This window comes from Antechinus flavipes, chromosome 6 (genome assembly GCF_016432865.1).
Source record: "Antechinus flavipes isolate AdamAnt ecotype Samford, QLD, Australia chromosome 6, AdamAnt_v2, whole genome shotgun sequence".
Classification (NCBI taxonomy): Eukaryota; Metazoa; Chordata; class Mammalia; order Dasyuromorphia; family Dasyuridae; genus Antechinus; species Antechinus flavipes.
Genome location: NC_067403.1, coordinates 252,627,363 through 252,737,357, shown reverse-complemented (window position 1 = coordinate 252,737,357; position 109,995 = coordinate 252,627,363). Strand labels below are relative to the sequence as shown.

Genomic DNA, 109,995 nt, shown 5'->3' with positions numbered 1-109,995 from the left:
AGCACCTACTCTGTGCCAGCTGCCGAGATAAATGTTAAGCACCTACTCTGTGCCAGCTGCCGAGATAACAAGGAGCAAAAGAAAATGTTCTTGCCCCCGAGAGGGCGTTCTGTAGAAGATAAGCTTCATGTATCTGGATAAGTAAATGCAGGCTAAACATAGAAAGTGCAATGAAACTGCAAAGTAATTCGGGGGTGGAGGAGCAGATCAGTGAAGGTCGCAACTGAATTTCCCCGAGGGATTCCAAGAGATGGAAGGGAAACTTCCAACCTTGGGGGACAGGAAGTGGGGGAGCTGAATTTCCCTGAGGGATTCCAAGAGATGGAAGGGGAACGTTCCAACCTTGGGGACAGGAAGTAGGGGAGCTGAATTTCCCTGAGGGATTCCAAGAGATGGAAGGGGAACATTCCAACCTTGGGGAATAAGAAGTGGGAGAACTGAATTTCCCCGAGGGATTCCAAGAGATGGAAGGGGAACATTCCAACCTTGGGGACAGGAAGTAGGGGAGCTGAATTTCCCCGAGGGATTCCAAGAGATGGAAGGGGAACGTTCCAACCTTGGGGACAGGACGTAGGGGAGCTGAATTTCCCCAAGGGATTCCAAGAGATGGAAGGGGAACATTCCAACCTTGGGGAATAAGAAGTGGGAGAACTGAATTTCCCCGAGGGATTCCAAGAGATGGAAGGGGAACATTCCAACCTTGGGGACAGGAAGTAGGGGAGCTGAATTTCCCCGAGGGATTCCAAGAGATGGAAGGGGAACGTTCCAACCTTGGGGACAGGACGTAGGGGAGCTGAATTTCCCCAAGGGATTCCAAGAGATGGAAGGGGAACATCCCAACCTTGGGGACAGGAAGTAGGGGAGCTGAATTTCCCCGAGGGATTCCAAGAGATGGAAGGGGAACGTTCCAACCTTGGGGAACAGGACGTGGGGGAGCTGAATTTCCCCAAGGGATTCCAAGAGATGGAAGGGGAATGTTCCAATCTTGAGGGACAACAAGTGAGTAAAGACCCCGAGAATAGGAAGTTAGATTGAACCTTCTAGGAGATTCATTTTTAGGAATGGGAAATAAGAACATTTGGAAGGGATGGCTTGGGAAGTATAGCAGGGTTTGGCTGGTGGCCAAGTACCCAAAACATTCTTACCCCCAAAGGTATTGAAGTGAGTTTGCAAGCCTGGAGACAAGCTCTAATATCCTTGGATCTTCGGTCATCTCCCACAAAATGGCGGCAAACCCATCTCTTCCTTCCAAGCATCTGGAGCTGTCTTTGGGCAGATCGTGGTTTCACATGGGGGGCCCCCCTTTTTTTCTTTTGGTGGTTGGGACCAGGCACTATTTTGTCTCAGTCTGGCAAGAATTCAGATGGAAAAAAGTCTGCCAGTAGAAGGACTTGGGTCACTTGTTTGTCCGGCTCAGACCTCAGACCTGAAATATGGGGTTTTGCCCCAGTCAGATAGGGATGGGGAAATGCCTCTTGAGAAAGGCCGTGAGTTTGCGGGGAGAGCCCGTGTTATAGGGCTTGGTTACCTGGGAGGAGGGATAGACATCCAAGCACAGACTCATGGGAGCCGGGTATATGACACACTGACACAGGGAAGATCAATGAGTCTTGAGCTGCACAGCCCCAGAGGGTGAGTGGGTATTTCAAAAGTTGATTGGATGTAAGTAAGCAAGAACTTCCTCCGATCATCTTTGTTCAGTTGTTTCCAATCGTGTCCAACTCTCTGAGGCCCCATTTGGGATTTTCTTGGCAGATACCGGAGTGGCTGACCGTTTCCTTTTCCAACACGTTTTACAAATAAGGAAACTGAGGCAGGTGGGGTTCAGTGACTCTCCCAGAGTCATATAGCTAGAAAGGATCTGAGACTAGATTTAAATGTAGGAAGGTGAGTCTTCCTGACTCAGAGCCTAGCTATGGTGTCACTCAGCTGCTCTAATCCTTCCAATCGGAACTGTCCAAAGGGGATTGGGCTACCCTGGGACACAGTGGGATTCCCCCTCACTGGAGGCTCTCAGGCGGAATGTATCAGAGAAGATCCTTTTTAATTTTTTTTCTGAGTTAAACTAGATCATCTCTGAGATCCCTTCTTGAGGTTGTAGACTAGGATTTTCCACATGCAATTCATTAACTCTCAATAGTATTTATGTAGCATTTGAAGGTTTGTAAAGTGCCTTTCATTTATTCTATTTTGATCCTCCTATAGTCGATGCTATATTTATACCCATTTTGTAAATGAGAACACTGAGGCTGAGAAAGAAAGTTGACACAAAGTAACTTGCCCAGGCGGTCCTACAGCTACTATGTATCTGAAGCAGGAATTGAATTCTGATCTTCCTGACTTCAATCCCAGTGCTCTGTCTACTGGCCACATTGTCCTACTTGGCTACGGAACATTTCGAGGGGAGGCCTGTATTGACAAGCTGGGGGTGCTGCTGTAGGGCAGATGGGAAAACTGTTGGGATAAAGAAAGGAACAAGAGAGCCGATGAGCCGATTTTCGCGTTCCCTCACTCTTTGTCCGGCCTTCCCTTATATCAGGGGAATTACAAGATGTGTTACTAGGTTTTCATAGTACGGATGGGAAAAGGATTTTAGAATCATGGAGTCTAGAAGGGAGCTCAGAAGCCGTTTAGTTCAAGTCTCCCATTGCTACAGAGAGAAAGACTGAGGCCCAAAGAGATGTAGTGACTTGGACAATTGTCACACTGATGTTAGTAAAGAGAACTGGGCTGCAAACTTAGGTCCTGCTGAGGAAGGGGAACAAAAAAAAGGCAAGTAAATTCCCAGTTGTTCTGCTGTCGGAACAGGGAGCACCCATGATAATATCGGTCCGATTGACTCGGGATTCTTTCCCCTTCATCAGCTTAGCCTGGTCTCCCATTTCCCACGGCCCGCGTATCCTAACCTCGTAATGTGGCGTAAAGGTAGGAACGAAGGAGACGCTTCCGAGGCCGGTTTTCTCTTTGTTTATTAAGATTCAGGATTCTATACCCAACTCCCCACCCCAGCAGAGGAGCATCTGAAAAGACCTTAACTATTGGGAACTCGAAGGGCATCGGGCACGATCTTTCCTGAGCTCTCACTCGGCTGTCAGGCCAACGCGGGTGTTTCCGCCATCAAAGATGGACAAGTGTCGGTCATAAAGACGTCCCCAAGAATCCAGAGGTCCGAGTTCATTGTTGAGAAGCCACTGGAGCAGCCTTCGTTGTTCTGGAGAAAGAGGGATGGAGAGAGTGCTAGAGACATGACTGAAAAGCATGGGGAATAGTGAAGGATGAACAACAGACTGGCCAAAAATCAGAGCGGGGTCAGCCAAGCGCTTCCAGGGCAAGGAGTTTAACTTTTAACCAAAGAATAGGTGGTTTTCAAGGCTCCTAATCCTTCTCTGTGAACTACAGGAACCAGCACATGGCTGCCCGATGACTGTTGGGTCTCAGAGAACTTAGACATTCACTGGCCTAGAACGGGAAGGGAACGTTGAAGCCATAACCTCATTATTTTACAGATGAAGAAATGGGGCCCAAAGAAATGAAAGCACTCGCCCAGGATCACACAGCTAGTAAATATCCAAGGCCCAGATTGAACCCAGGTTTTCCTACTACACTATTTATTGAAATTTCGGTTTTCCTGGGGGAGGGGAACAAAATATACAAAGGCAAATCAATGTGGTTTTTCTGGGGATGGAATAGAGAGCAGCCATGAGAATGCTTGCAGCCCGGTGGAGAGCCCAGGGCTGCTTTGCCTTTGGCTTCTTTACCCACTTGATGTAGCCCTGAGTGGACACGAGGTAGTGTCCGTTGCTGGACAGTGTCCAATGCTGGAAGATTACTAATGGAAGAACAGGGCCGGTCTAGAATGGAGGGGATTATCGTCTTTTACTTCACCATCGCCAGTCTGGCTGGCTCCTCTGCCGGGCTGAATGCTGGGTATTCCATTAGCAGAGCCAATGACCGGTGAGTTCCAGTGTCCGCCATTGCATGACAGTCCCCATAGCAAGGGATGACTTCCATTTGTGGGGAAAACACACACACACACACACACACACACACACACACACACACACACACACACACCAAGATGGCTAAAAAGCTTTAGGAACTTAACGGTCCCTAGACTGGCCTGGCTTTAAACACAGGGTTTGGAGACTGTCTGTTGTGATGTCAAAACCACAGGAACAACCCCTGTCTCCATATTGACTGATGCTTGAGATGGCACAGAAACCAGAGCTTCAAAGCAGCCACCTGGCCTCTAGTGCCTCATTGAGAATCCCTTCTACAGTATCCCTTACCAGGGATTACTCCAACTTTGCCTCAAGCCCCTAAGGCAGCCCCTTCCAGTGTTGGACAGCTCCAATGGTTAGCTCCGTCACTCCTAGTTCTTATCCAGAAGACTAAGCTCACCTCTCCTTAACATGAGTGTCACGTCCCCTTGAGATTCAAAGCCTTCAACTAGTCACAGACTTAAGGCCTTCCAACCACCTCCAGTGACTTCCTTGGGACATTCTAGTTCAACAGTGTCCTTCCTAAAATCGGGTTCTCAGAGCTGGACATGTTCTGGTTCTAGTTTCAGACACTGATCCTAAGTATAATTTGGTCCTTCTTAGAGAAGTGCTGCTTTTAGAGAAGAGTAAAGGTGGGGCAGTGGGGTGGCTCAGTGGATAGAGCACCAGCCCTGAAGTCAGGAGGACCTGAGTTCAAATGTGGTCCCAGACACTTAACACTTTCTAGCTGGGTGACCCTGGGCAAGTCATTTAACCCCAATTGCCTCAGCAAGGAAGAATGAAGGAAGGCTCCGAAAGAAGGGCATTAGGAAGTAGGAGAAGTGATAGCACGAGTTAAGACCCTAGAGGCCATTTAGAGCCACCTCTTCATTTTAAAGAGGAGGAAACTGAGGCCAGAGAGAGAAATTGATTTGCTCAATACTATGGATCCTAGATTCTAGAGCTAGACCTCAAGGGGACTTCAGGGGCCACAGACCAATCACCAATCATCAACTTGGGGCCAGGGCAAGTGACTCTTCTGAGACCACATGATTAATTCTGTGCCAGAGATGGGGATTTGAACCCACATGCACCTCATGTAATTTGTCATAACTGTCCATAACTGAGTGTCAGACGGATCCTCAGGGTAAGACTACCATAAGCCCGGAGAAAAAGTCCAGTGAAGGGAAGAAATCAATGAACAGAGAAAAGAGATATTTTTCCTTGGGTTTTCTGCTACAAGCTGGCTGTGTCACTTCATTTTTTAGGCTCTAGGCAATTCTCTAAGACTTAAAATTGCAGGGGAGGTGGTGATCTGCTTTGGAAAAAGGCATTTTCCCATCCGTGAGTCCCCTAGACGATCCTCTATTATTCTTCTGTTTTCCTTACGCATCTCTTCCCTTCTCAATGACCTCACTTTTTTCCTTCATCCCACCACATTTTCTCCATCCTTCGACTCCCTCCTTGCCCCTGATCTCCATCGCTTGGAATCCCTCTCCTAGCGGTAGGTGTTGGCTCCGTGGGCGAGTCGGGCTGAGTCATCGCTAGCCATTTCCACTCAAGGCTCTCGGAGTTTCTGACTAACTCCATGTCAAGGGAATGGCCAGTTGAAGGCAGTTTGCTCTCTGACCTTTCCATACGTCCTCAGCTTAGTAACTGGTGAGAGAAAGAAAAGCAGTAATGGCGGAGAAACCAGAGAACGGGAGAAGGCAGACAAAGGCACCAAAGGGAGCCTCCTGGCCCTTCCTAAGAAACAGTAGCTTCTCCTTCCTCAGTTTCCCTCCTCACCTGAAGGTGCATCTGGAAACAGCCACCAGAGTGAGGAGCAGGAACCATTTCATGGTTCTCCTGGTTCCCACACCAACCAGGGAAGAGAAAGAGCACGGTCAAGACTAGGAGAGGCAGGTGCGACTTGGTCCTTCTATAGACTGTGAGGCCCCTGTAATTAGCCTGAAAATTCCCTTGACCAGCAGCTTTCAGGCCACTGAGAAGATCTTTCCTTGTCTCCTTGTACATGAAGACTGAGCAGATGTGTCCGCTTTAACCCTTTCCTGAAGGCCCTGGGCCAGAAATGTAGGAATGAGCACAATGCAACCCAATCCAAGTCTCGTCACTGGCTTTAAAATCTCAGGACAAGCCTGAAAGTAGCAATGGATGGGATCCCCAAAGAACAAAACTGAACCCTCCCCCCCCTGCCCCCCGCCAATGAGCTCATCTGATGCCAGTAGAACGAAAGCTTCCTGGGGCAGGGATCATTTTTTTAAAATCTTGGTAGACCCAGCAAGGTAGCAGAGTGACTGCTACGCAGCAGATATTTAATCAATGTTTATTAAGTTAAACTGAATTGCTATGATTGAGTGGGGGTAAACAACAAAATGTGTTTAAAGTGCCTGACAAATCATAAAGTTCAGAGGGAGAATGGTGGTTCTTCAAAGTTCCTCCCTGCTCCAACCTGCTTTGTTCCATGTTCTAAGGTCCCATCCAGATCTGACATATTACATTCTATGTTCTAGAGTCTTGCCTCACTCTGAAATTCTGTATTCTACAGTCTAAGTTTCCTTCTATCTCTAACATTCTGTATTCTATATACAGAATGCTTTACACACACACACACACACACACACACACACACACACACACAGGTGCTTTCTATTTCGAAAAGTCTATAATGAAAGATTCTTCCCAACTCCAACATTCTATATTGTATGTTTGAGAATCTTTCCCAACTCTGAAATTTGGGGTTCTATATTCTGTTTCCTTCTACTTCTAACATTCTGCATTCTATATACCAAAGTGCTCTCTCTCTCTAAAAGTCTATAATTAGATTCTCTCCAGTTCCGACACTCTATATTCTATGTTTGAGACGCTTTTCCAACTCTGAAATTCTGTATTTTATATTCTAAGTTTTCTCCTATCTCTAACATTCTGTGTTCTATATTCTAAGTAAGTTCCTTTCTAGCTTGAAGAGTCTATGATCAAAGGTTCTTTCCAGCTCTGACATTCTGTGTTCTATGTTCTAGAGACTTTCCCAATTCTAAAATTCGGTATTCTTCTGGAAGGATGATGGTGTTATTCTGGATGACTGGAAGGAAGGATGATGGTGCTCTCCACAGAACCTGGGAAATAGGGAAGCGGGACGGATGGGTTTTGTAGGGAAAAGCATACTTTCTGTTCCGTCCAAGCTTTCCACGAAAGGCTGATACAATGGTGACCGCAGCAAGATTGGGAAGCCATTGGTCCCCTTGAATCTGGACTTCATAGGATCTTAGGCTTAAAGGCATTGAGCTGGAAGTACTCTTAGAGGGCCAGCGAGGATGGGAGATGGGATACTGATGCTGAACTTGCACGAGCATTCCCTGGCTCGCTGCCCCGGAGGCTCCCAGAGGAGGGCAACTCCTCTAAGGCAGGGATTTCCAGAGTTTCACATCTTGGAACATAGACCTAGAGCTGAAAGAGATCTCCGGAGCCATGTGGACCAACTCTTTTATTTTGCTTATGAGGAGACTGAGACCAAAGGAGAGGAAGTCTCTTGGCCAAGTCACAGAGGGGGTAAAGTGGAAAGGCAGGAGGCTCAGAAGATTTTGAAAACAGATCAAAGCACATGTCAGAAGTCGGGATGGGAGGAAAAAGGAAAGGCAGAGGGGAGGGAGAAAGGAAGGGAAGAATGGGAGGAAAGGAAAGAATGAAGGAAAGAAAAAAGAAAGAAGGAAGGAAAGAAACAAAGACAGGAAAGAAGGAAAGAAAGGAGAGAAGGAAGGAAGGAAACTTTCAAAAATACATCAAATCAAATATTAGAAACAAGGGAGCGAGGGAGGGAGGAAATGAACATTTAAGTACCTACTATGTGCCAGGCATTGTGCTAGGTGCTTGATAAAAGCGATCTCATTGGATCCTGATAACAATCACACTAGGAAATTAGACAGAGCTTGGAATCCCACAGCTAGTAAGGATCTGAAACAGAATTTGAACTCAGGTCGTCCTGACTCCAGATCTAATTTAATATCCACTGGCATCACCTCCCTGCCCTTCTAGGAGGGGAATGGGAAATCACACAGAAGTCACCGGATCTCATCCAGGTCATCAAGTCACTTGGGGATGTCTCCAAAGCTCTGCTTTTCACGGGACCCCCGTGACCTTTGATCAGCTGTGGATTCCTCCCACCATACATCGGCACCCCCACTTTTCCACCTTGAGCTTCTCTAGTGTATCGTCTTCCCCTTTAAAGCTCCTTAAGAGCAGAGAATGTCTCTCTTTTGTAACCCCCAGTACTTAGCACAGGACCTGGCCCATAGTAAGTGCTCAAGAAATACTTTTTCATTCATTTATTGGTTCATTCATTTGTTTGTTCATTCATTTGTTTGTCCATTCATTCGTTTGTTCATTCATTTGTTTGTTCATTCATTCGTTTTGTTCATTCATCCATTTATCTGTTTATTCACTTATTTGTTTGCTCAAATTTTCATTCAAAGATTCAGCTGAAGAGAAGCTGGGAATCATCACTCACTGACCGAGAAACTCTCCAAGCTGAGCCCATAAGGCAGCTCTGCAGTCAATGCCCCCAAAGCATTTCCATTAAGGTTCCCTCCCTCCCCCCCCCAACTTTGGGCAGCAAACTTTCCTTAACATTGAGGACATATTTTCCATTCCCTCATCTTAGGTCTCCTGGTCTTTCCCCTCGAGAGAGAAACATGTTGGGTCATTTTGTGAAAAGTTCACTTCTCCTGACCCTTTCCCATCCTGGATGTGCGCCCATGGCCCTCCCTCCGACTTGGAGCCACCCCAAGAACGGAGCCTCGCATCGGAGGCTTGGAGAGGGGGAACTGGATGAATACCCAGCACTGCTTGGGGCGGATGCAGATGGAATACAGAGCAAGAAAAGAAATGGGTTGAATAGCAAACATCCCAAATCCCTTACCTGGAAAGTGATGTTCACCTGGAAAGAAATGTTCACCTCCCAGGAGGGAAAGCGCTGGATCTGGAGGCAGAATACTTATATTGAATCCTGCTTAGATGTTTACTATCTGTGTGATCTTAGGCAAGTCACTTACCTTTGCCTTAGTTTTACCATCTGCAAAATGGGTATAATAATAGTATCTGCTTCCCATTCAGTGGTTGTGGGGAACAAATGAGATAATTCATGGACACAATAATAGCACTTATCCTTTTCAATGGTTGTGAGATGCAAATAAGCATATATATATATATGTATATATATATATATATATAATGTAAAACACTATATATATTTTTTTGATGTTCAGTTGTTTTTCAATCATTCCTGATTCACCATGACCCCATTTGGGATTTTCTTGGCAAAGATACTGGTGTGGTTGGCCATTTCCTTCCCCAGTTCATCCTACAGACGAGGGAACTGAGGTAAATGGGGTTAAGTACCTTGCCCAAGGTCATTCCCCTGAGTCTGGATTTAAATCCATGAAGACGAGTCTTGCTGAGCCCATTGCTCTGTGCACTATGGTGTCATCTCTCTGTCCTACATTAATTATTATTCGAGGTGATATCCAAACCACAAGCTTATATTTATGAAACAGGAAAGGGGGGACAGAGCCCTGGAACTTGAGCCAGAGGATGTGGCCCAAAGGGGCTTGGATCCTCACTCTTAAATTAGTCAGAGGCCATGAACAAATTTTTTCTCCATGACTTACTTTCTCCATCTGTAAATCTTTTTTCTTCCAGCTCTGAGTCAGTCAACTAGTCAGTCAACAAACATTTGTAAAGTGCCTACTACGTGCCGGACACCAAGGATGCCATGAGAAAACTTTGGCTTTGGAGTGAGAAGGATTTGACCTTCTACGTGATCCCGGACTGGTCTGCTTGGAGCCTCCGCTTTCTCCTTTATAAAATGAGAGGATAGAAGCAGAGGATTCTTCTGGGGATCCTTTTATTTCCAAATCCTACAACGGAGATGTGAGACAACTTGGATTCATGGGAAATATCCTGGTTTCAACTAGATGGCCCTGAGTTCCTATTCTGCTTCTGCTCCTTATTCTTTTTTTTTTTTCCCTGAGGCAACTGGGGTTAAGTGACTTGCTCAGGGTCACACAGTGAGGAAGTGTTAAGTATCTGAGGCCAGATTTGAACTCAGGGCTGGTGCTCTATCTACCGCACCACCTAGCTGCCCCTTCTGCTCCTTATTCTTTACGAGACTCAGTTCTCCTCAGCTGTGAAATGGGGAGGAGACCGGCCACGGATTCCAAAGTGCTTCCTCGCTCTAACTGTTCCGGGATGCAGGAGCCCAGAACAAGATCTCATCCCGACACGTGAACTGTCAATGGCCCACGGTCAAGGAGGAGAGGTCAGGGGTCTGGGCAGATGGCTCCTCCGGGAAGGTCCTGGCGCAGCCTCGGCTATGACCTGTTCTTGGCCAAACTATACGGAAAAACAACCCCAAACAAAGCAAACCCCAAAGCACAGAAGGCCGGCCCCCAGAGTCGGGGGAACATCCTAGCAGGGAAAACCTCTGGAGGAGGTGATCGGCATGATGGAGGGAGGCTGGACCGGGTCCAGAGGGGGTCCTCTGAGACGCTTTCCGTGCCAGACAGGAAGGATACGAGGGGGCTGAACTCCAAGGTCAGTGGAGGCCAAGTGGTATTTTCCAGTTAATGAAGGGCAAGGTCAGCATGAGTCAACAGTGTGAGCTAGTGGTTAGGGAAGCCGGAGGAGGCGCAGTGGCTGCAGGGAGGGAAGTGGGGATCCTGCGAACAGGCTCCGGTCAGGGCATCGTTGGGGTCCATGTTCGGTTCGGAGCAGCAGTGGGAAGGGCGTGGGCAACTGGGAGAGAACCCAGGGAAGAGAATCCAAGAAAGAAATGGGGACGCTTAGCCCTGAAGGAGACGACTTGGGGGAGCAAGAGATTCCTAAAATCTGGCAGAAATGGGGACGCCTAACCCCAAAGGAGAAGACTTGGGGGGGAGCAAGAGATTCCTAAAGTCTGGCAAAAATCAGAACAAAGGAGAAGACTTGGGGCGAGCAAGAGATTCCTAAAATCTGGCAGAAAGAAATGGGGATGCCTAACCCCAAAGGAGAAGACTTGGGGGGAGCAGGGGAGCAAGAGATTCCTAAAATCTGACAGAAATCGGAACAAAGGAGAAAACTTGGGGGGAGCAAGAATCCTAAAATTTGGCAGAAATGGGGATGCTTCGCCCCAAAGGAGAAAACTTGGGGGGAAGCAAGAGATTCCTAAAATCCAGGGGCTCAGAGAGACCTAAGAGGCCGGTCAGCCTCATGCTCTCATTTATCAATTTCATTTTTCCTGGATTAAGTTTGCTTTGATCGCCACAAAGGACAAACAGATGATGACAACCCAAGAAAGAGAGGACTCGAGAACTTCTCCGTCCTACTCAGCATGATTAATGACAGGAACAAAACCCCCAAATCCCAAACAAGATCTGTCATAGGGCGGACAGAGCAAACCCCAAGCCAGTAACCAGTGGGTGGGTGAGCTCACCCACGCCCCCTCCATTTGTGCCATTCTGATCCATCCAGACCAGCCTGGACTCGCCCGACTCCCACCCAGGTTCTCCGAGAAGGTCCCCACGGGCCGGACGCCCAGCTTGTGTTGGTGGCCTTCCCGGCAGCCTCCTGACATTGAGAGTACAATAGTAGAGCTGACCCATCCATGGATCAACATTTATCAAGTATCCATTATAAGTAAGGCGCTGTGCAGACAAAAGGTGCAAAAGATATACCCTTCCTGCAAGAAGCTGACAGTCTGCAGGGGTCCTCAAACTACAGCCCACAGGCCAGATGCAGCAGCTGAGGACGTTTATCCTCCTCCCCCAGGGCTATGAAGTTTCTTTATTTAAAGGCCCACAAAACAAAATTTTTGTTTTTACTCTAGTCCGGCCCTCCAACAGTCTGAGGGACAGGGAACTGTCCCCCTATTTAAAAAGTTTGAGGAGCCCTGAACGGATCCACCTTATCTTTCCCGCTCTCCACACAACTCCTGATTTTTGACCTTATTTTTCTTTGAAGACGTCCTTTATAAGGTCTCTCCTTTCATGGGTTATGCTGTAGCCTGCCCATCCCCTCCATGCTCATCTCAACACCCGTTGGATGACCCTCCACTTTATTTCTGGGACATTCTATGACTCACCACCATAGAGCACGACTGGAAGAATATTGAGGCTAAAAATGGGAACTTTTATTTCAGGAAGAAGCCTGAGATCACTACAAAAACTGCAATCTCCCAGAGACCAATTGACTCATTCTCCTCTGTCTGTTCAGTTCTAGGTCCAGCTTATCATTCGTCCATCCCGTGTTTTCCATGAGTAAATGAACAAACAAGCAAATGAATAAACAAACAAGCATAAACAAATAAATATATCGTGTGTATGTCTTGTTTGTTGGGGTAGAAGGTGAAATGTTCTATATTAATAGGACTGTGTTGGAGCCAGCTTGGATAGGTTTGTGAGAGCTAATTGTTCAATTTTCAGAGTGAACATTTACACTTAGAACAATCAAGTCATTTTGTTGATGGGTTAAAATTAAGAAAGTGATGGAGAAGATGTTAATAAATTCTGATCTTGTATGGCTTTGGAGAGCTGATTGTTAAACATTTATCAACACCTTGGAGCCCGCCCAGATGTTTTCTGTCTCATTCACCTCCATCATGTGGAAGCTTGTGGTGGGGAAAGGGACGCTTCCAGCCATGTTGGATTAATTAAATTAATTTAATTATTTATAAAATAAATAAATTAATTAAATTAAATATGTTGATAAGAGTTCCATAATTGACTGAAGCAAACTAGTGACCTTTGGGGAGTTTTAAAAAAAATCTTTCCAGCTGGGAAACGTGTGGACTATTTCAAGTTAATTTTGAGAGTTGGTTGGGAAGGGGGAGGACAGTCCAAACTGTCATGTGCTTGGCTAAGGGTCTCTGCCTCTTTGTATTTGTTTCTTCCTGATACGTTTAATATCCAAAGATGGAAGTCTTTGGGAAGGGTCACTTGAACCCTTGTGGTCCTGAAAGGTCTAGAAGTCTGAAGCTGTGATGGTGACGTTGTCCACTGGCAGGGCGGTGGTATCCGGCAGTCTGCCAGAGCAGCAATGGCCGATGACAGGAAAAAGAGAGACATAGTGAACTCAGAGATGTATAAAAAGATAAGTTACCTGAGAGAAGAGGCTGAGGACGCTTGTGACCGAGAGAAGTGCTCAGTAAAAAGTCACAACTAAAGAGAATTGGGTGAGACGGCACAGGAAGAAAGGACTTTTGTATTGGGAGGGAAAAACAAGCGTTTCCTCCACGAGTACCTCTAAGCTTGAGCCCACTCTTCCCATGGATGTATATGCATTTGTGGAAAATTGTGACCCACTCAATATTAATTTTTCCTAAATTAGGGGTCGGTACACTATAATCTGAAGGCCGAATCCAGCCCGCAGTCTATTTTGAATGGGCCTTGAGTTGAGTGGTTTTTACATTTTGCAAAATGTTGTGAACCTGACACTCATCCTTCTTTGTCCTGTTTCTACGGCCTGGGTTGGCGTGGGAATCCGTCCCGTTACTTTGTCCTGAAGCTGCCCAAAAGGACTGGCTTCTTGTGAAGAAATTCCCTTAAACAGCCCGATCAGCCTAATGAACCCTAACAAAGCCCATTAATAACCAAGCGGATATGAGCCTCTTTCTCTTCAATTTCTCCATCTTTTTTCAGAGGGTACACTACCTGACAATTGCCACAATCTGGGCAGAACACGTCTGCCCCCTTCCATTTGGTCCCATTAGCAGGACAGTCTGTCCCTTTCCAATTCTCCACGTGGCTATCAAAATGATCTTTTTCAGCTCCCCTTATATCACTCCCTGATTGGCTTAACCACAACGGCTCCCTTATTTCCCAGGATAAACTCTAAAACTCTCTGTTTGGCTTTTAAAGCCTTTTGCAAACTGGGCCCTTTCTATGTTTACAATGTTCTTACTCCTTCTTCCCTTCCACGAACTCTACAATCCAGCTCCCCTAGGATCCTCGCTGTTCTTGCACGAGACATCCCCTCTCCTGACTCGGTTTTCAGCGGTACCTCCATACCTGGAACCCTCTCCATCCTCATCTTCACGTTCTAGCTTCCCTGGCTTCCTTCAAGTCTCAGATAACATCCCACCTTCTAAAGCCCAGCTTCATGACCCCATAAAGGATCTCATAACCGAATGAGGGAGGATTACAAAATTATGATTTCTTATTAATAAATGTTTGATTTGCAGCTATTTAATATACTTAGGATCATGTAGAAATTTCTTGGGTGAAAAAGGTTTGCAAGTAGAAATAAGGAAGGTCTTTCCTGATTCCTATTAATGCTCGGATCTTTCCTCTATTTATCTGTTTCTCCACTTTCTTCTGCCTATATATTAGTTTCTTTGCTCTCTATAAATTTCTTGGATTTTCCTACCCATTTCTGAACTTAGTATAGATGCGATAATATTCCTTTATGTCTGTGAGCACAGTTGGTCCGGCCATTCAAAGCTCACACTGTCCAGCATTTACACGGAACCTTCAAATTTGCAAAGCACTTTTACAACTATCCCATTTGAACCTTACCATAACTGTGGGTCCTATGATTATCTCCATTTTATAGATGAAGAGCTTAAGTGATTTGTCCAATGTCACAGGCTTTCTGTGATGAGTTCCGGACCCAAGTTTTGTTTGACTCCAGTTCCGGTGTTTTATCCTCTGCCAATTAGTTCCCAGTTTCTTAATCAGTGGGTACACGATTTGATTCCAGTTATTGCCCCCCCTCAAAAAAAAGCGTTGTTCTGTATATTTTAGTGTATGTGGGAACTCTCTGTCATTTACATTCTTGGAAGTATATAATTCCAGGAACAGGATCTCTGGGTCAAAGGGTTGGAATATTCTTGTAACTTTTATTAAATAATTATATATTACTTTCTAGAACGGTGGAACCAGCTTGAATGACACTAGCAAAAAATTAGCTTGCCTGTTTTCCTACACCCCTGCCAGACCGGATTTCGGCCCTGTTTATCATCTTTGCCAGCTTGACAGGCTGAGGCAGCACCTCAGAGTTATATTACTTGGAATTTCTTTGATTTTGGTACTTTTTAAAAAATGGTTGCTGAAGATTTGGGATTATTCAAGAAATGCCTGTTCATATATGAGAATATATATATACATATATATATATATCATGAGAACAATTAAAAATAGATATGTCTATTGGAGAATGGCTTTTATTTTTATTCATTTTTCTTAATTTTTTACAGATTTTAGAATTCATATTTTTATTAGAGAAGCTGTTGCAAAGATATCTTTCTCCTACAGTCTGCATCTTTTCTTTTTATCTTAGATGCATTTGCTTTTGCTTTTGCAAAAGTTTGTCATTTTCATAGAATCAAAATCGTCTTTTTTGTCTCTTGCTTTTTCCTTTATGGTCATTAAAAAATCGAGAAAATAGGAATTTGACCCATATGTTTACTTTCCCTTCTCTGTTAAAAAAAAACTTCATAAGAATAATCTATGCATGGGCTAACAGCATCCTTGATAATGGCATGAGAACAGGAAGGCTTCTGGGAAAAAAAAGTCAATTACTGAAGTGAGTGAAATGGTCAGAGAATACAAGATCTCGTTCTGGTGATTGTTCGTCGACTCCAGAAAAGTATTTGATTTGACATTCTCTTTCGGCAATGTGCGGCAGTGTTAAGGGAGCGATGTGGCGATTGAGGTCGTTCAACCTCCGGTTTTTACTCTTTACCCCACTACTGTTGACTCCTTGCCCAGATGAGCGTTCCTTCTCTGTACCAGGAAGAAGAGTGCAAGCATCTGCAAGCCTCCTTATCTTTTTTGCTAGCTCCGAGCCCCCAGCCAGAGATAACATTGACGACAAAACGCTTCAATGTTGTCTCTGTCTCGAGTCCATCGTGAGGGACGTTTTTCCCCCTCATATTCCTTCTCCCAACTCTGGTCTCAGTAAGTACTCTTAAACTAGCTGATGGTGTGTTTTTGCAGTGTTTATAAAAAGAAAGTAAACATTTACAACAAAGTAAAAGTCAACAGATTTTCCCATGGCCAGAAGGAAAAAAAAAAGGTTTTCGGTTTCCACGAAGGAAGATAGGAGATAGAAGAACGTTGCTTTGGAGTCTTTAATCTGGAGGAGAGGGGAAGCTGTTTCTGCCCTAACTCGTGCCTTGCTCTCGGAGTCCTGGCCCTTTCTTTATGGCCGTTGTGTGGGCCTGGGTTTCGCTCTCCAGCTCTGGGTAGTTTCTTTTTAGGACGTCAGGAGCTGTGTTTTTCTTCTTGGACTCGTTGAGCTGATTTTTAAAGTCGTCCAGCAGTGTGGCCCTATCACTCCCAAAAAGCACCTCATAAAACACCTCATAAAGGGACCAGGCAGTTAGGTGGGACGGTGGAGAGAGTGCGAGCCTTAGAATTAAGAGACGGTGAGTTCAAATCTGACCTCAGGCACTCCGTATTTGGATGATCCTGCACAAGCCGCTTTGCCCTGTTTGCCTCAGTTTCTCCTTCCGTCAAATGAGCCGGGGAAGAAAATGGCAAAGCCCTCCAGTATCTCTGCCGAGGAAATCCCGAATGGGGTCAGAAAGAATCGGGCAGGGCAGAAGTGACCCAATAATAAAGAAATCGTCGGGTCTGGCTTTGTTTTTACAATTAATTTCATACCTGATTGCCTGGTCCTTGTTCTCCGTGGAATTAGATTCGGAAAAGAGCAATTACTTACACAAGCTTATGTTAAAAATCCCCCCCACCCCGAGTTTCTTGAATCATATTATATGTAAGGGAGTTAGCTTAGGAAATCCTGGCTCTAATGACAAAAACTAGCTTTATTTCACTAATTATAAAAAGGCAGCCAGGCTGCATCCCTTTATTATTTGCCAACAAGTCCTATGGTTGAATTAGGAAAAGAGTAATGAATGGGTCCGGCCTTAGGTGGCCCTAAAAAAGTCAATGGCCTTTGAGAGAATCCAGACTGAGCAAGGAAAGGAGAAAGGGACAAGCATTTATTTAGCACCTACTAAGTACCAGGCGTTGCCATAAGTGCTTTACAAATATTATCTCATTTGATCAAGGATACTATTAGGAGCCTCATTTTATAGTTGAGGCAGGATGGAGGTCTCCAAGGTCACCCAGTTAGGAAGTGTCTCGGACCACATTCGAACTCAGCTCTCTCTGGTTCCAGGCCCAGCTCCTGGTCCAGGGCCCTTAGCTACTTCTAGCAGCTTTGTGTGGTGTGGCCATTGGACCCATCCTGGAGAATGAAGAGTCGGGGGAGAAGGAAAGATTTTCTTTCTCCCCTCCCCGGGCCGGGGCATCTGGCAGTAGAATTCTTGCTCAGTATCAGTTTGAGAGGATTCAAAAATTGAGAAGGAGGAAACTTGTATGTTCACTCACACTCACACACAGTCACACACACACACACACTTACACTCATACACACTCACATTCACACACACAGACACACAATCACACACTCACACTCACACACATACACTTTTTATTCAATCATTCAAGGATAGGAACAGCTGAGGGAAGATGGCGGGGAGAGAATGGAGGCCGGCAGACCAGTTGGGAAGGCCTTGGAACAGTCCCGTGAGAGGGTTCAGGGGCCTTAGCCAGGGCTCCCCCATGAGTGAAAAGAAGGAAAATAAGGGAGAGACGGTTCTGCTCTGACAGCCGGTGGGACGTGGAGATGGGAGAGGGCGTTGAGGTGAGGAGCCGGCTGGCTGCAGGGACTGGGGTGCCCTTCCCGGCAAGAGAGGAGCCCCCAGAAGGGGGGCGGGATGGAAAGGGAAGGACTCTGCTTTGGACATATTGCATCAGAGGGGCTTATGGGACATCTGGTTTGAAATGTCCAACAGGCAATTAGCGATGTGGGATTGGCAAGAGCCGCTGCACTTGGATAAATAGAGCTGGGATTCATCTGCAGAGAGATGCTAATTGAACCCATGGGAACGGATGAGATCACGGAGTAAGAGAAGAGGAGAGGGCCCAGGACAGAGCCTTGGGGCGTCCCACCAGTTGGGGGAGGGGCTCGGGTGGAGATCCAGGGAAAGGAGCAGGAGATGTGCTCAGCTACGAGCAGTGCTTAGAGCAGGGGGTCCCAAGAGACCCTGGGGCGGGTAGAGTATCTAGGAGCAGTGTTAGAGCCGGGGGTCCCTGGGGGGGCGGGGAGAGTATCCAGGAGAAGAGGGCAAGTGCCAAAGCTTCTGTGATGTCAGGAAGGGTGTAAAGGTCAAATGCAGCTTCATGGGCTTCGACCAGAGCCCGGTCATGGGGATTTTAGGAAAAGGTTAAAGAAGAGGAAGAGGAGACATCAGTTGTGGGCGCTTTCTACCTTATTTTAGTCGTTTTGGCAGGTACCAGCAGCTGGGGGTGAGTGGCTTTTGAGGGAAACTAAGGCAGAACTGAGAAGGAAGGGCGTCCCTTCCACGCTGCCCATGCGGTCCCCTCTCCCCGGCAGAGAGAGGATTGAACTGTGGGAGAAATAAGGACAGGACAGGAGAGCTGTACCTGCGGCGGGAGGAAGGAGACGGCTACAAGAAAGGGAAAGCCCCTCAAGGAGCTGGCAACAAGCTGTGACAACAAGTCACACCCAAGATCCCCGGAGAGCAGGGGGAAGGAAGAGAAGAAGGAGCTCCTCCCGGAAGAGACCCAGAAAATCCTTCTGAAGAAGGTGGGCTTTGCGCCCACCCTCGAAAGGACCTTGGCCATTCAGAAGACTCCCGGTCACCCACTTGCTGAGACAAACTCTCCCTCTCCTGGGGCCTCTCTCCATCTGGAAAATGGGGCGATGACCCTGGAGGATCTCTTCCTTTCCTCCCGGCTCCACTGGTCCGCGTTTCCCTTCCCGAGTCCCTTTCTCGGGAGATATTCTATATCAATCCAGCGCCATATTAAGAATTGGCGCGGCTAGCCAGGAGAGCTTGGCTGAGAGGACAGAAGAGAGGGAGAGGGAACGGACTTTGTTTTCCTGTTGCCCCTGTCACTCATTATCCCCGTAGGAGAGGTGCTCCCCAGTGGGCTCCTCCCTCTCCATCTCCCCCTTTGTCTTGAACATCCCGAGGCTCTCCAAGCGGAGATCCAAGCAATCTCCAAGAGTCAGGGGCCGATGGCTCCGAAAAGTAACCTCATCCCGGGAGATTCGGATTTAAAGGAACCCGGAAGGGCCGTTGCAGACACAGGGCGGGAGTGGGGGAAGATGAAGGGTTTTCCACACTTAAAACAATCTGCGTTCACTTTGAATTCCTAAATGAAAGCATCTGTCCGGTTCTAGACCCTTGGATGTCGGGAGGGACCGGAGCCAGCTTGAACTCACTAATGAAAGCCAATTGTTAAATTTTCAAGGAAAAGATTCTACCTCGACAATCAGTGAACGCCACCAACTGGGCCATTGATTTGTTGTTTTGTGGGTTGTCCCGCTCTAGGAAATGGATGGGATCGTTCAGGGCATCTGGGCGGACCTGAGTTCAGATGTGACCTCAGACACGGGCTAGCCGGGTGACCCTTTTGGCTTTGTTTGCCTCAGTTTCCTCATTTGTAAAATGAGCTGGAGAAGAAAATGGCAAACCCCTCTAATCCCTTTGCCAACAACAACAAACGTGACTTTAAATGTAAAAGGGTGCTGAGCTGCTGGTTAAAAACTTACCGTAATCTTCTCCAAATTCTCAGCTGTTTCCTCATGCTGCTCAGGACCCTTACAGCTCCATTCAGCCGCCGTCTCACTCTGTTAGAAAGTAAAGGGCAGGGACCATCTCCTTGCTTGTATTTGTGTCTCCAGCACTTAGCACAGCGGTCCCTGGCAAATAGTAGGTGCTTAATAAGTGCTTGTGTGAGCTCCTTGGGAGCTCCCAGGGAGCAGGGCTCTCTATCTCCGGAGGGTTTTGAGCAGGGCCTGAGTCTGTTCACAGGGGGTATCGTAGAGGAGATTGCAGGGAGCCCTGGGATGGAATGGGGTGGGCAGTGAGGTCCCCGTCGGCTCTGATATTCTAGGACTCTGTGACGCAAGGTCTGACCAGGTCTGACAGTCTGGGTTAAGCTCCTGGCTCAGAATGTGGCCTTATTGAACAGACTAATAGAATTACAGGCACTTCAGAGATTATCCAGTCCATCCTGGTAAACTGTAGCTATCCCATCCCTAGAATTGGAGATGTTTCCTCTAGGCTTCAAAGTTTGCAATTCCCTTTTGTGTACATTATTTAATTTGACCCATCATACTGTGAGGTACCTGCTTTTTGCCATTCCCATTTTGCAGATGAGGAAACTGAGGCTCAGAGTGGTTAAGTCCCTTGGCCAGGGCCACACGGCGAAGGCTTTCTGACTCCAGGCCCAGCAGAAGAGGGTTTAGTGAAATGGGAAGCGTCTCAAGAGGCCGGGTCTGACGGAGGCCCCCGAAGAGTCTGGCTCTGTCTCAGCCTGAGTCCCTGAGACATGACATATGGGATGGGCGGGCGAGAGGGCCGAGTTTGGAAAAATGGGCTGAGATCAGGTAAGAAAATATTTGGAGAACGGGAACACCTGTGGGTCTGGGCTAAGGGAAACGGCTGGCGGAACGACTGAGTCATTTATGGGTGATTTTGAAAACTTCCAGAAGCCTGGAGAGGGACCGAGAAATGAACCCAGACTCAGAGAAGGGGAAAAGACGGATGCTGGATTTCCTGGACGCCGGAGACGGTCGCCGGGTGGGTGGTGGGGATGGGGATGTCCTGGCCCTGGTTTGGCTGCGTCCAGGACCTCAAGTACCCGCTGGAGGGACCCCCTGATTCAGTCATTGGCAAGGGCCTGGAGCCCAGAGATCTGGCTTCAAAGCCAGGTTCTGCCTCTTTCTAGTAAGGTGGAACCCCACTTGTGGAACCATGGGCAAATCCATTCTCGCCTCAGTTTCCCTCATCCGTAAAATGAAGGGATTGAGTAGGTAGATGACCTCTAAAAGCCTGTTAATTGTGAAACTGTGATCCTGTGGGATCTCTGTGCAGGATCACTCTTTGAATCTGGGATCCAGAGACTGACGGAATTGAATGCCATTTACGGATCTCCCCCTGTCCTCTGCCCTCTTCCACGTGGGCCCAGGAGCCTAATCTGGGGGTTTCCTGGAACTCCTGGGCCCGGAGTGGCCCCTGTACCATCTGGGGGCTGCCTGGGCGGGGAGACGCTACAGATATGAGGTCATGTGGAGGATGATTTATTGTGCTTTCTTTTATTGCCTTTATTGATTCCACGCCCAGATGAAAACGCTGTATCCAATATCTAAACATGTTTGCTCTGTTCCTGTGGGGGAGTTGAATTCATCGGGTCAGGGGCCAGGGAAATGTGCGAGTCTGCGGAAGAGACGGGGCTCCAGCTTGGGACTGGAAGCCGGTCCCTCCCCTGCAGCGAGTGGCTCCCGACCCACTTCGGAGGAGCAGCTGGCCCCCGGGCTCCCTGCGAGGACGTCCTTGAAATAATGCTCATTATTCCTCGGACTTCAGATGGCCACTTAGGGCCTCGTAAAGTGGGTTCCCATCTGCCGCGTCGCCAGATCCCAGCTGAGATGTTATGTGTGTTGCACTTTATAGGGGAGACGACGTCTGGAGAGATGAAGCCGTTTGTCCAAGGCCGTGAGGTCCGAAATGTAAGAGGGAGGCTCAGCTCTAACTGAAACATTCAACCTCACAAAGGGTCTGGGGCCGGGAAAAGGTCTGCAGACAATGCCCTCACTCGGAAGACACAGCCAGTATTCACTCGGAGGTTGCCCCACCTGCAGGATGGGCCCAGGATCTGAGGGAGTCAGAGAGAAGAGGCTTTGGCCAATCTTGAGTTAAGGGCACCTTCACCCTTCCTAAAAGAGTTCTTCTTCTTCCTCCTCCTCTTCTTCTTTTTCTTCTTCTTCCTCCTCTTCTTTTTCTTTTTCTTCTTCTTCCTCCTCTTTTTCTTCTTTTCTTTTCCTCCTCTTTTTCTTCTTCTTTTTCCTCCTCCTCCTTTCTTTTCCTCCTCCTCTTCTTCTTCCTCTTCTTCTTCTTCTTCTTCTTCTTCTTCTTCTTCTTCTTCTTCTTCTTCTTCTTCCTCTTCTTTTTCTTCTTCTTCCTCCCCTTTTCTTTTCCTCTTTTTCTTCTTTTTCTTCCTCTTCTTTTCTTTTCCTCCTCCTCCTTTCTTTTCCTCCTCCTCTTCTTCTTCCTCTTCTTCTTCTTCTTCTTCTTCTTTTTCTTCTTCTTTTTCTTCTTCTTCTTCCTCTTCTTTTTCTTCTTCTTCCTCCTCTTTTCTTTTCCTCTTTTTCTTCTTCTTTTTTTCCTCTTCTTTTCTTTTCCTCCTCCTCCTCCTCCTTTCTTTTCCTCCTCCTCCTCCTCTTCTTCTTCCTCTTCTTTTTCTTCCTCCTCCTCCTCCTCCTCCTCTTCTTCTTCTTTCTCTTCTCGTTTTCTTCTTTTCTTTTCCTCCTCTTCCTCTTCTTCTTCTTCTTCCTCTTCTCTTTTTCTTCTTCCTTTTCCTCCTCCTCCTCCTCCTCTTTCTTTCTTCTTTTTGCTTTATATCCCCATACAATCTGTGGCATACAGCAAGCACCTAATAAATGCGTGAAGACCAACTTCCAGGTTCCCCTGAGCTGCAGCTAAGTCCATCCAGCTCAGCAGCTGAGCAACCTGTTCGATCTAATCCAGCAAAAAGGACATCGGTCCCATATTTTGTAGGAATCCAGGTCTAGAAAGTGATTCATCCATCACTTATACCCTGAAGCAAACTCCCATGAGTTCCCTCCAGAGGAAGAAAGAACATTAAGGATTCTAGAGCTGTGAGTGGCCTTGGCTATATGTTTCCTAATGCTTATGACCCATCACCTTGTCCTACAAGCTCATGTTGCCCTATGAACTTCGAGGGAGAGTGGGCCTGATGTTTGGAGTCACATGTTTCATAATTACTGTTTTTGCTCTGCTGTTTGAGTGAAATGTCTATACTAGAGAACTAGTGCCCACTGGCTGATTGTGGAGGAGCAGCACACTAGTAGGGGCTTATACGTTCCCAGTTAGGAGGAAAAGCACTCACAAGGCTCCTCCAGAATCCGGAACAGGAGTAGCTGCTCCCTCTGGGGACTTGACCAGCCAGTGCCAGTGCCAGGTGAAGGAGTGAGCCCAGAAGGGACCTTTTATTCTGTACCAAGCTCGGTGTTAAGTGCTAGATACTGGAAAGAACTTTGGAATTGGCATCAGGACACCTGAATCCCTACTCCCTCTGCTCCCTACTCCAACATAATTGGCCAAATTGCTTCTTTTTGCTTTATATCCCCATACAGTCCGTGGCATACAGTAAGCACCTAATAAATGCTTAAAGACTAACTGGGGTTTTAATTTCTTTTTGAAAAAAAAATTTCTTTTGAAAAAAAGTTGCCGATTCAGTGAAACAAGCATTTTTTAAAGCACCTACTATGCCTTTTATTTTTGTAACCACAGAACCTAGCAAAGTGCCTGGCACGTAGTAGGTGCTTAATGAATGGTTGATGATTGATTGAACAATGGATTGATCTGCACGGGGAGAGCGAGCATGCAGACTGGGAATTCCCTGCCCCAGGGAGATCCCAGGTCTGGTCCAAGAGCTTCCTCAAAGAGCAGCTCCCATTTACATGACATTGTAAGGCTTATTTTACGTGCTGCACCTGGACGTGGGATGGGAAGAGGGAATCAGATAATCCCTGCCCTGAAGGAGCCTCTGTTCTTGTGGGCGAAGAGTTATGAATGTAGATAAAGCTGTAACCAAAATGTTCTACACCTTAGAAAGGAGAGAGACTACAGGAATGAGTGGGGAGAAAGCTGGAACACTTCATGGGGGGTAGAACAGCTCAGCAGAGCCCTGAAGGGAGAAATCCTGAGAGGTAGAGGGGAGGAGCGAGGAGTTCCAGGCAGGCACAGCCTTTGCAAAGGCACAGAGGTGAGAGAGGGGATGGCCAAAGCAGGGAGCAGCTGGTAATGCAGTTTGTGTGAGATACTAGGCAAATAAGCAGAACCCCGTGCAAGAAGAGCTGAAAGGCAAATTAAGCCAGATTAAGGATGCCAGGCTGAATCTTTCATATTTCCTCTTTGGGATGATAGGGAGCCACCGAAGATTTGGGAGGGAGGGAGAGCTACAATAAGCCCTTTTATCCTGCAAGATTCTCCCCCCTCCTCTCTAAAAGTCTTTCCTTTGGGGAGCAAGCCCTTTTCCCCGAGCTTTGCTTCCCCAGGAGCTGTGCTTTCAGCTTTTGCCACAAGAGGTCAACCCACTAAGTGTTTTCTTACAAGCCGCCCTTCCAGAATCAACCAGTTTCAGCAAATAGCCCAGTAGTCCCTACTAGGAAAAGCTCTAGGCCCACAGACCCCCAAAAGCAACCGGGAAAGCTCCCTAGCGCTTTACTTCCAGCCCCCTCCCCCGCCCCCCCGCCGAAATGGAGCCTTCCCTGTAGCTGTTTAAAAATCACATTTCTGAGCAGTGGGCTGCTAGCTCTGCCAGGCTAGCCAAAGGACCCATGGCTCAAAGATGCCGGGGGGAAGCCTCAGGGAGCCTCTTTCTAGAGGAGATCTCTTCATTTTGTGAGGAGCCGACTATCCTTATACCCATTTTATGGGTGAAGAAATCGAGGCACGCACAGTGACTTGCCCAGTCTGAGGTGGAAATCACTGTCTAGCATTCTAACCACTGAGCAGTCCAGCTACCTACATATAGAAGATGGCAATATGGGCCCTTAAGAGAAGTTAGAAGAACATCTTGCCTCTATTAATTATTTCCTATTTATCCTATACATAGTTTGTTTTTATATTGTCTATCCCACTGGACTATAATGTCCTTGCGGTCAGGGACTGTATTTTGCCTCTTTTTGTACCCCAAAGCTTAGCACAGTGTCTGGCACATAGTAGGTGCTTAATAAATGCTATCAATGGATGATTGACATTCTCCTGAGGAGTTATAGATGCAATGGAGGCTGAATGGGCCTCTTGTGGTCATCCCAGCCACATTGGAGCTTGGGAACAAGTAGCAGGGCCAAAGAGCCTAGACTTTGAGATGAGAAGGAGTCCCCTTAGAAGGCCTGGACGACTCTTGGTTGGGTGCTTCTAGGAGGAGGCAGCTTCCCCGGGGGCCCTTTCAGTTTCACCTCCAGGTGGAATGATGTGGTTCCAAGGAGAGAATATAGAACATCAAAGCTGGAAGGGATCTCGGAACAGAGAACATTAGAGATCGATGGAACCTTGGAATATAGAACATCAAAGCTGGAAGGGACCTTGGAACAGAGAACATTAGAGATCGATGGAATCTTGGAATATAGAACGTCAGAGCTGGAAGGGACCTTGGAACAGAGAATATTAGAGATCGATGGAACCTTGGAATATAGAACATCAAAGCTGGAAGGGACCTCAGAACAGAGAACATTAGAGATCAATGGAACCTTGGACTATAGAACATCAAAGCTGGAAGGGACCTCAGAACGCAGGGCATGCAGTTAGAGATTATCTGAGCTGACCCTCCCATTTCACAGAAATCACCTCTGAGGGATCCTCTTAGTCTGATCGGATCGCAGGATTATGAAATCTGACCTGTAAAGAGTTTCAGAAGCCGTCTAGATCCAATCCCGCCTTACATGAATGAGAAAGCTGAGGCTGAGGCTTCTGGGACTCTTTCCAAGTGGATCGAAGTTCTTTCTTGACGCTTCGTCTGCGGCTGGTAGCTCGGTGCCCCTTGGTGGGATGGGCAAACATTGGAGTAACAGCCTGTGTGAAGGCACGGATGCATCAGGTTGCCATGGCTTTGGGCAGGGGGTGGAGTTTCCCCAACTAATGTAGCGATGAACCCGTCTCAAGCTTAGCAGGGAGGTCTTAGAGAGGTCCCCGAGCCTCTAAGTGGCTCCTGAAAGAGTCAGCGAAGCATCAGGGTCCGTATTAGAAGGCAGCCCTTTCTGCTCCATTGATAATGGCGGACAGTTCACCACTCTGCCAGAGGAGGGCGTTTCCTGCCCTTATTTACCAGCTCAGGTGGCCAGCCGAGACCCATGGGAGAGCAGACCGTGGTCCCCCGTGGGGGGGAAGCTCAGAGACTGCGAGGGAGGGGTGCGTCAGCCCAGGCTCCCATCGGGAGGGGCTCGTACGGGGTTCGGGGGGGGCTCCCACCAAAGGCTGGCTAGGGATGGAGAACCTCTCCAATCTGAGAGCCAGAGAGAAGGAACAATAGTACGGAGAGGATGGGAGCAGTGAGGGAGGCTCTGAGGCAGAGAGGGCCTGTGGAAACCGGTCTGCCGTGGGAACAATAACTGATAACTCCGGGTTATCATTTTAAAAAGGGTATTTTTAGCCAAAGGGATGAATTGTTAAAGGCAGGATTTTAAAACTCAAAGGGTTCTGAGAGGAAAAAAATTAGAACAATGAACAGAAGCATAACTAGGGTGGGGTGATCAGGGGTTTTTCCTGGGTACCAAGATTCAGAGGTCTAAAATTTCCTTTCCCTTTTCTTTCTTTTTTTCTTTCTTTCTTTTTTTCTTTCTTTCTTTCTTTCTTTCTTTTTTTCTTTCTTTCTTTCTTTCTTTCTTTCTTTCTTTCTTTCTTTCTTTCTTTCTTTCTTTCTTTCTTTCTTTCTTTTTTCCTTCTTTCCTTCTTTCCTTCCTTCTTTCCTTCCTTCCTTCCTTCCTTCCTTCCTTCCTTCCTTCCTTCCTTCCTTCCTTCCTTCCTTCCTTCCTTCCTTCCTTCCTTTTTCTTTCTTTCTTTCTTTCTTTCTTTCTTTCTTTCTTTCTTTCTTTCTTTCTTTAGAGGTAGAGAAATTTAACAATAACAGCTGACATTTAAGGTTTGCAAAGCTCAATATGGGAGGCATCTCATTCACTCTTCACAATTATTCTGTGACTTAGATGCTTTTGTTATCCTTATTTTACAGACTGGGAAACTGAGGGAGATTATACAACTTGCTCAGCACCTAGAAAGCTCCTGAGGCAGGATTTAAACTCTAAGTGCGGCACTCTTACCTGCTATTTGTCCCAGCTACTTCAGAGTGCATCCTCTGAGGTCTCTGTCTCACTCTGCTTCTCTGTGAAAGCAGCCCAGCCTGGGGCAGCCAGGTGGTGCAGTGGATAGAGCCCCAGCCCTGAAGTCAGGAGGACCTGACTTCAAATCTGCCCTCAGACACTTAACACTTCCTGGCTGTAGGACCTTAGACAGGTCACTTAACCCCAATTGCCTCAGCCAAAAAAAAAAAAAAAAAAATCTAGCTTTAAATCTATGATGTTAAGAACTACTCTAAAGGATCTGATGTCATTTGCACAGAACCATCGTTCCTCTCTCAGCCCTGAAACAGATGGGAATGTCCCGGAGGAGGGTGATCCCATGGGTTCAGCTAGTCACTTGGGTAAGAATGAGAAGGTCCAATGCTGTCAAATCCTCTTCGTGGCTTTTAAAACCCTTCATAAGCTGACTCCTCCAGCTTTCCAGTCTTCTTATAGCTTATTAATCTCTGGTGGTTTTTTGCACAAGGCCTAGAAGGCCCTCTTCCCCCTTCTTGCCTTCCTTCCCCTTCTAGACCTCCCGATTTCCGGCTTCCTCCAAGTCTCAGCTAAAATCCCATTTCCTACAAGAAGCCTTTCCTCATCTTCCCTGATGGCTACGCCTTCTCTGACTTCAGTATATCCTCCAGAGCCTGTGTGCACGTTGTCCCTCCCATTACATTGTGAAATTCTCTGAGGGACTGAATGATGCTTTTTTTTCCCTTTGCATCCCCAGTGTCTGGCATTCATTCATTCATTTAATAAGCATTTATTACTGCTTATTAACTCGACTAACCTGATTCTAGTCTAACCACTCCCTAGAAAAAGAAAACAAATCACTAGGGGAAACATGGCCTTAGGCTCAGGGCCTGGCATGCCGGGGGCAAGAGCAGAATTTTACTCTTTCTGACTGTGGATATCTTGAGTCTAGTGCCAGCTTTGGATGCCCGTCCTCTCAGCGCCCAGCTGGGGAGAGGCTCCGAACCTGGCCCTTCCAACAGGCTCATGTCCCTGTAGTTGGTCAAGGACCCCCCGATTCTTCCGGGGCCACAAAGCTGGAAATGTCCATGGATGTCTCTCCAGGATCTCTGTCAGCAGACCCTCTTCTCGGAGGCTCAACCTACGTGATTTCCCTTTCTTCAAGGGGATCCTTTAGGGTTAGAAAAGATGACAAAAAAGAAAGAGAAAGAGGCAGGGAGCTGCTCAGATCATGTGGGACGAGCTTGCAATTTCCATTCTACTCCATACCTTCCAAAGCTCTGCGCCATCCATTGTCTCTCCCTGTCTTCTCAGCAGTAATTCAATGAGGAAAGAATAACAGTGAATAACATAGAAAGCACTTTATAGACCTCATCTTATATACAAGATGCTGTTCAATGCCCATTTTATAGATTAGGAAACTGAGGTCACTGGAAGGGATCTCAGAGGGCATAAGAGAGCCATGGTTTTGCAGATGAGGAGAGCAGCTTCTAGTTTTAGCTAATTATCCTTGTTTATTAACAATTAAGCTCAGAGGTTGGAAGGAAACTTCAACAACTTTTCCATTTGGGCATCTTAGGGCAAAGGGCCAACTGTCCCCCCTAGTTCCAGCTCTCGTTAGGAGAGTTCAGAAGGCCAGAGCTCACTGACGAAGCCCTCAGAGATGACCACCAGCCACAGGAAGGCGAACTGCCTCATGTTTCTTGTCCCAACCCCTTGGGAAAAGAAAGTTGAAGCCAGGAGCTCAAAGCTGGCTCCAATACATGCTCCCCCCACGGCACTCAGGCCCTTTGGAGGCCCATTAGGGAGCCTTGATAAGAAATGCAAACTTTCCCGGGGCGGGGGCGGAGGGAGGGGGGAGGTGTCTCTCCTTTTCATCCTTGTTATTCCCAACAGAAGCGATTAGATAATTCTCCAAATATCGAGTGGCTGTTTTGTTTGTTCTGTTTTTTAAAGTACAGTTTCTTATTTTGGATGCTTCCTGGAAAGCCCCGGGACTTACCCAGGGAATGGAAGTAATCGCCAGCTGGGATTTAATCAGAGTCCTGACTGGAAGTAGAGATGGAGGAAACAAAAGCATGTGTTGAATTCAAGTAAGGAGAAAAGTGGTGGGACGTCCTTCCCTGGTCATGGAGGGGGACAGCTCTCCAGTGAGAGGCAAGATGGCGTTTCCTGGCGGGGGCTGGGAGCGAAGGATTACTTATGATTCTTCCCATTTCTTGGGTGTCTGGCCTCGGCAGGTCCTCAGAGTCTCCAAACCCAAAGCTCAAGACCGAGAGTTAGGGAAAGGACGTGTCCCAGAAGGCATAGCCAGGCAGCGACCAAGCCCTGAGGTCCCCTGGGATCTCCCGGCTCTGGCCAGAACTCAGCATTTCCTAACTAGCTTTCTCTGTGGGATCTCTTTGGGGATCTGAGAAAAGAAACAGTTCCATCCAACTTAATTCAACAGCATTATTGGGAGACTCTCTACTTGCTTTGGTGAGATGTGAAGGACAAGGGACAAAAGAAAAAAATTCAATGGGAAATGGGTCTGGCCAAGGGCAAAAGAGTGAATAAAAGATTGCTGACTAAGAAGGCTATTTGTTTTACACACTGAGAACCTGGAAAAATGAGAACGAACATGTACGCAGGGTGGGGGGGGGTCCCCCAGTGCACTCACCAAAGTCCCCTTTCCCCTAGAAAAACTTTTAGAACAATGAACAGAAGCATAACTAGGGTGAGGTGATCGGGGCTTTTTCCTGGGTACCAAGATTCAGAGGTATAACATTTCCTTTCCTTTTCTTCGCTTGGTCTCACTGACAGAGGAAGGAGTGGACAAGGAGTTAAGGAACGAGGTCATCAGGTGGGGATTTTAGAAGAGAAGGAAAATCAATAAATGCATTTTATTATTTAATGGTGGAATACAATCCGTAGAGGGCAGGAACTCTGAAAAGGTATATTTAAGGCTCAGTGTGATTGATTCAATCCTACAAGATATTGACTCAGTGGAATTGATGAGATCATTGGTTCCCGAGGGATATAATCATTGGCTTATACTCAGGACGATGAGTTGATTTATTTGGAATAGAGTATTTAAGAGGTCAGAGTCAGGAGCAGAGACTGCTGACCGGCTGAGCGACGGAGACCGCTGGTTCAGACTGGGAGACTGAGGGAGACAATAAAGACTTTGGACTCCTGACTATTCTCGTGGTGATCATTCGGCCGAGACCCAGGCTGGTCCCGAGGCCCAATTCGATTCAATGATCCGGTGTGATCCTCGGGCTCATTAATGCTCCCTCCGGTGACGCGGATGACAGCCTGTGAGACCCTCAGCCGTGATTTCCGCACAGTCCATCCAGTGAACAGGAAGTTGGACAAAGGCCTGCTAGGTGATGTGCTAAGCCCTGAGAATATAAACGAAAGCAAAAGAGGCAGTCCTTGACCTCAGGAAGACGACACAGAAGGAGGCTAGAAATTGGGGCAGATGGGTAGCAGGACAGTGAGGGAAGGATGGAAAAGCCCAGAGAGCCAGGAGTGTGAGAGATGGGAGTTTGGCTCCTTAGGGAGAAGCCGTGTTTGGGCCCAGGCTGGCTTGGAGGTTCTTTCTGTGCCAGGTGGCTGGTAACCTGAAGCCAGAAGGAGTGAGAAATCACGAAACAAGCAAAGTGACCCGAGGCGCCCGGCCGCTCTCTCCTCGCAGAGACCAATGCCCCGCGCTGCATGCGCCGGCGGTGGGCCAGCCCTCTTATCTCCCCAATCCTCGGACCGGCTTTGGCTCCTTTAGGATCTCGTCAGTGATTCCTTGGGGAGCTTCTGGCTTCCAGCTTTGAGAGAGAGAAATGGAAGAGTCCATCCTGCTTCAAGTCTTTAAAGGGAAAATAAGACTCTGGCACGATCCTATCAGGCGAGAGGCAGGCAAGCTCCGTCCTGTCTCTTTGCTGCTCTGGAAACTTTGGGGAACCTTTCCCATTGAGTCAGATCTAGGGCTCTCTCCCGAGTCGTTCCCCGCAGCCCAGTGGGAGAGCTCCTTCACTCTGTATGCCCGCTGTCCCGTCTCCTATGTATTCTTCCTCTGATTTCCATTTTGTTATGATTTGGACCAACGGGTGTCTTTGATGCTGACTTTTTGTGTCCATTGTGGAACTAATTATTCAATAGAAAGGGAGTCCAGCTTTGGATATAAAATCTGGGCCTGCCCTTCTCCCACTTAATGAACAATGAGCAGAAGTTCAGCTTGACTCGGGAGCTCATATCCCCTAGATGCGGGTTTCAACTTTTTTTCATTGGAGAAATTTTCATGTAATCCAGATATATAATTATACGAATCAAACACTTAGTGAGGATAATTTTGCAACCCTACGTTCAGTTACGAGATCCCATGGGGGATTGTAAACCACAATTTAAGGAGCTGGGCCCTGAACTAATAAAATTTAAGAGAGGAGAGAGATACAACTCTAACCCGATACCCTCTTTCTTTTTCTCTGAGGAGAGTCAAGGGATCAAACTTCTGGCTCTAACCTCCTGGATCTCCTCCTGGAAAGAAATAAAGTCTCCCTTAGAGAAAGGTGGGAGGAGACAAGGCTAGAACCACACAATGACATCCCCACGCTACATGCTCTCTATAAATAAGAAATATTTTTACAACCAAAGTTTAGAAGATGCTCCAGCTGTGTTATCTCGTTTAATCCTGGCAACAGGCCCGGGAGTGAGATGCTATTATTTTCATTTTCATTTTCGAGGTGAGGATTGAGGTAAAAGTGTCCGAGGTCACACAGCCAGGATGTGTCCGAGGGAGAATTTGAACCCAGGTCCTCCTGAGATCCATCACTCTCTCTAGCTGCTGAAATGAGAGAAGAAACTACAGATTTTAATCTGGAGAAAAAGAAGACTGAGTCTGAAAACAATGATTGCCAGCTGGATGACACGCATTCTGGCCTCTAAGCCAGATTGGATGAACACCTGTTGGGTAAGCCGCGGAAAGAACTCTGGTTCAGGGAAGGGTTGCACTAGACAGTAGTTAATGTGCTCTTGGGGAGTGGAGGCCCCCTCATTGAGGGAGGGGCCGTGGGTGCCCTCCAGGGCCCTCTCCCCTCTCAGACTAAAAGCCTGGGAACAGGCTGGCACTGGTCCGAGCCAGATTTGTTTACTCACCTTCCATCTTATCACAGCCCACATTAGATGTTCCTCAAAGCTCAAGATAACTCAGATTCCCAAGAGGTTTCCAAGAACATCCCTGCCGACCTCAAAGCCTTTAGGCATCCAGCAGAGAGTGACTTTTAGGAGAAGGACCTGGAGGTCACCGGCCTAAGTACGCTGGTCATTATCGGGCCCCCATCTGGACTAGAGTCAAGAATTCTGCAAGGCTCAAATAGCTCCCTTGACCGCAGATCTGTGGGCTGGGAACTCTTCTAAGGTGGAGGGGAGCTGCAGGAGCAGCCTCTGTCTCCTGGGACTCCAGAAGAGGTTCAGTGAGGTCCAGTAAAAACGGCATCGGTCTTGGAGTCCAGAGACTGGATTCACCTCCCATCTTTGATTATCAGAACTCCTGTTATTCTGGGCACAGAGAGAAAGGGAGGGAGCCATGGAGGCCGCTCCAGCTCTCCTGCTGGGATCCTCTGATCTCTCCCACCCTGGGAAGCAATTACCTCCTCTCTTTCACTTCTTGAATCAAAAAATCCACTCGCCAGATCCCTGGGAGGGACTCCTGTTTTGAGGAAATCTGTTGATTTTCTCCTCTGTCTCACTTCCCGCCAGGTTTTTCAGGCTATTTGTTATCCCTCAAATATCCTGTGTGAATATTTGGATATCATGGATATCATGGATATCACTGGCAGTGGAGCGGCAGAGAATCTTAGAAATCGGGCCACGTGTTGCAGATCCAGCAAAGCCAGAATTTTAACCTGCGACCTGTGACCCTCTGCTCCATCAGCACACCCTCTCCCCCGGCTCCTGGTGACATCTTAGCTGGTCTTCCAGGTGAAAGTCACCTTCTTCCTTCATGAACTCTTTGGGAATCACCTAACTGGAAGGGCTCTGTCTCTCCTCACTCCGCCCCCCATTTCTGTCTCTCTTGGTGTCTGTCTCTGTCTTTCCTCCTCCTTCTACCCTACTCCCTCCCTCTTTCCTTTTCCTTCCCAATTTCTATCTGTCTTTTCTCTCTCCCTCTCCCCATCTCTCTTTGTTTTTTTCTCTGCCATCCTTCCTCTTTCCACCCTATTCCCTCTCTCTTTCCTTCTCCTTCCCAATCTCTATCTCTCTCCCTCTCCCCATCTCTCTTTGTTTCTCTTTCTCTGCCATTCTTCCTCCTCCCACCCTACTCCCTCCTTCTTTCCTTCTCCTTCCCAGCCTCTTATCTCTTTTTCTCTGTCTCTTTCTCCTTTGCTATTTTAGCACCATAGACTCCTCTTATTCTAATTTGGCTCATATTTCATTGTGAGCTCCTTCAAGTAGGGACAGTCCCTGCTAGGAGGTATTGAACATCACTGAGCACTCAGTGTTTAGTAAATGACTGAATCAGTGAATGAAGGGATGCTCCAATGGAGGAATCATGGAGTTCAGGAACAACATGACAGCATTCCCAGATAGGCTGCAAGATCTCAAGGATGTCAACTGGACGCCAGAGGGTCAAGGTTGAGGCTACTGAAGGCAGGTCCAAAGATTCTTGGGATCACTGAATCATGGCCCCAATCTTGTGGGGGCCATCTGGTCTAACGCTCCCTTAACAAGATGGAGTAGCTCATTACTACCACATTCATGTCACCCCTGGTGCTGCTCCCCTTCAGGTCCCTGTAGCTCCCATTTTATCAAACCCGCTAAAATCACCCAGTAATTCAAGGTGAGTCAATCCAACAAAGATTTATTAAGCTCTTAGGACATGCAAAGCACAGAGTTAGGGCTACTGTGCCCTTCAAGCAGCTTACAATCTTGTGAGGGATCCACAAGTAGACAGAGAAATAAACACAAGTTAATTCAGTGAGAAAACACCTACAATTCCGGGGTGGGGGGGGGAGGGAATAAAGAAAAACTTCTTGATGTAGGTGATACTTGAGCTGAGACTTGACTGGAGTTAGGGATTCTGAAAGGAAACAAACTCTAGGCAGGATTGATGGAAATGGCAACAGAGGGAAGTCTCTAGAATTAAAAGAGATTGGAGAAGGCTTCCTGAGGAAGCTGGGATTTTAATTAAGACTTTAAAAAGCCAGGAGGCAGGATAAGAAAGGAGAATATTGCAGCCAGAGAAAATGCTTAGAGTTGGGAGATGGAAGATCACATTCTAGGAAGAGCATTAAAGGAAAACAGGAGGCAGGATAAGGAAGGAGAGCATTGCAGCCAGACAGCAGCTGAGAGATGGAAGAGCAAAGGGACCAGTGGCACTGGAGTGAAGAGCCTGAAATTTTATGAGCGTGTTCCAGACAAGTGGACCAGTCCGCGCTAAATCATGATGGGAGTTGGTTTGCGGATTTCTGAGAATAATTAATAGTCTCGTTTGACTGGCCTGGAGGTATGGAGTGCATGAAACTCAAGGGTCACAAAATTCTGATGATTCATTAGGGCTAAAGCAGGGAAGTGGGCCCTTGAATACTGACTCACTGGAGAGCAGAGTCTAGCAGGTCCTCAAGTATTATTCCAGCAATGAAATGATTAGATGACTCTTGTCTGAGGTTCATCTCAGATGCAGGACAGTGAATTTTGGAGAACACAGACCATCTACCCTATAACAGAGAGGTTATTGTCTGTACAAGTGTGCACAAAGATGAATCCTTAAAATTTGAAATATGAGTAAGGTCCTCCTAAGCCTTGGGTATGTGAATTGGCCCTGTGGTCAATGGATTCATAAAGTGATGTGTGACATTTCTATGCTGCATTACATTTTCATTTATTTTGTTAAGCATCCCCCAGTCTTCTGCAGAGTGGGGATTTGATTGGAAATTTAGCACTTTTTCTGAAAGTTAAATCTAGATTGTTTCTCCTACCTCCTCCCTGTGATTATGATGTTAACTGCTTTCCTAACGTTGAACCATACTTTTATCTCTGGTATAAATTCAACTTGATCATCTTGAATATTTTTTTAATATATGGCTATAATGTTTGGTCTCTCTTTGCTATGATGTATTTCATTTCAAAGTTTTGTATCAATATTCATTAGTGAAATTAATCTACGATTCTCTTTTCTTGTTTTATCCTTCCCTAGTTTGGGCATCTAATATCACACAAAAAGAAGTTGATTTAGTGATCTTGCTTTTGGAAGTTTATTTTGCTGTGGAATGGGAGTCTCTCTTTCTGTTGTAGTGTAGGCACAGATACTCTCTGACTGGTTTCTGTTTGCTCACTGTGTGCTGAAGAAAAATCCTGTTTGGCTGCTGAGCCGGAGTGACCGAGTAACTAATGGAACTAACTGGCTGATTTGATCTCTTTCCCTGGCTTCATCTGAATGAGAAACACCAATATCCCTCTGCAGGGGAAGATGAAGAGCCCTTGGGCGTTTATCTCCCCATCCATCTGCCATCTGGCTGCCTCGTACACTGGCCCTGCCGCTGCCGCCCCAGAAGTGACCTTCTTTCTGGCTCCTGGGGCAAGGTGTATTGGGACCAGAGTAGGCTTGGCTGTGACCTTGTGAGCTTTAGAAGAGCATCAGAGCAAGCCGGAGGGATGGAGGAACCGGCGTCCAAGCCAGAGCTGGCTGGAAGCCACCGGGACTTGTCGGAGAAAACCTGCCGACCCAGCCCGACAGCGGATCCACACCGAGGGCTCCAGGGCTGCAACGAGGGAGTGACTTGTGCGAGACGTGAAGCTGTTTGCCTGAAATGTTTGGAGCGGCTGCTTTGAGCCGGGGTGGACCGGAGTCATGAGCCGATTGTTAAATTTTCATGTACTTCGGAAATCGGCAAGAGCCATAACCTCTCTAACTCATCACCCTCCGGAACTCGGTCCCTTCCTGATGATTCATTATGGCTAAAGCAGGGAAGCGGGCCCTTAAATCCTCATGCACAACCTGCCTGACGTCTCTCTCGAGCCCACGTCGCAGTCCGGCACGCTCTCTCCGGTTCTCCTCCTGCCTCTCTGCCCCGTCCACCTCCGTCTCTTTGGGGCTCCTCCCCCAGGTCATTCCTGCTCCCCCTGGGCTGTCTTGTATCTCCTTCCCTCCCTTGCTACTATTTCACTTGGTAAAGTCTGGAGTCTCTAGATTCAGGGATCGCCTCTAGGATTATTAGATTCCCAATGCAGTCCCAGCTGCTCAGCTCCAGTCTGGGCTCTCCAAGTGTGCCGCGGCGCGTCCCAAACTCACCCTGCCCTCACTCTCCCACCCTCCGAACCTCCCTAGCACTGCTGAGGGCCCCCCCCCCTCAGTTACTCAGGCTCTCAGCCGCATCTTAACCCCTCACTCTTTCTCCCTTCCTTCTCCCCATTTCTAATCTGTAGCCAGAGCCTGGCAGTTTGACCTTTATAATGCCTCTTGAAGGTGTGTTTTATATCTATGTACACTTGAGAGTGCCCCTTGTCACTTGGGACCATCGCTGCTGCCTGAGCCACAAGCTGCTCACAGCCCATCCTCCCCTCAGCTCTCAAAGGGAGCTCCTTAAAGTCCCTGCCTGGTTGGGTCACCCCCCAACTTGATGAAGTAGCGGCTCCCCGGCTTCCAGGAGCAAATAGAAGATCCTTTTTTTTAGGGCATTCAGAGCCTTTTCCGAGCGACCGCTGCCCTCCCTGCCTCCAGCCTTCTTCCACCTGCCCACATCCACCCTGGGTGCTGGACTCCTGCTCATCCTCCAACAAGGTGCTCCACCGCGGGCACGTCTCCAGGTTAATGCCCACATTTAAATGCCCGCTCTTCTGTCCAGGAGCCCTTCCTGATCCCCCGTAACATTAGCACCAGCGGCCGATCTCGGGGACGACTTGTCTGCGTGTCTGACGGGGTCTCCCCTTGGCCTGAGCTCCGAGAGGGCAGGGCCGGGGCCTCCGCTGGTGTCCCACAGCCCAGGGCCTGGCAGGAGTAAGAGCCTCACAAGCACTGACTGTGACTGACGCCCCCAGATCCCGGGGATGATTGTGTACTTTGGTTCTTGCGTCGTCGTCTAAGCAAACATCCCTTTGAGAAACGTACTTGGGGTGAATGTGCTTGTGGCCCCGGTCAGCCAGGGCTCCGGGCCGGAACACCAGCGGTGCCTGTGAGGGATACTGAGGGGGGCTCCCAGACCCTCCCGGGAGCTGGGCCCCCTGGAGAGCCCCACTTGCTGGAGTGAGTGTGAACGGCTATCAGGACTCCGGAGTTTGTGCAGCTCTTTAAATAGCAGATGAAATTCACCTGTGATGATTTCCTCTCTTGTCTTTTTCTCTTCTCTTTTAATTTCATTTCTTTTTCCTTCTCTTCTCTTCTTCTCTCCCCTTCTTTCTCTTCTCCTTCCTTGTTCCTTCCTTCTTTCCCTTTCTCTCCTCTCCTCTTCATCCAGCCGGCTGATGTCATCACGCAGGGAGCCCAGTCAGGAGCTTCATGCTGTTTTTTTGAGGAGCTTTCTCTAACCGTGCAGAGCTTGGGCCTGAGAGAAGGAGCAGAGGGAGGGGGCGGTAACCCCCGGGCCGTCACCAGCGCGCGGCCGGGCCGGTCTTTCACACTTTCTTGATCCGGAAGGCGGCGGGTGCGGCGCCGGTCTCTCTCTGGCACGAAAAGCTAAAATGTCTTGTCACTGTGGGCAGAGGGGAGGGCAGCGCGACTCCTGGGGTTTCCGGTTTGGGTGCCCGGGGGCGGAATCCTTCTGTCCATTAAGGGGCCGGCTGTGCGTGGGCAGGTGGCTCTGTGTGTGTGCGCGCGCGCACGTGTAGAAAAGTGTGACCCAGAGAGAGCCGGGACTGAGAAGTGGGCTCCCCTCCCCCCCAGCCTGGCTGTCCCACAGCCTCGGCAGTTTTCCTACAATTCCCACCTCATTCTGCCTTTCCCACTCAGCCCGCCCCTCTACCTCCCCCCAGCATCCGGGAGCCTTCGGGGGGAGCTTCCTTTGTAGTAACTGTGGGGACTAAGCTTTGTGTGCGTGCAGCGCCCCCTGGCCCGGAGGACCCTGGGTCTCTGGTCCCGTGGGCATCCCCCCCATTTCACAGGAGACAGACCGAAGTGTGAAAGGTTTGCTTCCCAGAGCTGAAATTGGGCTCTTTCCCCCGGATCCTTCTCCACGCTGTCTCCTGCCGCCCGGTTCCAGGAGCACGCAAGCTCTCTGGGGGCGCTAGCCTGGCTCCCTGCACACAGTAGGCATCCAATGTATGTTGGCTGGAATTTGAAACGTCCATGCTTTGCTTCTGCCCTTCGGGGTCAAGCAGGAGGTGCGGGATCCCTGTCCTGCAGGGTGGGCTCTCCCACGGCTCCTGCCTTGTCCCTGAGATGATTCTCCATCTTCCCTGTGCAGATCCTGGCGTTTACATGTCCTCTTTGAGGTGTTCATGCTCATTTTTGTAGCTCTAGCAATGAGAAGTCAATCCCTAGCACACAGTAAGTGCTTCATAAATGCATGCTGCCCACCCAGAAAGTGTCCCGGGGCACACAGCAAGCATCTCATAAATGCATGCTGCCCACCCAGAAAGTGTCCCGGGGCACACAGCAAGCATCTCATAAATGCATGCTGCCTACCCAGAGAGCCTGTCCTGGGCACACACTAAGTGCTTCATAAATGCAGGCTGTTTGCCTGCAGCGCAGGTAAGTGAGAAAGGAAGGGACTCGCAGGGTTTCATTGTTTTCGCGCCAGCTTCGGGCTGCACACAATAAGCGCTTAATAAATGACTGTTGCCCACAGACTTCAGTCAACGGGGCCTGGCCACCGTGACTGGAGCCCAGCCGCGCCCAGTAGTTGCAACAACCCGGGTGTGGCCGCGGGCAGGCTGGCAGATAAGGTCATTAGATTGCCCAGCCCTGTGCCCACTCCGGCCTAGGCCACGCCCTCTTTCGGCCCACGCTGGGGTGGGGTAGGGGGTGGGTTCGCGCAGGCGCACTGCTAGCACTTCGCCTTTTTTTTTCCCTTGGGGGCGGAGTTTCCTCTTCCAGCCTGACAGAGGGCGTGGCCAGCAGTACCACCTTGGGCGGGAGGAGGGGCCGGTGTATTCTTGGATCGTACCAATAGCTGTGAGTGGGGGAGAAGGGGGAAAAAGGGGGAAGACTGATTCTAAACCAAAGAAGATGAAAACCAGAAACTGGACCACGTGGGAAAAGCTGGGAGACGCCGTTCCCTGTGGCGTCACATCCGGTGGGCGGGGCCAGACGCTCCTCACTCCACCCCCGATCCGGAAGCGTGCGGTTTAACCCGAAAGCGGTAGTGGCAGCGGCTGCGGCTGCGGGGACTCTCAGGTGAGTGGGGGGGCCGGGTCGGGGGCTGCGTGCGGGGGTGGGGCTAGGGAGAGGGCTTTGTCGGGGCGCTGGCAGAGCTCCTCCGCTGCCAGCCTCGTCCTGGTGGAGCGCTGTGATTGGGTGGAGGGGGCGCGTGACTCACGCCGGCGCTGTTGCCTGGAGCCCGGGTGGGGGGAAGAGGAGAGGGGGCGGAGCACGTGACCGTCACCGCTCCTCCCCCCCAGCAGTGGTTCGGAAGGGGCGTAGAACTGAGTGGGGGGTCTAGGGCACGGGCCACCCAGAATGTGAACACAGACTGCCTGGGTTAGAAGTAACTGGACATAAGAGGATGTGCCCTGGGTCTGGAGAAGCCCCTTAGAGCCTTGAATGCCGGCCTGAGGGGGCTCGGCTCAGACATTTGCTGGCAGCAGCTGCAGTGATTTAGGCTCCCCAGGCTCGGGGTTAGGTCTTGGGGAGACGGTCCTGCTCTCAAGGAGCTTCCAGTCTAAGGGAGGAAAAGGGGAGAAGGGAACGGTCTGGAGGGGAGAGAAGCCTGGCGGGCCTGGGCCCAATCCCTCCCCCCCAGGAACTCACCCATGGGTGTCAGAGCTGGGAGGGACCTAGAACGGGGTGTCAGAGCTGGGAGGGACCTAGAACATGGGTGTCAGAGCTGGGAGGGACCTAGAACGGGGTGTCAGAGCTGGGAGGGACCTAGAACATGGGTGTCAGAGCTGGGAGGGACCTAGAACGGGGTGTCAGAGCTGGGAGGGACCTAGAATGGGGTGTCAGGGCCTGGGAGGGACCTAGAACGGGGTGTCAGAGCTGGGAGGGATCTAGAACAGGGGGTGCCAGAGCTGGGAGGGACCTAGAACAGGGGGTGTCAGAGCTGGGAGGGATCTAGAACATGGGTGTCAGCTGGGAGGGACCTAGAACAGGGAGTGTCAGAGCTGGGAGGGACCTAGAACGGGGTGTCAGAGCTGGGAGGGACCTAGAACATGGGTGTCAGAGCTGGGAGGGACCTAGAACGGGGTGTCAGAGCTGGGAGGGACCTAGAACATGGGTGTCAGAGCTGGGAGGGACCTAGAACGGGGTGTCAGAGCTGGGAGGGACCTAGAACAGGGGATGTCAGAGCTGGGAGGGACCTAGAACAGAGGTATCAGGGCTGGGAGGGGGCTTAGAGCAGGGGGTGTCAGAGACTTTAGAATATAGAAGTCAAACGTCATTCCATCAGCAAGCACTGAGTGCTTGCTGTATTCCGGTCTCTGTGTGAGGGCTCCAGCCGCCTGCCCTCAGGGAGCAGAGCCCGGAGACCCCACCCCCGCTGGGGCAGTGCCAGCCTCAGCTCAGCTCAGACGCCCCCTGGGACGGGCCGCACTTGCTGAGTGACCCGATGACTGGCAGGCCAGAGCTGAGCTCCTTGGGCAGGGAAGAAGGCCCCCTTGCCTCCGGGACCAGGGGCTGGCAGCCGGCTCCCCGCCCTCCCTGCAGGCCCTGCTTGTGGGCAGCGGGGCTGAGCCCCTGGAGCTGCTAGGGTGACCTTGAGCAAACTCACCTCTGCCCTCTGGCCTCCTTTTGCTCATCTGGAGAGTGGGGAGAACGGCAGGTCTCTCGGCGCTTGGCAGTTTGTGCCACATTTTCCTGCCGTGTTGCTGCTCTGGGCTCCAGTTGGACCGCGATCTCCAGGCAGGGAACGGGTGCCACGGGGCCGCTCACGTGTTTGCCAGCCCTGCGGGCCTGTCACTGCCGTCCCCGGGGACAAAGGCTCCTTAGGAAGCAAAGCTGGTCCCAGCAGCAGCCCCCGCCCGGCCTCTCCGGCCTCCCCGGCCTTTCTCCGGCTCCCGCCCCAGCCCCTTCCTTGTCTGCTGCCCCTCTCCAGCGGGTGCCGCCCCCTGGGTTTCCCGCCGAGACCCTGGCCGCCTCTCCTGGGCCCGATGGCTCCCAGAGCTGGGGATGGGGGGAGAGGGAGCTGGCCGGGGACTGCCTCTTCCTGGGCTGCTGCCCAAAGCTCCCGTCTCTGGACAGGTAGGGTCGGTGCTGGCGGGGGGGCGGGGTCCCGAGAGGTGGGCTGCGCTGCTCGCACCCGCTCTGTACCCGAGGAAGGCTGAGGCCGCCAGCGGCTGCGCAGGTGGGAGTCCGCGGGGAGGTGCCCGCCACTGCCCGCCCGCCGTTCGGAGTGGCCGCTGTGCCCGCCCCAGGGGCAGGGCAGGGCCCGGCAGTGCTGGCCCCTGTTAGCGGCGGGGGCACCGGGCCCTTGTCCCATGGAATCGCAGCTCGCGGACTGGCAGGAGGGAGCGCCAGGAGCTCCAAGCCCCGCGGGACCCGGCCTGGGACGCCCGTTCTGGCCCGGAGGCGCCAGGGGAGGAAGCTCGGGCCGCAGCCGGCCGTGGGGGCGGGGCTCTGGGGAGCACCTGCGGGGGGCTCACCTCCTCAGGCTTCCCAGCCCCGTGGCAAGGGCAGAGCCGGGGCTCCCGGGTCGGAGGTCAGGCGGGGCCGGACTGAGGATCTGGGGCAGAGCAAGGCTGCCTCCCTCCTCCTCCTCCCCGTCCCTCTCTTTGCCTACTGGTCTTTCCAACCAAACCGGGGCGCACCGGGATGATCCCACCTTCTGGCGGCCTCCATAACCCAGATGGTCGTTCAGCCCCCGACCTCGGGGCCACCCCCCCCCTTCCCCCACCCCCCTGGTGTGCCCGGCAGCCTTTAAGGGCAGGGCAGGGGCGGGGAAGGGGGAGGCCTTCGGGCTGGGCCTGAGGGTGCTAGTCCCGCCCCCCTCCCCAGGGGGAAGAGGGGGATGGGCTGGAGCCCGTGGGGGAGAGTGGTGGGCCTAGTCGGAGTTCTGCCTTTGTGCCTCATCTTCCCCATCTGTGAAATGGGCTTCCTACTTAAGGGATTATCGGAGGAAAGCCGTCTGGGAGCTGCTGCCTCTGTTGTCAGGAACCAAGCCCCCTCCTGGCGCCGCTGGGGGTCTCTGGGGGGGCATCCCCGAGGGGCGGCTTCGAGGGTGTGACCACCGCCCCTGGGGTTGGGAGCGGCCAGCGCTGGGAAGGCTGGGAGGGGGTGGAGTTTGGGTCTCCAGCCAGTGAGAGACGAACTGTGATCGGGCACCCTGGGAGGGGGGCTCACATCCCTGAAGCAGCCGCATAAAAGCCGGGTCGGCACCCTCGACTGCAAGCATTTATTAAGCACTTGGGGCATCCCGCAGAGTGCTGAGAGGGAGGACCCCCCCACTCCCGGGGCCATGACTGACATAACGCGTCTCCCTGGACAAGCTCCCAGAGGTGTGGAGGAAGGGGGGGCGGGAGACAGGGCGTGGCCCCCGGAGCTGCAGGGGGTCAGTGGGAGGGGCACAGGGAGACCCTGAGGTTCTGGCCAGGGGCGGGATGTGGTCCAGAGGGCGGAGGAGGGGAGGCCGGATCATGGTAACCATGGCAGGCTTGCTCCGGGGCTGCAGAGAGCTTGCAGCCCCCTGGAGGGGAGGTGCTCTTGTTACCCCCATTTTACAGATGAGGAAGCCGAGGCCCAGAGAGCTCAGGTGACTTGGCTTGAGGTCACGTGATTATCGATTTCCGAGGTCCGGACCCATATCCCACCAAGGCACCGCGCCCGCCGTTGGAACAGGGAGAGAGATGAATGTTTTAAGCTTGATTGGGGCGGGGACAGCCACCTGTGGCTTTGGAGCCTCCGACCGGGCCTCGGCAGGGGCCGGGGAGCTGCTGAGGTCCCTGTGGGAGGGCCAGCCCAGAGGCCGGACAAGGAGACTGTGAAGTGGGGGAGCCCCCGGAGGGGAGGGCGGCCACGCGGCCCAAGAAGGGGGCACTGGGAGCCGCCAGGCTGCAGGGCTGTGACTCGCAGGGGCTGGAGATCCAGGGCCTTCGGGGAGCGCTCAGACCCCGGCCCCGAGTGGCTGCGGGAGCTGCCGACGTGGCCACGGGCAAAGGAGAGCCGAGCCCTGGGGGGGGCGGGGGGAGAGCTCAGGGTGCCCCTGGGGGGGGGGTGACCGAGCGCTGTAGGCCGGCGCGAGGACTGGGCCGCTGCTGGCCGGGGAGGATCCTCGCTGTGAAGGCCGGGCCTTCCGCAGAGATGTCAGGGCTTGTGTCCTTCCGTGTGTGGCCAAGGAGGGGGCCAATAGCAGAGCTCCTTGTAACTAAGGGCCCGGGAGCTTCGGCCGGGGAGCCGCTCCTGTCCCGCCCCACTCTCCGGGCGTTTGGGCTTTGGGGGCAGACGGGGGGGGCTTCCACTGCCTTCTCCAGCTCATTGTGCGGATGGGGAAACTGAGGCAGGCAGGGTGCAGGGCCCTGGGGGGGGGCGGTCACCCGGCTGGTGACTTTGTTCTGCCTCCGGGGGCTGCATGGGAAGGAGGGAGGCCAGAGACAGACCCGCTTTGGAGGCTCTTGCAGGAAACAGAAAGTGTGGGGAGGAGGAGCCCTTGCACTTGCGGCTCTGGGTAAGCAGGCTGAGTCAGCTCTGGTTTGGGGATCCTGGACGCCCCGGGAGGCGGCGATGAGGGGCCCGGCGTCGCCCAGGACTTCCGGTGGGCAGCTGGAAATGTGCGGTGAGAGCCCAGCCGGCCGTGGGGGCCGTTCTGCCCCGGGGGGCACCAGGAGCCCGCCGCCGGCCGTTATGTCACCCTGGCTCAGGGTGATTGCGCCCAAGGGGGGGGGGCGGGGGGGCCTTCTGCCGGCTTCAGTTTCCTCTGGGCTGGGCAGTTGGGCCACGGCACAGAGGCTCCTTCCTGCTCCTGGGCAGGGGAGCCCCGAGAGCTCCCTGAAGGACTGGAGGTAACCCACCCCTGAAAGACTGGTCAGAGGAGCTTCTGACTCGGAGGGGGGGTCTCTGCCTCCTAACCTGCCCCCGCTGGCGGGGAGCTGAAGACCCTTTGGGTTGGGGCCGGGACTGGATTTTGAGGCTCAGTGCCGGCTTTGGGAGAAGTGCCCCGACTTCCCGGCGGGGTTCTGTGAGGGAAGCGCCCAAGCCTGGTGGGGGGTGGGGAGGAGGGGCCTTTGCACCGGCCGGCAGCGTGGGCCGGCCCTTGGGCCCCATCAGTGTGCCGCCGAGAGCTCTCCGGGCGCCCTGCCCCCTTCCAAATAGGAAACCCGCCCCGAATGTGCGGGCAAACCCCCCAGTTTCTGGGGGCCCATTTACTTTTTAGTGAGTAGTGAGTGTAGAAGAGGAAATGCTGATTTTATTCATTTTCTCCATCTTGGAGGGATAAGGTGTTACATAAAAGTGTCTGCGAAAGGTGCTGGTGCACAAGAGCCCGGCTCCACTTAATGGGGAAATGCCGCCAAAAGGAGAACTGGGGGGGGGGGGTAGAGTTGGAGGCTCTCGGGGAGGGGGCGGGGCAGGTGACGCCAGGAGGGCCCAGAGGGCCTGGCTCGGAGGATTAGCACCAAGGCCATTTATCAGCCCGCGGGGAGGCCAGTGTCCAACGTGGCCATGACCTGGTGCAGAGCTGGGCCTCCCTGGGACTGAGGACTCCTCAGGGAACGAGGGAAGTCTAGGGAGGTTTCCAAGGCAACCCCAGCTCTTTGTGAACTCACCAGGGGCCCCACAGGGCCAGGCGGGGGCCGCAGCTCAGCCCGACCACTGGCAGAGCCTTTTTCGTGAAACCGCAGGTCAGAGTCTGGCCCAGAAGGGATTTTGTCCGTGGGATTTGTGCCGTTGGAAGGTGCAGGCCAGAGGGCTTCGGCGGGGAGCCTTCAGAGCCCGGGGGGAAGGGGGGCTGGGCCCGGCCTTCTCCCTAACCCTGGGGACGTTGTGGGGCCCTTGTTGCCCACCCGACTCTGTCCCCCTTTGGGATTTTCTTGGCAGAGATACCGACATCTCCTCATCCACTTGTTGAACAGATGAGGAAACTGAGGCAGGTCCCATGACCTGCCCAGGATCACCCAGCTGGCGGCGAGCCTCCCTGCCTCCCACTCCTCGCCCCTGACTGGCCTGTGAGACGGCCAGTGGGAGGACTCTGTTCCCGCTCTGTGGGCAGAAGGTGATGAGGGTCCCCCGGGACCCCAGCTTTCCATTCCCTGCAGCTGTTTCTCACGAGGCAGTCACGATCGGGGCTCTGCTGCTGAGCGCAGAGTACTTCGGCAGCGTGGGAGCCCTCGCGGGGGGGCCGACGCCGGCCTGTCCGTGCTCCTCCTCCTGCCCGTCCGTGCTCCTCCTCCTGCCCGTCCGTGCTCCTCCTCCTGCCCGTCCGTGCTCCTCCTCCTGCCCTTCCGTGCTCCTCCTCCTGCCCGTCCGTGCTCCTCCTCCTGCCTGTCCGTGCTCCTCCTCCTGCCCTTCTAGGCCCCCACGCGAGGGCGTCCCAGCATGCACGTGGCTGTCCATCTGCTGACCCCCCAGCCTTCCTTGCTGGCTCGTTGTTTTGGGTTGTGCGGGGAAGCTCTTTCTCCATGGAGACGGCCCCGCTTTGGCCGCTGCTGCACGATGGTGGGAGTCCTAGTCCCGTTGGTCGCCCGCTCCTCCAGGAGTTTCCTTCTGGTGGTGACGCTCAGGTTCTTCCTGGGAAATGGGGCCGTCTTGGCCGGACTGAGAGAGGAATTCTGGCGTCGCGCCGTCTCCTGTAACATGGCGGCCCGCGCTCTGTTCTCACTCGGGGAGACTTTGTCGTGTCCTCAGGACCCCGCGGCCCTCTGGTGGAGCTGGCGGGGGGAGAGTCGGAGGGGCCTGTGTCAGCCTCCCGGGCCAGGGGCTTCGCGCCGCCTCCCCCTTGCCTCGCTGGCTCCAGAGCTGGGAGAGACGGCCTCGCTCTCCCCCGGGGCTCGGGCCCTCGTGCCTCTGCGTCTGCCGGGAGAGCGCGTCTTCCTTTTCAGGCCGTGGGGGGCGTTTCGGCCAGACTGCCGGGGTTCCGTAGGAACCAGGACCCCGCTCCCGCCCCCGGGAGGACCCCACAGAGAGACGGCCTCCATCCTGGCCCCTTGGGCTCAGCCGCGTCATTTGGAGGCTCGGTCAGCCCGCCAGCCTTCTGAGGGCACCTCGGGAGAGCCTCCGGGGCCCCAGCTCTCCCCCTCAGAGCGTCCAGTGCCACATCTCACCCCCCAGGGTGAGGGAGGAGGCGGAACCCCGGCTGCGAAATGGCGGCGTCGGACCAGTGGCTCCCTGATGGATGGGGTCGGGAGGGCTCGGCTGCCGGGGCCGTCGGCGTCTCCCACGGAGAGGGGGATGGTGACCCCTTCGTCGCCCACATCCCCGGGGCTCGGAGCTCACACCGAGACGCACTGAAGCGTCCGAGCACTCGGCCCGGGCCTGGCACACAGTAGGTGCTTAAACAGGGACACTAGTGACTCCTCCTGTGGCTGCTGAAAGCTGAAACGACAGAAAACAGATCTGGTCTCCTGAACAAGCTGCTGATGAGCCCAAGAGAACAGGCGCTCACCTCCTCAGCTTAGGCTGGACCCCGAGAGCAAGGGGGGAAATTAAAATGAACAAAATCTATTAATTATTAATTTAAATTAATACATAAATTAATTATATATAATTTACAAATATATAAATTAAAATTTTATTTAATTAATTGACTAAAAAGCGGGGCTGATTAATTAAAAGCCAATGGCACAATGCTAAGTAATCTCTCTTCTAATTGGAGAAAAGATGAGGGATTCTCCAAGTTAGGAGGGGGAGAGTCGCTGAATTCAGAGGAAGCTGCATCCCATGCCCCCCAGGTGTCCGTGCCCGGCTAAGGGACGGGCAGTGGTGCCCGAGGGGCCGGGGCTGAGCCACAGAAAGCGCCTTCTGTCAGGCTTTGGGTCTTCCTGGCTGACCTCGCCCGGGGCCTTAGTTAAGGGTCTCTCAGGAAGAGGTCGGGGCCATCCGGCCTCTCAGCCCCGCGGGGCCGGCCTCCCACAAGGCAGCAAAGCTTCCTCACAAGTCCCACAAGTGAACGAGTCTCCTCACAAGGCGGAACCATGACTAGAGTCGCAACTGAGTAGAAAGGGAACTGAGCCAGCCCCAGAACAGTTCACAAGATGGAGTCGGCGGGTTTCGCTCACTTCCCACAATTCTCTGCTTGCTGACCAGGATGGAGGGGGAGTGGGCGCCCGTTCCCTCGGGGCTCTCTTGGCCAGATCTACAAGGTCTTTCATATGTTGGTAATTAGAATCTCCTAAATGAGGTTTCAGGCCAAAGGCCGGGGAGGGCTCCCAGTGGACTGATTTTGAGAAGGGAGATTTGCATGTTTCCAAGGCAACCAAGAAAAGCAAACAGAAGCATGGGCACCAACTGGAGAACACGTGGCTTCCCTCCCCCCACTCCCCTTTGCCATCTCGGGCAACTGAAATCCCCATCCTCTCTTACCCGGCTGTGAAACGGGGCAACAAAAGCCCACACCCAGCCTCGGTCTCAGTGCCCGGCGCCGCTGGCCCGGAGGGGGCACCTGTAGGCAGCTCAGCACCTGGTGAAAGAGAACGGTAGCCCGGAGACGGAAGGCTGGCGGAGCCCAAGGCTGGCAGAGAGCCGGGCCCATGGGGACATCCCAATGCTCCGTCTCTGTGACCCCTGGCAATGCGGAACATCAGGATGCTCTCCCCCCGGTCCCTTCCTCCCCATCTCCCTCTTTCCCTCTCCTCTGTCTCTCCTCTTCCTCGCCCGCCACAGATGGGGGTCACCGGCTGCCCCGAAGGTGCTGACTTGCTTTGGTAGAGAAAGTTTCCCTGAGGGGATTTCCTGACTAAGTGCTGTCACAGACCTGGTGCCCAGCCCCGTTTCTATCTCTTGCTCCCAGCCTCAGTTTTCCCATCTACAAAGTGGGGATAATCCTGGAGGAAGACTGTGTGCAGATCGAGGGCCACATAGCTGTCTGCTCTCCAGCTCGTCCCAATGTGTGGCCCAAGGAGAGAGTCTGCAAAGAGCAAAGAAGCCCCGGGGTCAAGTGAGGGACTGTGAAAATGGGGCGTCGGCCAAGGGACGTGCCAGCGACCGGGCGCAGGAAGCAGAACGTCGGGAGCCTCCTCGACCCTCTGAATCTCCGGGAACTGGAGGGGGAAGGAGCCAGGGGCAGGAGAAAGGCCGCTGGCCCCCATCGACCTCTGGCAAGGCCCTCCCTTCTTGGGCCGCTGCCTCTCACCCATAAAGGGGAGCTAGACCCGAGGGCCTTCTCTCCTTCCCCAGACGTTGTAATGGCCAGTGAGGGAGAGCCCCCCGAGGACAAAGGGCCGGCAGCAGGAAGCTCCAGTCAGAACGTTGCCGGGGCCTGGGGCCTTCTGGGCTCAGCCCTCCCCAGCACATCTTTCCCCCGGCGCTCTTGCAGGGACTAGTAATAGCCAACGTCTGTAAAGCACCTTAGAGGGCTGACAAAGCACATTATTTCATTTGATCCTCATTACTCCCTAAGTATTGTTCCTATTCCTATTCTACAGATGAGGAAACTGAGGCTGGAGAGAAGTTGTCTTGTCTTACAGCTGGCCGGAGTTTAAAGGTCGCTCTACTGAGACTTGACCCATAGGGAAAAAAGGAAGATCTTTTTGTTCTGAACCCGCCACGTCCTTGGATTGTTTCAGCACAGAATTGCATTTGGGAGCCTGGAATGAGGTGGGTTCAGGGGAAGGCTCCAGGGGAAGCACCGAGGCGGCCTCGCTCCGTGGGACCCGGGGAAGCGTTTCCTTCCGAAAGTTTCCTTCAGGATTCGCCGCCGGGCCTTCCAGCTCGGGAGCCACACAGTGGTTGGCGGAACAAGCTCCAACCGTGCCCCGAGCTCCTCCCCCCTCAGTCAGTGCTGAAGAACGGCTGGGACGTTTCACCGGGGACTGACGGCCACCATCCTCTCCGGAACCCCTGCCCGGGTGGAAAGATCCCCAGGGACCGGGGACCCCCTTTCCTAAGCTCTGCTTCCCCGTCTCGGACGGTTCGTTGCTGGGAGGAGTTCGTCCTGGCCCCTGGGGGGCAGGAGAGCCCCGCGTCTGGGTCCCGGCCAGTGACCGGGGGCCTCGCTGCCCTGGACGCCGGTTATTATCCCGTCGTCCTGCGGTTGCCTCGGAGCTCCCGGGCGGTCACAAGCATCTGAGGAGATGTCGCAGGGCTCAGGACGCCGTGAAGTGTCGGTCATCCCCGGCGGAGCCTCAAGGGTCAAAGCCCGGAGTGGGACGGCAGAGCGGGGCCCTCCTGGTACCCTGTCTTCCCCCTTCACTAGAAAACCTTCCACAGAGAGGAGCCCTCCCTCACCTCTTCGGTCCCTGCCGCCACCTCTGTCACCGTCACCAGCACAACGGGCCCCCCCCCAGGGAAGCAGCCTCCGTTGCTCTGTGGGTGCTTCGCCTTCCGTCCCCCCTGTGCCGGTGTTGGGGCAGGCGCCTTCCCCGTCCCCTGAGCAGCTGCCGGCCGTCCCCTGAGCTTCTGGGACTGACTCTGAGCATCCCCTGCCTTCCTGGCCCTTCCTCCCGCCACTCCCTCCCGGGATCTCCGGCCCTCCCGCCTCAGCCCCTGCTCCTGACCCTCTGGGCACTTTCTCTGCTCTGGGTTCCCTTCCTCTGCTCGGGGGGACACCGGCGGGCCGCAGCGGTCTCGGGAGAGCGTTCCCAGTAATGGGGCTTTTTAAAAAAGCTTTTCCAGTGCTCTCTTTTTACGTCACCCGGCCTTTCCCCACTCCCGCCGCTCCCAGCCGTCCATGCAACAAAGAACATTTGAACACGGAAGCAGCTCCTGCTCTGCCCGGGATTGGCCCAGATGCCGGAGACACGAGTGCAAAGAATAAAACGTTCCTTCTTCTCGAGGAGCTTCCATTCCAATAGAAGAGACTGGGGGGAGGGAAAACCCGATGCTTTTGAGAAGAAGGAAGACGACTCTGCCGGGCACTGAGAGCGCTCGGGAGGGGCCCGTGGCCTCTGAAAGGATGAGGAGGAAGGGGGGGTGCCAGGGGCGGGGGACGGTCAGTGCAGGGGCAGAGGGAAGGTGGGCTTGGCTTCCAGCTTGGTGGGAGAAGTGCTGGCATTTGTGCTGACAGGAAGCCCCTGGTGGTACCGAGGAGGGGTCTGTGCTGGAGGAGCCCGAGGAAGCTGCACAGAAAGGGGGAGGCTCCCAGAGCTGAGCAGATTTCCCAGCACTTTGCCCCGGGGAGAAAGCCTCGCCATCCTGAGTCCCCGCGGGATCTGGGCCCAAGAGGATGTAGCTGCTGGGAAGAAGCTGAGCCGGGAGTGGGCAAGGGGGCTTCTCTTCCCGGGTCTGCCTGCACATGAACAGCCCGCCCGCCCCCAGCAGCCTGCGTGAGCCTCCACGATGGCTTCCAACGTTTCACCGCCCAGAGCGTCCCCACGGCCCGAGCCGCCTTCCCAGGCAGCCTTATAACCCCTGCTGGGCTCCCCTCTGTGAGCAGCTCCCCCCTTTCAGCCTCAGAGTCCCCCAGACTCACAAGGGCTTATTCTCCCTTTGGTGCCCTGCAGATCCATGGGGCCCCGGCCAGGGTCAGCCCCTCCCTGGGACGCTGGGCTCTCCTGCCCCTCAGCTCACAGGGCACCAGGTGCCGAGGGATGCATCATCAGTAAGCAGCCCCTCATTTTCCCGGTTTTCCCCGGTTTTCCCTGGTTTCCCGGGTTTTCCCCGGTTTTCCCCAGTTTTCCCGGTTTTCCCGGTTTTCCCCGGTTTTCCCCGGCTGGTGCTTCCTTAGAGACGCTGGGTCCCCAGCCCCTCAGAGGCCGCCCTGTTTCCTGGCGGGGCATTTCAGGAGTTTTCTCGTCTTCACTTCCCCGGCCTTCCTAAGCGCCTCCCGAAGCCCCCGGTTTCCCCCTGCTTCTGATGCTGCTGGGGCACGGGGCCGCAGGGGCCCTCCTTCCCTTTTCTGGCTCTGGCCATCCTCGGAGGATTGGGGCCGGCTGGGCCAGCTCTGGCTCTCGAAGCAAGGGGACCCCAGGGCAGCCCCCCCCCCCGGACCATATCTGGGCCCGTTCTCCCTCAGAACAGCTGAGCCAGACTGGGCAGCGGGTCCGTGGCTGCGGCTGCGCCGAGGCCGGCACTTGGGAAGACCCCCTGGGGGAAGAACTCCGAGGGGGTTTGTGGCCACACGCGAGGGCCCAGCTTGCCCGAGACTCGGGGTTGAGGCCGGGAAACGCCTCTGGGTGGCGATGCTCAGAGGATTTCAGCCAGGACAGAAATAGAACGGGCCGGACAAGGTCACGGGCGGCGAGGGCGCTGCAGAAGCCCAGGGCCCGCGGGGAACCCTTTTCCCTTCTCTCCCCCAGGGATCCCTGCCACCTGTGGATTCAGGAGATGGGAGACTTTGTCTTTGTGTTGGCTGGGTGAGGCGCACTGTGTGATGGCAGGAGCACGGTGTGGATGGAGGCTCTGCCCTCTCACTGTGTGACCTCCCACCTTCCCCCCGTGCCTCAGTTTCTCTCTTTGTAAAAGTCACCTCCTGGGTGTGTGGTGGAGCCTCCAGGGCTGAAAGATTCTTGGGCGGAGGGTCTTCCGGGTCTCTCTCCTTCCCGACCCGCTTCCTGTAACTTTCCCTCACAAGAAGAGATCAGGGCTTCCTGGCGGAGCCAGCCTGGCCAGGGCTGGGAGAGGTGCCCCGGGGCCCTGTGGGAAGCCCTCCCCGCCATCCCCCCGCTGACCCCCGGCTCTTTCTCTTCTGCAGCTGTTCCCCAAGGAAGATGGAAGAACTGAGGACCCGGACAGTGGAGGAGCTGGAGAAGTTGCAGGATGACCCAGAAGAGATCAACCGCCTGGTCATGGAGTCCTCCGAGGTAAAGCGGCCTTTCTTTCTAGGTCTGCCTCACCCAACCTGGGAGAAAAGGGCTCTTCTGCAGCTCACAGATGAGGAGACTGAGGCAGGCAGAGGCTTGGGGCTCAGTCTTGTTTGCCCCAGAGCAGGTGACTGCACCAGCCACAGCCGCAGCCATTTCTGGGGTTTGCTCCCCATCCTTGGGGACCCCGCCCAGCAGGATGCAGGCCCTGTGCTGGAGACCCCGGGGGTCCTGAACCTGCCTGGGCCAGACAGGAGAATACTGAGGTGGGGAGGGGGGCGGCTGAAGAGGGGGAAGCTCACGGCCTTGTGCCTGGCCCCGGAAGGCAAGGCCAGTGGCCTTGGGGAAAGCTACAAAGGGCTAATAGAGGCTTGATGTCTGGAGCTTGCTCCCTCCCAGCGTTGGGGGAGGGGATCCCTGGTCCCCCCTCACTTTGGAGGTCCTCAGGCAGAGGCTCCGACGGCTGCCCCAGTCCCTGCTCCTCCTCAGAGTCTGAATGACGCAGACTCTCCTGTCAAGGATGTGACGCTCCCCAGGATGCTGTAAGGGTGAGCCGGTGCCTTCAGAGCCTCCCAGCGATCCCCCTGAGAGATGAGCGCCCCCCTGTGTCAGGGCTGCGCCCAGGCCCCCAGGCTGGGGTTCGTGCCAGCTCTGAGCCGCCAGGCCCTCGCCCGGGGCGCCGTCCCTGCCAGTCCCTGCCCCGGGGGCCTCCAGGTGGGGCTTGTCACCCAGAGTCTCTAGGGATGCCCCAATGACCCCGGACCCAGGAGGCGTCTTCCAGAGGGATGCTGGGGGCGTCCTGGCCGTGGTATCGCCTCAGTGAGTGAGACGTGCCCGGCCCCGCCCACCCCGCCATGGGAAGGACCACCTGGAGTTTGGGGGGGCGCAGTAGTGGAGGAGGGGAGTGGCCTGGGCTTCCTGAGGAGAGTGTGGAGGGAAGTCAGTCTGGAAAGGCCACGGGAGCTAAGCTGAGGGGCTTTGTGGGCTGTTGGGAGCCAGAGGAGATTCTTGGGTGGGAGAGTAGCCCGGCTTCCAGGTGGCGAGGGGAGAGGGTCAGAGGCTGCGCTGGTGTCCACAGCTTGTGGCTGACACGAAGTGAGCCGGGGGAAGCCTAGGTCGTCCCTGGGTGAGCAGGCGGGAAGCCGCCTGAGCTTTAAAAGGAGCCGGCGCTCACGGAGTCTCGGCCGAGACCCTGGGCGTCCCGTGGGGTCCTTTGGGGGTTGGACCCTGGGGTCCCGTGAGGGCCCCGGGGCACAGAGAAGGTCCTTTCCGGCTCTTAATCATGATCCCCGGTGCAAACTCCTTAGCGGGCTTAAGTGGGCTATAAATAAACTCCAAGGAGTCAGCAACACCAGGTGGCTTCCAGAAAAGCTAATGAGGTCACTGGCGAGCAAGGGGAGGCTCTCCTCAGGGGCTCCGGGAGCACATCCCGATGGAGGCGGCCAGGAGGGCGGAAGAGCTCAAGGAGCAGGCGGCCTGGGGCCTGGGCCTGGGGCTGGGGGCTTGGCCCAGGGGGCAGAGACAGTGTGGCTCGTGGAGCCCCTTGTGCAGACCCGGGCACTGCCCATGTCTCAGTTTGACAGCCGATTCTTCTCTCTCTCAGGAAGTTTTCTTGAGGCTGATGCTTTTTAAAAAAAACTTTTAATATCCTTTTATTTTTCAAAATATATGCCGATAGTTTTCAACTTTCCCCCTGGCAAAACCTGTGCTCCCTCCCTCCCCTCCCCCTCTCCTGGACAGCAAGGGACCCAATATAGGTTAAACACGTGCCGTTCTTCTATACACATTCGTCATGCTGAGCAGAAACGGCAGATCACAAAGGAAAAAACATGAGAAAAAACAAGCCAACAAATAACAAAAAGAGACGAAAGGATGCTTTCCTCCCCACGGAGCCCCCACAGTCCTGTAGAGGTAGATGGCTGCTTCTTCACAAGAAGTGGAAGTGTTATTGCTGAGAAGAGCCGAGTCCATCCCCGCTGGTCCTCACAAACTTGCTGTTGCCGTGATCTCCCGGTCCTGCTCCCTTCCCTCAGCGTCGGTTCCTGTCAGTCTCCCCTGGTCTCTCTGAAATCCTCCTGCTGCCCGTTTCTTACCGACAATAATATTCCGTAACCTTCAGATCCCACAGTTTATTCGGCCGTTCCCCCTCTGAGGGGCATCCACCAGTTCCGGTTTCTGGCCACGAACATTTTTGCACGTGTGGGTCCTTTTCCCTTTTTCAATGATCTTTTTGGGATACGGGCCCAATAATGGCACCGTTGGACCGAAGGGTAAGCAGAGTTTGATCGCCCTTTGGGTATTGTTCTAAGTCGTTCTCCAGAATGGCTGGATCCATTCCCCGTTCCACCAACAGTGCGTCAGTGTCCCAGTTTTCCCACGTCCCCTCAAACATTTACCATCTTTTCCCGTCATCTTAGCCAGTCTGAGAGGCGAGGAGTGGCACCTCAGAGTTGCTTCTATTTGCATTTCTCTGATCAATAGTGATTTGGGGGGGGGGTTGTTTTATGGCTAGAAATGGCTTTAATTTCTTCATCTGAAAATGGTCTGTTCATACCCTTTGCCCATTTATCAGTTGAGGAATGGCTTATATTCTTACAAATCAGAGTCACTTTTATTAGTGGGGCCTTTATTACAAACACTGATGTCAAAAAATTCCCCCCAGCTTTCTGCTTCCCTTCTGATCTTTGGTTTATACAAAACCTTTTTTATTGAACATACCTAGAACTACCCATTTTGCATTTCATAATGTTCTCCTGTTCTTTTTTGGCCGTAAAGCCCTCCCTTCTGCACAGATCTGACTGCCCCTTGTTCTCCTCATTTGTTTATGGCCTCACCCTTTATGTCTAAATTATGAGCCCATTTTGACCTTCTCTTGCTACAGGGGCTTAGATGTTGGTCAGATGCTTTAAAAAGAGTTTTCCGTCTGCCCCATGAGCGTTCCTGGGGCTGCCCGAGGGGGGGCTCCAGACTTGGGCGCTCAGGCCCTGGAGGCCGTTCGAGGGGCAGCCTTGTGCCCCACTCAGGACCGTGGCCAGAGGACCTCCCGGGGCCCGTGGGCGCTGCCGCTTTCTGCGTCTGGGTGCCGGGGGGGCGGCCTGGAGGTTCCCGTCAGAGGGCCCGAGCCCGCCGGCCCTAGTGTCTGCCCGGGGCGCCCAGGCCGGGCGCTCTCCTCCTGGTGGGCGGGGGCAGCAGAGCCGAGTCCCTGACACGTGGGAGCAGGTGACTCAACCTCGACCCGCAGCTCCCCCCCTCCGGGAAGGGCCTGCACACGCCCGGAAGTGGGGGATCAGTGCCCCCCATTACCGGCATCCCCTTCTCTAGGTCCAGGAGCTGCAGCTGGAGCGGGAGATGGCGCTCGCCACCAACCGGAGCTTGGCCGAGCGCAACCTCGAGTTCCAGGCGCCCCTGGAGATCAGCCGCTCCAACCTCCTGGACAAGTACCAGGAGCTGCAGAAGCTGGTGGAGAAGTGCCAGGAGCAGAAGGCCCGGCTGGGTGAGCAGTGGCGCCTCGGCGCCCGCCCCTGGCCCCCGTGCTGCTCACCCTGAGAGACGGAGGGAGGGCGCCGAGCATTTATGAAGTGCTTACTGTGTGCACGCCCAGGGGGCCTGAGCCTGTCCTCAGGGAGACGGCCCCGTAGGAAGGGCCCGGGGCCAGGCGGGGGGTCAGGCCCCTTTGCTGTCGTTGCCCCTGACCAAGCCCTGCCCGCTCCTGGGCTGCTCCCCACCCCGTGGCTCTGGGCGCAGGCGTCGGTCCGCCCGAGGTGGCAGGGGCCCCTCCCCCACTCTCACTGCCAGAGTTCAGCAGGTGGCAGTTGGGGGGTGGGGGGTGGCCAGTGAGGTCCCCTCCCCCCAGGATGGAGGGCGGGGCTGGAAGCAGGAGCTTCGGGGGAGGGGGGCTCTTGTGCCTAACTGCCAGTGGGAGGCGGTTGGCCCACAGTTGTGCTGGTGGGGATGAGGAAGGTGGGTCTCCACCCTCAGGGATGGCCACGGGGCTGGGCTGGGGGGCTCCCCCAGGGAGGGTCTGAGAGGACGCAGGGGCGGAGGGTGCCGGGCTGGGCCAGCTTGCCAGGCCCCCCGCCGCCGCCCATCTCCCAAGGCTGCCCATGTATGTCCCGATGGGGGAGACCCTGGGCAGAGGAATTGTAGGGAAGTGGCATTTAAGGGAGTGTGTCACCGGCTGCCGTGACCCTGAGCCTCTCCGAGGTCGGGACTGGAAGCAGAGCTTGGGCCCCGGGCCCTGTGGGTCTGTCCCGGGCCCTTTGTGTCCTGTGTCCCGGCCCTCTGGGTCCTGTGTCCCGGCCCCTCTGGGTCCTGTGTCCCGGCCCCTCTGGGTCCTGTGTCCCGGCCCCTTTGTGTCCTGTGTCCCGGCCCTCTGGGTCCTGTGTCCCGGCCCTCTGGGTCCTGTGTCCCGGGCCCTCTGGGTCCTGTGTCCCGGCCCTCTGGGTCCTGTGTCCCGGGCCCTCTGGGTCCTGTGTCCCGGGCCCTCTATGCCTGTGTCTATGTCTGTCCTGGGCCCTGTGGGTCTGTCCCGGGCCCTTTGTGTCCTGTGTCCCGGCCCTCTAGGTCCTGTGTCCTGGGCCCTGTGGGTCTGTCCCAGGCCCTTTGTGTGCTGTGTCCTGGCCCTCTGGGTCCTGTGTCCTGGGCCCTCTGGGTCCTGTGTCCGGCCCCTCTGGGTCCTGTGTCCTGGGCCCTGTGGGTCTGTCCCGGGCCCTCTGGTCCTGTGTCCCGGGCCCTTTGTGTCCTGTGTCCCGGCCCTCTAGGTCCTGTGTCCTGGGCCCTGTGGGTCTGTCCCAGGCCCTTTGTGTGCTGTGTCCTGGCCCTCTGGGTCCTGTGTCCTGGGCCCTCTGGGTCCTGTGTCCCGGGCCCTCTGGGTCCTGTGTCCCGGGCCCTCTGGGTCCTGTGTCCCGGCCCTCTGGGTCCTGTGTCCCGGGCCCTCTGGGTCCTGTGTCCCGGGCCCTGTGGGTCTGTCCCGGGCCCTCTGGGTCCTGTGTCCCGGGCCCTCTGGGTCCTGTGTCCCGGGCCCTCTGGGTCCTGTGTCCCGGCCCTCTGGGTCCTGTGTCCTGGGCCCTGTGGGTCTGTCCCAGGCCCTTTGTGTCCTGTGTCCTGGCCCTTTGTGTCCTGTGTCCTGGCCCTCTGGGTCCTGTGTCCCGGGCCCTCTGGGTCCTGTGTCCCGGGCCCTCTGGGTCCTGTGTCCCGGGCCCTCTGGGTCCTGTGTCCCGGGCCCTCTGGGTCCTGTGTCCCGGCCCTCTGGGTCCTGTGTCCCGGGCCCTCTGGGTCCTGTGTCCCGGGCCCTGTGGGTCTGTCCCGGGCCCTCTGGGTCCTGTGTCCCGGGCCCTCTGGGTCCTGTGTCCGGGCCCTCTGGGTCCTGTGTCCCGGCCCTCTGGGTCCTGTGTCCCGGGCCCTCTGGGTCCTGTGTCCCGGGCCCTGTGGGTCTGTCCCGGGCCCTCTGGGTCCTGTGTCCCGGGCCCTCTGGGTCCTGTGTCCCGGGCCCTCTGGGTCCTGTGTCCCGGGCCCTCTGGGTCCTGTGTCCCGGGCCCTCTGGGTCCTGTGTCCCGGCCCTCTGGGTCCTGTGTCCCGGCCCTCTGGGTCCTGTGTCCCGGGCCCTCTGGGTCCTGTGTCCCGGCCCTCTATGCCTGTGTCTATGTCTGTCCTGGGCCCTGTGGGTCTGTCCCGGGCCCTTTGTGTCCTGTGTCCCGGCCCTCTAGGTCCTGTGTCCTGGGCCCTGTGGGTCTGTCCCAGGCCCTTTGTGTCCTGTGTCCTGGCCCTTTGTGTCCTGTGTCCTGGCCCTCTGGGTCCTGTGTCCCGGGCCCTCTGGGTCCTGTGTCCCGGGCCCTCTGGGTCCTGTGTCCCGGGCCCTCTGGGTCCTGTGTCCCGGCCCTCTGGGTCCTGTGTCCCGGGCCCTCTGGGTCCTGTGTCCCGGGCCCTCTGGGTCCTGTGTCCCGGGCCCTCTGGGTCCTGTGTCCCGGCCCTCTGGGTCCTGTGTCCCGGGCCCTCTGGGTCCTGTGTCCCGGCCCTCTATGCCTGTGTCTATGTCTGTCCTGGGCCCTGTGGATCTGTGTCCTGGGGGCCATCTCCCACGGTGGGGGGTAGTTTGGCTCCCGTATAAATGGTGGCTCGGCTGGTTGGCCTTGGGGGCTGCCGGGGGGCTTTTTCCATGGGGTTTGTTTGCCTGGCTGATGGGGATTGGGCCCGGGGGAAGCAGGGCTGGATGGGGGCAGGACTAGCACTCTAAGGGCACTAAGTGTCCTGGGCCCACAGCTGGCCCCTTGGCTCTGGTGGAGTCCGGAGACCTGGATCCCAGACCTTTCTCTGAACTTTGTGGCTGTGGTGACCTCTGTGAGCCTCCAAGAGGACAATGGCGGGTGTGGAGAAGCCCCCCGAGGGCCAGCAGGCATTTGTGCTGGAGCTTAGGGATAAGGGGAGGTCCCTGTCCTCCGGGAGCCCGCCCTCTGACAGGGAGGTCGGGGGCAGACGCGGGCGCCAGAGAGAAGGGCCCCACGGGCGCTGTTTGGGGCTCAGCCTGCCGGAGCCCCCCCAGAGCGGGCTTCTCTTCCGTTTGCAGCCTTGCTACGCAAGGCTTCCTGCGTTCCCATGAGTCTGTTATCCGGGGGAAGACTGTGTCTCCTTTTCTTTCCAGAGAAATTCTCCTCAGCGTTGCAGCCGGGAACCTTGCTGGACCTTCTGCAGGTGGAAGGCATGAAAATCGAAGAAGAGTCGGAGGTAAGAGGGGACCCTTGCTGGGCCCCCCCAGGGAGGGATCCTTCTCTGTGGCGGCCATGGGCAGGGCCGGCCTTGGGGTGGCTGGGAGCTGGCCACTGGCTGACCCCGACCGCTGGCTGACCCTGACCGTTGGCTGACCCCGACCATTGTGCTGACCCCGACCGCTGGGGGATCCTGACCATTGGGCCGACCCTGACCATTGTGCTGACCCCGACCGCTGGCCGACCCCGACCGTTGGCTGACCCCGACCCTTTGCCTTCCAGGCCATGGCTGAGAAGTTCTTGGAGGGGGAGGTGCCCTTGGATACATTTCTCGAGAGCTTCGCCTCCATGAGGATGTTGTCCCATTTGCGCCGAGTTCGAGTGGAGAAGCTTCAGGAGTTGGTGCGGAAGCCCAGGGCCTCCAAAGAGCCAGCCAGGCCCGTGGTCCCACCTCGGCCGGTCATCGAGACGACCACTGCTGTGGCAGAGGCCCCCCCCACCCCCCCCGCCGCCCCTGCGCCCCCTGCGGTGGGCCCCCCCTACCCCCTCCCCTACAGCCCCGCCCCTAACCTGGGTGTGGGCCCCCTGGCCCAAGGAGCTCTGCCTCCGAGCCCTTTCCCCGTCACCACCCAGCCCTCCTACCCTTACCGGGGCCCTTCCGCCTATGCACCAGCGCAGCCCGCAGGGGCCGCCCCGGGGCGCCCGTGGTCCCCTCACTCCTCCCCCGGACCGGGGGCGTATCCCATGGCCCGAGGCCCGGCTCCCAACCCAGGCTACCCGCAGCAGGCCTATTTCCCGGCAGGAGGAAGGCCCCCTTACCCGACTCAGGCCCCTGCCTACCCAAGCCAGCCCCAGATGCCGAATTTTCCGAGGCAGCCCCGACCCTCGGGGCCTCCTCAGCCCCCATACCCAACAGGCCCCGCGCTCCCCTATGGGTTTTCCACACCGCAGGGGCCCGTCTGGCCTGGGTACTAGACAGGATCCTCGCCCGCGGCCTCCCCCCCCCCCCCACCTGGGCCCCAGGCCGTGTCCTCCGGGGCCGCCCCCCATTTGGGTGAAAGAGCTCTTGGCCCTGAGCGTGGACTTTGGAAGGAGGCGCCCGATAAACCAGGGACCGTGTCTATGATGGCAGAGGGTCTTTTCAGAGCCGTGACCCGCCCGACACACTAAGGGATCCATCACCGGCGGCCTGTGGGCAGCAGTGAGCCACGGCACGAACTCCCACTGCACCGACGGCCTCACGGTCACCACCCAGCCCGGTGCTAGCCAAATGGGGGGGAGGGGGGCGGGGATGTGAAATCAAAACACGCGTTGTCACGGCCCCTCCCCCCCAGCGGGATTCCCTGTTAACACCGTCCCCGGTGGACATGTTTACACTGGCCAGTGGGAAGTAGCGTCCATCGGAGCTGAGAGAGCGTGTCCTGGGCTTCCCTACGGGCTTAGGTTATGTTCAGGCCACTTAATATTTTCCCAAATCTTTTACTTATATAATATATGCTAAAATACTAATAGGCAGAAGTCAAATAAGCTTGCACCATTTGATGGCTCCAGAGGCTGTGGGGAAAGCGGAGCGGGCAGTGGGTCCCACCCCTCTTTAAACCTGGGGGTCCCGAGAACTGGGGCGGCGGCCGGGCCCTCCAGCGGAACAAGCAGCCGCAGCAGAAGTTGGGGGCTCCCATGGAGGGTGCCCCGGGAAGAGTCGCCCTCCTTCCCCCGGGGAGCTCCGTGGCCACCGCGGTCCCTCAGAGCCCCCACTTTAACTCTTCAGTGCCTTTGATCTTGGCAGCCTCTTTCAAGTCCCCCTCATGCCCTTCTCCCCGTTCTGAAAGTCACCCCCAAACGGTGCTTTCCAAACACTAAAATATTGCATCTCTCTCGCGCGTCGTCCATTTGTCCTTGGGCGGAAGCCGAAGGCCGGGGCGCCCTCGTTTCGTGTTCTCGGCGGCCCCCGCTAGCTCGGGGGTGTCCGACAGCTGTGACGAGGGTGCAAGAGCTGACCCTCGAGAGGTTGGACGGAGGAGCGGTGACGCGGTTCCTTCCGCAGTCACTTCGGTTACTGGGCCAGAGCCCGGAGCTGCTATCAACCCGAAAGTCGAATGTACCTTGGACTGTCCGAGGCCGAGCGGCTGAGCCCGGTAGGGCTTGAATGGCGAGGGAGACGGAGGGTGGGTGACGCCACATTGTTTTCTCAACATTTTGCCAAATTCTGCTTGCTTTCGCATAAATTATTTATAAAGAGAAATGACTGATGGGCTCTATTGGTTTGAATGCTTTCGAATTGGTTGGATGCTGTCCCTCATCTATGATTAATCACTACAATAAAACCAGACGCAGTCCACGCAGTGTCCCGGCTACGGTGGATGTGCACGGTGAAGCCGTGTCCGCTTTGGGCATGATCGGTCTCGGGGAGCCCTGCCCGTGCCCATCTCCTGCCCTCCCATCTGGGGCCCCATTGGGGCAGCACTCACTTCCCTTTAATTGCCCAGACTTGGGTTTCCTTTCTCTGCCATTAGCATTTCCCTTCTGACCTGTGCTGGGCGGGCCCTACTTTGTCTCCTGCCTGGGCTCAGCTTTCCCCGACCTCCCACTGCTCTGGGGGCACTGTCCATTCTCGGGGGCTGCTCACAGTGACCGCCCTGTCACAGCTGGGATCCCAGCCTGCGCATGCAGCCCCTGCACCCCCGAGCACCAGCTGGCATTTAAGCCCAGGGATCAAGCTGTCGCCATGTTCACATGGGAAGGTCGGAGGGGCTCTGGCCAGTGGGGCCGGGGACAGGTCCTGGGTGAGCTCCCAGCCTCCCTGGTTGTAGGGCCCCGCCTGCTGTGGAGCGAGCTCAACGGTTTCTGAGAGTTCTCCCTGGGGGAGTCCGAACAGCTTGGGGGGAGCGTGGACCAAAAGAGAACGCCGTGAATTCTGCCCCTTAGACTAAGCAGCTCGTGGGGCTCGACAAACCACTTCTCTGAACCCGTGTTCTCATCCGTGAAGGGGAGCAGGAGTACCGGCTCTCGGGGTGAGAGAGAGAATCAAATGGGGCTTGGAAGGGCCATGGCTGTCGAGGGACCCCGAATGTTACCTAGTCACTCCCGCCCCATTTTGTAGATGAAATAAAGTCCCAGTCTAAAATCCACATTAGAAAGTGGGTTTTAACTCAACTTCTCAAGTCCTTGCTGAGCCTAGGGCATTACTGGCCCAGGGACAAGGGGACAATCGGGTCCCTCTGAGACAAGGAAAGGATGAGTTTTCAGATTCAGGAGCATTCAAAGAGCGCTGGGCTCATTGTAAATGGATTCTGGCCCATTGACGGAGCCAGAGGAAGGTGAGCGAGGCTGGGCAGATTTCCCAAAGGCTCCTTGCAAATGCACCATCCAAGCTCATGATGAAATGCACCTGCAGTGGAAAAGTGGCTACTTTTCTCATAATGAACTTGCCCGGTCCATTTGCCGGCTCCTGCGTGCAGACACACAAAAACGGACACAAGGGAGTTTGAACCAGTGGCTCTGTTTCAGAAGAAGTGTCTTAACGTCCCTCTGGGAGCAGAACTGGGGGAACCTTTGCCTCCATCGCTCCGTCAGTGAGAGAGAACGGGCTTCGGGAAAGGATCTCACTGAGAGCACCTCGCTTAGCTCGCTCCTGCTTCCCTCCCGGCACCCCGACTGGGGCACCTTTCGGCCCCTTGCTTCTAATGACATGGCTACGCACCCTCCCACGCCGGGACTGGCCCACCCTGGAGCATCAGAGATTTCTAACTTGGATCAAAAAGGAAACTTGCGGTCGGGGATGAGGGATTGTTGCCACCTCCTCAGCTGGAAGCTGTGGAGCACTCGGGTGGGGGGAGGGACATTTGCCGCGTCCTTCCTGGAGGCCAAACAGGCACCAAGAGCAGCTCAAGTCGGTCCAGGAGCCCCATCTGGAGGATGAGGACGGCACGAGAACCCCAGGGGGCTTTTGAGCCCGAGCGTCCTGTCCTGCTTCCTGAACTCCATGCCGGTCTTTCCGGGGGCTTTCTTTTACTGTGAGTTAATCTTGTTGATGAGATGCTGCTGGAGTAATTTTGCCGCCACTGGGAGGTTTGTACCTTTCATTGTTAAGGAGGCGGGAAAAGCAGGACTTGGGGGCGGGCTCAGGGCCTGAGGCTCTGCGGGTCATCCCGACTGTTTGGCCCTTTACTGACGGGGGAGGGCTAAAGATGCCGCCTAACGGACTGGGTGGGAAAGATCCACACGCGCTTGGGCAAAAGGGGACCCGGGAGAGGGCTTCTGCCTTCTGCCAGTCAGGCTCGGGGCCTCTAGACTAAGGGCTCGAAAACGAGCTTCCCCAGGGAGCCGAGGGAGGGAAGCAAGGCGGGGCAGGGACCAGTCTGGCCACGTGAGGAATTTCACGCGTGGGGCGCTAACAGTGAGCTCTGAGCCGGCGCCAGGGTTGCAAGATGACAGGCTGGCTGAGCCCCCGTGGTGTGCCTGGCCCTGTGGGAGCTCGGCCTGGGTGGGCTTGTGCCCACGGCCCGAGATCTCACAAGGCAGAGGAGTGGTAGCTGGCGGCTTGGAGTGAGTCATGAGCCCCCGGTGCGCCACGTGCTGGATTAGGCCACGTGCGGGGGGGGGGGGGGGGGGGAACGTGCCCCGGTGGGTCATGTGCTCTGGGTGCACCACGTGCCCTCCGTGCTGCGCCAGTGGGGGCTAGTCCCTGTCTCAGGCTCACCCACGCCCACGCTCACATGACAAACGGGCCCACTTTTCTCTGCTCCCCGGCCTCCCTTTGTCTCGGATCTCCGAAATGGAATCTCAGACTTGTCAGATTGTATAGAAAGCATTATTTACACAAAACAGTAGAGACATTCTCATCCAGGGACACGAGTGTGAATTCTCCCCTGTTCCTCGTCGGAGGAAGGGGCTGGAGTTGGGGGGGGGAGGGGGCTGGGAGGCGGCCCCTTCCGGGCACTGGCCGCGGGGCACAGGTGGGTCTGTGGGCCCGGACAGGACCGGGGCTCTGTGTTCCTGGAGGGGGCTGCGGCCGGGGCCCTGCGTCTCACACATGGAAAGGGAAGGGCTGCCAGAGCTGTGGGGAGGGGAGGGCTTCCCCGGGTTGGGTTTGGGGGGTAGGGACGAGGTGGGGACGTGGGTAATGAGACTCGGTAGTGGCGACCTTGCTTCTGACCCTTCACAGCGGGAAGTAAAATGGGGGAATCTCGTCAAGGTGATGAGTGCAGAAGGTTCTCAGGAAGATGCGTGTTGGGCCGGAAGACCCTGGCTCGTTCACCTTTCAGCCTGGGCAAGGAGAAAACAAGGTAAGAAACAGGAAATGCCGCCCATGCCCTTGGAGAGTCGCGGGTGAAAAGGAGGCGAGATTGATTAATGGCTGCCCGAGGGAGGTGGAAGGAGCCTCCGGCTGGGGAAGGATCCCGGGGGCTGGGGCTTCAAAGTCCCCCGGGGCTGGAAGGGGTCCCTGGGGGCATCCGGACAAGCCCTGGCTGAAGCTTCCTGTCCTCCCCGGCCGTGGTCTGGGCTCAAAGACCTCCCCGATGGGGGGCGGCCCACGGAGAGGGAGATTTCTTCCTGCGGAGCCAGGATGGCCTTGGGTTTCCGCGGGGCCCTGAGCCGGGAGGGCATCTTGGTTCCTCTTTCTGGCGATAATGGCCTTTTAAACATTCCGAGACAGGGACTCTGCCCCCCAATCCCCCCCTTCTCCCTCACTTCCCTTCCCCAACAAGTCATCTTTTCTCCACTTAAACTTGGGCCCAGATCTCTCCCAATCCTCTGACATTGTGGAAACCAGTGGCTGGAGAAGCATTTCCGCTCTGCTGACTGCTGGGGACACCGGGGGTCTCTCGCATTTACTGTGTGACCCCGGGCCGGTCCCGGGCACGAGTGTGGCTCCCGCGGCTGAGGAGCGGTTCCCCATCTTGGCCCTGGGCCGCCCCGATTCCGTGGGTCAGGCCTGTTTCCCCTTGTCCGGGGTCAGAGGCGGCCGTGTTTTGGCCGTCTCTCCGGGCAGGCCCTTTCACAAATGCCTCTGGAAGAGTCCTTTCTTCTAAGGGCCGTGGCCTGCCCTGCCCCCAGCTGCCTCCCCACAATGCTGGGAACTGTCCGCGGTATCCTGGCTGAGGACCCGCTGCCCCCCACACTCAGGAGCCGCCCTGTCTCCCTGGGGGTCCCACACTCGTGGGGCGTTTTCTCAGACCTAACTCTTCGTTCCTTTTCTATTTTCTCAGCCCCAGCTCTGCCAGCTGCCGAGGTCTCCGCGGCCTTGCTGTCTCCCGCTGAGCTTTCCTGACCATTTGTTGAGTGTCTCTACTCCAGGGGTTCTTGATCGGGACTCTGGGGGTCTGGGGGCAGGTCCACAAACTTGGGGAAAATTGCACCTTTATTTCAATAGAATCGGCTCCCTTTGGGGCATTTAAGCCCGTTGTTTTTGAGAAAGGGCCCGTGAGGTTTCCCATATTGTTAAGGGGCTTGGGCCAGTAGTAGCTCCCTATCCGAGCCCAGGTTCCTCGCTGTTAACAGCCGTTGTCCCAGCCCTCGGAGGCGGGGGCACAACATGGGGAGGCCCCATTCGCCTCTGGGGGCTCCCGGGGCTGCTGTTGCCGTGACCCGGGAGGGCTTTGGGCAGAGTCTCCGGCCTCACCCTCCCCTCCAGAGGCCAGACGGAGGCGGCCCTGGGCGCAGGGAAGCTCCGGGTCTCAGTCTGACCGGGGCAGGGCCCATGGTGCAGCAGTGACGTGAGCGGGGGCTCCGAGACCCCCGAGGATGCCGAGGAGGGCGACGGGGATTCATGGCCGGTGTAGCATTTGTGACCTGAGCAAGTCAGTCATCCGGCCTTTGGGAGGTGGGTGGGGCAGAGACAGCCGGGACCTGGGCTCCAGGACCAGCGCCACCCCGGCGGTCACTGACCTCTGAGGGATGAGATGGGCCTTCCCCTCTCAGGTTGGGAGCGAGGCTCAAATGAGCCCCTCAGAAAGACTTGGAAAAGCTTATTAAGTTAAAGCCACCGGGGGCCACTGAGGGGGGCTTCCTTGGCCCGAGGCCAGGCTGAGCCGCATCCTGGGGCTTTGCCATCTGGCTGGGACCTGCCATCCCCCTCTCCCCCCATGGGGAGGCTCTGCCTCCGGGCCTCTGGGCCAGCCATGGAGGCCTCCTTGTCCCCAAAGCCAGAGAACTACCTGGGGGCCAGCCCCCCCGGGGCGGGGGGAGGATATCCTCCAACCCTGAAGTTCTGGACCCCCACTGGTCATCTCCACCCCCGGCATCTGCCCCCACTGTAGGAGACAGACCAAGGAGAGCGGGGGAGGGACCTCAGGAGCTGCGGCCCAACCTGCCATTTTACAGGTGAGGACGCTGAGGCCGGGGGAGGGGAGACTTCTGAGTCTCCCCCGTGTGAGGACCCAAGCAGGATTGGAATCTGGGCCCCAGCCTGGCAGGATTCGTCCCCAGCAGAAGCACTGGCTCTCCGGGCATTCCGTGGGAGAGAGCCACACCCAGCCCCCACTTGGGAGCTAGAACCCCCCCTGAACCCCCAGGCCCCTTCCTGCTCGGGCCTTCCCTCCGAGATCCTCCCGGTGCCATATTGTGACTCGTTGGGCAGCAGCTACTCGAGGGCAGCACGGTTCCGGGCCCCGGCAGGTGCCTGATAAATGCCCGTTGCCCCGTGTCCGCCCCGCTGCCAGGCTCCCTGGGCCCTCGGGGGAATTGGCCGGAGCCGGACCCACCTGTCACAGCCTCTGGGCCCCATGGAGGTCATAGTCGCTGTCAGAGGAGTTATCTGGCGGGTGGGAAGTCCGGTCCAGGGCTCCTTCTAGAGCTGGAGAGAAAACATGGACTGTGCAACCCGGAGGGGGCTGGACTAACTGATCTCTCACATCCGGGGGGTCTGGCGGGGACCACGTCCTCAGGATGCTCTGGGCTCGCTCCTGCCCTTGGGGGTTTACGTGGCTGTGAAGTAAAGGACCGTCTGTCCCTCTCAATGGGGCTCTCCTCCCTGAGGGTCTGAGCCAGAGCCGGGCCAGTGCCTGGCCAGGGCCAGGGGGCCACGGGAGCAGCTGGGCCCGGATGTCCCCTATGTGATCTCGTTAATGGCCTCAGGATGCATTACTACATGGTGGGGGGGCTCTCCTCCCTGAGGGTCTGAGCCGGAGCCAGGCCAGTGCTCACCCTCTGGGCCAGGGGTCCCCTATGTGATCTCCTTAATGGCCTCAGGATGCATTACTACATGGTGGGGGGGCTCTCCTCCCTGAGGGTCTGAGCCGGAGCCAGGCCAGTGCTCACCCTCTGGGCCAGGGGTCTCCTATGTGATCTCGTTAATGGCCTCAGGATGCATTACTACATGGTGGGGGGGCTCATCTCCCTGGGGGCTCCTAGATGTCTGTGGCCGGGCCTGCTTTCGGACCCCACCTCCTCCCAGTGCTCTCCTTTGTGCTGGAAGGGACCACGTTGGGGTCACGGTGCCCCGGGCAGCGCTTGGACCGTGCTGATGTCTGGCTGGGGGTGGGGGAGGTGGGAGGGCGAATATGTGCACCCACCCCCACCTGCCTCCCTCCAGGGCCTTCTTTCTTTGTGGGGGGTTGTCTGTACTGAGAGTCTGGAAAACCCGAGCTCCAACCTCCCCACCCCCCATGGTTCTCCGACCCTGGCCAAACCTCTTTACATTCCCTTCCTCATCTGTAAACTGAGGGACTGGAACCAGATGGTCCCTGGTCTCTTCTAGATCCAGACTCTTGGGAGACCTGGTTTTATTCTTTTAAAAACATTTTTTTTAAACCAAGTAAATGAGCTCTTCCATATGAAAAGTACAACAGAAAAAGACAGAATTATGTACGTCAATTATGAAGTCTCACATGCAGCTTATTTTTTTCTTTTGAGGGGACATTCAGTTCTTTTGATAACTAAAGCTGAGAATCAGAAATCCCTTCCCTTAAAATACGTCATAAATGCAGCATGTTATTTCCCAGCCTGCCCTGTGCCTGATTTCTACCAACCTTTGGCTATTTCTTCTTTCCATTAAAATAAAAAAGCTTCAATGTTTCTCTTTTTAAAAAATTTCCTGTAACAAAAAATTTCGGTGGCCCCATCATGAGCCCCCGGGTTCCCCTCTCCCAAAGGGAGAGGAAAACAAAACCCTTCTATCAGATCCGCAAAGCGAAATCAAACAAATCCCTGTATTGGCGAAACAAATGCCTCCTGCCGCCCTCAGCAGCTACGGGACCCCGGACAGGCTCCTTCCCTCCCTCTCACAGCCTCAGTCTCCTCCTTGGGAGCTGAGAGTGGCCACTGGTCCCACCAGGATTGCTGGGGGGCAGACTTGAGGTTTCAAGCCCTAGTGGTCCGTGTTCCCCTGGGCCAGCGGGGCCACTGGGGACTCCTCGCGGTGGCGATTCCAGTCCTGGCTGGGAACCCCCTGTCCCTTACCTGGGTAAGCCGAGAGGCGGGAGTGCCTGGGAGGCTGGCTATATTCATTCTCCACGTTTGAGGCTCCAGGATTCTCCACTTGGGACCGGATGGTTACCGTGTGGTTGCGATGGAAAGACACTGCGTGGACAGGAAGGAGAAGTCCCAGGGGGCCCTTCTGGGGCAGCCCTCGTCCCCTCTCCCCTCCTGTCTATCTTGCACGGGATTGTGGGAACCCTAGTTTTCATGTTGACTTTAGATGGCCGTCACTCAGCTGAGCCGAGCCAAGGCGCTGGGGAAAGCTCAGATGGTCAGGAGGCAATTCTTAGGAAGGGCTCTCACGGGCTGGGACTGTTTCTAGCTCCAGAGCTGGTCTCGGGCTCAATGGGCCAATGCTGGGCCAGAGCCCGAGCCAAGACCACAGCAGAGGAGAGTGAGGGGCAGCGCTGACCCGTCGGCCTCCCGAGCTACGGGCCCGAGGCCCCTTTGTCAGGAGGAAAAGCCTCTGCAGACCCTGGCAGTGAAGGGAGGGCAGATGCTGGAGCAGCCACCTGCCTCCTCACTGGAAGCCCACTCTGGGATGCCAGGTCCCCCCCGGGGAGGAGGAGCTGATCCCGAGGGGGTCCCCTTACCGTTCTGGTTCACTCCCGTTGGACCGATCCACTGGCGCTGCTTCTTCTGGCGGACTGAGCAACAGAGAGAGGAATAAGGGGTTAGGAGGTGGCTGCTGGGAGCACGGAGGCCATTCCAAAGGAGGCAGCTCCGAGGAGCAGAGGCTCGGTCAGACTAGAGCCCAGGAGGCCCGGCCTCTGCTCCTGGCTTTGCTGTGGATTCTGCCTGTACCTGCTGGTCACAGAGAAGGGGGATGATCGTGACATAGCTGTTCTCGGGGACAGAAGAAAGGCTGAATTTGGAGTCAGAGGGCTTGAGTTCAAATACTGAGCTTTGTGACTTCCCTTTCTGATGTCAGATCCAGCCCCCCCAAAGAGCCCTAAGTGTGGGGCCTCTCCCTCTACCCCAAGTGGATACTTTTGAAGAAGGACCGGTCACCTGCCCCAGGCCCATGGTCACCTGCCCCAGGCCCATGCCCACCCGTGCCCACCCTCTGAGTACCCAGCCACCCATGTCCCCTCCTAGGCTTCCCTGTGCCTCCAGGACCAAATAGAACCCCCTCTGCTTGGCACCTAAGGCCCTTCCCAGCCTTTAGGGTCCCTGCCCCCCCCCTCGCTCTCCGCCCCCCCCCCACCCTCGGGCTTCTCTGACTTCCTTCTGGTCTCAAATCCCCCTTCCCAGAGGCCATCCTGGGCTCCCCCTATGCTGCTCCCTGGGGGCGTGTTCTGGCACCAGGCTGGGAGCCCCTGTGGGAACTGGCTTGTTCACTTTCTTTGCTGCCCTAGTTTTAGCACATCTTACAGGGAGGGAAACAGAGGCCCAAAGAGAAGAGACGCTGGGAGGAATCCTAGTGGTTACTGAGTCCAGTCCCACACACTGGACAGATGAGAAAAATGAAAGCCCCAAAAAGCTTTACTCACGACCTCTGTTTCTGTCCTACTGTCTCCATCTCTACCTCTCTGTCTTAGCTGCAGTCTGCCTCACTATCCCTGTCTCTCTCTCTCTCTGAATTTGTTTCTGTCTCTGTGGGTGTGTGTGTGTGTCTGTCTGTCTCTGTCTCTCTCTGTGTTTCTCTCTCTCTCTCTCTCACATACACACACAGAGAAAGAGACAGACAGACACACACACAGAGAGACAGAGACAGAGACAGAGAGACAGAGAGACAGAAACAGAGACAGAGAGAGACAGAGAGAGACAGAGACAGAGGGAGACACGGAGAGAGAGACAGAGACAGAGAGAGAGAGACAGAGACAGAGAGAGACACAGAGAGAGAGAGACAGAGAGAACGAACTTATTAGCAATTGCCGCCCAGACCAAAGAGAGAAGGCCCGAGGCAGGGGAATGGAGGAGAAAAAGGAGATTGTTCCAGAAGAGGAGAAGGAAGCTGTGGGGGACTAGGGGATCCTCTACTTACATTTCTTTTCTAGTTTCTTGTAGGCCACAGGCCCACACGTCACTAGAAGGATCGCCACAAGGATGAAGGTCAGAATGATGCTCATCACGGTCCCTGCCCCGGGCCCAGCTGCATTTAGATCCTGGCCTGAAAAGAGACAATGATGAGAGCACTAAATCTTGATCTCATTGAGAAGAGTTCTTACTAGGGCAGGGCAAATGGATCTTTGTCCCAGGGACTGAAATTTAGAGGACTCCTCCAGTAGACAGAAACAACTGAATTTAGAATTAGGCATGAGCAATTTGTTAAAACAGGAAACTACCAGACAGAAATGTTTCCTCTTCTTTGTAAGCTGTGCCCCAAACGTTCTCCACCCAGCTCCCTCTCCTAGCAGGGGCTATCTCTGCAGAAGCCTCTGTCCGTGGGAACTAGTTCCGGGGGGTTATGTCTCTCTCACTATGGGATGGTGTTCTGGGATCTCGTCTCATGAGATCCTGGGTCCTGAGTTCTGAGCTCCCTCATCTTTCACCCTTAATATTTGTCCCAGGAGAAATTTGTCCTGGATGCTAGTCTCTCTGCTCCTAAGACATCACCAGCAAGACAACATCCAGTCATCAACTCCAGTGACTTCTCCTTCCCTCCCTGGGGAGCCCCCAAAAGAACCTGCTGGGGTTTCTGACATCCCATAGCTCACAAGTGCAATGAAAAGAGCATCCATTGTGTCTACATCAACAATACAAATGAGCGATGTGCTAGGTATAGGTAGCTCTATCTCCTGTTGCTTGTCTTTTTTTCATGTATCTGCTCCTCTTCTTTTGATGAAGATTTTAATCTATTTGCCTAACAGCCATCATTCAATTATTTATACTTGTAAAGATGTAAGTCCTTATTTTCATGCATTTTGTAGTTATGCTGCATGAAATTTCCTATCTTCATCCTGGTTTTTATTTTTATTAAAACAAAGAAAGGCTCATGTTTGACTATTTTATTCTAGTACTTTGCTACAGGTATTGTTTCAATTAGTTTTCTATTGAATCTTGGGGTTTCTCTAACTCAACCACTTTAACCTCTGCAAATAGAGAGAGATAATCTGTTCCCTTCTTTGCTTATCGTTATTCCCTTGATTCTTTTTTTGTTGTATTGGTGCAGTAAACATTTCTAACACCATATCAAATAACAGTGCTGACAATGGACATCCTTGGTTTACCCCTGATTTTATTGGAAAAGCTTCTAGACTTTGCTTATTACAAATGATGCTGGCTCTTGCTTTTAGATAATTTTGATCTCAGTAAGGAAAGAGCCGTTTATTCTTGTGCTTTTTAGTGTTCACTTTTTTTTTTAAAGTATAAATGCTCACTTCGTTTTGTTAAAAGCTTTTCCTGGTTCTACTGATAGAATTATATGTTTTGTTTTTGTTTTTGTTTTTCATTCTTCCTATCCATCAAATTCTTATATGTTATCTATTCATGGACTCTTGCTTCTTTAGTTTCTATACTGTTACCCTTAAGTACCAATCTCTTGAGCTGGATACACTTTGAGACCTCAGAGTGCTTCTTTTGTTTTTTTGTCAGTGTCCCTGACTCTCGCACTGTGACCGGTTTATAGGATGCACTTAATCCATGTTGACTTCCATGTTGGTGAGCGGTTGCCTCAATGCTCCTTTTTGTGAAAAGCTGTCCCTTCCCTCTTTCCCCAAGAGAAAGACCCCAGGAGGCACAACCCTCAGGGAACAATTGGCTTCCCAACTTACACTCAATCGTTGTGCCTTTGCAGAGTGGGTCTCCTGGTAAGAATGTGTAGCAACGAGACAGGTTCCCATATTTGCAGTGGAGCATGCTGGATTTGGCAGATGTTGATTTTTGAAATACATCCTCCTCCGAGATTAGGCTTCCACAGTGTTGCTCATGGCACACCTCTTCCCAGTTTTTTCTTTTTCCACACAAGGCTTTCCACTGACCCTCAAAGTATACCTCCACGATGCCCTTGCAGGGATTGCTTCCACCCTTCAGTCTGCTTTTCACCTTTGGCTGGAAATCTGAAGTGAGGAGAGTTAGGGAGGAGAGAAGGTGAAAAAAGAATTGTGACAAAAGGTTTTGCAATTATCAATGCTGAAAAATTACCCATGAATATATCTTGTAAATAAAAAGCTATAATAAAAAAAGAAGAATTGTGGCTGACTGACCACATGTCCAGCCCTGTCCCCATCCCTCAAACCCATTCTGTCACACCCTAGCCCTTCAGCTTAGTTTGTTTATCTCATGTCAAGGACATGGAAGCTTCATGAAGAGGAAGTCTCTTCCTTTCCCAATGGTGAGGGTAGTCTTTCTGATTGGCTTCCTTCCAATGGGTCTACAGCCTCTGAGGTCCTTTCTCCCTCTAGATCTGGGGTCTTAGGCTTCCTTCTCTCTATCTCTGTCTCTTTCTGTCTCTGTCTTTCTTTGTGTGTATCTTTGTCTCTCCCTCTTTCTGTCTCTTGTCTCTGTCACTGTCTCTGTCTCTATGTCTCCCTATGTCTCTCTCTCCCTGTGTCTCTCTGTCTTTCTATCTCCCTCCCTCTCCATCTCTTGACATGATCTAGATACATGTAAACATATTAGAGAATATGGAAAACCTTCTCTCTGCTCTATGGATAAAAGAAAAGTTCAGGATGAAACAAAGAATAGAGAGAATCACAGAAGAAAATGGAAAATTTTAATTCTGTAACATTTTAAAAGTTTTTGCATAAATAAATCTAAGATTAAAAGAGAAGCAATTAATTGGAGAAAATATTTGAAGCAAATTTCCCTGATAATGTTATAATTTTCAAAATATATAAGGAACTGATATGAGTTTATAGGAAAAAGAGCCATTTTTCTAATTGATAGATGAAAATGAACAGGTAGTTCATATGAAGAAGAAGATATCCAGGCATAAAGCCTATATGAAAAAAAAAAGTCTTCACCACTAATTAGAGAAATGCAAATTAAAGCAGTTCTGAGATCCCAACTCATCTTCTGGTAAAATGGTAAAAATGACAAAAAAAGAAAGAAAATAAAAAATGATGGAGGAGATGTGGCAAAACAGGTACATTGAGAAACTATTGGTGGACCTTTGAATGAGTGCAACCATTCTAAAAAACTATGTAATTATACACAGAAAGTTATTGAATGGTGCAAGCTCTTTGATCCTGCTACACTACTAGTAAGCCTGTACCCAAGAGAGACCAAAAAAAGAAGAAAAATCATTTATTTATTAATGTATATAATTATAGCGGGCATGTGTGTATGTGTGTGTGTGTGTGTGTGAATCTATGTATGTAGTGACAAAAATAGTGAAAATTAAGAGGTTGCCCATTAGCTGAGTAATGGCTAAAGAATTTATTTTATGGCATTTGAATGTGAGGAAGTACTGTTATGATATGAGAAAAGAGAAAATAGATTATTTTTAAAAAGAGAGATGAAAAGACTTCTATGAACTCAGGTGTGTGAAATGAAAAGAACCAGGACAGTTTATATTATGTTGTCAATATAAAAATGAATTCTTTTGAAGACCTTTATAAACTGATGAATACTGAACTGATGAATAAACTGAAATAAACAATCAGAAGAAATAGATTTATAATGATAATAACATTTTAAAGGCAAACAACTGATCAATACAACACTCATCCATGTTTCCAGAGGACCAGTGTTGAAGCATGGTACCATTACAGACAGATGAGGGATTTAAGTGAAGATTTTTATATTAATATTTATTTATATATTTTTATGCACACATACATACATATACATATACACAAATACACATATATGCACAATACACAGATACATGTATACATACATATACACAAATACCTATATACACATGCATGTACACATCTATATATCCATCTACACATGCATACATGCACATATTTACATATATATTTGTGTATAGATACTGGGGAATTTGTTTTGCTTGATTATATACTTTTGGGTTTTTTTATTTAAATTTTTATTTTCAATTCCAAATTCTAGCCCATGTATTTGTCTCAATACTTCTTTATTCCCTCCATCACCTACTCAGAAAGCAAGAAATATGATACCCATTATATGTATATATATGAATTTGCTTATGCATATTTATTACAAGAAATTTGCCTCTTTTTCTTTCCTTTTTTTTTTTAATGAGATAGGGATGGGAGAGAAAATAGATATCTGTTAATTTAAAAAAACACATTTAAAATGGAGAGATGGGGGTGCCGCGGATGTGAAATGTTGCATTCACTTTTGGATGAGATCACTGTATTCTTAGTTTGACTTTGAGACATTTCAGGAAATGAAAAGAATCTATAAAAGTTTATAAAGTAAAAACATAATATGTCGATAAAATGGAAAGAGTAAACATGGAAGACCAGGGGATTGAATTCAGAGCCCTGCAAGGGCCCTGTCAGCGCTCTCTTCATTCCTATGAATCTAAGCATCAAAGATAGGCTTTGAACCCAGGTCCCATCTACCATTCCTACTACAGATCTATATAATCTGGAATGGAAAGTAGTCGTGGGACATCGAACTGAGTTTGATTTCCATTGTGTGTGGGCTCTGGCCAAACTGTCCTATTCTTGGCCTCGCAGGACTCCAAGTTTGCCTTCCAGCCATTAGCCTTTCATTCATGCTATTCACCACTGGGGATATCCTCCCTCCCACTCTTTACCTATTGCCTGTTTAGCTTTTCACTCAATTCTGTCACCGTCCTGTCTCCCACACTTCCCCCAAGCCATTCCTGATTTTGAAAACTTTTCCCCACTTAGATTTCATATAGTATTTTGCTTGTGCCTTTTAGTGCCATGTAATATCATGATAATTCTCTATTCTGGTTTCTTAACTCCTTGCTAGACTGTACTCCTTTTGTGCTAGGCTCTGCATACAGTTGGTGCTTAATAATGAGTGAATGTATGAAAAAACTTTGGAGCTGAGGGAAACCTCAGAGAACAAATCCAGTGAAATGAATACCAAAGATGGCCCACTCACCAGAGCAGACAAGGGAAATGGTTTTGTTTTGCCTACAGCTCTTCTGCTTAGTGAAGACTTGGTCCAATGAAGTTCCATTCTGGTTCCCAACCTCCCAGAGGATGGGTAGGGGCTTCAGGCCCTCAGGATTCCCCGAGTCTGTTTTCTCTGCTGGTTGGTCCAGAAGTTCCAGGAAAGTGCCGCAGTTCAGTTCCTGGCAGATTTTGTCACCCAGGGCATCCGTCCAGGTTTTGGAGTCGAAGCAGATGCTCCCTCCCATACGTCCCCTGTAGAGCTCAACCACTCCCGCGCATCGGAGTCTCTCCTTCCCCTCCACCAGCAGGAACCTTGAAGGGCCTGGAGGAAATAAGGGAAGAAACCAAACATGGGGAAGGGGAGAGATGAAACACCAGGGGAAGGGATGGAAAAGATGGTTCTTGGTCATTGATAGGAGATCATGAAATCCATCTCACACATGGGGCAACCAAACCTGAGAGATGAAACTCAGGTTCTGGACTAGAATCCTCGACATTTAACCAACGCACGGTTCATGGGGACCAAATGGTGAGCTGATGGAACCTCTAATCTCATCCTCCCCTGATACCCATCATTCTCTACTACTTCTATTTAGCTGCCTTTTTTTCCCCTCTGCCACTGATCATCACCAATCTCCCCTCTGTCCATCTCCTCCACTATACCAAGGCACTTTCTGGCTGCTGGGTCAGTGTGGATCAGAGTGGGACTGGGAGAGAAGAGGGGGGGTCCAAGCAGGCCAGTGTTCCCTGGAGCAGATGTCAGCCTGAGCGAACCAAAAACTGGTAGTCTTTCCGTAGGCTAGAAACAACAGAGCTTAGCTTCTATTTTTCAAGAGCAGTTCCTCAAAATCGGAAGCTACTAGATGGGAAACTGAGGTAAAATGATCACCTTTCCTCTCCGAGAAGACATAGGGAAGCCTGGAGGTAACATCCTGGGTCTTGCTTCCTTTTCCTTCTCTACCAGAACCAAATATGACTCATGGTTCTTGACCCATATTTTTAAGTTCCTAATTCTGCTTCTAGTGGGGTAAGGGTGCCCCATGCCCGAATTCTCCAGAAGAGCAGAAGCTCAAAGGTCCCCAGAGCTTGGCCCCTCCACCAATGTTGAAGGATGACCGAAATAAGTCTTTCTTGCTCACAACCGCAAAGATGGAAATGAGTGGGGCTCAGGATGGGTGAGTCATGGGACCTGTAAAGGGGGAGACCTTAGAGGCTCATTTTTACGGATGAGGACCCCAGAGGGTTAGAGCCTTGTCTCAGTCACAACCATTGAATGGTGGAGATGGGACTCATACTTCATTCATTCTTCCTGCCTTTTCAGATGCCCACCAAAGGGTGCAAGCCCCCCATCCCCAGCCTCTCCAGAAGAAATCCCCAGCCAGAACTGGAACACAACCTGTTCGGTCAAAGGCGCCGCACACCCATCCCCTATCTGAGCTTGCCCACAGCCATGTAATTATCCATTTCCAAGTGTTCTACAAACATGAGAGGAGAAAGACTCAGGGGCTTTCCAGAGGTCTCCCGCCCAGACCTGTGAACCCTCAATCACGTGCTTTCCATGAGGCACCAATGAAGCCGCCCGGAACATCCACATTGCTGCCCCATGGGCCGTGAGGAGAGGAGGAGAGGGCCAGGAGGAGTCTGAGTCCCTGCAGGAGGCCTGGAAGCGCTTACCAGTGGGCTCAGGGGAGGTCACAGTGGGCCGCTGGGTGGGCGGAGTGACTTTGGTAACTGCTTCTGAAAGGAGAGGAAGCCTTGGATGAGTGATGTGAGGAAGCCCCAGGCCTGGCGGGTAGAGACTCAGAGAAAGCAGGCACTCAGATATTACCTTATTTGATCTTAAAGTGGTGGGAGGTAGGTGCATGATTATTATCCCCTTTTTACAGATGAGGAAACTGAGAGTTAAGTTATCTGCCTAGGGTCTCACAATTGTCTGAGCCAGGAATGAAGCTCAGGAGTTCCTGAGCTTAAGTCTGGAGCACTACCCATTGGGCCACCCAGCTACCTGTTGGTGGAAGCAGGACTCACTTAAGGCACATTTCTAAAAAGCTTTTCCTCATGGCACATCTATGAAGAGGGAGGGCAAGGATCCTGATCTTCATATTAAAGATGAGGAAACTGAGGTTCAGAGAGGTTAGCTTTCTCTCCCAGGGCCAAACAGCCTGGCTAGGGTTGGCAGCTGCCAGGGATAGGGTCAGAAAGAATTATAATATTGGCTGGATGAGCCTGGACAAGTCACTTCACCCCTTTTGATTTCAATAAGAACTCTCTCCCCCCACACCCACTCCCCTTGTTGTGAATACCAAATGTGATACATGTGTCGGGCGCTTTGTAAATTATAGCTATTACAGCTGGTGATGGATGGAGCACTAGGCCTGGAATCTGCCTCAGACACTTCCAAGCTGTGTGAAGTATCTTAGCCCTGTTTGCCTCAGTTTCCTCATCTGTAAAATGAGCTAAAATAGGAAAGGGTCAACCACCCCAATATCTTTACCAAGAAAACCCCAAATGGGGTCACTAAGAGTGGGACATGACTGAAAAAAACTGAACCACATCCCGCTCCCTGGCGATAAATGCTAGAATGGAAGCTGGGATCTCTAGCCTCCAGGGGCTCTTCTGAAGGGCCTCCATTTTCCACAGGGCTTCCAGCCAAGACTCAAGGCTGGGTTGGTTCTAGGGCGATTCCTTGGGGGGCATTCTTACACTTGGGGAGCCATGGTGCTCTCCCCAGGGAAGGGGCTCAGGCAGTGCCGGACGCAGGGCTCAGGGACTCACCGTGGCAGTCCACTTTCAGCTCTGTCGAGGAGGCATTTCTGGTCGGGTCCAGAAGAGAAGGATTGATGAAAGAGCAGGCCATATCTTTGGGGGTCCTCAAGGAGCCCAGCTTTCTGTGCAGCTCAGTCAGGGGCTGCTCCTTCTGCTCTTTCAGGCAAAAAACGCTCTTTGTATGATTGAGCTTGACCTCCAGTAGTACCTGACACGAGGAGCCAGAGTTAATGACGTCCTTGGAGGGTCCTAGGGAGGCACAGAACAGGTTAGAAGGTCAGATCTGGAGAATCACCAGATTCCTCAATGCCCCCCCCAACTAGTTCTGGCTCCTGTCCTTTCTTCCCAGCCCCCTCCCACCCAGTGGCCGGGCCCAGAAGATAAGACAGTTAGTGTAGATGCCCTCAGCCAGTCTGGGCTTTACATGAACTTCGGCTGGTAGCTTCCATTCTCTGGGCCTTAATTCCCTTTTTACTCTAAATCCCAAGAGGTTTAAAAAATGTACAGACAAATACATTTCCTCAGAGCAGGTTAGGAGCCCTTTGAAGTGGGAGGGACAGAGTTCTCAACCATCCTAGAACCGAGGAGCCCGAGAGGCCCAGAGATGGGGAGACCCTTGTCCGAAATCATGTCAGAAATTCCAGAACCCGGTCTTTCCACTAGGAGCCTGATGGGATTTTACATTTAGGGATCCACCTATTCAGGCCCCTCATTTTACAGGGGGGAAACTGAGGCCCAGAAAGAGATAACCCTCCAGTTGAAATTCTGGCCTTTTCCCAACGAACTGCATAGAAATATCAAATGAAAAAAGAAAAGATTGTGTTTCATGCTTTTACAGTGTGAGCATGTGAGGGCATGAAAAATACTCTAGTATTTCTGTGTATGTGTGTGTGTATGTGTGTGTATGTGTGTGTGTGTGTGTGTGTGTGTGTGTGTGTGTGTAAGAGCACTCGAGTGCACAAACCTGAGCTTGAGAGTGTCTCAGGGGTGTGGGTGAGACGCGTGGGTGATGTTGTACAGTTTCTGTAAAGTGGGTGGATGTATCTCTCTGTGACTACTCCCAAATTTCCTTTCCAGTCTACATTTTTCAAAACTATACACCTCCACACTACTTACCTGAGAGGGTCTGCTGTGGTCCTCCATGACAGGAACATACTGTGGAGAAGAGACCAGAGTCAGGGAGAGTGAGAAAGAGGCAGAAGCAAATTGAGTCAAAATAACAACCATGAAATAAAACCTTCCTGAACACTTCCTGATACTTAAGAGATGTCTCCATGTAGAATGGGCTGCTTCAGGAGATATTGCGTTCCCCATCATTGGTTGTTTCCAAATGGAATATGAGTGATTTTGGAGAGGGAATCATCTGGTCTAGCTCCTCACTTTACAGATGGAGAAACTGAGGCTCAGCAGGGAATGAAGTTTTGTGTTGGAAGTATTGAGTTTAGGAATCAGGGGAGGCACTTCTGAGTGGAATGTGAATCCCTCAGGGGGAGAAATGGTGCCATTTTTGCTTTTGTATCTGTGGCAACTAGAACAGTGCCTAGCACACAATAGGTGCTTAATAAATGCTTATTTATAGGACCACAGACTCCAGAGCTATATAGCCTCAGACAACTGAAGAGTCTTAGTCAAAGTCTCAGGATTAAATTGACTGGAAGGGCAGGCATTGAATAATCTTGCAAAGTCACTTTCTGACTCTGGGCTTTGGTCAGTCTGCCACAAAAGGAAGAACTGGTGGTATTGAGGTTCTTGTCATCTTGTTACCCCCATTCTACAGAGGAGAAATATAGTAGGTCCAGCGAGATCAAAAGACAAGTCAGGTGAGCAACTTTTTCAATGAAGAAATCAAAGCTAAATATATATATATTTCGTATAAAAATGCTCTAAATTATTACTGATTAGAAAAATGCAAATTTAAAAAATCTTGAAATGTCATCTTATACCTATCACATTGACTAACATGAGAGAAGGGAGAAATGACAGATGCTGGAGGGGAGATGGAAAGTTGGGACACTACAACATTGTTGGTGGAACTGTGAACTGATTCAACCATTTTGGATAACAGTCTGGAAAGTTACCTCAAGTTTTAAGACTGTATATGACCTGTGATCCAAATTTGTTAGGTCTGCTTCCCAAAATGATCAAGGAAAAGGAAAAAAAAAACCCTACATAGCCTGAAATATTTATAGCAAAGAATTGAGGAATTGAGGGGATGCCCATCCATTGCGGAATGGGCATATGATGGTGATGAAAACACTGTTGTACTATAAGAAATGATGATCTCCATGAAATTAAAATAACATGGAAAGAGTTTGTGAAATAATGAAGAATAAAATGAGCAGAACCAAGAAAACATTGTATACAGTAACAAAAATAACTCACTTCAAAGAATAATTCTGAATAACCAAGTTATACAAAGTATTATAAATATTCAAATCAACTATAAAGGACCTATGAAGGAAGATGCTATTGACATCCAAGGAAAGAACTGATAAATGGAAGGATGCATAGTTTGGTTTTACATATATACAGATATACATACATATTCATATATGTCAAATGATGACATTTTCTAGCATAATGTGGGACGGAAGGGAGAGAGTTTGGAACTTAAATGTAACAAAAAATAAATTTAATTTAATTTTAAAATAAAATTTTAAAAATCATTTTTTAAAAAAGCAATGTAAAGCCCAAAAGGCAAGTCCCATTATTCCAAATCATTAAATTTAAAATTAGAAGAGCTTCTTAAACTTATTCCAGTCGTGACCCCTTTTCACCCAAGAAATTTTTATGTAGCCCTAGGTATATAGGTATATAAATACGTATATAAATCAAACATTTACTGATAATAAATCATAATTTTTCAACTCTTACATTCAGTTGCGACCCCATGTGGGTTTTTTTTTTTGTTTTGTTTTGTTTTTTTTGTAAACAACACCTTGTAGGATTCTGGCTTTTAATCCACTTTGCTATTCACTTTCATTTTATGGGAGAGTTTGTTCCATTTATATTCACAGTTAAGATTATTAACTCTGCATTTACCTCTATCCTATTTTCTCTGTTTATGCTTTTCTTGAGAGCTGATTGTTAAATTTTCAGCATGAGCATTTATAACTCACAAATCAATAAGAGTAACAAACTAGCATTTTATCTATTGTTTCATTGATTGTATAGACTTTAGAAAGTGCTGGAGAAAATAATAATGCCCATTAAACTTAAGAGTGTGTCGCGGGCATTTTGGAGGGAAGGGAGACAGTTGTTAAATGTTTCTCAGCACACTCCTGGCTATAAAAAGACTCGAAAAATCCTCATTTGCTACATGGAGTATCTGAAGCCCAAAGATGGGCAACGTCATACAGCTCTTAATTAGTGGAGTGGAATTCAAACATAGAGTCTCCGACAATGCCCCAACAACGCACCACTTCTATTTCTCCAGCCAGCGCTCACTTGCCTCTGCCAGGCCCCCTGTGAGTTGTTGACTTCTCAAGGACTTTGACAGGGCCACTCTGGGCCCAGTAGTTCTGATGGTCAGAACCTGGTACTCTGTGGTCAAGGGTACAAGTTTCCTCATCTGTAAAATAGCACTTCTCAGAGTTGTAAGACCAAGGAGTAAGAATGGCCTTAGCACAGCACCTGGCACATAGTAAGTGCTATGTTATAAATATTGGTAATCATTATTTTTATTAATCTCTCCAGTCTCCTTATTTGCATTATTCCCCTTCCCTCATTTTATGGTCTAGCAGGGGTCCTCAAACTTTTTAAATAGGGGGCCAGTTCACTGTCCCTCAGACTGTTGAAGGGCTAGACTATAGTAAAAACAAAGTTTGTTTTGTGGGCCTTTAAATAAAGAAACTTCATAGCCCTGGGTGAGGGGGATAATCATCCTCAGCTGCCGCATCTGGCCCGCTGGCGTAGTTTGAGGACCCCTGACTGTGCCAATTTGGTCTTCCTGCTGTTCCTCATAGGCAATAGTCCATCTTGCTCTCTGGGACACACTCTATTCTCTACCTCCCGGTCTTTGTTCAAGTTCCTGCCACAGGGGAATGAGTTTTCTCCTCACTCCTGCCTCTGAGAATCCCTATTTTCCTTTAAGACTCAGCTTGAGGGCTACCTCCTCCAGGAAGCTTTTTTTGATTCTACCTCTTATCCCAGCTGCCCAACCCTCTCTCCATCCCCAAATTAACTTATAGTTACTTAATATCTACTTTGTATTTACTTAGTATCTATTTTCTATTTGTTTAATGTCTACTTTGTATTTACTTAGTATCTACTTTCTATATGTTTAGTATCTACTTTGTATTTACTTAGTATCTACTTTGTATTTGTTTAGTATCTACTTTGTATTTACTTAGTATCTACTTTGTATTTGTTTAGTATCTGCTTTGTATTTACTTAGTATCCACCTTATATTTATTTAGTATCTACTTTGTATTTATTTAGTGTCTACTTTGTGTTAGTATCTACCTCCTGAAGAGAGAATGTAAGCTCTCTGAGGCAGGGAGTTGATTTCTTTGCTGAGTGACTTCTTCAGTGCTGGGGCCTCCTGCTTCCTTTCTCCACTTTCTTTGTAGCTTTTGTGTGCTAGCTTTCCAATTATATTTTTAGCTCCTTAAGGGCAGGAGCTCTCTTTATTTTTTCATATTTATGAGCCCAGCATTTGAGAACAATGCCTAGTGCATAGTAGTTTCTAAATAAATGCTTACTGACTATTCTCCAGGGCTTGGCACACTGCCTGGCAAGAAGCAGGTACTTTAAAAAGGTTTGCAGATTGATAAATCTTTGAAATTTGTGAGCTAAGTGCTATTTTCCCCCTTTTATAGATGAGAAACTGAGACTCAGTGGGCAGTGATTTGCTCCAAATGCATTCTACCTTTTCACAATTTAAATCAGTCAACTTATTCATTTGTGGTAGGTGCCACAGCTAGGAACTAAGGGATAATTCTTGCTTGGGAGACTTCCTTCAAGATTTTGTTCCATCCTACCTTCTGCAGGAAGTCTTCCCTCTGAGAGCAGCTCCCCCATCTAACATTTATCTATCTAGATTTATATGAAATTGTGTATGTATATACATATTTGCATATATAAACATGCATATACATAATTATATGTATTTATATAGTATATAAATGGTTTCTGTAAACATGTTTTATATATAAATATACATTTCCATATAAACATATTTCCATATATATACACATATTTTGATGTAAACACATATATGTTTCTATACATGAATCCATATATAGATGCATATATTTCTCTCTATAAATACATGTATATGTTTCTACTTATAAATACAAATGTTTCTCTATATCAAAACTTCTTAAATTATGAGTTGTGTCCCCATATGGAGTCTCTTGACTGAATGTCGGGGTTGCAAACATATGATTTCTTATCAGCAAATGTTTGATTTGTACACTTATTTTATAAACGTGTATACCCTGTATAATGTAAAAATTTCTCAGATGAAAAGGGATCGCAAGTAGAAAAAAGTTTAAGAAGCCCTGCTCCAAATAAATTCATATCTGAATGTCTCTATGTTCCTATGTATAGCTACATGTATGTTTCTAAATATAAATTCACCTGTTTTTATATAAATATGTAGATTTCAATTTATAAATACATAAATATTTCTACATAAAACGCACACATATGTTTCTATACAAATACATATATGTTTCTAGAAATAATCCACAAATCTCTCTCTCTCTCTCCCCCTCTCTCTCTTGTTCTCCCCGTGTATATATACACACACAGAAAGAGATATGTTCTAGCTATAAATATACATATATGTTTCTAGATATAAATTCACACATATTTCTCTCTAAATATACAGTTATATTCTAGATATAAATACACAGATGTTTCTAGATCTAAATTCACACATTTCTATATAAGAACACACATACATATATCCATGTATACATGTGTATATGCATAGACATAAACTTTCTCTGGATGAGACTCAGAGAAATGCTACAATTTGGCCATGACTGCACACTCGTAATTATTGAAGGCCAGAATTTCACTCCTAGCTTTCTCTTCACTATTCCAAGGTTTCTGATTGTTGTGGGAGACCCTTGAAAGCAGGGATTGACTGTTCTCGGTTCCCCCACAACGTAGGGAGGTCCCAAATTAACTGACTGCCTATTCTCATTGGAGAGCTAACAGAGGTCAATCCTCAGAGGGTTAGAGCTTAGGAGGTGAACTCTTGGCTTCTCAAAGTCTGTTGACAGAGCACAACAACCACCAAACACTATTGAGAGGCCGTCAAAAAACGTTCATTAGGCCCCTAATGAATGAGCCCTGAGAAAACCAAAGGAAAAGCACAGTCCCCGAATGCTGACAGATTATAAGTCCCTGGTCATTGGATCATTGGGTCCCCCTAGTCCATAGTGTTCTCAATTTATCATCAATCAGTCAAGAAGCAATTTTTATGCACTTTAGATCCTGGTTTAATCCAAACCAAGAAGCATTTATTAAACAACTACCATCTACTGCCCACTGTGCTTGACAGGCGTGTGTGTCTCATTGAATTATATCAGGACTCCTCAGTCCTTTCTGTGCCATGGACCCCTAAGGCAGTCTGGTGAAGCCCACGGACCCCTTTTTAAAATAATGCTTGTTGTGTTATTCATAGTGGAAGAAAATGCTAAATTTCATTTAGAGGCAGGTGAAAATAAAATAAAGAAAGTCATTTTCTTCCCACACAAATCCCTCTAAATCTATCCATGGGCTCTTAGGGAGTCTGTGATCCTAGATGAAGAAATTTCACCCTGGTTGCAGAGAAGGCAAAACTCTATCTTTGTAACCCCAGGCCCAAGGCCTAGAATGAAGCAGGCACTTGGCAGCTAGAGGAAGAAAGCATGGAGTTCAAGTCTCACCTCAGACACTTGTTCACTCTGTGACTTTTAGTCACTTAACCTCTCTCAGACTCAGTTTCCTGATCTGTAAAATGGGGTTAGGAATAATATCTACTCCACGAAGTTGCTGTGAGGATGAAATGAGACAATGAAACTTTGTAAACCTGAAAATGCCATAGAAATGTTGGCTGCATAAGCCGTATAAATGTTTATTAAATTGGATTAGACCCAAAAAGCTGAGAGAGGCCTAGCATTGGAGAGCTGCTCATGAGAGCTCACCAAGACCACCTGTAAGACTACCCGCTGATTTTCCTACAGCACAGGTCACTCCCCTGCTCTATAAACTCTCATAGCTCCCACTGACTCCCAGGATCACATACAAATCCCGGTGTTTTATGTCTAAAGCCCTCTACTGCCTGGCTCCATCCTGCATGTCCAGTCTCCTTATGTTACCCGGATTCATGCAAGTCCAGCCAGCCAGGCCTTCTTGTGCCTGACTTGACCCATCTTTCCTGTCAGCACCAGCTGCCCCACAGAGTCGCAGAGGTAGGACTTGTCAGGATCCCTACCAGACATTTAATCTTCCTCCTCCTCCTCCTCCTCCTCCTCCTCCTCCTCCTCCTCCTCCTCCTCCTCCTCCTCCTCCTCCTCCTCCTCCTCCTCCTCCTCCTTCTCCTTTTCCTCCTCTTCCTCCTCCTCCTCCTCTTCCTCCTCCTCCTCCTCCTCCTTCTCCTCCAGGCTCAACTCCCTGCTACGTTCTACCTGGGATTTTTTGTGATCCCTCTCCATGTTGGCTCCTCCCTTTTCTCACAAATCTCCTCATTTATTTTCATTTACTTATAAGTGTGGGCAGAAGTGGACAGAGCCCTGGCCCCGGAGTCAGGAACACAGTTTAAATGTGGCCGAGTGAACCTGGGCAAGTCACTTCACTCTGTTTGCCTCAGTTGCCTCATCTGTCACCCGAGCTGCAGAAGAAAATGACCAACCATGCTAATAATTCTGCCAAGAAAACCCCAAGTGGGGTTACAGAGAATCACAGAAAAAGAACCCCAAACCCCTTATTTGCGCACATGCTATGTGCCCCCAATAGAAAGTAAGCTCCCGGAGGGCAGGCCGTTTCCTTTTTGTCTTTGTACTCCTCGCACTTAACACTAAGCCCATAGCTGGCAATGAACACGTATTAATCGACTGATGGTTAATGAAGTGAAGAAACCAGTGAAGGAACTCGGCCATCCCAAGAGAGAATCCTATAGATATACACATATACAAGCTTCATGGCAAACTGCTTCCATTCTATAACCTCACATCTTCCAATTCAGAGAAGAGGAGTGGGATGATTCTCCCCATTTTATGGCTACAAAAGTCGAGGCCCACTGAGGCAAAGTCAAGAGTTTGCAATCATGGGGATGCAGGGCCACGGTTTTCTAACTTGATCTCCAGGCCCTCCTCTCTACCCACAGCACTCCCGTAAGGGGGTCTTCAAGGGCTGTGGCACCTCCCACAGAGCCAATAAAGCGTGCTCTGGGGCCGGGACCCTCCTCCCTGACTCTTGGCCGCCCCTCGGGCAGCCTTTTACTAGTTGGCCAGAGCTGGTTCATTCCCCAGGGGGCTCCCCTGGACTTGGGTTCGAATCCTGACAGAAATGTATCGCCAGCGATGATTTATATGTAAGAAATGATACGTGAGAGCTCCAAGACCCACTGGCTTCCCTCTGCATCAGTTCATATAAATCTTCTCCAGCTTTTCGGAAACTGTCCTTTTCCTCCTTTCTTATAACACTAGAATATCTCAGTCACGTATGGAAGTGTGTTCGGCCTCTGGCCCGACCGCAGACGTTCGGTACGAGGGCCTATTTTTCTTTTTGTTTCTCTCAAAGTCGGGACGGGGGGAAGGGGAAGGAAGAAGAAATAAGTATTTGTCAGTTCGAAAAAGAATAAAAGCTAATTGAGAAATCACCCAGGAAATACGACCAGAAAAGGAAAAGAGAGGCTTGTAGCAAGAAGAGCGAAGGATGGAAATACTGGTCCTGGGCAAGTCCCTTCCCCCTCTCTAGGTCTCAGTTTTTTCATCTTCAAATGGGGGGATTAGATGGGTTGGTTTCCGGGGTTCCTTTCTGGCTGTAAATATGTGAGCCATGAACCGGATAGATGAACAGGGAGCTGCAGGGGGAAACTGAGGCAGCTTATCAGATGAGAGAAGGATGTCCCCTAAGGTTTGGTAACTTAGGCTAGAGAGCTTGGACTCCTAAGCAAGGGACACCCGTAGCTCTGAGTCTCGGGCATTTTATCCATTAAATGGAGAGAAGAATTATGCTACAGAAACTTGACATAATTGGTTTTTCAGACCGTCTGAAAAAGGGACTCAAACAAATGCCGTGTCCAGTCTCGACTCCAGGTGGTGGGCTCCAGGTGCTGAGTGAGGCGCTTGCTGTCAGACACGCTCCACGGGCCTGTTTGTTTTGCTTATTTGTCCTTTTTTTTTTGTTATAAGGGATGATTTGTTATAATGGATGAGGACTGGATGGGGCTCGGGGGGGCTCAGTGAGGGTAAAGTCCATCCCCACTCCCCAACTCCCGCTCCATCCTGGCAGGGCAGCTGCAACAATTTCCGATTTTGAGACTTTAGAAGTTTAGAGCGCTGCCTGGGGCCTGAGGGAGGGTCTACACTTCCTGGGGACACACAGCCAGTCTAAGGGATGACAGACCTTGAACCCAGAGCCTCCTGATTCCCTGAGCCGCTATACTTATTAGCTGCATGATCTTGGCCAAGTCACACACCAGTGATTCAAGACCTGAGCTAATGAGCTGCTGAATATGGGCATCAGGAGGGAGAAAGTTCCGCTCTGGGAGTTCCCTACGCCAGAGCAATCCTAGATCTGGTGCCCCCTCCTCCCAACAACAATGGTTTCTGGTTTGGTGGGTCCAGTGTATCCTCTCGGGGGCCTGATCGGTTCCCCCTCGCCACTGTGGGCAGGGGGCACCGCCTCTCGGGTCCCCTCCCATGGACGTCCACGACATGGGGTTACCAGACGGAGGCTGAGGGGCTCCGGCCGCTGTCGATCCCCCTGGGAACCCGTCAGGCCACTGGCCTATCCCCTTGGCCCCGGAGCAGGAGCCTGTGGGTGCCCGCTCCCCAGCGACAGGCGCCGCATGCCAGGCACTAGAGCCAACAATAGACATCCGAGGCCTCCCTTGGCGCTTTCTGGAGAGTCGCTTCATTTCCTCCCTCTTGTCTTTGTTCTAAACTTGGCAGATGCTGCAAAGCTTCAGGGTAGGAGAGTGATTAGATGGCCGAACTTCGAAACAAAAAGACTTGGGCTCAGAGCTCACCTCCAGTGCTTACCGTCTGTGCCCCCATGGACAAACTGCTCACCTCCCCCCCCCCCAGCCTCAGTTTTCTCATCTGTTAAATGGGTATAAGGCCGGGGAGGTCCTTCCCTTGGGCTAGCCAAGGCTCAAGTGAGATAAAAATGGCATCTTGGAAAGTGTAAAGGGTTATGAGGTCCAGGGAGATGCCTTTCAGTAAAAGCAACAGGAGCCATGGGGAGTCAAAGGGGAGCTCTCGGAATGGAGGACGGCCGCCCTGGACATGGCCGTGCTTTATGGAATTTTTGTTGGACAGAGTGGACGGCGTCCATCGGGCTAGGCCTTGGAGGCCTGGATGGCCGCTATTGGGCCCGCCAGCCCCCAGCCCTGTCCCCCTCCTGGCCGGGGCAGAGCAGGCCCCCGGGCCCTTCTCCTCCTCTCTCTTGCTAGGTTCTCCCCTCCAAAACTTTCCCCAACAGATGAAACCCTTTGTTTTTTCCATGACCTGGATGGATATTTTCCTATGACCCTGAGTAGCTTCCTGTTACCCAGACTCACTTTCTCTTCACCTGTTTCTCTTTTTCTGTGTCATCTCTTTGTCTCCGTCTCTTCCTTTCTGTCTTTGTCTGTTTCTTTCTCTCTGTGTCTCTGTATTTCTTTTTCTCTATCTCACTTTTTCACGCACACACACACATGCACACACACACACACACACACACACGTGCGCGCCTCCATTCTTAACTCTGTTTGGATCTAGGGGTCACACGGGATCCAGCCAACGGCTCCCAAGCCAGCTTCTGTCCCTTTCCATGCTGACCCTTTCTCCCTCACTCACAGGAGGAAGCCTGGATGGAACCCAGCCAAAGGGATGGGCGTGATCATCCAAGGACGCTCTCTCTGCTCTCTAAAGAGCAAGGCTGTTCTGGGGCAGCTCAGAGGTTCACCTTAAGGTGAAAAAAGGAAAAAAAAAAAAAGGCTGGGACACTGTGCCCCCCCCTCCCAAGTCCCAGGCTGTTGGCCCAGACTTTAGGACCAGAAAGAGCAGCCAATTAGTGACCATCGTGTTTGACCTCTTCACAAATGGGCTCGAGGGAGGTGGCGACTTGTGTAAGATCACAGAGCTAATTAGTTATCGGGCAGCATTAGAATCCAGATCTTGCTCCTCCCAGAACATGCTGCGGCCTTGGATTAAGTAGACCTCCCTTCTTAGCTCTACGACTCAGGCCCTGTGGGCATTTTGTTAGGGATGGGGAGGAGGGGTGTATGTGTGAGCGTGTGTGTGTCCAGAAATGAGTTCAAGCCCCTCATTTTATAGCTGATACCCCAGGAGGAAGCACCTGTCCCAGTCATACTGAGAGAGTGAGTGTTCGAGCTGGGATTTGAACCCCGGACCCTCTGCCTCCACTCTCATTGGTTCCATGCTTTCCCCTCCTATTTCGCGCTCTGCGTTTTCCCAAGTCCTGGGAGACTGCCGGAGGCTTGGCTGGCCGTTCCCAGAAATGCCCCCTCCCCAGGCCCCGTCCAAGCTGGAGACCTGCCCCGGAAGGGCACGGAGGACTCTGCTGTCGCTGCGGTTCCTGTTACATGAGCATCCATCCTGTTCTAGCCACCCCGGGGCCTCCCCCATCTGCGATGGAGTCCGCTTCTCCCCTGAAGAGGCTGAGCCAGTATCCCTGAAGGGGGCCTCTCCGCTCCCCATGAGGACGAGCAGAAAGCCAATCACTAAGGGGAATTTTAACAAAGCTGGGGGATGGTGGATTTTAGGGCAGAGATTGGGGTAGGGCAGGAGGGGAGGGAGGAGCACATGGACTCTCAGCCGCCTCTTCCAAGCTGGATGATCCAGTAAGAGGCTGAGACCTGGAGGGAGCCACTCATTTTACAGACGGAGAAACTGAGATCTCGAGAAGAGAATGTCTTGTCCAAGTTATACAGGCACTAAATGACACAGCTGTGATCCAAATTGTCCCTGCTCTTTGCCTCATCCCTTCTCATAGGATTAGAGCTGAGGTTGAGTTTGGGGTGCAGCCCCGTCATTTTACAGAAAGGGAAACTGAGACCCCCCCAAAGAGGACGAGATGCCCTAGTTCATACAAATAAGATCGTACAGAGCAAGCTGGGATTTGAACTCATTTTCACTGTCCCCATTCATTGGAACACGCCCCTTTTTGGCCCCCACATTCACCAGCCCAAAGGCTATGTACTTCCCCCGAAGAGGGGAGACCTACCCAGTGCTAGGTCAGGAGTCCAAAGCCGCAGACCCAGACCCAGGGCCAAGCCACACCTATGTCTGCCTTTGTGAAGGTGCCCGGTCTCCCCAAGATTTTCCCCAGTCTCAGAAACTCCCTCAAAGACAAAACTCACCCAGTGTCCCTAGCAGGTACAGCAGGGTCGGCGGTGACCGGCAGAGGCCCATGGGCAGGGTGCTTCTCCCACGTGTGGAGCTGGGGGGCGAGGTGTCTGCTCCTTGTCTGTTCCCCAGGGGAAGGAGGAGGACAGGTTGGGGGGGTGTCGGGTTCTGCGTCACTTGTATTTGAAGATTGAACTGCCAACTTCCTCCGAACAAAACCGCCCTCCCCAGCCCTGGGTGGCGGAGCAGCCCAGCATGCTCTCTGCCTCCTTCCTTTGCTGTGGCAGTTCCTGGGGGCTGCCCACTCCCCTGCTCTCTGGGCTAACTTTGACCTTGCTCAGATGCCATCTTGTGCTGGAAGCCGTGAGGTGGGGGAGCCGGGGGACCCCAGACCACTGTCATTTTGGGGAACCCACCCAGAGCAGGAGTCCTGTGTATTGGGGGACCGGGGACTTGGGGCTTTCTAGCTGAGATCTTGGGGTCCCCCAGGGCCATGTTGGGGGCTGTTTTCACTACTCTGGGGAGGCGGCTTCATCTCCATGTTGGGGTGACTTTCTGGGGTGGGGGGAGTCAGCTAGTCCCGCTCCCTGTGGGTGGGCCACAGAGCACTAGCCAGGATTTGGGGTGCCTGTAAAGAGCCCGCGTTTGTATTGTTTCCATCGGCGTGGGTAACGTGACACGATTGTTTGCCACTGGGTGCCTGCTGCGCGTTCACACAGGCTTTGTCTGGCTGTATTTACTTCCTATCTCCCCCATGTGGCTGGGTTTGAGGCTTTGTGCCTTTCGGGGCAAACAGGAAACAATCCCCTTGTTCTTCGCGCAGAATTGGCGGGGTCTCGGGTCTCGGGCTTCTGGAGGGCTGGGGTGCCTGGGAAGGGGGTGGGGCTCCCCCAGAGGCATCGAGGGGAAAGAGAACCACCTAGAACCCCAGGAGCTGAGTTCAAATGTGGGCCGCTGGACAAAAAGACTTGTAACTTTTCTGAGCCTCAGTTTCCTTCTCTGTAAAATGAGATGGATGTCCGTCAGAAACAAGCATTTATAAGTAGTAATAGGTCAGACTCTGGGCAAAGCACAAAGAAAAAATTAAAAAAAAAAAAAAAAGGGACCTGCCCAAAGGGAGTTTACATTCTATTAAGGGAGACATGTCAAGATTACATACATACGATATGTAATATAGAACAATGGAAGGCAGTCTGGGGGAAGTCACTGGGGGTGGGAAGTGGGGGGAGGGGGAGCAGGAAAGTCTCTGGCAGAAGCAGGAATATGAGCTGTCTCCGGGAACGAGGGAACCTGAGGCAGAAGTGAATAGGGAGAGCATTGCAGACTCGGGAGATAGTGGTCAGAAGACCCAAAGTGTGCGTGTGAGCCACAGCAGGAAAGCTGGTGTGGCTGAACCAGAGAGGACCTAAGGTAAAAGGCATGACCTAGAAGGGCTTCAGTGTTGAAAGGGTGGCCAGGGGCCGGGAGGTGAACGGCTTTAAGTGCCAAAGAGAGAATTTTGTTGTACTCGATCCTGCGGGGAAATAGAAAGCCGAGTATGGTTAAGGAGCAGGTGAGTGACCTGCTCAGAATTGCATCCAATGCAGATTCAGATCTTGGGATCAAAGAATCATAGATTTAGGACCAGGAGGAACCTTGGAGCTCAACTACTTGACTCTCTTCCTTTTTAAAAAAGGAAGAAACTGAGATCCAGGGAGAGTAAGGGGGTGATGGGAGGCTACAAAGCAGCAAAACTAGAATGTGAGTCCGGGGCCCACCACCTGATAGCCGGGGGAAGAACCCAATGGTCCTGGGGGGTAGTGGTGGAGCAGAAGGGGAGGGGTCTACACGGGGCCAGGGTAGCTTAACCGTAAATGGGAGGTAGGGGAGGCCAGACCTAAAGAGGACTCTGGGTTAGCAGCAGAGGCTCCTGGGAAACTCCACTGGCCCAAAATCCGTTAGAGACCCAAGTCCTGCCCTGACCCCCGACAGGCTCTTGTTGAGAAGACTCAGGCACAGCCCGGAGCTTGGGGATGTAGCTGCAGGATGGAAGAGGGAAGGTGTTTATTTGCTGGAAATGGATTCACTCTAAGTACTCTAGCTCTCTAAGGGATTTACTCTCAATAGCTCTCTGGAGATTAAACTTCTGCTTCCCCTGGTCTGTATATCCAGTGCCCCCCTCATCACCTTAAACAATATCGTTGATTGATTGCTTGGGTGGTTGGTTGGATGGCAGAGCTGGAAGAGCCTCTAGACCATAGAACACAGGATATCAGAGCTAGAAAGGTTGTCAGAACGTAGAACATGGAGGGTTGCCTGCCTGCATTTTTGATTTCCTTCACAGACTAATTGTACACCATTTCAAAGTCTGCTTCTTTTTGTACAGCAAAATAACTGTATGGACATGTATCCTTATATTGTATTTAACTTATACTTTAACATATTTAACATGTATTGGTCAACCTGCCATCTGGGGGAGGGGGTGGGGGGAAGGAGGGGAAAAGTTGGAACAAAAGGTCTTGCAATTGTCGATGCTGAAAAATCACCCATGCACATATCTTGTAAATAAAAAGCTTTAATAATAATGATGATGATGATGATGATGAAAAAGAACATAGAATGTTAAAGCTGAAGATGTCCTTAGAACATAGACCATCAGAACCAGAAGCAACCTTAGAGCCTACATGACTCAGTTCTTCCTTTCTTTCAGAGCTGGTTTCATGGCACTGTGGAGTCTGGAGCCCGGGTTCCACTTTTGGCAATGGAATTTATTAGCAGTGTGATTTTGGTAGTGTAATTTTCCTTCTCCGAGTCTCTTTTTACTCACCTGGAAAATGGATTTTTAATCTCCTTGGCGTCAGTGAACAAATGCATCAAAATATATGAAGTGCTTCACAAACTTTGAAGTGTTATGTAAATACTGGCTATGATCATCATCACCTCCTATCATCATCATCACCCTCAACATCATCATCATTACCACATCACCATTATCATCAATACCATTATTACCTCACTATCTACCAACCACTTTGCCAATATAAAGATAACACAGAATTAAAAATGACACAGTACCTCTCCTCCAGAACCTTTTAATAGGAACTTACTTGGGTCACAACATTCTAGGTTCTAGGTCCTTTCGATATCCCCTGTTCAGAGTGACTCTAATAAAGTCCAAGAGGGCTCCTTCAGGAGAGGCTGGAGAGGACGGCAGGGAACATGGTCCCCCACAGGCTTCTAAAGGGCAGAAATAATCCAGGAAATTCCTCTCTCCATACTCAACTCTCCTCATCTAGTCCCCCAATCTGTCTCCTTTCCCAATCCATAACAAGAAGGGAAAGAGACTAAGGTGGTAGGGGAATCTATTTACCTACCTACCTACCCAACCTGTCCATCCATCCATCCATCATCCATCTAGCTATCTATCCATCTATTTATCTATCCATCCATCATCTATCTATCTATCCATCCATCCATCCATCCATCATTCATCCATCCATCCATCTATCTATCCATCCATCCATTCATCTATCTATCTATCTATCTATCTATCCATCCATTTAATCTATCTACCTATCTATCCATCATCCTCCATCTATCCATCCATCTATGTATCTATGTATCTAGCTATCTGTCCATCTAATTATCTATCTATCTATCTCTGCTTATTTATTTACTTTGCCATGGAAATGGTTTATACTATAATTGAAAAGATTACAGTCTAGTGCTGTACAGAGGCCAGAAAGGGGGAAGTACTTGCCCCAAACAACCCAGAGCTGCTGTACCTCATCACCCCCCACCCCCACATCTTCTCCTTTCTTCAGCTTTTCTAGCATCTCCACCTCCACCTTCACCTTCCATCCTTCTCTTTCCTCCCGTCCTTTCTTTCTGTACTCTCCTTTTCCCTCCACTTCACAGGATCAAGGACATAGGGTTTAGCCTGAGATGGGGAATTCGGAGGCATCTAGGATAACATCTCATTTTACAGAGCAGGAAACTGAGGCCCAGGGAAAGGAAGAGACTTGCACTGTCCCAAGCTAGACAGTTAGTTAGCAGTAGAGAGAAGAGTGGAAAGGGGGGCTGGCAGACGTCTCCCCACCAGCAAGCTTTCCACAGCCCATCCTCCCTTCCTCTCTGTCACTAAGGGCCTGGCTCTCTACTCCCTCCCCAGATCGGCAACGGGGCCTCATCAGACCCCATGTCCCTCCTGGGCATTTCCTGCCCTCCGGTCTCTGAGATTTTCCATGACACAAGAGGAAGTCAGATGGATTTTCCATGACCAGTAGAGCCTCAAACCTCCTTAGCCCTGGGGTGGAGGCTCTCGGGGTGGGGTGAGGAGCTCAGGGGGTTCGCCTGTGAGTGATCACCTCGCTGCTTCTGGAGAGGTGCTGAGTCTCCCTTTGGTCCCACTGATGGTGGCTGCTGTCCTGCCCCAGGTAATCAGCACCTCTTACATTTCTTTTTTTTTTTTTGGGGGGGGGGGAGAAGCCATTGGGATGTACGTACTCCATTTGGATGAGTGTGTGGCCTTTGGATGTGGGGGGGTGGCTGGAGGGATGAGGGCGGGAAGACCTGAGTTTGGGGGAGGAGCAGTTGAATCAAAAGGGAGGAGAGAAGAATGGCCCCCGGAGCAGCAGGGTGGGGGTGCCCGAGCTGTGACTCTGTGCCCTGTCGGCACTTGCCCTTTGAGGGCTTGGAGTGGGGTAAAAGTGAGTGAGAAGGAAGCGGGGGGTGGTGGTGGTGGGGACGTGCAGTCCTCTGGCACTCTCTCTCGAATTAAAGATGCCTTCCTCGTAAAGGCAGGAAACGAGGCCCAGGGAGTGCAAGGACATGCGACTATTAAGTAGCACTTGCTCCAGATAAATCCCACGACATCCCACTGCCTCTCAGCAAGCCAACTGCTCAAAGCCTTGCAAGGGTCTGGAGGTCTGAGGAGCCTCATCTGGGCCTGGTTATCCCACTGGGCCAAGGGGTCCCTTCAAAACCACTTCATAGATGGAATTAAAATGAGCCCAGAGATTGGTATAGAGATCGATCGGGGCAGATGGGAGATTAAGGGATGTCATCATATCAGAGCTAAGAGGGAACTTGGAGGCTGGGTGTATAGTTTAATTAAACTAGTATCTCCCTCCCAGACCTTCTCAAAGACCCTTTCTAGTGTGATCCTTTCCTTTTACATTTAGAGAAACTGAGACTCAGGCTACTTTTCAGTAGCTATTGGAAAAGTAAGAAGTGTTTCTGGGAGCTGATGGAGACCAAGGGGTAGATGGGAGGGGGCAGAGGAAGGGAGTGGCAAGATGGAGAAAATAACTTTTCTTCCCTGTTCTGGCGTTCGAAGTAGGGGTGTTTCTCTTTTCCAGAATTGAGTCTTTGATCTTTCACTTGCAGTGTGTAGGAAGTCTCTGTCCTGGGTGAGGGGAGACCGTGTTGTCCAAAGGCCAGAACTGTGCCCTGGTGGAAAGGGGGGGGGGAGAGAGAGAGAGACAGAGAGAGAGAGACAGAGACAGAGACAAACAAACAGAGACAGAGAGACAGAGAGAAACAGAGAGAGAGAGACAGAGACACAGAGATAGAGAGAGAGACAGAGACAAACAGAGACAGACAGAGAGACAGAGAGAAACAGAGAGAGAGAGAGAGAGAGACAGAGAGAGACAGAGAGAGACAGAGACAGAGAGAAACAGAGACAGAGACACAGAGACAGAGACAAACAGAGACAGACAGAGAGACAGAGAGAAACACACACATACACACACAGAGAGAGAGAGAGAGAGAAAGAGAGAGAGAGAGAGAGAAAGAGAGAGAGAGAGAGAGAGAGAGAGAGTAAGAGTATGTGTGTGTGTGTATGTTTGGGGCCGTTGCCCAGTGACAGGCCTAGCTTGGTGCAAAAAGCATGGGATTACTGATTTTGGAAGTATGCGTTTGTTGAGAAATTAGTCACTAAACTCTTCTATGAGCCTCAGTTTCTTCTTCTGGCTCTAATTACGCTGTGAGTTCAGGTTTATTTTTAAAGTTAGAGGAAGGTGTGTGGCTAATATAAACAGACAAAACACTGAGGGTGCTTCCCAGATACTAGGGGACTTAAAATACCCTTTCAGCTCTGCTGCCAATTCACTGGGATCACTGAAGCTGGTCTTATGCCATTTCTGGGTCTGTTTTCTCACTTCTAAAAGGATGATTTGGGCTATAGGATTCTGAGTTCTAACATCTCCTATCCCCACTTGTTCTATTGTTCTAACCTTGAAAGTTCTTCTCTATTCCAACAGTGTGTTGTATATTCTGAGTCCCTTCTTTGCTCTGGCATTCTGTTCTATGTTCTGGGCTTCCTCTCAACCCTGCCATTCAGTTTTATATCCGAAGCTCCCACTTAGCTCTTGACAGTCTGTTCTATGTTCTAAGCTCCTTCTTAGAATGAGCAAATGAGTTCTGTGTTCTAAGCTTCCACCTAGCCCTTACATGTTGTTCTGTTCTAAGTTCCCTCAACATTCTGTTCTATGTTCTAAGCGCTTGTGTTTTGTTTTATATTCTAAGATCCCCTTAGCATTAATGTTGAATTCTCTATTCTAAGCTCCCTCTCATGTCTACCATGCAGTTCTATATTCCAAGTTCCCATTCAGTTCTGCCATTTTGCTTCCTAAGCCCCCTGGGAGCTCTGTCAGTCTCTATCCTAAGCTTTCTTTTGGCTCTCCCGTGATCCAGTCCTGATTCTCTGCTTCCATTTGCTTGGCGTCTCTCCGGGGTAGAGCGCCTCTTTTTGCTTCATTGTTCTTGGTTCTCTGATTCCATCTCTCACTGTTCCAGTGAGCTTGGCTAGCTAACTTTGTGAGTGTGAGTTTGAGGCCCACTTCTTTAGCTTTAGTCTTGAGGATGACTCACCTAGATGGCACCTAGAACCAAAGCTGGGGGAGAGGGGAGGTACGGTTCAGTGACATGCTCCATGGCTCATCCTAGCAATCCCAAAGTTCTAAGATTTTCTTGTCCTAGAACAGAGAGGGCATCTTGAGAATCGACAAAGATCTGGATCACTATCCCCAGATCCTAGATCTTAGTCCCAGCTCTCGCCAACTGTGATTCTCAATGGACCGAAAGCTCAGCAAGTCCATAATGGCCAAGAAAGCTAAGGGAACCTTGGACACTTCAGTGCCCAAATGACATGACTTCCAGGAAGAAGGAAGAAGGAGGAAACTTTCTTGGTGTTCAATGCCCTGCTCAGACACATCTGGAGAATTGTGGTCAGCTCTAGGGACCAAACTTTAGGAAGGGCATCAATAAGGGAGGACTTGGCTGTGGGGTCTAGAGATGTAGACTCTGGAGAAGAGCAAACTGAGGGGCTATGGGAGTTGCAAATATTTAAAAAGGTTTATCTACCTCATGGAAGAGAATTTAGATTTGTTCTGCCTGGCCCCAGGTTTGGAACTAGGAACAAGAGAGGAAACTCCCAAAGAGACAGAGTTAGGGTCACATCACCCCAAACCTTCCCAACGAGCAGAGGGATCCACGAGTGGAAGAGTCTGCCTCAAGAGGGAGGGCGATTCCCCCTCACTCGACATCCTCAGTGAGAGATTGGATGACCACTCATTAAGTATGTTGTGCTGAGAATCCTTTGGGGGAGCGTGCTGGCCTTTTGAAGCCCTTTCCAACTCTGCCTTTCTCGGACTATGCAATTCTCCGTGATCTTTGGCAGGCCATATATCTCAGGGTCTCACTTTCCCCATCTTGAAATTGAAGACTATTCCTTGTGAGGATCAAATAAGACACACATCAGCACTTTCCTAGATCTCTGATCTCATATATGTCTTTATTCTGAGCGCCTCTTGACCGTTACCTCCTGTCAGACCTCTGGGGTAACCTCCATCACCCACTGGAGGTCTTTTTCTGGGTCTTTCAAATGTTCCCTGGGTACCATCGTAATGGTCTCATGGGTGGCTTTTCTATTATTTGAAAAGGAGGTGGGCTAGTCAAGTAACGAAAAAGCAGCCCAGCGCCCATTATGATGGTACCCATGGAATATTTGAAAGCCCCAGAAATGCCCACTTCTTTTTTCCAAATCTACATTTAAAAAAAATTCTATCTTTCACACGAAATTGCTTTGTATTCGTAAAGTGTCGTATAAATACCAGCGAATGTTATTTTGGTGACTTGTGGTTATTCACTAAAAGGAGGGCAGTGATTCAGATAACCCCAAACTTGGACAATTCAAAAGACTGTTGACATTTGGGTTTTCTAATGCATGACAGAAGAGCCTTGATTTGTACGCTAGACCTTGTTCTGAAGAATGGAACGTGTGATGGGTTGTGGCTAAGAAATAATTTAATTTTTTAGAATTAATTCAAATCAATGAATGAATTTAAATAAATTAAAACCGATAGTTTTAATTTTTTAACTGCACAAAGAGAAACAAAGATATCACTAAAATAGGAATGAATGAATAAGTAAAAAGGCATGTGCTTTAGGAGATTGGGAGTAAGTGCTTTGGTAAAGGGGTGCTCATCCCCCAAACCAGGCAGATGAGGGATTGCATTCTGTTGGGTATTCTAAGATCCTTTTTAGCCTCTACATTGAGTTCCCTGTTCTAAGCTCCTTCTCATCTCTAATATGCAGTTTTATGTTGTAAGCACCCATTCAGCTCTGCCATTCTACTTCCTAAACCCCCTTGAAGCGCTGGTAGTCTCTGTTCTAATCTTCTGCCTGGTCAGACCACTTCTAGCACATCACGATTAGTTCTAGAGGGCTGAGGGTCTAAAGAAGGCAGTCATGATAGTGATCATGTTATGTGAGCATTGATGAAAAAACAGCACCAGAAGTGACATGATCATTGTTTTCAAGCCTTTCTTAGAATTGTAGATTTATAGGTGGAATGGATATCAGAGGGCAGCTAGGTAGCTCAGTGGCTAGAGTAGAGTCAGGAAGACCTGAGCTCAGGAATATGAGTCAAACTATTTTTTAAGCATTTACTGGGAAGGAAGCTAGGTGACTCATTAGTTAAGAGTTCTGGGCTTAGAATCAGGAGAACTCCTCTTCCTGAGTTCAAATCTGGCCTCAGACACTTAGTTGTATGATCCTGGGCAAGTCACTTCACCTGTTTGCCCAAGTTTCCTCATTTGTAAAATAAACTGGAGAAGGAAATGGTGAATACTTGAGTAACATTACCAAGAAAACCCCAAGTGGGTCAGTCAGATATTGAATCAAAACTACTCATTTAACAGAAGGGGAAATTGAGGTCCTTGCCTTGGCACTTGCCCCGGGCCAAACAAAGAGTAAAAAGCAAGATGAGGTTTAATGTTCTTTGACTTCAAATCACCACTGGTCCCACTCATCCCAAGGAAGGATGAGTCTTGCTCTGTTTGGTCTTAGTGAAGGCAACTAGGATAGAAGTTGTGAGCTTGATGTCGCCTTGACTAGCACAGTGGGCTGCTTTGACTGGCTGTGGATTTCCCATAAGCACAATGGGATGCCCACTTATTGAGCATATTGTGAAGGTTATTTTTTCTTCAGCTGTGGAGCATGTGAACAATGACCTTTCAAAACTGATAACTGGCTGGCTAATTAGGAGCTGTAGAAACTGGGCTAGCTTGATTAAAGCTTGATCCATCTGTGTTGGATTTGGGAGTCTATTTTTTTTTTAAGGAGCAGGCCTCCTTCATCAAATTAATTTAGTTTGTATTCCCAGAGGGTCCCCAGATGGATAATGAAGGGAAATATGGACAGACACATTGGTGGTAAATATGGAATTTTAAAAGTGCTTCTGAGATCCACAGGGAAGACATTACTGGAGAGTTTACCTTTCTTTAATTTTTTTTTGCTAAATTATTATAAATATAAATATTTATAAAAATTTATTTATCAATTTTATAAAATTTATAAAGATAAATATTACAAAAATATAAATAGTATAACTGTGATTCTCGATCACATACATGCTGGGCATTAGGAATACAGAACTAAAAATGAACAGAAACCAAAAATAAACAGATTTTGTTTAAAATAAAAACAACCAAAAAAACCCACCTTGCTTTTCAACAATTACACTAATTAATTATAATTAAATTAATTAATTTACATGAATGAAATTGATGTTTTTATTAGTTTCCCTTTAAGTATCCATTGAGTTTATTTGTCTCGTCCTCTCTCCCTTTTTCTATGGGGTCCCCGTTCTTTGAGTTTCTCTTTTTCATTTCACATTGTTTCACAAAGATTTTTCTAATTTTTTGTTTCCTTCATATTTGTTTGTTTTATTTGCATTATATAATTTTAATCAGTTTTATTTGCATTATATAATTTAATTAATTTAGTTTAATAATTTAAAATAAATTTAATCAAATACATAATTTAATCAACTTAATGCAATTTTCATAGCTCTATTTCTTCCATTTAATTTTTTTTGCAAATATTCTATAAATATTTGTTAAATGACTACTATGTGCCAGTCACTATACCAAATATTGGGGAATACAAAAAAAAAAAAGGACAAAAGACAGTTTTCCCTCTCAAGGAGTTCACAACCTAATGAATTTTAAATAATGTTGCTTTAAAAATCTCCAAAAGATAGTTTTTTCTGTGCTAATTAATGAGCATATTTTAAAATATTAAAAAAATTAATCTTCCTCCCCACTAAGCAAATTTTACAAAATGAAAAGTAAAACCCTCAACACATAACTGCAGAATCCAGCAAAATCAATTCCCACATTAGCTGTTTCTGAACATTTATGTCTCAGTATGCATTTTGAGTTTACCATCTCTCTGTTAAGAGTTGAGTGGTAGCTTTCATCTTCATTCTTTTGGACTTGTGGTTTATTATTATGTCGATCAGATGAACAGATAACTTTTTAAAAAGTATCTCTTTCACAGCATATTCCCAACTGTTATTTTGGGGGTAAAGTATGAGGTTTTTTTTTTTTCTTTCTTTCTTTTGGTTGTAACTTTTACTATGAACTGTTAGATTGTTCTCCAAAAAGATGACTTGTTTGCAGATTTCGTTGGTAATGAATGAGTGTATAGCTTCTCCCTTCTCCCCCGCCCCCTGAGTTTCATTGTTTTTAATTGTTTTTGTCAATTCACATTTCTTTTGATAATTTGTAAAGTTGTGTGTTTTTTCAAGTCCATTTTTCAATAATTTCTTCTTTTTTCATTTTTTTTGAAAGCTTCCTGTTTATAGTCTTTTACTATTCACCAATTAGGAATTGAAAGTCATACATTTTAACAATTCTTTATATGTTTTAGATCTCAAATTGTAATTGTTTAAAAGTTGACTTGTTACATCTGCCATGCATATTTTGTCTATTTTTTTTTCAATTTCTTCTTTTAGAGACAAAAAATGTCAAATATATTTCTTTTGTTCCTAATTTGTTGTTACTGTTGAGTTGTTTCAGTTGAGTCTTTATGTCCTCATAGTGATTTTCTTTGCAAAGATATTGGAATGGTTTGCCATTTCTTTCTCTGACTCATTTTATAGATGAGGAAACTGAGGCAAACAGAGGCTACATTTGAACTCAGGTCTTTTTGACTCAAAACAGCTAGGTGGCAACAGTGGACAGAGTGCTGAGCCTGCAGTCAGGAATCCTCATTTTCCTTTATTCAATCTGGTCTCAGACTAGCTGTGTGACCCTTAACCTCTCTGCCTCAGTTTCCTCATTTGTCCTATATATAGAATAAATATATTATATAGTGGCTATATGTTTTAGTGAGTATCATTAGGGTAAGAGGGCAAGTCTGGTGGATAGATTGCTGGACCTGGAGTCAGGAAATTGTTGTTCAGTCATTTTCCATATATAGAATAAATATATTATAATAGGATTTTTTAACCCTTTAAGTTCTGGACCCCTTGGACAGGCAATTTGATATGGAATCTCTACTCAGAATCTAAAGGATTAAAATAAAATATATAGAATTACAAAGCACACCAATTATATTGAATATTTTTTAAAAACCAAGTTCATAGACCACAGGTTATGAGAACCTCTTTATTAGAGGGATTAGATAAAAAGGGATCAAAATATAATTATTTGTAGAGGACATGATAATGTATTTGAAAAATGCAAATGTTTTCACCAAAAAATTAATAACAACAAATGACCTCAGCAAGGTCACAGGACACAAAATTAACCCATTCCAACTGCATTTTGGGGCACCTAGTTGGTGTGGTAGATAGAGCTCCAGCCCTGAAGTCAGGAGGATCTGAGTTCAAATCTGACCTCAGACACTTAACACTTCTTGGCTTCTGGGCGAGTCACTTAACCTCAATTGCCTCAGCAAAAATAAACTAACAAAAACCCCTGCATTTTAAATAACAAAGTGTAAAGATTAAGAAAACATCATAAAAGAAACTCCATATGTAAAAGTAACAGAATTCATCAAATATTTGGGAATTAATTAGCTAAAATTTTATGTGACTTGTATAGAGATAATGACTAAATTTTTATGACTGAAATTAAGAAGATAAATAATTAGAAATCCATTCAATGTTCATGGATAGGTTGAATCAACATTGTTAAAATGACTATATTCCCCCAAATAATTGACATTTTATGTAATAGCAATCAAAATCTCAAAAGCTTTCTTTATAGATCTAAATAAAATCAAAATGAAATTTGAATGGGAAAACCAATGAGCAATAATATTTAAGGTAACAATTTTTTACTTTAAAAAAATTCAATAGTGTTTTATTTTACAAATACATGTAAAGATAGTTTTCAACATTCATTTTTGTAAGACTTTCTGTTCCAGATTTTTCTTCCTCCTTCCCTTATCTCCCCTCCCTCCAAGATAACCCTCCAAGCAATCTGATATAGATTAAATACTTGCAATTCTAAGGTAAATTTTTTTTTAAAAAATAAAATAACTGGTATTGCACTCTCTCTCCCTCCCTCCCTCCCTTACCTCCCCCTTCCCCAAAACAATAAGCAATATGATATAGATGAAATATGTCCAATTCTAAGGTAACAATTTTGTTTAAATAAAATAATTGGCATTGCACTCTGGGACTTAAGAAATATTACAATGTGCAATATATTACAATGTACAAGCAATATCACAATGTTACAATTAGCAAAATTATTACTAGGGGAGAGTGAAACCAACGGTATAGAATGGTGATACTGTATTTACACATCCAGTTAAACGTCTAAGATTAGGACCTTCTACTACAGATAACAAAACCTGGGCTAAGGGAGGAAGAACAGAAGTTACTCCTGGCTGAAATGAGGAAACCGAGGCTCATAAGAAAGGAAGGGAGCCACATAGTGAGTGAGTAGAACCCAGACACCCTTAACTGTCAGCAGGTCCAGATTCTGCCCTCAGATGCAGTCTGTTTGCCCTAGAGTTTTACCTGGTGGGGCTTCTTCATGGTTTAAAAGGAGGGAAAATGAGGGTGGGCAGGTAGGAAGCTCATACACTTGTCCTAGGGAGGGAGGAAACTCGCCCAGGTAAAACATAGCTCAGGTGGAGTTCAAACTAATGTCCCAGAGGCTCGTTTCCGGGTCCTTCCACAGTTCCACAGAGCAGGACTTGACTGAACATTCACAGAAAATGAAAAACTGGAATAACTCGGGCTTCCCAGAGCAGAGAAGATCTGAGTGCTAGAAAGGGAAAGGCTGCCCAAGGCTGTTCCTCCCATTAACCCTTTGGAGATAATTAGTTTGTGTTTACTTATTCCTGGGGCTGTTTTGCCAGATTGAAAGTAAACCCATTGGAATAAAGGATTCCAGTCTGGATGCTTTTCTCTTTCTATCCCCAGCCTCTGGTACAGAGCTGGGTAATGGATTGACCATCGCCCTTGGGGCTGGGAAAATGTGGCTTCCAGATTTCGGACTCCATAGCTGTTTGTACTTGGGCGAGTCACAGCCTCTCTGAACCTCAGCTTTCCCATCTGTAAAACAGGAGTTGAGCGAGATGACTCCAAAATCCTTTCTAAGATTAAATCTTGGATCTGGGGATGTCCTGATGGATTGAAATAGGTTCCAGCATGAAACTGAGCCCAGACCGAGACCCCCTCAGCACCTGTCAGGCCAGCCAGGGTTTGGGGTGAGCTGAGGTATTGCCAGGCTCTGGGGAACGGTGGCCCCCGTCCCAGGCGTGCAACATGCATGCAGGGACCTCTGGTTTGCACACCTAGTTTGCAAGGGCTGATGCAACACTGATGGTTTGATGGGCTCTCATGATGGATGCCTTGTGGGTGCATCAGCTCCCAGCAAGCCGAGCCTTCAAGGCTTTGTGGGATGGAGAGGGGGGGAGGAGAAGGTGTCTGTATGAGAAGAGAGGCGGCTGATTGCCCGGCCGCGTGGGAGTGGGTGGGGCAGGGGCCTCAGACACGGGCCCCTCGTGTCAGAGGAAGGAGCCTTCAAGGCAGCCTTCATTTCATGCAAGGGGTGACCAAGCTTGAGGCAGAGACTCGGTGGGGCAATGTAAACTGTAATGGGTCTGGACTCAAAGGGTCATGGGGCTGGACAGATAGAGCAGGAAACCTAGAGCCTCAGAGGCCAGCCAGTCCTTATTTGAAAGATGGGGAAACTGAGGTCCGGGAAGGGAAGGATCACCCATAGGATCAAAGGACCATCACATAGAAGATGACATACCTAGACTTGGAAGGAAGCCTAAAGACCAGCTAGCCCCACCTCCTTATTTTACAGATGGGGAAACTGAGGCCCGGGGAGAAAAGTGAGCTAAGATCACACAGCTGACAGCTGCTAGAGCCTTCTCCCCTAAGTTTACTTTCCATCTACTCTGATATGTATTTTGTTTCCCTCACCCTGTAGAACAGGGGTTCTTTGAGGACAGAAACTGGGGGCTGGGTTTGGGTTTGTTGTTGTCATCGTTCTTGGTCTTCCCAGGGCCTAGCCCAGTTCCCTGCACCTTTACCAAGTGGACACATGATTAAATGCTTGTTGATTGACTGGTTGTGAGGACAAAGAATCATGGACTGTCAGCCATCAGTGCTGTAGGTCAGAGCCCAGGCAGCAGGACCCTAAGAGCTTGGCCTAAGGGTGAGTGGGAACTCAGGTCTTGTCAACTCTGCTTTCCATCCACCGTTGCCTGTAAAGCTGGATTTCTCCCACATTGGGACGACCTTGGTCCATTGTCCAGGGAAGAGGTGGGTCCTGGATAAGTGGAGGCACACAACACAGGAGAGTGAGCCTCGTGGCTGACAAGGAAGCTACACAGAGCCCTGTTCCTCCTATTCCAAGAAAAGGGGAGCTTTTGTGATTTTTCTTTGTGTGACATATTATGCACATATGTGTGTATGTTTATACACATACATGCACTCATTCATGGTTTTGGGTTTGTTTTTGGCAAGGCATTTGGGGTTAAGTGACTTGCCCTGGATCACACAGCTAGTCAGCAAAAGTTTCTGAGGCCGGATTTGAATTCTGAGTCCAGGCCTGGCACTCTATCCACTGGACCACCCGGCTGCCCATCCATTCTTTTATAAAACTTGCATAATTTCACATCTCTACCCGTCCATTTAGCAAGATGGTATTAAGTGCCTTCCATGTTCCCAGGAATTCATCCCCAGGATGAAAAGACAAAGCAATAGAGTCTCTGCCCTGGAGGAGCTCCGGCCTAGTAGGGAGAAAGAACACGGGCCCAGTTAAGCCAAAATGGGCAGAGTCCATCGTGTGGGGAGGGAGGGGAAAGCACCATGCGATTGGGAGATAGGAAAGGCCCCTTGTAGGAGGGAACTCCTGCGCGGAGCTTTGCAGGAAGCTTCTAAGGCTGAAGATGAAGAGGGAGAGCCTGAGGTACAACCTCTGCAAAAGCGTGGAGGCAGGAGGTGGAGGTTGTCCATGGAGAACAGCAAAATGGGTGACTTGGCTGGAATGGGGATGGGGGGGGGGGTGCGCAAAGAGAGAAGGGAATTTCTTGTACAAGTGAAACCATTTGTCCAGGCAGAAAACTTGATCTCCATTTGCCTCAGTTTCCTCCTCTCTAAACTGGGGATACTAATAGTTTTACTTCCAGAGTTTTTGTGAGGATCAAATGAGACAATAATTTTAGAGCACTTAGCACAGTGCCTGCCATGTAGTGAGTACTATATGTTAGTTGTGTGCACTATGTAGTGTACATGTGTGTATATAATATGTAATGTACGATAGTGTCATACTACCTGCTTATGTAGTACCAATAGACATAAAATAACTGATAAACCTAAGTTTATGCACGTGTGTTCACGTGTGAATGGAGGTAGCCTTTCCTAATCCCCCACATGTCTCCCAGTCACTCCCTAATCTCTGCATACTTATTTTGTCTCTAGCTTGTATTTCTTTATCTGTTTATCTGTTTTACTCGTCCAATAAAACATGAGTTCTAGGTGTGAGGGGATTGTTTTGTCTACATCTTGTATTTCTTTATCTGTTTTATTCACCCAATAAAACATGAGTTCTGGGTGTGAGGGGATTGTTTTGTCTCTATCTTGTATTTCTTTATCTGTTTAAATGTTTAACTCGCCCAATAAAGCATGAGTTCTAGGTGTGAGAGAATTGTTTTGTCTCTATCTTGTATTTCTTTATCTGTTTAAATGTTTAACTCACCCAATAAAACATGAGTTCTAGGTGTGAAGAAATTGTTTTCCTTTCTATCTTTGTTTCCCTAGTGCCTAACTCAATGCCTGGTACGTAGTAGGTGCTTAAGACAGGCTTGTTGACAGATAGATGGGTGCATGGATCGGAAGGTGGATGATTGCATTAAATGCATGAAGGACTATGTCAGGATGGGAACTCTTCCAACTGAATAGAATGCAATCTTTTTATGACTTAGAAAAGCACCCTCTAGGGATGCTGCTTGATGTTTCAGAAAAGCAAGTGACTTGTGCAAGATCACACAGCTAATATTTTTTTTTCTGAAGTTAACTTATAATCTTTTTTTTAAATAGCTTTTTATTTACACGTTCTATGCATGGGTAATTTTACAGCATTGACAATTGCCAAACCTTTTGTTCCAAATTTTTTCCTCTTTTCCCCCATCCCCTCCCCCAGATGGCAGGTTGACCAATGCATGTTAAGTATGTTAAAGTATAAATCAAATACAATATAAGCATACATGTCCTTACAGTTATTTTGCTGTTCAAAAAGAATCGGACTTTGAAATAGTGAATTAGCCTGTGAAGGAAATCCAAAATGCAGGTGGACAAAAATAGAGGGATTGGGAATTCTATGTAATGGTTCATGCTCATCTCCCAGAGTTCTTTCTCTGGGTGTAGCTGGTTCAGTTCATTACTGCTCCATTGGAACCGATTTGGTTCATCTCCTTGTTGAAGAGAGCCACGTCCTTCAGAATTGATCATCATATAGTATTGTTGTTGAAGTATATAATGATCTCCTGGTCCTGACACAGCTAATATATTAGAGGTGGAATTTGAACTCGCATCTTTCTGGCTCCTTTTTCTATCCAGTCATCTGGCTTCTAGGACATGAAAGGAAATCAATGAACCACAGTTCTGCCAGCATCCTTTCTCTCTCCATGAAGCGGAGTACAACCTTTCGCTGCCTTTGTTTTTGTCTTTGGGTTGTCCCAAGTTTAGCTTGGCTGGTCCTCCGATGAGGGATATAAAATCCATCCCTGGACTGGAGTCAGACATTTTCCAGTAGAAGCAAACTTCCAGAAGTCAAGGTCCATTGGGTTGGTCTTAGAGACCCTTTCAGGACTTCTTTTATTGGTGTAATTGCAGTGCCAGAAGTTGGTCTCTTTAGACATACACCCCTCCATGCATATAGTAGACACGAGATTGAACTCAGTCCTAAATATAAATCCTATGCAAGAGATACTCCCAGACTCCCAGATTCTGGTCCAGAGCTGAGACATCATCCCGTGCAAACCCCTTATTTATAGTACTGGACAGTGAAGCTTAGAAGGAGAGAAGTCTCCCCATGAACTACTTTGTCAATTCAGCCAATGTTTTTTAAAAGTATTTTCTGTGCTAAGTGTTGGAAATATAAATTCAAGCTAACTGTATGACCTTGCACCAAAAAACCTGATCTCCATTTGCCTTAGTTTTCTCATCTGTAAAATGAAAATAATAGTAGTTTTTCTTCCAGAGTTTTTGTAAGATCAAATGAGAGAATTGTAAAGTACTTAGTGCCTCCCATCTAATAAGCACTGTGTTAACTATCTTCATCATTTTCATCATCATCACAAGTAGAAAGGAAGAGAATCTTCCTTCCAATACATAAAAGGCAATTGGGGAAAAAAAGGGTGGAAACCAGAGAAGCAGAGATGTAGTCCAAAGAGGAATGAAGATATGGCAGATTTGTGAGCTTTCTTTAAAATGGAAGTTCTGGGAGGGAGCCAATCAATTGTGGAAGAAACCAAAGGGGATGGAACTATACGTGCTCCTAGGGAGAGAAGTCCAGGAGTAGAGAGGTTTAAATTCTTCTTCCTCTTCATCACCAGATTTTCCAAATACATCTGCTACCTGTTTTCTTTTTCATTTCCCCAAAACATGCCCTCTTCCCGAAGAGTTTATTCTTCTCATTTCTTCTTTCTTTGCTTTTTTCCCCTGGTGTCAAAATTAGCAGGACAATGAAAACCTCACCAAATCCCTTTGTGAAGCCCATTTATGTTTTTAATTAAATTTTTATTGATCATCTTTTTTTCTTATATCACTTCTATTTCTGAATATATCCTTTCCTGCCCCTGAGCCAACCTCTGTAAGTAAAAATAAAAAATAAAAAAAGAAAGAAAAGAAAAATTAATCCATGTATCAATTCAGGCTGATCATATCTGCCATGTTCTATACCTATAGTCCTCACTGAGAGGCATTATGTATTTTTTTTAATGTCCTGTTTAGTTTTTCTATTATTTCTCTGCACTAAAAAACCCTTTTCAAGATCGTTGGAAAGTTGGATGATAAAAGACTTTTCTTGGGAAAATGGATCTGGAAGAATAACCAAATTTAATTCTGCTCATGAAAAAAAGAAAAGAAAGAAAAGAGCAAAATTAACCAATGAATCAACTCAGGCCGATTATATCTGCCATGTTCTATACCTACAGTCCCTCACTGAGCAGCGTATATATTTTTAAATGTCCTGTTTAGTTTCTCTACTAATATTAATAAATACTATTTTCTGCACGTAAAAAAAAAAAACCTTTTCAAGTTCCTTGGAAAGGTAGAAAATGGATGACAAAAAGATTTTTCTTGGGGAAATGGATCTGGAAGGACAACAAATTTATTTCTGCTCACAAAAAAGAAAAGGAAAAGAAAGAAAAGAGTAAAATTAACCAATGTATCAACTCAGGCTGATTGTATCTGCCATATTCTATATCCATAGTCCCTCACTGAGCAGCATATATATTTTTAAATATCTTGTTTAGTTTTTTTACATTTCTCTGCACTAAAAAACCTTTTTCAAGATTCTTGGAAGGGTGGAAAGGTAGATAACAAAGACTTTTCTTGGGGAAATGGATCTGGAAGGATAACTAAGTTTAATTCTGCTCATATAATTGCCTCCCTGCAAGAAGTAGTTAGATCTGGGACTCGTCCCATTGCCCCCTCTTCCCTTATAGAGAAAGGGTTATGCTATATAACTGTGAAAGAAAGGAGGTCCCTTTGTTTACTTGAGAGTCCAGACAATTTGATTATTCAACTGTTCTTGAATGCCACTTCAGTCTATATTTAAATTTTTTTTCTTATTCAAAATTCCTCTGTTATGGGAAATATTGGGGCAGAGAACCATGGTAGAGGGCATGGGGGACAGCTTGGCTCTCTCTCTCTCTCTCTGTCTCTCTCTCTCTGTCTGTCTGTCTGTGTCTGTGTGTGTGTGTGTGTGTCTGTCTGTCTGTCTGTCTGTCTCTCTGTCTCTCTCTCTCTTTCTGTCTGTTTGTCTCTCTG

General features: G+C 50.4%; 2 protein-coding genes across 7 annotated transcripts; one reads left to right on the top strand and one right to left on the bottom strand.

The window, feature by feature from the left end:
* Window positions 1-39,004: 39,004 nt before the first annotated feature.
* Window positions 39,005-60,776, top strand: VPS37C (VPS37C subunit of ESCRT-I). 6 transcript variants are annotated; one of them, XM_051963956.1, is made up of 5 exons: window positions 39,005-39,189; window positions 51,725-51,833; window positions 55,155-55,326; window positions 58,471-58,553; window positions 58,817-60,776. In XM_051963956.1, the coding sequence occupies exons 2-5, from the start codon at window positions 51,741-51,743 to the stop codon at window positions 59,507-59,509; spliced, it is 1,041 nt and encodes a 346-aa protein (XP_051819916.1). In that variant the 5' UTR covers window positions 39,005-39,189; window positions 51,725-51,740; the 3' UTR covers window positions 59,510-60,776. The 6 variants fall into 6 exon arrangements, with proteins under 6 accessions (XP_051819916.1, XP_051819918.1, XP_051819917.1 ...); XM_051963958.1 differs by lacking the exon at window positions 39,005-39,189 and adding an exon at window positions 41,171-41,190; XM_051963957.1 differs by lacking the exon at window positions 39,005-39,189 and adding an exon at window positions 43,568-43,717.
* Window positions 60,777-63,322: 2,546 nt separating this feature from the next.
* On the bottom strand, window positions 63,323-90,383 carry CD5 (CD5 molecule). Its single transcript, XM_051965046.1, has 11 exons — window positions 90,215-90,383; window positions 78,802-78,840; window positions 77,695-77,934; window positions 76,594-76,656; window positions 74,906-75,241; window positions 71,668-71,952; window positions 69,939-70,064; window positions 68,545-68,598; window positions 67,934-68,053; window positions 66,238-66,329; window positions 63,323-63,799 (listed from the first exon to the last, which is right to left on the bottom strand). The coding sequence occupies exons 1-10, from the start codon at window positions 90,264-90,266 to the stop codon at window positions 66,241-66,243; spliced, it is 1,404 nt and encodes a 467-aa protein (XP_051821006.1). The 5' UTR covers window positions 90,267-90,383; the 3' UTR covers window positions 63,323-63,799; window positions 66,238-66,240.
* Window positions 90,384-109,995: the final 19,612 nt, after the last annotated feature.

Coding starts and splice junctions, on each gene's coding strand:
- CD5 (XM_051965046.1), bottom strand. CDS start 90,266: ATGGGCCTCTGCCGGTCACCGCCGACCCTGCTGTACCTGCTAGGGACA. Junction 70,065..71,667: donor CAAAGGCACAACGATTGAGT/GTAAGTTGGGAA, acceptor GTCTCTTTTCAG/GCCAGGATCTAAATGCAGCT. Junction 68,599..69,938: donor CAAGAAACTAGAAAAGAAAT/GTAAGTAGAGGA, acceptor TCTGTTGCTCAG/TCCGCCAGAAGAAGCAGCGC.
- VPS37C (XM_051963954.1), top strand. CDS start 51,358: ATGGGAGACTTTGTCTTTGTGTTGGCTGG. Junction 51,387..51,724: donor TTTGTCTTTGTGTTGGCTGG/GTGAGGCGCACT, acceptor TCTCTTCTGCAG/CTGTTCCCCAAGGAAGATGG. Junction 55,327..58,470: donor GGAGCAGAAGGCCCGGCTGG/GTGAGCAGTGGC, acceptor TTTTCTTTCCAG/AGAAATTCTCCTCAGCGTTG.